This window comes from Cnephaeus nilssonii (assembly GCF_951640355.1).
Source record: "Cnephaeus nilssonii genome assembly, chromosome: 15".
NCBI lineage: Eukaryota > Metazoa > Chordata > Mammalia > Chiroptera > Vespertilionidae > Cnephaeus > Cnephaeus nilssonii.
This window is the reverse complement of record NC_137086.1, coordinates 15,551,261-15,684,611: the sequence shown is the minus strand read 5'-3', so window position 1 is coordinate 15,684,611 and position 133,351 is coordinate 15,551,261. Positions and strand designations below refer to the sequence as shown.

General features: G+C 43.1%; 1 protein-coding gene and 1 pseudogene across 2 annotated transcripts; one reads left to right on the top strand and one right to left on the bottom strand.

Annotated features, from left to right (window-relative positions):
• Positions 1–32,268: 32,268 nt before the first annotated feature.
• Positions 32,269–133,004, bottom strand: TTC27 (tetratricopeptide repeat domain 27). The gene is made up of 20 exons (XM_079792155.1): positions 132,747–133,004; positions 131,187–131,364; positions 129,468–129,597; positions 125,691–125,831; positions 120,481–120,583; positions 109,960–110,124; positions 107,182–107,315; positions 102,081–102,193; positions 100,970–101,036; positions 88,559–88,672; positions 76,772–76,867; positions 72,964–73,086; positions 61,667–61,894; positions 50,237–50,335; positions 47,853–47,905; positions 45,282–45,447; positions 38,485–38,682; positions 35,895–36,006; positions 33,753–33,853; positions 32,269–32,467 (listed from the first exon to the last, which is right to left on the bottom strand). Exons 1-20 carry the CDS (start codon positions 132,844–132,846, stop codon positions 32,345–32,347), a joined length of 2,544 nt encoding a protein of 847 aa, XP_079648281.1. The 5' UTR covers positions 132,847–133,004; the 3' UTR covers positions 32,269–32,344.
• Positions 110,588–111,188, top strand: LOC307111561 (large ribosomal subunit protein uL22-like; annotated as a pseudogene). Its single transcript has one exon. The product of its transcript is annotated as a large ribosomal subunit protein uL22-like (transcript).
• Positions 133,005–133,351: the final 347 nt, after the last annotated feature.

Sequence of the window (133,351 nt, the reverse complement as noted above, 5' to 3'; positions counted from 1 at the left end):
AAAAATGAGTATTTGGTGATGAATAACCCCATGTCTAGCCGTGCAATTCAATGTCACCGCCTCAATTCTCGTGAAAGCAGCTCCAGTTTCGCTCACCCTTGCTTTCTATCAGCGCAAACATCAGCGCAGTGGAAAAGGGAACACACACCCCTGTCCCCACCCAACCAGGGATTTGCAGCCCACCCTTTGAGAGCTGCTGAGGTACCACGATGGGAGCAGAGGTGGGGGTGACGTTTTATAAGAAACGTAATAGGTACGTTTCTTTGAGGCTGAGACATGAAAGAGGGAGGGGCGTTTGTGTGAGAATAAACGGAAGATGATAGATTCGGAAGAGGGAATTGCACGTGCAAGGGCTCAGAGGCATGGCAGAGGAGGGCCATGCAGAGGACCTGAGCGACACTGTGTTTGCCCTGCAGGCAGCGCGGTGGCCGCCACAGCCCTTACACGGCACAGTTCACAGTCCAGGAATAAGAACCGCCATGGCACTTAGTAGGAGCTGGTAGGTTCCAGGCATTCAGTTAGTCTTTGAAACTACCCTGTGGGATCAGCGCTTTTACCGATGGAAAAACTAAGGCGGGGAATGCAGGGTTAAGTAACTGGTACCCGAACCCACAGCTAGTAAGTGCCACGGCCAGCACCGGGCACAGAGGGCCTGACACCGGGGGGGGGGGGGGGGGGGACAGCACAGACCACTTCTCATGAGGAAGAGGATACTATATGCTTCCGATCTGGGAAATCCCAATTGGCCGGCTGAGGTCACATGCCCATCTCTGGGACCAATCCTGGCAGGGGACACATGCCCACCTCCCTTGGCGATGTCTCCAGTCCTAATGCCCACACACTGGATACCAGTCAGCAATGAGAGTGGGTGAGCTGCAACAACCCTCAACAGCATGGATGCTGCGTCTTCCTAACGTGATGCTGGACAAAGGCAGACCCCACACCCTGTGTGATGCATGTGTATGTACCATTTCACTTTGTAACAATCCATTAAGCCATGCACCAAGCATGTCAAACTCGCGGCCAGCAGGCCGCATGCCTCATTTAGGCAAGAAGCCTGCTGGCCGCGAGTTTGACATGCTTACCATACACTGCACTTTTCTGCAAGTATTTTTGTTCACTGTTATGAACTAAATTTTTTATTAAGGCTTTAGTGTACATAAAATTAAAACTGGAACAAAGACACATGAAGGAGCCTTATTGAGCCAGGGTGGCACATGCAGAAAGGGCCTATGCCCACGTCCTAAGGATGGCGAAGACCCGGGGATGAGGGGCACCGTGTTTCAAGTGGCTCTAATGAGCATTTGTTCCAGTTTCGCTCATCAGCATCCTGAGCAAAAGGAAGGGTCCAGACACAGAAGCTTCTGAGCACGTGCCAGCTTTGTCCCATGGGGCCCACCGGGAGGGCTGCAGGGCTGCGCCACCCGCCGCCCCCGCAGGGACCCTGGGCACCGGGCGGCAGGCAGAGGTGCGGGCACCACGCCTCCCTGGAGTGGACACAGGCCTGTCCGCTCGGCTGCGGTTTACAGGGTACGGATGGTTTCGCAACCTTCAAGCCCACGCTCCCTTCTTTAGCAGATGTGAATATCTCACACTTTCCTTTCATGTTATTTGAAATTCAAAATTAATTAACCATTATGACAAAAAGCAAAGCCAAGCCCCAGGACAAAGCGCCGCTTTGTTTCCAAGCTGCCTGCGCAACCCGCCCCCCCCCACGAAGCCCGGGAGTGCATGCCCCATGCCCCCCTCTCCTCCCCGCGCCCCCCTGAGAAGCCTCGGTTGGTTTGTACGTTACAAGCCTTTTCATTTCCTCCAAGGTTTTTGATGAGAGATTTGGGGACGCGGCCAGCAGGTGGACGCTGTGCCCGGCATTTACGAGCGAGTGGTCTGGCTTCCCAGAGGGATGAGGGCCTAAGGAGCAGACGGGCCTACTTTGTTTCCAATAAAACCCACAACTCCTGACTTATTAAATAGGCATCATTTCAGGGTAATGGCTCCTCTTTACGGGCGCTGCCCGGCTGCCACACACAGTGTGGCGTGCTCCCCGCGCGCTGTCCTGTCTCACCACAGCCCAGGTGGTGGAGGTGACATCGGTGCGGCCCTGTGTCTGCTGGACGGCCGGTGAGGCCCCGGCTCGGGGTGGCCAGCGGCCCGCCCACGGTCTGACGATGAGGAAGACGAGGCTTTAGAAGGCGGGTCCCCGTCAGGCTGGCCTCCGCGTGCCTGGCCCCATCAGCAGACCACAAACCATTTGGCACAAGCAGGGATTCGAAGCCCTTGCTGCTCATCTCCAGAACCTCCATGCGGGCACCTCCCAACTCCTGATCAGTGGGTGAAACTGACACCAAGGACCCCCCAACCAGAAAGAACTCTAAGAGAGAGGAAGAGACCAGACAGGGGGCCCTGACCCCGGCTCTGTGCCAGGACCTGGATTGTCTGGGGGTGATGTGATGGGAACCCATATGGTGGGGCCTTGAGCAGGGCTCTGTGTGAGTGAGAGCCGATGGCTGCAGCCCCACGGGGCCAGGCCTGGGGAGGACCATCTACGGTTCCTTCTCCCCCCCCCCCCCCCCAGCGCTGCCGGCACGGCCCTCCCCAATGGGGCATTCCTGCTTTCCCGCTGCCATTTTGGTCAAAACCCCACAACCAGTGCTCACTTCGGCAGCACATATACTAAAATGGGAATGATAGAGAGCAGATTAGCATGGCGCCTGCGCAAGGGTGACACGCGAATTCGTGAAGGGTTCCATATTTTTTTAAAAATTACAAAAAAAGTCACAACCACACCACCTTAACTCTAACCCCAGGCTGCAAATGAACTCCAGGATACCAGTCAGGACAATGATCTTTCCTTCCTGGATTTCTACTCCTTTAGACCCAGAAGGGAAGCTTCTAGAACAATGGAGGGGACCTACTCCCTGAACCTAGGGCAGCCATGCGATCGTCACTCACAGCCAAGTGGACTGTGCTTGGTGACTTGGACATCAGAAAGCCCATTTACATCCCCCTGCGGGGAGGGCCCCATGGGTCAAGCTGGAACCTCGAAACCCAACACAGTTTAACCACAGGCCAGCGTCTCGACCCATTTAGAAGGAGATTTAAAGAAATAAACACATAGAAACAACTGTCACACGCTCACAGAGTGTCAGCTGTTATAAATCACTGCCTACAGTTAGAGAATGTGAGTCATTCTCGCTTCTTGCTCCTCAGAGGGTGGCCCCTGGACCCACAGCCTGGGCCTCCCCGGGAACGTGTTACAAATGCAGAGTCTCGGGCCCCGCCCAGACCTCCACATCCAGAACCCACATTTTTACAAGTGTGCCAGGTGCTGCTCCAACTCACCCGGACTCCTTGTTTCCTAGCCAGAGCGTCGTGCCCGGCTGATGCCACACACATTGTCCGATGCCAGATCCCCGGCCCACGTGGCCACAGATTTCCACGGACAATCCTCCTCGCCTACAGGGCTGACCGTGTCCCGCACACCATGGAGGTGATGCCCGCCTCCCTCTTGTTCTCCTCACACCTTCCCTGCCCACCCCCATTCTACTCATGCCACCATACTTTCCCCCCCCCCCCCCCGAGCATGCCCCACCTGAGTATTCAGATCCACCCGCCCTCCCTGCCGACTAAATGACGGCCGGCCACGCTCCCTGGCCTGAGATGTCTCGATCGAGTGCCCATTCCCTCCTCGTCTCGCTGGCCCTCCCTCCCAGGCCCTGAGCTCCAGGAGCCTTTTTTGCAGATTTTTGCTCACCCACGTGGACTGCCGTCAGCACCCTACAGCACGCCTCTGCTCTTCCGGAGGTTGGCGTCCTCCAACACCGGCTGAAATGCCTCCTCTGGGGGCCTTTTCCAGCCCAATGTCCGTCTCAGCTCCCCAGGCAGATTTTGTCCCTCGTCACAGTGTCCCTTCCACCTTCTACTGGAGTTCTTAGTGTACATGCTTCCTGTCCCTGCTACACGTGAACACTCTTGAAGCGGGAATCATGCCTCAATCATCTTAGCTTCGAACAAAGATTTTAGCACCCAGCCGAGGTGATCAGATACTCAGTCCTCAAGGACGGAACGCGTAATTCAAGCCCCCTTCCTTTCCCTAAATTGGATATTCATGAGAACCTCTAATATCATGTCTATATTTAACATAGTGAATAAAGCGCCTTTGCGGGAAACATTAAAATGTCTTTGAATGGGGCTGTCTTGAAAAATCTAGGCCATCGGCTCCCTGAAGAGACATTCAATAAGTGGGTGTTGAGCACACACTGTGTTCCCCGGGCGCAGTGCTCTAGGGGAGCGAAGCATTGGGTTTTGAGATGGGACAAGCATGCTGCCTACGACTAACGGGCCGATGACAGCGGGAATTAAGAGAAGCGTCTGCCCCCAGGAGACCCTGGGAGGTGGCTGTCCCCCTGCGCGGCCGGCGGGATCCTGTTGCTGCTGTGCAGTCACACGTGCCACCCCCCCTCAGAGGTGAACGTGCTGCCTGGTGTTCTCAGACTGATTGCTGCTCAGCCCACAGCTAAGCGGCCACTGAAAGCCAAGGCCGTCCCCAAGCCATGGAGTGTGAAGGAGGCACGCCCGCCAGATTCGGCTGCCAGGAGAGGTGCAGGATGGCGCAGGTGCGAGACACGCAGCCGCGGAGTTCGCTCACAGGGACTAAATTTGCCTTTGCAGCTTCAAGTTAATAATATTTTACCGTGACGCGGTCAAAGAAACTTCCATTTTGGGCTTCTATGGCACAGAGGTACCTATGCCACGGGAGAGGAAGCTTCTAGGCCTGCCAAAGCAGGGAGAGGTGGGGCCCGGGTCTGTTCTCTCAGAAGGGGGTTGAGCCTGGTGCCTAACCTGGGGACAGACTAAGGGAGAGGGGTCATTATCCCTGCCTTGTAAGTAGTCGGGCCATGGGGCTGCCTCGTCAGCTGAAGACCCCTGTGGAAAAGTCAAAAATCGCCTGGCTGGTTTGGCTCAATGGACAGAGCGTCTGCCTGGGGACTGAGGGGTCCTGGGTTTGATTCCATCAAGGGCACATGCCCAGGTTGCAGGCTCGATCCCAGTAGGGGGCATACCGGAGGCAGCTGATCAATGGTTCTCTCTCATCATTGATGTTTCTCTCTCTCCCTCTCCCTCTCCCTTCCTCTCTAAAATCTATTTTTAAAAAAAATAAAACTCAGGAACCCACCATCAGTACACAAAGGTTAGCAGATGAGAATATCAGACTTTCAAAATCACCATGGTTTTAATAAAAGAATGAAGTGGAAAGTATTGGTTTTTGTCTTGTTGGGTTTTTTTTTCTTTTAAAGAAGATTCTTAAGATGCTTACTTCTCTTTTTAAACGCTGTTGTAAAGTTTGAATCTTCTCTTAGCAGCCGATCTCCTGGGAAGAGGCAATAAACAAAACGCCTTCAATATTTTGTCATTGGGAATGCAGCTAGAAAAACAAAACTCCAGCAGTTTTAGTGTTTGGTCACTGAACAGACTCTGGTTTTGATTATAAACACCAGCCGTTTCAAAGATCTGTTTCTAGATGCCAAATGTCTCCAGACCTGGGGCCGGGAGCCCTGGCGGAGTCTGCTCTAAGAAGCATGGTGAGCGAACCACGGTGCACAGACTCCCGGTAACCGGCTACCAGCAAACGGTGCTTCTGGTTAATTAGTGAGGCCTTGTTTCCACTAAAATCTTAATGGCATTCAAATCAGCTCAATTAACAGCCAGAGCAACAGCCACAACTAAATTACATTCCACTGTTTCCAATTAAGTTGGAAGCCTTGGGTGCGGTACCCACCAACATTACAAATTAGGGATGCTTGCCAAAAATGAACTCCTTCAATGTTTCTCAGACCATCAGCAACCTTTGCTAATAGAATTAGTTCACTGAATGTGTGCAGAAAAATACAGTTAAGCAAGCCACTTAACGGCATTCATTTCTTCAATGAAATATTTCATGCCCAAGGCTGAGCGAGGCATAGGTAAGACCAACGAGGGCTCCGATGGGAGTCTGCCACGTAAGAAGAAAGCAATGCCTCTTGTTTATGGTTTCCATCACCAACACACTGAAGGAATCACTGGCCTTCTGAAATCAAAGAGAAAAACGGTCAGACTGGCCAGTGGCTTTGAACCCATTACTGGTAGCTTTGGATCACTGAGGTCAAAACAACTATGATGTCAATATTTATAAAGCAGTTTCCAAACCTCATGTGCTCCGCTCTCTGAGAGCAGCATGATCTCTGGGGGAAAGGATACAGGCTTTGTTATGTAGTAAGCGTAGCTTGAGGGTCCGTTCGAGGCTGTCAACAGACTGCACTACACAACGAATTTGTGCTTTTAGGGGCTCTGAGAAGGCTTGGACTCCCCTAAATGCATTCCCTTCCTGCTGGTGCATGTCCAAAAGTGTGCTATTATAGCGTCATGGCTTTGGACTGGGGTTCCTACTAAAGATCCCTTTGAGAAGAGACACCTGGCTATTATTGCCTATCAAGGACTTAAGCAGGCCCCAGTTACTATGGAAACTTAAAAAGTGAGTGAGGTAAGTGTCTGACGCTGATCTTGCCATCCAGCCTGTCCCACCCATCCTTCAATAAATTCCTTCCTTCCCACCTTGAGTGCTAAGGCTTTGAAATATCTCTTTTTATTACAGCAGTAAAGATCACGTCTCTCAAGTCCTTGGTTTGTACTAAGGTGTAAATGGCTGATATAAATTGTGTTACTTCTTCAAGGTACCTTTGTATTTATGACGATTCAAAGTTTGAAAGTGAAAAAGCTCTAGCCAAAGGAGTTTCAGGAGCAGCCAGCTATATGCTGAAAACCGTCTCTTCTCCTGGTCCATAAGCAGACTTCGCAGAAGGTGAACTTTGGCACCTGGTCTCCGAAGATGAGAGGGAAAAAGAGTAAAAAAGACCTCTCTCTATGTATACATTGAGTGGCCAGATTATTATGATCTCTGAATGAATAATAATATGGCCACTCAGTGTGTGTGTGTGTGTGTGTGTGTATGTGTGTATATATATGAGGCCCGGTGCATGAATTTGGGGTCCAGCCAGCCTGGCCAGGGGGAGGGGACATGGGCGGTTAGCCGGCCTGCCTGCTGGTCGAACTCCTGGTCGAGGGGACAATTTGCATAATAGCCTTTTATTATATAGGATATACACTGAGTGGCCAGATTATTATGCGTTCAGAGATCATAATAATCTGGCCACTCAGTGGAGAAAGTAGGTTTTACAGTTGTGAGTACATGAAACACAGAGTTTAATTATTGTATTATTATTTACTAATTATTCCATTGTTTTCCACACGAACAACTGTAAACCACCTTTCACCCCACCTTGTATCTGACTAATACAGAAGATCATGTTCTGAACCCAACATTAGAATGGCCTCGCAGCTTCCACTATTGCACTTTTGGGAGTCCTGAGCAGCCATCTAAGAAACCCGGCTACTTGCTAGAGAGGCCACAAGGAGAAGAAGAGGGCCTGCACTGTGTGGGGAGACAGAGGCCCAGATAAGACGGTGTCCTAGCAGAAGCCCTGGATGACAAACATCTAATGGAAACCACATGAGACATTCTGAGTGAAGCAAGCACAACTGCCCGCTGAGTTCAGAACATGGAATCATGAGAGAATGAAACAGTTGTCATTGTGCCCCAAAAGACAACAACAAAACCGCAAGTTACTGTTTTAATTCTGACAGCCACATCCACCAAGCTTTTTCCTCTCCAGTGCTTACATCTCAGACTTTCCACTTAGGACAATCTCCCTTTTGGGTAAAGTACAGTCATGTGCCACATAACAATGTTTTAGTCAAGGATGGGCAGCACATACAATGGCCATCCCATCTACACTAATAAAAGAGAAACATGCAAATTGACCATCACTCCACTACGCCCACCAGCCAATCAGGAGTGAATATGCAAATTAGAAGGACAAAGGTGGTGGCCGCCCAGCTGCTCCAGGTGCGGAGTGGCTGGGTGGGGCAGGACACCTGCTATGAGAGGGAGGGCGGGGGAGAAAGGGAAGGGATCTACAGGAGCAGCACTCCGGTGCAGTGAAGACCAAGATGGCAGACTCCAGCCGGGGTCTGAAGCAAAGACGAAGATGGCAGACTCCGGCCAGAGTCTGCAGTGAAGATGAAGGCAGCAGACTCCGGCCTGAGCAAAGGCCTGGGTCCCGGGTCCCGGAGGAAAACCGGTGCTGGAAGCCAAGGGAAGGAAGGCCTATTGCACAAATCTCTTCATGCAACGGGCCTCTAGTACAGTGGTTCTCAACCTTTTTAATGCCGCGACCCTTTAATACAGTTCCTCATGTTGTGGTGACCCCCAACCATAAAATTATTTTGATTACTACTTCATACCTGTAATTTTGCTACTATTAATGAATCATAATGTAGATATCTGTGTTTTCCGATGGTCTTAGGCTCTACAGCAGCGGTTCTCAACCTGTGGGTCACGACCCACAGGTTGAGAACCACTAGCAGGGTTGCCTAATTTTATGGTTGGGGGTCACCACAACATGAGGAACTGTATTAAAGGGTCACGGCATTAAAAAGGTTGAGAACCACTGCAGTAGATTATAAGGAGCTGAACATTTTCTATCACCTGTGATAGTGCACAGATCTTCAACCGGTGTGCCTCAAGAATTTTTAAAACACGCAATGCCTGACTATTTAGTCAGAGTCATTGACCTCTTTTCCCTTAGATTGTCAAATAGAAAAATGACAACAGCCAACACAACAACAGCCACGTATTTCTTTGTCAGATGGGCAAAAAACACAATATATTTTGTGGTGCGCTGCAGAATTTTAGTAATTAATTCATGTGTGCCATGAGATGAAAAAGGTTGAGAATCACTGTCCTACAGCCTAGGTGTGTAGGGTAGCCCATCTGGGTGTGTGAAGTGTACTCTGTGATGTTTGCAATGAGAAAGTCACCTAATGACACATTTCTCAGAACTTACCCCTCATTAAGCATTGCATGACTGTACGTTCCTTAAAATTTCTTCCAGTGCATATCTACAGCTGGCAAACTACTGTTGTTGTTTATCTGAAAACGTCTTTATTTCACCATTATTCTTGAAGGATATTTTCACTAGGTACAGAATTGACAGTTGTTTTCTTTCAACATAGCATAAATATCATTTCACTGTTTTCTGGCTTCCACACTTCATATTAAGAAGTCATGTCCCCCATTAATAAGTAATCTGTCTTTTCTCTGGCTACTTCTAAGACATTCTTTTAAAAAAAAATTTTTCTATACTTCTGTCGATGTGTTTGGTGTGAATTTATTACTATTTCCTCATTTGCTATTCAGCTTACTGTATTATTTACATTATCATTAATATTTTTTAACGTAGGATTTATTTGGCTTCTTGATCGCCTACTCTGTTTTTAGCATCTGTTCATCTTTCTCACGTTACCCTGTATGGTAATGAGAGGAGTGCAGCATTAGCACAATAGCCAAACAGAAGTAGACATATAGGCCCAGAATAGGAAGCCAGGAATAAACTCACAATTATATGGGCAGTTGAAATAGAACTGCAGGGATGGAGCAGAACCTTGGGGAAAGGATGAATTTTTCAATAATAAATGCTACTGGTGAAGCTGGGTATCCTATTAGGGAAAAAAAAAAATGGAGACTCCTATTATATACAAAAACCAATTTCTAGATAGTCCTAAAAAAAAACTTTTAGAAGATAATAAAGGAGATTGTCCTCCCATTGTGTCAAATTAAGGAAGCACAAAATGTCATTGGGTTTCATTTTAAGTGACCCTAATTTTTTTCACTTGGAAAATGTTCTGGGGCAGCGCCCTGAGACCGGCGCACCCACAGTTGGAGGTGAGCGCTGGAAAACACAGTCTCCCCAGTAAACAGATGTAACTGCTATTGGCAGTACTACTACGCCTCCCATTCCCAGGTAACCTGTTAAGAGAGGGTTCATGTAGGGTCGAGATTTACAGACAAGATGATGAGGGCAAAAAACCTTCCTAGGAGTCCTCCCAGCTATGCCAAGCAAGCACAAACAAACAGGAAGAGTTTTTACCCTTTGCCAACTCGCTCAGACAGAATGGAGGGAGGAAAAGTCGTTCGTTAAGGTTGAAAGGAAGTTGGCAAGAAATGTATATGGCCTGAGGCATCTTTGCTCAAGAGCAGAACTGAATGTCCTTCCAATTAGCATGCTTCTGTGCCGAATGGCCCTTCCCTCTCCTCCCCAGCCCCACCCTGGCCTGTCTGCTCCTCTCTCTCCTTGCTCCTCCCGCTCATGCACACCTAGAATGTGGCATCTTCCTCGGTGCCATGCGGACATCAATGGTTGTGTCTGCTCAGTCCTTCCGGGCATCTGCTCCCTCCACTCCCCCCAGCGCGGGAGGGGCGGCCTGCCTTCGGAGTGCACTTGACCTGGCCCTTCTCTAGAATGTTCTGGCTTGGAAACAAGGAAAGAGAGGCAGCTCCTCGTTCATGGGTTCATGGCAAAGAGTCAGATGTAAAGCCAGGCCTCTCACAGGCTGTTTCCTGCTGTGTGAGAAATTAACACAAAAATCTGAAACTAACACGCAGAAAAAGGGAGGGTGAAATAGAGTGCTGGTGGCCCGCCCCCCATCAATCACACGCTTGCCCCTGGGGGTGGTTCTGTGAGCCCGACCTTTGCCCCTTCCCCCTCTAGTTCAAGTCCTGTCCCCGGAGTTCTAATCCATCACAGGCTCATAACAACGGGGCCTCTGAGAAGACCCCTGGGACAGCCCTCGTCTCCAGACAAGAGGACCCTTAAAGCAAGGTGGCCTGTCCGCAAGACTCCCCAAGGAGACAAACCCCACTTCCCCTTTCAGACCCTTCCCTCAATAGCTGGTTAACTCTAAGGTGAAGTATTTCCTTGTTTTCCTCTTAGCCACCATGTTTTTCCAGCATCCTCACTGGAACGGACCCCTGATTCTCCATCACCGAGGCCATCAGGTCGGCTCAGGGAGCCACCGAAGCCTGACAGGCCCTGTTCGCACGGGTCGTGGCATGACTCTGTTCCTACGGCCGCTCTCCGGCACTGGCCTCAGGGTCTTCCCTTAGGAGATACTCTTTTTTAAAATATATATTTTTATTGATTTCAGAGAGGAAGGGAGCAGGGGGATGGGGGGGGGGAGAAATATCAATGATGAGAGAGAATCATTGATCGGCTGCCTCTTGCACACATCCCCCACCATGGAGCCGCAAACCGGGTATGTGCCCTTGACCGGAATCGAACCAGGAACCCTTCGGTCCACAGGCTGATGCTCTATCCCCTGAGCCAAACCAGCGAGGGAAGGAGATACTCTTACTTGCTGCCTAGAATGCCCTTGATCAGTGGTCGGCAAACTCATTAGTCAACAGAGCGGCAAAGCGCGGCTCGTGTGCCGCATGTGGCTTCGCGAGCCGCAGTTTGCCGACCACTGCCCTAGATGGAACCTCCTGGGAGACTGGCAATAAGATCGTTTAATTAGCTGATAATAGGAACCAGATCGGCACTGTTTGTATAACCAGCCTTCTTTCACTTAAACACAGAGATCTCATTGTCCTGTGGCTTTCTCCCAAGCACATTCAAACATCTGCACAAGACCCAATTCCATTCCTTTCTTTTTATACTGTTTTCCCCCCTTCTTTGGGGAAATCTCTTTGGATAGTTTATTCTTTCTCAAAATCTAGAACCCAAACTTCAAAATATGTGGTGGAGGCCTTGCGCAGTGGCAAGAGGAATGGGGAGTCATTTCTCAACTCCTGAATGCCAGGCCATTTATACATCCCGGGATCAAGTCTGTGTTTAAAATAACCTGGTGACCTTTCCCTCTACTCTCTTAGGATTTGCTGAGTCAAAACACGTGCCCCTGCTCCCCGACCGTGTCTCAGGAGATGAGCGCCACCCTGTTCGTAAACGGACCTCGCAGTCCCCAGTCCATTCCCCGCGGGTCCCATGCCCCCGGGCTCCGGCCAGGGGTCGGGCTAGAACAAAAGATGCTGCCACTCCCCCGGAGGCCCACTTAGGCCCAGGCTCCTCCGGGCCTCTCTGGTGTTTGAGGAGACATGCTGGGAGCCTCTGACAGGTTCCTCGTTCTTTGGGGACTAGTCAGAGTTGGAATAGACCTGTTTGGGCAGCTGTGATCCCCGGGACATTAGTTCATCATTTCCAACGAGCTGGGAATTTTTGATGCGTCTTTGAGGATCCTTTCTATGCCAAGACCAGGCCCTCCCTGGCTTCAGGGAAGGCGGGCTGGGGGGCAGGAGGGAGATGCAGGTGTCCACAGCCCTTCCCTCTCCTACCCCTGCTGGTTTCCTCCCTCGGAAGCTAAAGATGGGTCAGCCAGAAGGTTGACCAGCCTTTGCCGTGGGCAATCAGCTGGTAATTAAAGGATCTTCTCTTGGTGGATGAAGTCAGCAGAATGGGGTGGTTTTAGCCTGGTCCAACTAGCAGGTTAAGAATGCCATTGGTGTATTTGACAACTATTAACAATCCCACAACAGCAAACCCCTTGAGGGACACCAGGGAAAGGAACAATGTGACCAGTGATATTCCCAACCTCTCAAAAGCTGCTAGCCCAGAAGGCCGGGGGGAAGCTATCTATTTTAGGGGCACGGTTGATGCTTCTCCTAAAGTAGCACATTTGATCCCCCCCCCCCCTTAGATTAGTTCTCTAAAGAGCCCATGGGCAGGCGCGGGCATGAAACCATGGGGAGCTCAGAAGACAGCGTGGGTGCCGGGCCCAGGGGGCTGGGAGCCCTGCTCCCTCCTCACTCTGACCTGCTACTGCTGCGCCAGGTCTGTGAGCCTTGTCAGTTATGATGTGAGCTTTCTATATTTGGAAACACTTTGGGGGAAATTTTCCACACTTAGTCATTAACTCCGAGTCTCAGATACAGACATTCTTCCATGCCCTGGCTTTCTGCGTTGGAAGGTTTATTGTGGAGAATGTTGAGGATGCAGAGGAAGGAGGAGACATGGGCCAGTCCCGCTCCCCAGAGGTTCTGGTCCCTGGTGGGGGAAGATGCTAAAGGGGGTTCCTTCCGCTCTGCCCTCCTGCAGGTGTTTGCTGTGACTTGGGGGAGGTGGGGGGTAGAGATGGGGGTGCCCTCCTGCAGGTGTTTGCTGTGACTTTGGGGAGGTGGGGGGTGGAGATGGGGGTGCCCTCCTGCAGGTGTTTGCTGTGACTTGGGGGAAGTGGGGGGTGGAGATGGGGGTGCCCTCCTGCAGGTGTTTGCTGTGACTTGGGGGAGGTGGGGGGTGGAGATGGGGGTGCCCTCCTGCAGGTGTTTGCTGTGACTTGGGGGAGGTGGGGGGTAGAGATGGGGGTGCCCTCCTGCAGGTGTTTGCTGTGACTTTGGGGAGGTGGGGGGTGGAGATGGGGGTGCCCTCCTGCAGGTGTTTGCTGTGACTTGGGGGAAGTGGGGGGTGGAGATGGGGGTGCCCTCTTGCAGGTGTTTGCTGTGACTTGGGGGAGGTGGGGGGTGGAGATCGGGGTGCCCTCCTGCAGGTGTTTGCTGTGACTTGGGGGAGGTGGGGGGTGGAGATCGGGGTGCCCTCCTGCAGGTGTTTGCTGTGTCTTGGGGGAGGTGGGGGGTGGAGATGGGGGTGCCCTCCTGCAGGTGTTTGCTGTGACTCTGGGGAGGCCAGGGGGGTGGAGATGGGGTGCCCTCCTGCAGGTGTTTGCTGTGACTCTGGGGAGGCCAGGGGGTGGAGATGGGGTGCCCTCCTGCAGGTGTTTGCTGTGACTTTGGGGAGGCCAGGGGGGTGGAGATGGGGTGCCCTCCTGCAGGTGTTTGCTGTACTTGGGGGAGGTGGGGGGGTGGAGATGGGGTGCCCTCCTGCAGGTGTTTGCTGTGACTTTGGGGAGGCCAGGGGGGTGGAGATGGGGTGCCCTCCTGCAGGTGTTTGCTGTGACTTGGGGGAGGTGGGGGATGGAGATGGGGGTGCCCTCCTGCAGGTGTTTGCTGTGACTTGGGGGAGGTGAGGGGATGGAGATGGGGGTGCCCTCCTGCAGGTGTTTGCTGTGGCTCTGGGGAGGCCAGGGGGGTGGAGATGGGGTGCCCTCCTGCAGGTGTTTGCTGTGACTCTGGGGAGGCCAGGGGGTGGAGATGGGGTGCCCTCCTGCAGGTGTTTGCTGTGACTTGGGGGAGGTGGGGGTGGAGATGGGGGTGCTCTCCTACAGGTGTTTGCTGTGACTTGGGGGAGGTGGGGGTGGAGATGGGGGTGCCCTCCTGCAGGTGTTTGCTGTACTTGGGGGAGGTGGGGGGTGGAGATGGGGGCGCCCTCCTGCAGGTGTTTGCTGTGACTTGGGGGAGGTGGGGGGTGGAGATGGGGGCGCCCTCCTGCAGGTGTTTGCTGTGACTTGGGGGAGGTGGGGGTGGAGATGGGGGTGCCCTCCTGCAGGTGTTTGCTGTGACTTGGGGGAGGTGGGGGTGGAGATGGGGCGCCTGCCTTTTCGGAGGTGGAGAAGTTCCTCCTTCTCCAGGTGGAGCTGGGCTGAGGCCCTGAAGGGCCCATCCGTCTCTGCCTCGCGCTGGGAGTGAGCAGGTCACGTAAGCAAGTCAAGAGGGAATCTAAAATGTCTTATTTCTCATGACAAAAGCAAGACCTGTCAATGTCAGGAAAATACAGATAAGAAAAAGCAAAGGCCCCCCGCACTCCCTGGCCTCAGAGACACCACGACGAATACCGATGAAGGTCTACATCTTCCCCAACCGCCACCTGTGCCGTGTAATCATGAAAGTAATCGCTTACTCAGGGCTCAGGTGCGGGCTGCATGGTTCACACCCAGCAGTGGTCGGCAAACTCATTGGTCAACAAAGCCAAATATCAACAGTACAGCGATGGAAATGTCTTTTGAGAGCCAAACTTTTTAAACTTAAACTTCTTCTGATGCCACTTCTTCAAAATAGACTCGCCCAGGCCGTGGTATTTTGTGCAAGAGCCACACTCAACGGGCCAAAGAGCCGCATGTGGCTCGCGAGCCGCTGTTTGCCGACCACGAACACCCATGATTCCCCGTACTCTGCTCAAGTCTACTGTTCACTCCATGGAGTCCCGGCTCGGGCGTGGATGGAGGGTGGCCCCGGAGCCAGAGCACTGAGGGCCAAGGCCTCCCTGCCATCCGCGGGCGGTGTGGCCGCACCCGGAGACGTGGGAATAGCAGTGCAACACCCTGTGGGCTGGCCCGGTGGCTGAGTGGGGTGTGAATGGTCACTGCCGGCCTCCTGGGAGCGCCCGGTCATGGGGCCGGCGCTGAGCCCCTCGTTAGAGAGATGGCCACGTGTTCAGAGAAGCCAGAGACTTGGCGGAGGTCCCACAAGTATTCAGTGACAAAATCAGGTGTGAAACTTACACCTTTTCTGAATCTAGATTTTTATATCGAGAGATAGAGAGAGAGAGAGAGAGAGAGAGAGAGAGAGAGAGAGAGAGATTCTTCCCACTGGACTGGACCCAAACATCTCTAAGTTACGGCACAGTGAGGACTCCCGGGGGAGCGCTGGCTCACGCCCTCGGGCATGGGACCACCGTCCAGGGGCCTGGGCTCTGCATGTCTAACAGGCCCCCAGGGAGGCTGCTGGGAACCCGCCGGGGAGGTTCTCGGGAAGGTGGGCCAGTGGGTCTGCCCTGGGCTGCGCCTTCCTCCCGCTGACTCTTGTCCACACGCGTCCCCTCCAGTCCCCCCTCTCGCCCTGAGCCCACATCTGAGTCCATCGCCCTGAGCCCGATATCTGAGTCCATCGCCCTGAGCCCACATCTGAGTCCATCGACAGCATGGAGCTCCCGAGGAGGCCTCCCGGCTGGGGCCCGGGGCACCCCCAGGGATCGCTGAGCCCCGTGTCCTCAGCCATCAGCCTCAACCCGGGGGGGAGGGGGTTTGCACAATCAGGGCTGCCCTGATCCGCGTCGTCTGCAACACTTGTGTTTGTGACTCCAGAGGAAACAAATGTTCACTCCGGAGCCAAGCAGGGGACGCGGTAGCCCCGGCCGCGGTCCATCCCCGGTCCCCTCCCCTGCCCACAGCGACACAGACCCGGTTCGCCCGGGGGCGCCGAGTGGCGCCATCTGGAAGCCCACCTCTTGGCTGGGACACCCTTCCGAAGGGACAGAGGGCGTCGCCCGGCCCGGCTGTGGGAGGCCCGGGCAGCGGTCCGCGCGAGAGACCAGCCTTGGGCCTGAGGGTGGCCCCTGGGAGGGGACGATCTGAGCCGCGCGGGCCCGGGCCTGAGGGACGGTCTGTCCTCACAAGGCCTTTCCCCGCGGCGTTTCCGGTGGGGCCAGCTCCCGCTCGGTCCGTCACCAGCAGACAGGCAGGTCCTGGGACCCGGGATTTCTGCTTCCTTCCCTCCCAGCCCACCTGTCCGCCCGGCAGCAGCGCCCCCCCCCCCCCCCGCCCCGGGGTGCCGGCCCAGGGTGCTGCAGTTCCCACATTTTAGAAGAGGCCCCTCTCCCGGGATTTCCCACGGTGACATCAATCTCCCAGCCTCAGACGGGCAACGTCTACTCATTGTTGCCTCAGTTAGAACAAGTGAACGCTCTGGAAATTCCCACAGCCTCGGCCAAGCCCTAATGGGGTGGTTTAAAAAGCTCCAGGTTCCCTCTTCCCGCACCGGCCAAGGGCAGGTTCCCGCAAGCCTTGATCCCGCACAGGGCCAGCCCATGGGGGCCTGTAAGCCACCGCCTCGGCCCTGACCTTTGCATGAGAAGCTCGTGTACAAAATAAGCGGGGCCGTGGCTGATTGATGAAGCTCCGCCTGCGGTCTTGGGGAAACTTCCTGCTCTCAGACATCCGACTGGAGTCAGGCCTGGCCCTCCAGCCCGTGACCAGACACTGACTCAGAACCAGCCATCTGCCGCTGGGCCGGATGGAAGTGGGATGCTGAGCCCTGGCCAGGCAGGAGGCTCTGTTGGTTGGGGCATGATCCTGTGCACCAAAAGGTGGTGGGTTCAATTCCCAGTCAGGGCACATGCCTAGGTTGTGGGTTTGATCCCCGGTCAGGGTGAATAGGGGAGGCAACTGATTGATGTTTCTCTCTCACATTGCTGTTTCTCTCTCTCTTCCTTCCTTCCTCTCTCTAAAACACCCTCAGGTGAGGATTAGAAAATAATAATAATGATAATAAAGAATAATAAAATTGGGGTAATGATACCTGCCCTACCAATTCTCATGGGGTTATTGTGAGAGCGACATAACATATACAAAAGTGATGTGAAGGCTGTTACTTCGTGCCTAAAATCCCGGCTTACTAGGAAGATAAAATTAAATGAGAACATACAGTATATAAACACACACACACTTGTGTTCCAGTAAATGCTTAACAACGGGCTTTCTAGAGAGGAAAATGCCTGGGTTCTTCATAAAGCCTTTGCCAGTTTCTGTGGTGTAAACATTCCCACCATGGCTGATTTCCAAGCACCAGGTGACGTCACTGAATGTCAAGTTGAGAACTGGTTGTCATTGGCCCTTATGGCGGGCTGAGCTGCCCAAGCTCACCTCTGGTTAGGCACTTGGTCCTCTCGAGCACAGTGCCTGAGAAACGAGAGTGCTGGCCACCGGCTCCTCCTCCCCTCCTCCTCCTCCTCCTCCCCCTCCTCCCCCTCCTCCACCTCCTCCTCCCCTCCTCCCCTCCTCCACCTGCTCCTCCTCCTCCTCCTTCTCCTCCTCCTCCTCCCCTCCTCCACCTGCTCCTCCTCCTCCTCCTCCTCCCCTCCTCCTCTCCTCCTCCTCCTCTCCTCCTCCTCTCCTCCTCCTCCTTCTCCTCCTCCTCCTCCTCCTCCTCCTCCTCCTCCTCCTTCTCCTCCTCCCCTCCTCCACCTGCTCACTCCTCATTCAGTACCGACGCTCCCAGCGCTGGACAGTTTCCGATCTCAGACTCCGGGGAGCCTGACTGGAACCCCAGCACCTGGCTGCTAACTCCCTGCTGTTGTTGTATCCCCAGTTCCAGGCCTGGCTCCCTGGATCCTTCTCCAAATGGAGTGACAGCAGCTCACGGTCTGAGGCTGAAAGGGTCCAGAGAGAGGTCAGACGGCAGAGATGCTTAGGAGGGAGGGCCCTGGCCTACCCCACGTACACGGCTGGGTTTCTCTCCCTCCTCCGCATGGCATCCCGGCCGACCGCGTTTCTCCTTTCGATCCTGCCCCCTGCCCCCAGCCCCACCACCCATCCTGGTCCTGCTGATTCCCCTCTCGGTCTGTGGGGCCTGGGCCCACTCACGCCCCTTGTCTGAGTTATTGGGGCTCAGGGCGCTTTCCCTGTACTGAGAGCCCCTCAGGCCAGACGCACCAAACTCAGATAGGGGTGCCGGGTGTGCGCGCATGCGTGCTGCCTCTCCATCGCCTCTGCTCCGCCTGGTGGCGCTGCCCCGGGACCGTGTATGTCCAGGCCTGGCCCTTGGTAAAGGCTTTTTGAATTTTTTAAAGAAGTTACTGGGTCAGGACTCCAGGAAGGGAGGAGAGACAGGCATTCCAGGTGAGTTAATGGCTCCGGGAAAGACCTGAAGTCATTGGCGCTTCCCTGGCTTGAGTACAATAGCAGAGGAAAATTGATGTTTAAGCCAAAAACGCTCCCATCTCCTCCATCACTGAAGAGGGGCCCCACCCATTTTTATGGGCTCTTTCCGAGTCCTGCGTGCCAACATCAACTCCCAACTCCCCCGTGTTCCTCAAGGAAACCTGGAGAAAACGAGAAGGTGGAATGGAACAAAACTGTCCAAGTCACCTGCTTCAGGCACACGCCCAACGCGCCGTTCTCCCAGCCCGAATGGAAAAATGGGCCACTGGGCACAACGCGCGCCCGTAGCGGGAGAGAGCCTGTTTCTAAGCGGGGCCATCGCAGGAAAATCCAGCGTTAAAAGCTACAACCAATGGCCCTGGTGGCGAAACTCCTGCGCCGAAACGAAACGTGCTGCTCCTGCCCTCGGAACACGTGTGACTTCGCTGATTTAAAGAGCAAGAGGGAGGGGAGCGGGCTCATTAGGCACCCAGTGCTGCAGAGCCGTATGCAGGCACCGTGCTCAGCACACGAGCACTCATCGCACCCAACCCCATGATCTGTGTTTCCATCCACTTCAGAGACAGGCGGCCACGCAGAGCCTGGGGGGGGGGGGGGGGGGGGGGGGGTGCCAGGGACGCCACATGAGCGACAGCCGGACCGCCATTCGTCCCTCTGGCTGCAGCCTCGACGGGCAGAGTCCAGACTTAGCTGCCGCTGTGGCCTCCCTGAGGGCCCTCCAGGTGATCCCGGGAAGAGGCATCGAGACCACAGAAGGGGGCAAGCCCGTCATGACCCCCAGGGAAGCAGAGCCAGAGCAGACAGAGGCAGGGCAGTGTGGAGGGCCAGAGGAGGGGACCAGGCACCAGAGGGAAAGGCTTATGTTCAGAGTCTTTAGTCTTTAGTCTTTGGTCCAGCGGCTTCACATCCAGAGCAGGGGTCCTCAAACTTTTTAAACAGGGGGCCAGGCCAGTTCACTGTCCCTCAGACCGTTGGAGGGCCGGACTATAGTTTTAAAAAAACTATGAACAAATTCCTATGCACACTGCACATATCTTATTTTGAAGTAAAAAAACAAAACGGCAAAAACACCCGCATGTGGCCCGCGGGCCGTAGTTTGAGGACGCCTGATCCAGAGGAATGATGTTTGCTCTTAAAAAAAAAAAAAAGGAGCCGAAACCGGTTTGGCTCAGTGGATAGAGCGTCGGCCTGCGGACTCAAGGGTCCCAGGTTCGATTCCGGTCAAGGGCATGTACCTTGGTTGCAGGCACATCCCCAGTAGGAGGTGTGCAGGAGGCAGCTGATCGATGTTTCTCTCTCATCGATGTTTCTAGCTTTCTATCCCTCTTCCTTCCTCTCTGTAAAAAAATAATAAAATATATTTAAAAAAAAAAAAAAGAAGGCAAGAAACAAGTGTTTGAATTAAAACTGAAGGCGTGGTCTCTACGCTGGCAACTGGCCGAGCAGGCCTCGGTGATTTGCCCCATAACCAGCCCTGTGAGCCTCACCTGCCCCTGCCCACCGCCTGGCTGCGGGCCTGGGAGGACGGGCGTGCGCCCCTTCACCTCCGGGCCCTTGGGACCTGGGGCCCGGGCTGCTGGCAGGAGGGAGTGCTAAAAACACACATCTTGTTGAAACAGACTTTTTTTTTTTCCCACCTTTATTCCCAGAGTCGTCTTTTGGCATCTTTCCACGAACTCTCACGCGAGGCCTCCCTTCTCCGCCGGCGCCTCGCCCTCCTTGGGGAAGCACCGAGCAGACAGGGTGTGAGCACCCCGGAACTGCCCGGAGCGCCTGCTTATGTCCCCTGGAGCAGGAACGGCTTCTTACCCAGTGTCATACCCTGAGCACCTGGCAGAGCGCCTGGCATACAGGAAACGCTACTAAACACCCATTCATTGGGCTCGCCCCCGGCAAAGGCTGGTAAAAAGGGAGCCTCTGATATCTGAAATGTTTCCGTGCGGTCTCTGCAACGCTGAGCAGAAAGCCCCTTGAGGACAAGGGTCAAGTCAAACTAGTTACCGAACGTGGTTCTAAACCCAGGACGGCGGCTTAGTTCCCACAGGAGGACGTGCCCATCCAGAGTATCATTCATCGAGATCGTTCTGGAATCACCTGTGACTAACTGAGAGGCATGAATACAGACGACTTAAGATAATAAACCCACAGACTCACCAAGAAAAAACCAGCAAACGGCATCCACGGGGAGGTGAGCTCTGAACAGCACACCCTGCAGCCCTGTGTCCAGGCGGCTTCCAAACCTCCGGCCAAATCACAGCGGAGCGCAGAGCTGACAGCTGGGGCGCCCGTTCCTTTGCGGCAGGACTGCCCCGCGGCTTTAACCGCCTGATGTGCCGGGGGCTCCTCCTAAAGGGATCGGGCGCATCTTCTTCCCAAGAGTCCTTCCTCAGTGCAACCCCTATTGGCACGCTCGAGGAGACGCTGCGCCCATTCCATTCCGTTCCAGTCATGTGACCCCCGCCTCACACGCCCAGGTGATGCTCCAGGTGATGCTCCAGGTGCAGGAAGGACCAGAGAATGACGGACAGCCTCTGCGCGTGGAGCCCGCTCTCACGTGGGAGATCAGGGGCCGAATCAGAAGGCAGAAAGCAAGCAGGATGACGTCAGCACCTGCCAAGTAAGCCAAGGAAGGCCAGTGGTGTGGGGTATAAAGCCGGGAGACGGCCGAAACCGGTTTGGCTCAGTGGATAGAGCGTCGGCCTGCGGACTGAAGGGTCCAGGGTTCAATTCCGGTCAAGGTCATGTGCCTTGGTTGCGGGCACATCCCCAGTGGGGGGTGTGCAGGAGGCAGCTGATTGATGTTTCTCTCTCATTGATGTTTCTCTCTCATTGATGTTTCTAACTCTCTGTCCCTCTCCCTTCCTCTCTGTAAAAAATCAATAAAATATATATATATTTTTTTTTTAAAGTGGGGAGACAGCACGGGGCTGAGGGGCAGACGTGGAGTCGGGAAGAAACCTCATGGAGGAGCTAGGCTCTCACAGGCAGGACATGAGGGGGGGGGGCAGCAGGAGAGAAGACGCAGACGTGGGAGGGATGGGTCACAGCAGGAGAGGTTGGCAGGGAGGCGTGGAATGGGGAGAACGTGTGGGAATATGGTTTGGGTCACATTATAAATGTCACAAAGAGTTTGTATGTCATGGAGAACTCCAGAAGGTCTTTAGGCAAAGGAGCGACATAACACTACAACCACTTAAAATATATATATATATATATATATATATATATATATATATATATATATATAATGTATATATATATACATATATATGTGTGTGTGTGTGTGTGTGTGTGTGTGTGTGTATTATTGTTTTCAGAAAAGAAGGAAGAGGGAGAGAAACATCAATGATAAGAAACATTGATCGACTGCCTCCTAGCCACTTGAAGCACGCCCCCTAGTGGGGATCAAGCCTGCAACCCGGGCATGTGCCCTGACCGGAAATCGAACCGTGACCCCCTGGTTCATAGGTTGATGCTCAACCACTGAGCCACACCGGCCAGGCCTACAGCCACATTTTAGACCACGGGGGCTTCGTACTGCTTACCCTCATACATACACTCTCTTAGCTCAAAAACAACTATGGAAATGATAGATGTGACAGCGTATGGTAGACAGTGAAAGCGTTTGAGTTTAATCTGTATGTCAGTCTACCACCTTAGGAATAACAGTGGAAATGTTTTCCAAAGAAGACATATTTTGTCATTATTAGTGAATACTATGGATTTATGTTTAAAAAAAAATGACCAGTGAGATCTACTTAGTTTTCTATTGCTGTATAACACATTGCTAAGGCAAACCTAGCCACTTGAAGCACACATATGTTATGTCACAGTCTTTGTGAGACAGAAGTCCAGGGACAGCTGAGCCAGGTCCTCACCAAATTGGAATCGAGGAGCTGGCGAGGGGAAGGGTCTCATCCGAAGGTGTGACTGAGGAAGGACTTGTTTCCAAGCAAAAGTGTTTTTGTCAGAATTCAGTTTCCTGAGGGCTGTTGGACCGAGGGACCTTCCTCAGATCCTTCCTTCCTTCCAGGCTTTGCTGACGGTCGGCCCCAGGCCACTCTCAAGTCCCTGACCACGCGAGCAGCCATGTGACAATCTGATTCAGCAGAACCAGCAAAGGAGAGAGTCTGCTAGTAAGACAGGTGCCTCTGTCTTACATGACCTAACCATGGATGTGACATCCCATCAATGTGGCCAACATTTTACTGGTTAGAAACAAATTGTTTAAGGGAAAGAGATGGCAGAATGCCAAGAATAAATGCCAGGAGGCAAAGATCACTAAAATTGAAGGTATGGTCTCTACGCTGGCAATTGACCGAGCAGGCCTTGGATGTTTTGCCCCCATAATCAGTCCTGTGAGCCTCACCTGCCCCTGCCCCACCACCTGGCTGAGGGCCTGGGAGGACGGGCGTGCGCCTCATTCACCTCAGGGCCCTTGGGACCTGGGGCCCGAGCTGCTGGCAGGAGGGAGTGCTAAAAACACAAATCAGAGTCTGCCTGACTCACCTATAGTTCACCAAATCAGAACACCAACTTATGCGAAACTCATCACATTTTAACGATTATGTCGCCAATGAACCTACAGAACTTGAGATCAGGGCAGGGAGCAGCTCATTTGGGTGGAATGTCACAGTCAAGGACAAGTGACCCGGTGTTGTCACTGGCCCCTTCACAAGTCGGGATTCTGTTGTGTGAGAGCAGCCGTGGAGGAGAGACAGCGAAACCCTCACCACGTGGACCCTGTCCTCAGGGCTGAGCGCGGCCAGTCTGTTCTCATTCAAGTCCTCGGACCCTGTCCTCAGGGCTGAGCGCGGCCAGTCTGTTCTCATTCAAGTCCTCGGCCGCGGGCAGGCTCTGGGGAAGGAAAGGCCTTTTGTTCTGTGCGGATGAAACAGGATACGCTTCGTTCTGTCTGGTTCAGACCCCTTCCTAGGAATGCCTCTTTCACATAAAGAATGTACCAGCTACATTCCTGAGGACGAGAGACCAAGGCTGTCAGGGATGATTTGTGATTCTTGTGGTTCTCAAAAGAAGAAAGGGAAGAGCAGGCGGGTTTATCTGGATGCGTGCAACAGTTAGAGGAGGACGGTGCGATCGGCCAGGTCAGGAGACGACTAATAAAATCCAGTGTCTTTGATCTGCAGGTCACCAGCTTATTTAGGGTTTCCCTAAGACATTCCCTTTGAAATATGTTTTTGGAATTCTTCCAGAAAAGCTTAAAACCCTGGGTTATCATTTTCTTTTTTGTAGTGGTCTGGATTTTGATTTATCATTCCCTATGAAGTTGTGGGTGAAATTTCACCTTTATTTGTTCAGAAACCATCCAGGCGCACACAAATGCTCCCCCTGAAAGGGAGGGATGGGGATCCTGCCAAGATTTGACTGTGGGGATTCCTATTACAGCCTCGAGGGACATCTGGGCCCAGCCAGAGCTGTGAGGTAGAGGGGCTCGAGGCCTTGCTAGTCAACTTGGCCATCAGACATCAGCAGGGACTTTTTCCATCAAACTACAGAGCCCAGAGGAAATGCCACAGGATATTAAACATGTCAACACCACGCTTTTCCAGAAGAAATGTGAGAAGCTGGCTTTGGGCACCAAGATGGCCACACTCTATCCATGACTCCATGCTGGCCAGGTTCCCTTAGGTCAGTGCTGGCCACGTGGAGAGGCACGGGATCGTAATTGTGCTAGACAAAAGCCATCAAGGCTTAGAGGCTCCTGTCAAATTACCCACATTTTGGGGCTAGAGCTGTATGCAGCACGTTATGCTTTGCTTAAAGAGGTGTTTGCTAAAGAGGAAGGCGGAGGGAGAGTTAAAGTGACACGGGGTTAAGTTTGAATTTGCGATGCAGAGCTTCGCGTGGAAAAGCAGTACGCTTGCTCAACAGTCAACTTGATGATTTGCAAGGAAAATTCCTTGAGGAGTCGGGTCTCCTCCAGGAAGGGAGGCCCAGAAGCAGAAACGCTGAAAGCCTGGGACGGGGAAAGGAGGCTCGGCTCGCGGTAAAAGCGGCGACACCGCTCCTGACAGTTGAATGTTGTTTACTGTGAAATGTCACACACATTCAGAAAAACGTGCAGAACAAGAATGTAGAGCTCGATGACTTGGCAAAAGCACCATGTTTATCATGACCGAGTTAATAAAGGGTGCAGCCCTCTGCCCAGAAACCCGCCTACCCCTGCCCCCCCCCCTCTCCCACCCCCACTGGGCATCACCCCTGTGCACTCTGAGAACCACTGTCCTCTTGTCTGTGGTAAGCACTTCCTTGCTTTACCTACAGGGTCAACACCCAGGCCCGCATCACCAAGTAATGCAGTTTGATTTCGTCTGCTTTCTGAACTCTGTATTATATGTATGGACACATGCAGAGTACTTTTTCTTTTTTAATCCTCACCTGAGGATATTTTTCCATTAATTTTTAGAGAGGAAAAGACAGAGAGAAACATTGATGTGAAACACATTGATTGGTGCCTCCTGCACAAGCCCTGACCAGGGCCCAGGCTGGGGAGGAGCCTGCAACCGAGGTCCGTGCCCTTGACTGGAATGGAACCTGGGACCCATCAGTCCGCAGGCCGGCGCTCTATCCACTGCGCCAAACCGGCTAGGCCAGGGTCCGTTTTTCCCACGTCTGGCTTCCTCTGCTCAGCAAGCTGTCCGAGCTCACTCTTGTGGCTGTGGTGGCTGCAGTGGTCGTTGTTGCTGCGCAAACTCCTTGCACGGCCGCCCCACCCGATCCGTACCCACTTCCTGCGGGGAGATATGTGGATGGATGCTGCCAGAGACACTCTCGTAGGAGAGTTTGGGCACAGCGTGCCTGCATCTGTGTCTGTGTGTTCACCTGGGGTAAAACTGCTGGGCCCTAGGGTACGTTCCCAATGTTTATGTCCATTTATATTCCTATCGGCAATGTTTAGAGGTGCCGTTCCCCCACACCCGCCCCGGCACTGGTATGCAGTCCTTTCCGTCCCAGCCATTCTTGGAGTACGTGGCATCTCATTGTGATGCCCAGAGGCCCAGGCCCACGTTCCTGAGGAGAGAGTGGCCTCTGGTCTGTGTCCTCCCAGACCAGAGGGGTGACCGGTGACTGAAACTTGGCTGCAGTGTACACGCGTGGGCATGCGTGGGCAGTGTACATGCGTGGGCACGCGAGGCCCCTGCAGAGCGGGGTGGACTGCAGGTGGCTGATCTCCCTGCGCCGCCCTCTCCCAGTCTGGAATTCTGAGGGCTGAGGGTCCTGAATTAAAATAGGGCCTCCCGAGTCAGTAGAAAGGAATATTTGTCCAGATCAAAGCATAAAGGAAATCTTACTGAACAGTGTCTCAGCTTGATTTATAGCTTCATTATTTAGATATACGGTGTGTGGGTCTCCACTGGTCCTCTGGCTCTGAGCCTCCTCAGGTTAAAGACAGGCCTACATCCACTGCTTTATGAGAAAGCTTAATTAGGTTTTTTTTAAAAGCCCCTCTGTCTCTCTCTCTCTCTGGCATATACATCCTAGTCTAGAAGGGTACGCAGAAACAAGTTAACATGGTTATCTTCTACAGCATGGGGTCTGGGGTGATTTAATTTTTTTCTTCTTGCTTATTTGTATTTTCTACCTGTTGGACAATGGCTGTGTGACTTAGTAAAGGGGGAAGAGGAACACTGAGGAGGGCATACCTACCCAGACAGTAACCTGTGTCCTGCTGGTTATGGTCGGGGGAAATGTACTTAGTGTGTGGGGCCCCCCTGGTTCTGCTGCTGACACCGATATTTTAGGGGAAAAAGAAGTGGCATAAGCAGGCATAAGCAGGTTTTTTGGCAGACAGCTGTAAAAATACCAAGATGCCTTTTATCAACCCTGGCACCAGCCATCCTATAGGCCCAACTGATTCAGTAAGTCGAGCGATGAGGGCACACAGGAGCCCAGCGAAACGTCTGCAGCAGTTTCTCCCACCCCAGGGTTCCGACCCCACGGGGATTAGGAAAACCAGAGCCGCGTTGCTGGCCGGGGCGCCCCCATCAGGGACTCCACATGCCCCTGTCTCCTGATCGTAACAAGAACTGTGCACAGCTGCTCACGGAGCACTTCAGACACATCATCCGCTGTGACCCCACCAGCAGTTCTGTCTGGTCGGGAGGGTGGCTATTTGCATTGACAGCTGAGGCCTGTGAGGCCCACAGAGGCTCAGGTGTAGTCACGGCTAGGAAGTGGGACTTAAATCCAGGTCTTCTAACCCCGAGTTCACTCCCATCCATCAATTCCCATTTCATCATTTTCCCACCTCATCTTCCTTTACGTTCCTTCCTTCCTTTTCCTAGCACCAACCTGAGACATTCTGATGACAGGAAGTTGGTTTTCTTTCTCTTTCACTTCATAAAAATCCATCACAGTCTTTCCTTCGTGCCTCCCCGGCCCGCACTCAGCCCGGAATGAAAACCCGAGAACCACGGCGCTGGCAATGGCCCAGCAGCACTGCAGGCACCGGCTCCTGCCCGGGGGACAGAAGAGGCTGTCCATGCTGATCACCGGCGGTTTCTAGGACACTGACCTACGCTTCTGTTCAACCTTTCTGTTTCTGCTGCGAGCACCTTCCTCACGGATCGTGTTGTAACATCTCTGTCACATGGACGCTGACAGGCTGTGGAGGGGTTCAGGGCGTCCTCGAGCCCCTCAGTAATAGAGTCTTCAAGAAACACGTGTCTTGTGTGAACGGCGCTGAGTAATAAGTTCTGTCTGCCTATAGATACTGACATTCATCTGAGCCCTCGGGCTGCAGAGAGTGAGCAATGCACGGGTTAGCTCCTTAACGTTCACAGGATTTACCCACACACGCACACACCCCTTTCTGGCAAAACCACCACAAAAGACTAAAAGATGGCTGACGCTCCCCGTTCAGGCCACTTTCACAGAGTTCTCCGCCCCGAAGCCCTTGGCGGAGCCCCCGTCACAGATCACGATGTTGGCGCCGGGCCAAGAGATGGCGTGGCTGACTCACAGGTCACCGCAGTTCACGAGGAGTCAGAGGAATAAAAAGGAAGGCAGGTCTGACATCACCGGCAAGGGACACATTTCAGTGCCGTGCTAAGCGGATTAATTACAGCCAGCTCCGAACAATGCGGGAGGAGGAGTGAAGACCTTGTTGAACAAAGCCCAGCACAGGGCAGCAAAGGGCCGGGTACAAAGCCCGACCTCTCCAGCAGGAGTTTGTAATGTAAATCGTCTCAAAATGGACATTCACTTGTTATGGATCCTAAAGTCAAAGGAAGAAACAAAACCGGCTCAAAGTCTTCATTATTGACCAAGTGAAAGAGAAGCTGCTTTATGACAAAGTAACGAGCACGCACACCCACGGGGCACACGCACGCACACGAACGCGCACGCAATGGGTTTCTAAAGTGGCTTTGCCGCGCGCTGCAGTGTCCAGAGTAAAAAGTGCCTCTTTGTCCGCGAAGCCACTGCAATTTATAAAAATAAGGACAGAGAACATTTCAAGATAAGCTCAGCTTTACAGTTCACTTGGTGAAAACCTAATGCAGCTACAATTCTTCGTCGGCCGCGGTCTGTGAAAGCCTCGAGGAGAGTTGAAAGCAAGTCAGCACCACCTGAGCCCCTGAGGGATTCCTCTTTTATTAGGATATAGTCTTGGGATTAGTGGGAATGGCTGTCTCATGAATGCAGCTACTATATTTGAGCACATGCCTGAATGAGCTGCTTGTTGATTGAAACCTATCTATTTATAAGCACTTGTGCACGTTGTGAAAAATCCATCTGTGCCACCACAGCGTGGCGCCCACCGCTGAATAGAGGCTCTTTGCCATTCCACTCCGGGGCCGCTGAGCGAACGGCAGAAAGGAAGTGTGCTGCGCCACGTACCAGGTTTTATTCCTCTCGGCCAGTAAAGTGGAGTCCCCTTATCTAAACAGGGTTAGATTGATGTGGATGTTATAAAAACAGAAGTGGAAAAAAGAACACTTTTATTCAGACTCGCCCACTTGGTAAGTGTAATAGATTTACCAGGATTTGGGAAAATGGTTACAAACAGCCCAAACTAGCCACACCTCTGCTTACGTCACAGTTTTCGAGTGGAGTCTGGAAAGGAGGTGGGTTTACGACAGGCACTGGATAGCATTTCTTCTCTCCATTTCTGCTTACCAAGAGCACACTGATAGCATGTCCAATAGAAGCAAGAACAGCACGCAGAGAAGAGCCTGGATATGCAATCAAACAAGTCAGTGCTGCCAATGCTGGGTCCTCATTCCCATCTGAGCCTCCGTCTGAGGCAAGGCCAAGCTCCCCACGCCTAAATGAGAACCTCAGATTCTTTCTGGGATTCTGTAATTTTGAACCTCCATCACCCTGGCACACCCCAGCCCGACAAAACACCCCACCCCTCAAAACACACCCCATGGTTCTGCTTCTCAGACTCTGGACCACTCTCTGAGTTTGGGGGTAGAGGAAGGGGTTTCTCATTCCATTAGATTTTAACTTCTTTGTAGCTAGGGGCTCCATTCACTGTGCTACTTCTTGAAAAAGGCTAACCAAGAATTTATTCACTTTTTAAAGATTTAAATAATCTTAACGGAGACCTCCCAGAATTTCTCTCCTTGAAGAACCTTATAAACGATGACGGGCAAATGTTCCAGGTATTCCCCTGTGATAAGACTGACAGCTGACTGTCAGCTTTTCTAGCCCCAACAGAGCAGGCAGCAAGCATGCAGGCGTTCGCAGTCTTTGAATTCTGGCTACTTCTCTTTCTAGAGTTTGTGATCTTTAGTTTCCTGGTGATATCACAGACCTACCTAGTCCATTGTGAGAACTCAGTGATGTGTACCTATTAGCATTATTATTGTTTTAAATCTTTATTGTTGAAAGTATTACATATGTCCCTCTTTTCCCCCATCCACCCCCTCTAGCCCATCCCCGCCCCCCACCCAGGCCCTCACTATCCCACTGTCTGTGTCCATATATGCATACAGGTCTGGTCGATTACCTCCCACCCAACCACCCTCCCCCACCTTCCCTCCGAGGTTCCGCACTCTGTTCCATGCTTCCATGTCTCTGGATCCACTCCGTTCATCAGTTTATTTTGTTAATTAGATTCCATATATGAGTGAGATCGTGTGATACTTTTCTTTCTCAGACTTATTTCACCTAGTATCATACTCTCCAAGTCCCTCCATGCTGCCTTAAAGGGTAAGAGATTCTTCTTTTTTACTGCTGCATAGTATTCTATGGTGTAAATGTACCACAGGTTTTTTATTCACTCATCTGCTGATGGGCACTTAGGCTGTTTACAAATCTTAGCTATTGTAAATTGTGCTGCTATGAACATAGGGGTGCATATATCCTTTCTGATTGGTGTTTCAGGTTTCTTAGGATATATTCCTAAAAGAGGGATCACTGGGTCAAATGGAAGTTCCATATTTAATTTTTTTGAGGAAACTACATATTGTTTTCCATAATGGCTGCACTAGTCTACATTCCCATCAGCAGTGTACTAGGGTTCCCTTTTCTCCATATCCTTCCAGCACTTGTCATTTGTTGAATTGTTGATGGTAGCCATTCTGACAAGTGTGAGGGGATACCTCATTGTTGTTTTAATTTGCATCTCTCTGATGATCAGTGACTTTGATTTTTTCATATGCCTCTTGGCCATCTGCTATTAGCATTATTATTCATGCTAGGAATACCATAAAGACTAGAGAATCAGCCCTAACTAGTTTGGTTCAGTGAATAGAGCATCGGCCTGTGGACTGAAGGGTCCCAGGTTCTATTCCAGTCAAGGGCATATGCCTGAGTTGCTGGCTCAATCCCCAGTGGGGGGCGTTCAGGAGGCAGCCAATCAATAATTCTCTCTTATCATAGATGTTTCCATCTCTCTTTCCCTCTCCCTTTCTCTCTGGGAAAAAAAAAAAAAAAAGACTAGAGAATCACATCTATGTCTTAGTTGACAAAGCAAAAAAGTAATTTTGAAAACAAAAGTATTACTACTAGAAAACGAAAGTTGAAACGTATAAAAGATAAGGCATTTGGAAATAGCATATATTTAAATCATAATATAGCAACATGAAGCAGCACAGACCCTACAGTCAGTGAAACATGGCTGTGTAAACAGACACGGAGTTACTGACTCGATGCTGGGTGAAGTGCTGTAAGAGATACTCAGAACCTGACGGAAGGCACTATTATCACCACACTCATTTTACAGACGAAGAAATCAAGCACCTGAGCGTTAAGTTTTATGAGGTGGTAGAAACAAGGTTTTGATAAAAAACAAAGCTTCTCCTACTTTACCATAGTACCTTCCCACACATTTTCCTCAGTTTTGTTAACCATTCACATAAGTAAGATTATTAAGTACAACTAATAGGTTTATATCTTTAAAAAGAAGATGTTGTGAGATCATTTTGAGATAAAAGAGGGTACACGGCCATCAGCATCCTGGAGACTTTGGTCCAGCCTAGAATCTGAGAACAGGTCTGGGAGAAGACAACCCTTTTGTGACTTGGTTTGTGACAACTCATACTCACAGATGACTTTCTACCTTGAACCCAAAGGTAAATAAACCGAGAACTAAAAATTAAAACCTGGGAGCTCCTCTTCAATCACTTGTTTCCTGAACTTTTTGCACTTTTTAGTATTTATCTGTTTTCTATTGGGGTTCCCAGCTAGGTACTGATAAAGAGCTCACCTTAAAACTCTACTCTATCCATCCACCCACTTACCCACCTATTCCCCAATGGCTTCCATAAAAGACTGAGCCAACATGTAATGGTAACTCATGCTACTACCCATGTTCTTGGCCTTTCTCATAATTATTATGTCTCCTGTAAGAGACTGCTTTGGGACAAATGTCGACTTTTTTTTAGGCTAGTATGAGAATAGAAAAGAGAAGCAGGTGGTGAAGGAATGAAAGCACTGGTAAACACTCACAACCAAAACTGGTTGATGAAAGTTTTTAAAGACTGTTTTTTTAAATGTTCAAAATACTTATATTTATGGATTATGGATTTTTTTGAAGTGCCCAAAGGCAGCCGAAACTCACAAAGATGCAAAGAACAGAAATTATTCACATTTTATAAAAAAGAACATGGAAAACAGCAAGGGTCAAATGACTTATGCAGGGAACCCAGAATCCTAAGTCCTCACTATGACTTTTCTAGTAAGATGATTAAGCTCAGCTGCTGCCTTCAATACTTGTTTCCATAGACATTACTAAGAAAGCATTTTACTTTGGCATTTTTGTAATATGGCACCGTTTATAGCTGTCTTCACTCACAATACCCTTACTAAACAACCGTCTTCAGGGCTGGCGGCATACACAAGGAGGGTCGGCCTGGTTACTGGTGGCTAATGGTTGAGACAAAGGTTGAGTTATGTCATTTTTTTCTTGCATTTTCTGGATGTAGAAGTTAAACCATGCCCACCTTTCTAATTCAGCCAAGCCTGAATCTTTCTGACACACATACAAAATCTCAAGAAGTGTAAAGGTTTCCATCACCAAATCTCTTTTATCACTTTTGGATAATAAAGCAGACAATCTAATGATTCCACAAACTTGTAGTGTGTGATTTTTTTTCCTGTTTAGACCAAGTTTTTCCAAAGAATGATCTAATTCATTTTAGGCTGAGAGAGAGTAAACCCTATGCTAAAAAAGAAAACTATAAATTTTGTTTTGCTTTTTGCTGAAATGCCTCAAGAATAATAAAAAATACTGAATTCAACTAAACTAAGGAAATAGGGAACTTTTCACTTAATGTACTTCAGGAAATTCAAACATTGGAAAAATCACAAAAACAAGAATGTTAGCCACAAAAGAGAAATTTATGTAAAAATCAGTCTCAGATCCACAGGTGTAAGAGAACGTCTCCCAGGAGAGTCAGTACCGATTTCGAAACTGGTTGCTTAGGTCTTGGAGGTCTAGTACTAGGGTGTCCATAGCTGCTATTTCGTCAGCTAAATTCCCGGAAATTTCTCCACTGGCCACATCTGTAAAAAGTTGCTGCAGCATAAAGAACAAAGCAGAACTATCAAAACAACGAAAATCTCTTTAAAATAATATATAGAGACAGAGTACAGAACTAAAACTCCTTGCATAATAATACGGCAACGTTATAGCAGCAACGTTTGTGCTGCTCACCACCCTGGAAAAGTACGAGCTGCAACAGTTAAGGGGTGAATGGAAGAAGCACAACGGGCCTGAACCTGTAAATTCAAATGAGTGCTGCCCCTCATAATGCCTGCGTGAATATGGTAAGTTCAGTGCCACAGGATGGTTTTTGGATGAAGGGATAGTATTCATCCAAACAAAACAAACCTATTCACTGTGTATACAAACAAAAAATATATTTTATATTCACATTCATATAAATCAGATCCTTTATGCTAATTACTTGAAAATTAATTACAGTTTAGGACTGAGAGGTCACAAAGATGATCAAGATTTGGTAAAAACAAAAGACCCAGCAAAAATAAAATAAGAATGAATGCACGCGCCCCCCCCCCCCCCCCCCCCCCGCCCGTAAAAGGAGCTGCCTTGGGCAGCACACTGCAGCCTATGTACGTCAGCATGACCACAGGCTCTGCAGCTGTACTTCTAGTGCCGCTGGCCAGGAGCTCGTGATTGGCAGGCACCTCACCCCCGGCACTGCCCACAGGTTGCACGTGTAACTGAAGGTGTGCGCTTTCGTTGCCAAACCTGAGTCACCTGTCTACCTTAACAATTTTTGTCAAATCCACATTCAACCTACTTACTATTTTTTCTCTAAATCAATTTTCACATAATAAGTCTTTTTTCAAAGGAAACATTTCAGCATTACTGTAAATGAGAAATAGGCTAAATAACCTTCATGAAATTCTAAGTCTGATGTGTAGGCCAGTTATACTTTTTCTACTATGCACTGAAATAAATATATATTAAAATCCTAAGGTTACTCAAGTGCTACCAGTGGCATATATGCCGCACTTTGGGAAAAGTGATAATAAATAGAAGAGCATTATTTTAATTTAATGTAGAGAAAGCATTAAGGGAATTTAATTTACAGAAAGCATTAAGGGCTGGACTGTAAGTATTAATTTCTAAGAGCCCTAACTAAGTCACATTTAGGGTGGTCTAGCCATTGGGCCAATAAAATCCTCATCAGTACAAGTAACTAACTACCTGGGAACTAATATAAACACTGTAATGTGGGCCTAAAATTAGCCCTGATGTAGAGGAAGATTTAAGAGCACGGTGACACTACAGCCTTCTCCATAGGACAGCCCTAGCTAACCCACGCCCACCTCACCTTTGCTTTAGATGACAGGCCCTGTAGGTTGAGCCGAGCTGAAGAAAGCACCTGCACGGCCTCTTGGGGACTGGATTTGCTTTCACTGCATTTCACAGCCACTGGAAGAACAACACAGGGAAACATCCATTAAAAACTGCTGCTGATCATTCACAGGTTAAAAAACCCTCACAATTACTGAATTAAGAGTTCAAAGTAACAGATTTGAGAAATATTTCTCCATGGAAAGTTCTTAATTTGGCAAAAGGATAATAATTATGTGCATAATTCTCCCCTTTGTCTTTCTTTGAGAAGGATAACTTATTGGTAAAAAGAGAATTTTGAGGAAAACAGGTAAATTTTGGTGAATTGCAGATCATTGGGAAGAGACCCTCTGACACACACACACACACACACACACACACACACACACACACACACAGAAATCAGAGATACGACACTCTCTGTGTGGCTTCCCCAAGGGACTCACTGCTGATGATACTAAGCCCAAGGAAGTGACAGGAGAGATATTCACAGCTTAGTCCCTACTGCGATTTCACACTCAGGGTTTACACCACCTCCGGGAGAACAGATATCAACAACCGACGTGCCTGCACTCGGGACGGGACCACAGCTCCCCATTTGCTGTAATTATCAGTTGCAGGAGAATTTAGAGGAGGACTTTAGGATGAGTTCACAGTACTTGTGACTCAATTCTTAACATTGTGGTTTGAACTGTAATCCCAGGGCATCGAAGACCCATAATCAAATCTATATCTATAAAAGGCTAAGTGACCGACCATACGTCCGTCCGCCCGACCGGCCGGTACAAATGACATGCACTGGCAATTTAAAATTAAACATTGATTAGTGCATATAAAGCTCTCATTGGTGCCAATCGCACGCGTGTGTTAAGATCTGTCATTGTCGATTGTGAATTTGGTTGTTTTTGTTGACATTCAGAAGCTGAAAGAAAGCGGCGGCATCAACAGAATTATGTCTGAAGATCAACTATTAGCATCTGACACTGGCCTCCCATTTAAATTAATTCGAAGACAGTTTCCCCTGATGCCAGCATTTGCAATGACTATTAATAAATAACAAGGACAAACTCTAGACAGAGTAGGAATATTCCTACCTGAGCCCGTTTTTGGACATGGTCAGTTAAATGTTGCTTTCTCTCGAGTTCAAAGAGTGTGTGATGTTAAAGTTAAAGTTGTGAATACTTCATCACAAGGGAAATTAGTCAAGCACTCTGAAAGTGTTTTTACTCTTAATGTGGTATACAGGGAGATACTAGAATAAGTTTAATCAGTTATCAGTCATTGTTTTTATCAATGTTTTTATATCATGTTTTTGTTGTTTTCATATCATGTCTTTGTTGTTATATCATGTTATCATTAATTAATCTAATCAATATATATATTATTTTCATATACATTTTACTAATTTTCTTTCATCTCTGACACTTCTATTATAGAGAAAGGGTGAATAGCAATATTAAAATATTTTTTCTAATTAATTTCCTTCCAATGTGCATGAATCCGTGCACTGGGCCACTAGTATAAATATAAAAATGCATCACTAAATTATTAATGCAAATAATTAAAAACAGCCTTTATCTAGAATATATTTACCACACAGGTATACAACTTTACATATAAGATTACTTCTCCCCTCAAATATCACCCATTACATTTCTCAAGGCTATTTGGTCATATTTTTTATTTCTTTTAAATATGCAACAGCTCTTTGTATAAGGCTATGAGTTCCAGAAATCTATATATTTTATGAATAAATATTTTCATCTATAAAGGAAGACTATGTATGAGTCAGGAAAGGTTAACAGATATCCTTAATACTATATATCAATGCACACAGACTGTGACCTGAAGGATAACTACCGTTGTAAAGGTTTTTCACATCTTTAAAGTTTCTAATACCAGTCACTTATTCAAATGGTACTTAAGCCTCTATCCTATGTCTTCTTGTTGCTCGCAAGTGCCTCTTACATAGTAGTTGGTCTATAATTGTTTGCTGAATTAAATACAACAATTTCAATACAATTTGAAATTATTTGTAATGACACTTGACTCTTGACTACTACTTTCTCAGTAAAAATACATTCTAATATGCCATGGATGGCAAACGTTACATCAATACCATGTGCAAGATCCAAGGCTCTCCGAACCAGTTTCTTAAATGATGCAGTATCTTTCTCCCAGCCACTGAACTGTGTGTCACACTTGTAGGCCTTAGAGAGATAACTGAACGCCTGAGGAAAAAAGAACAATAATTCAGAACAACCAACAGAATTCAAATTTCAAACTGTTCCCTGGAAGTTGCAGGGAACTAACTGCAACTTTAAAAGCAGCATCTGTGGGACACAGCACAGTCTCCCTCACTCTCCTCAAAGAAGGGGCACGGATGCTCATCCAACAGCAATCAGCATGAAAAGACATCACACGACACTGGACCAAGACACTTCCCTTCAAACAGAAATTTACAAATGCCCAATTTGGAAATCTACAAAGAGTATACACACTTCCTTAGTATTTGTAGCCATTAACTTAAGAGACTAGCTAAGAGAAGGAGGTGTGAACTTGGTGAAACTACGGAATTATTGAGAAGTGTGAAAACTCACAAGAAGTGGGGGGTAGGGGGACCATGGGGAGATAAGGACACATATGTAATACCTTAATCAATAAAGAAAATTTTAAAAAAACCTAAAAGAGGGGAGACAGAGAGGATGTAGGAATTCACATAATTTGACCCATTAACTTGAAAGTTATAATTGGAATTTAAAATCAGCATAAGCTCAGTATTAATATTTAATAACTAGAGGCCCAGTGCATGAAATTCATGCACGGGGGGAGGGGGTCTCCTCAGCCCAGCCTTCACCCTTTCCAATTCGGGACCCCTTGAGGGACGTCCGACTGCCGGTTTCGGCCCGATCCCAGGGATCGGGCCGAAACCGGCAGTCGGACATCCCTCTCACAATTCAGGACTGCTGGCTCCTAACTGCTCACCTGCCTGCCTGCCTGATCACCCCTAACTGCCCCCCCGTGCCAGCCTGATTGCCCCTAACTGCCCCCCTGCAGGACCGGTCAGCCCCAACTGCCCCCCCTGCTGGCCTGGTTGCCCCTAACTGCCCCCACCCCGCCGGCCTGGCTGCCCCTTAGTGTCCCCTCTGCCAGTCTGGTTGCCCCTCACTGCCCCCCCTGCCAGCCTAGTCACCCCCAACTGCCCCTCCTGCCGGGGCCTGGTTGCCCCTCACTGCCCCACCCCTACCGGCCTGGTCACCCCACACAGCCTGCTGGTCAGTCGTTTGGTTGTCCCTCGCTAACCCCCCAGCTGGCCTGGTGGCTCCACACAGCCTGCTGGTCAGTTGTCTGGTTGTCCCTCGCTAACCCCCCTGCCAGCCTGGTGGCCCTACGCAGCCTGCTGGTCAGTCGTTTGGTCGTCCCTTGCTAACCCCCCTGCCAGCCTTGTCGCCCCACCCAGCCTGCTGTTCGGTTGTTACTGTGAGGGCATCATGACCAATTTGCATATTACCCTTTTATTAGTATAGATTAGTATTTGGTTATTAATATTTGTACATCCAATATTTGTACATGTGCAAATGTGCATGATATATATTTTTTTACTGAAAGAAAAACTCTAGAAAAATTACATTTCTTATTCATTGACATATTTCATTATTTTAACTTAAACAATTTGTTGTCTTTTTAAATTTTTGAGATAAATATCCAATTTGGGTTCTCTCTGATCTAGATAGTCCTCAATTGACACTTCTACCAAAATCCTGGTACTCTGAGTTCACAGGTCAGTCATGCAGCAAACAATAAAAATAGTGACAAGTAAAAAAACAAAACAAGACAAAAACTCACAAGAGTTTAAGACATTTCTTTCACATTTCTCCCACATTCTTGAGGGAGAAGTCACAGATGAGAGAATTCAGAGTACACTTAATTCCATATAGACAAGGGAGCAGGGAATTCAAGGAGACCGGAAAGGACAGAAAGCAGGAGTGGGTGCAAAAGTGTGAGTATGTGTTCTCCAGGTGACAAGGCACTGGGAGAAGCCGGCTGGGTAGACTGAGGGAGGAGAGAGTGGCTAAGAATCCCACAGATGAGCTGTGCTGTAGCTAATTCCAAACTCACGCAGACCACACTTGATTTGTTGTGGATGTTTGAGAAGAACACAATTGTTCCAAACTTGGAAACTCTGGAGGCCCCTGCAAGGTCTAAGATAGGAGGCCAAAGGCACAACTGGAGTGTAAGTGGGGCCTGTGAGACCACAGGGCAACCTCCACCAAGCTCTTCTCCAATATTCTTATCTAGCTCCTTCTCCTTTTTCCCTTTCACAGTCCCCATCGCAGATTTAAACACCCTTTTGTCCTTGTACCCAATCTACCTTAGTCCTTAGCAATGAGCCTGCAGAAAGGGTACCGAGGACATGATGAGCTAGCTGTTTGCCACAGCTCTGTAAGTAGGGAAGCTGCTTAGAGAGACCCTTTGGCAGAAAACAGAGAACATTTATATAAGAAAAATTCATGGACAGAGGAAAGATGAATGCTTACAAGTCTTAACCTGCCCACAATTCAAGGTGCTTATGTTAAAGACGGAATCAAATTGAAAACTTGAGTGTATTAATCTTATCTTAAAAATCATTAAACGTTTTCTCCACCATGAAAAAAGCAGATCCACTAGACACATGTCCAAACAAGAGCCAGGAGTGAAGGAGGACTCACCTTTTCATTGTCTTCAGGCTTCTCGCTCTGCCCATCCCCATATACTTGGGCGTACAGCCTCCAGATTTCCCCGTCATTTGTCACTCTCGAAGTCACTCTGCCAAGTAACTCCTGCAGCTTTCCTTTGAGGCCGGTTGCGACATCTCCACTGCGATCAGTCATCCCATTAATCACTGCCCTCACTAGGATGTTAAGGACCTTAAAAAAATGCACAGAAGAAACTGGTAAGCTAGAAACAACCAAACAATAATAAAAAACAAAGGAAACCATCACCATCATCAACAACAATGACAAACCTCATGAGACCTGCTAGATCATCCTTACACTTTCCTTTTTTAAATATGTTTTTATTGATTTCAGAGAGAAGGGAGAGGGAGAGAGAGAAACACTGATGAGAGAGAAACATCGATCAGCTGCCTTGTGCACGCCCCCTCCTGGGGATGAAGCCCACAATCAGGGCATCTGCCCTGACCGGGAATCGAACCTGCGACCTCCTGGTGCATGGGACAATGCTCAATCAACCAAGCCACACCGGCTGGGCTCATCCTTACAATTTTAAAAAATAAAGTAGAAGTCAAGCCATCCTGAGTCACTCTGCAGAACTACATGCTGATTACCTCTCTGGTGTCCCTTTTCAGGCCTCCTAGAGGGCTCTCCTTTCCCAGGGCACTGTGCTCAGTGCTCTTTTCTCCTCATCCCGAGTTCTCTCTGAATGACCTGACCCACACCTGTAGCTTCACATATTTTACCAAGTCTACTCTGACAGTGTCGGCACAGCGCCAGCCCAACTTCTCTCCAGAGCTCCATGATGGTGGGCCTCATACCTTCCAGCATGTCCTGTCAACATTTCACACTCCCTCTATCCAAGAGTGAAACACAGATCCCATCTCTCTTCCTCAACCAGGTCCTGACTCTTCCCAAGTGCTGAACGATAAACTGCTAATGCAACTGCATTAGGCATGCAGGGTACCCAGAAAGTATCTCTTGTCCTTCTAACTACCCCAGGTCCGCTCACCACTTGTCCACTTCTTGGCTATCTTGCTTTCATTTGTTTACATATTCTATCCCAGATGCTTTGGGTGAGGACAGATGGGCTGAGCCCAGAGCAGGTTACATATCTGTCATGTCTACATTAGACAATGTGTCTCAAGGCAGCTTCTTAGAAGCATAGAAAGTGCCTCCTCAATCATCAACTGCTGTAAGGGGGAATCCACTAAAGAATCAGCTTGACCTTGCCCATGGGCCAATAGCACTGTCAACACCAGGAGCTTGGTAGATACCCATCCTGGATGGAGATATCGATCCATCTGGGGCTGAGATCCCGCATTTCTAACAAGCCCAGAGGTGATGCTGATGCTCATGGTCTGCAGACCACACTGTGAGTAGCAAGGTCCCAAGAGAGGGTGCCCACATATTTATTCTTACTTTGTACTTCAGGAAGAGGACCATGTTTCATCAGCTTATATCACCAGGGTCTAACACAGAGCCTGGCATACAGCACAGCCTCATTAAATACTTGTGTCTGAAAGAAAGGCTGAATGAACACACCTTTCAGAAAGTGTGGCTAACAGACATGCAACCAGTGTGTCAGCTTGCTCACGCGTTCTGATCCAGGCATGAGATGTGGCTGAGGATATTAGGCTCCTCTGGACCGTGAACACTTAGGAAGGTGAGCTCAGACTTATGGTCCTAATTATACACAGTGATAAAACTCCAAAGGACAACATTCAATTGTGCTTTTTCTTTCTTGTTTGGACAAGGTACATTTTCTCTGCCTATAAATTCACATTACAATCTCAGGTGTGTGGTTAAATCTCAAAGTAACAATACAGAAGAAAGTGTATGAATATGCACCACTCATTTTAACGCTTTGCACTCGCTTGCTTTTTTCTCGATTCCTTTATTCTAATGCTAACTGTGTCGAGTCACACTCGACATCCGAGTGCAAAAGGTTAAATACTCATTCTGTAAACATTTCGAGAATGAACATGGTTTGAAAGTGATGGCCTATTAAAATAATAATTAACATGTATAAAAGAAGCACACTAAATTAGTAAAATAATTTATTTTTTCTGGGATCTCACAGTTGGTCCAACATCCTCTCCCCTCACTGTAGGCTACATGAGGGGACAATGGAAAGGAGCGGGAGGGGGGGGGAGAGACTGCATTCTCCCTAAAAAGGAGCATGGCAGTTGTGGTGAGTAGAATAATGTCCCCCAAATTCCTGCCCATACAGAACCCCAGACTGTGACTTTATATGGAAATAGGGTCTTTGCAAATATAATTAGACTAGAGGCCGAAATTCGTGCACGGGGTGAGGGGAGGGTGGTCCCCTCAGCCCAGCCTGCACCCTCTCCAATCCAGGACATCCCTCTCACAATCCAGGACCACTGGCTCCTGACTGCTCACCTGCCTGACTGCCTGATCACCCCTAACTGCCCCCACCCCCACCGCTGGCCTGGTCACCCCTAACTGCACCCCCCCGCAGGCCTGGTCACCCCTTACTGCCTCCCCTGCCATCCTGGTTGCCCCCAACTGCCGCCCCCTGCCAGCCTGCCTGCCCCTCACTGCCCGCCTCTGCCAGCCTGGTCACCCCTCATTGCCCTCCCCCCTGCTGGCCTGGTCGCCCCCAACTGCCCCCCCTGCCAGCCTGTTGCCCCACGCAGCCTGCTGTTCGGTCATTTGGTCATCCCTCACTAACCCCCCTGCCGACCTGGTCGCCCCATGCAGCCTGTTCGGTTGACCATTCATTTGTTTCGGTTGCGATGGTCACTTAGGCTTTTATATATATAGATAGATTGAAGCCATACTAGATTAGGTGGGCCCTAAAGCCAATGACTAGTGTTCTTATAAGAAGTAGAGAGGACACACAGAGACAGGGGAGGAGGTGAAGAAGTGGGTGAAGAGGGAGGCAGAGACAGAGTGATGCCGCCCTAAGCCAAGCAATGCCAGGAACCACCAGATGCTGGGAGAAGCCTTCAGAGGGAGCAATGACGCAGCCAACATCTTGATTTTGGATTCTAGCCTTCAGAACTGAATGGAGAGAATAAATTTCTATTGTGTGAAGACACCAAGTTTGTGGTCATTTGTTACAGCAGCCCCAGGAAACTAAGTACAAAGACCAAGACAAAATTGAAAACACTGAAACAAACTCTCGCCAGGGCACTTACCAGGCTTCTACTGATCATCTTCCAGTTTCAGTGCAGGAAGCACTACATGAATGGCTTTCACATCACAGCCTGCCCCTATGCAGACTGTGACCTCCAGCATCCAACTCACTGGTCAGTCATTCTTTCCTTACGTGCAGAGATTTTAAATATCAAATCTCTCCTTAATGAATTCTGGCATTGTGTCATGATTTAAAATGTTTCCTCCACCCCTAAGCTTAAAAAAATATTTACTATACTTTCTTTTAGTGCTTTTATGATTTTACTTTTTCATTAACGATGATAATGACGATGATGACAGCATAGCTACACTTAAATAACACTTGTGCCAGGCACTATACCAAGCCTTTTATATACATTATGTCATATAATCCTCACAACAGCCCTGTGAGGCAGGTACTATTATCATCCCCATTTTATGAAACTAAAGAACAAAGTGGCTGAGGTAACTCGCCCAAGGTCATATAGCTCATGATTGGCAGAGGTAGGCAATAAGCCCAGGCTGTCTAACCCCAGAATCTACGCTCTTACCTACAACATAATCCTGCTTCTCGAGGCATTTCAATTTAAATATTTAATCCATTTGCGTTTATTTTGGTTTAAGGAGTGATGCAGAGCTTCAATTTTTGGTCCCAAATACTTGGCCAACTATTCCAATACATATTGAATACTCCAATTTTATCCCACAGATTTAAATGCCATCCTTATTATACACTAAATTCTCACACTTACTTGAGTCTGTTCCTGAATCCTTTATTATATCCCATTTAACATTTCATTCCTGTAGCAGATGTTAACTCTTTATATAACAAGGATATTCTTAGGTTTTTATTTTCCTCTTTATTACAATATTTTTAGCACATATTTTTTAATGAAGTCATAAAAATTCCTTTAAGCTTTCTTCTTTTGTTTCAAAGTTTAGAAAATTTGGTACGTATCACTTCTATTCCTAATTTTTCTATGAGATGAAAAATATTTAGCATATATTTAGTCCATTTGAAATTCATTTGGTATATCATAAAGTACTCAAAGTTTATTTTTTGAGTCCAGATTCTTAGAGGGATTTCATTGTTATCAGTATAAACAGCCCTGTACTCTGTCGCATGACTGATTCCACATAATGACTTCTGCATCCCTAACCTGCATCTCTAATTCATTTCGGTGACAGAGAACTTTTGTTTCGTTCTCTGTCCTAAGCCTATTTCTCACCTCCATAGCCCATGCTTGGAGGATGAAGCAAGCAGACAATAATGGCAGGGAACCACCACCAGCCCCTGAAGAGAGCTGACATTTTCTCACATGGAGGAGAAGCGATTCTCATATCAATGCTGAGGAGTCTCCACTAAAAGAAGCGCAACTAAATCCTTCGCCAACACAAACCTTGAAGTCTTTGGCCAGTGTCACCAAAATCTTGGCCGAAAGCACAAGGTGTTGGCCTTTGAACCTGGAGGTCTTCAAAGCAAGGAGGAATTGGTTACCTTAGGTACAGTTACAAAAGCATCTAGAAGGGCTCGAGGCCAGGCACAGAGCCACTTCCCGCCTCCCCGGCTTGGCTAACACCCTGCTCCACTTGGAGCTCTCCAAAGACCTGCCTGTTTCCTGGTCTGATAACCCTGACCCCTGCTCCCCACACCTTGGTTACCAGAGTGCAACAGGCAGTTAAACACTTTCTTTTTCACTTCTTCAGGGGAAAAAAATCTTAGCGTGTGGAAAAGACACACACAAGCTTTAGGGTAAACAGACCAGACGCCAGACTTTGAGGCTCGGCTTTCCTACCTGTTAGCTGTGAGACATCGGCCTGATTGTTCACCCTGCTGAGCCTCAGACACGGCGCCAGTTAAATGGAGATCATCCTATTCCACAGGGAGTATTTGTGTAAACATGTGCCTCTGCCCCCTTTTCTTTCAGGTAATGCTCAGCCACCACTTGTTTCAGGACTTCAGTGTGGTTGGCAACCTGCCCCACCCACATCTACACTACCCCCCTCCTTCCCCAAAGAAAAAGCCACACAAAGGACATTTATAAAAGACATAACATATGTATTTACATGACACTCAAGATTCTGTTTATATGACATTCAAGAAAGAGCAAAGTTGAACTGTGGTGACAGAAATCAGAAACTGTGGTGGCTGAGGGGAGGGCGGGGGCTCAGCTGACTGGAAGGGGCACGCGAGAACTTCTGTGTGGACAACGTTCCTATCTGTTTTGGGAAGTGGTTGCATAAGAATATGTCCTGGTCAAAACACAGCAAACGTACACTTAAGGTCTGTACATTTTATTACATATAAATCTGACACCAATTTGAAAAAAAGACTTTGTTAGATATAGCTCACATGCACATTAATATGATGGGGAAATGTGCTTTTTAACATAAATCTTCCCACACACTTCAAGTCAACACAAGGAGAAAACGGGCATGCCTAAGTGTGGTGCTGGCCATGTGACTGGTCAAGTTGTAGAACCTCCCTGGGTCACCAGTCATCTACTGCAAAATGAGGAATATTCAGTATCCTCCTCAAATACTGTATGTTCTAAAAGGTTACCCATGTAAGTTCTAGGACATAGTAAGTAATCAATATGTGTTAATCCCCTTCCCTTCCACTTGTAAAAAGCAAATGGGGTATAATAATGCAATATTTCAATTCTTTTCCCCAAGTGCCAAGTTATCAAAGGAAGAAGAAGAGGATGGAAAGGAGGATAAAAGGGGGGGCCGGGAGAGAAAAGCGGGGGGGGGGGGGGGGGGGAGAAGAACAAATCACCATTATAATTACTCTGAGGAAAGAAGCATAAATAAATACAAGGACTACCAGGATATTCATGGCATTATTTACAATAGCAGAAAACTGAAAAACTGAACAGGAACTAAATATGCAGTTACTTGAAAATTAGTTTTATGACAGATTAATAAAAATATGTATAATCTAGATATGAATATAGTATCAACTATTATAGAAAAGCATTTCTGAGCTATGCTAATTTATGCATCAGTCAAAATTAAGACAGAGAAAAAAGTCATTAAAAATAGTGGAAGTAAAAAGAATAATTCATAGCTAATTTACCCTACATCCGTATTAAAATGAGTGTGAATTTACACACACACACACACAAAAAAAATTAAAACAACAATAATCACATCTATAAAGAAGTAGAAAAAGAATAGATAAAAATAACCTTAAAGCAAATTAAAATAGAATGGGGTCAGGTAGTGTCAAACATAAGAATATCAGAGTTTTTTTTTGAAAGACACCTGTTGCTGAACTTAGAGTCAAATTAAGTTAAATTTTTTTAGCCAAGATAAAAATATTCCAGACAATCGACCAATCATCACTGACTAGTTGTCATAAAGTATGATGACAGAAATATGCAATGAAGCTAAATATGACTGAGCCCATCACTAGCCATCAAGACTTTCCCTCAATGATGACTTACCCACTATGAAATGATCCTGCCCACACCTGCAGAGGAGTAAACACTGCCACCAGCATCCTATGATACTTCTAAAGAGAGCTATTAACAGGACCTCGTGTAAACTGAAAATTTTCCTGTTTATAATCAAGGAAACAATTTATATCCTTTAATCAAGTATTAATACCAAACACAAACCAAAATAACAAAATATTAATATCCTACCTGAACATCTTTGTATTTGTCTCTTAAGTCCAAGAGCCGATGGTAAGCTTTAATGGCTTCTGAAAATTCCCCAACATCAATGCTAGTGAGAATGTAGTTTTCCCAGATCTGCCAGTGTTCATAGTTGCACTTGAGGGCTTCTTGCAAAGTTCTAAAAGCTTTCACTCTATTGAAGGTCCAAGTTGAAAGAGAACAATATGAATAACCACAGCTAAATAAACCATAGCTACTAGGTAAGTGTATTAAGTGTGGATGTGGATTTTCTGTCAGTCCTTAATTATTCATGTAATAAATAGAATTAGAGGCCCAAACAACCCCAAACCACCTCAAATTTCCCTACAAATTTTTTAAAATTTTAAAAGCATGAAAATACAAAACAAAATCAGGTAGAAATAAAACAAGCATTTGGAAAGAAGTGTGCCTATGTCATCAGTAATTTCCTGGCCTCAGAATTTTTGCAATGAAATTCTTTTTTAGTAAATATGGCTTCTTTAGCAGGAAATTCAATTCAGGATTCACTTATCAAAGCCACATGGTAGGAATATTGCATGATGAAAGCTGTATAGGAAGATGGAAAGATTTCCCAAGGGACCGGAAGGGACATAATGTCGAGGGGAATCGGATGAAACAGAGAAAAGAACTTTAATGAAGAACCTTGAGATGGCAAAAGGATAGACAAGATAGCTTGAAGAGTCACTGTAAGGCATGATTAGGATTCTTTTGAGAGGAACAGTAATAATTTACCCCTGAGTCAAAAATTATTCTTGGCCGAAACCGGTTTGGCTCAGTGGATAGAGCGTCGGCCTGCGGACTCAGGGGTCCCAGGTTCGATTCCGGTCAAGGGCATGTACCTTGGTTGCGGGCACATCCCCAGTGGGGGGTGTGCAAGAGGCAGCTGATCGATGTATCTCTCTCATCGATGTTTCTAACTCTCTATCCCTCTCTCTTCCTCTCTGTAAAAAAAATCAATAAAATATATTTTAAAAAAATTACTCTTGTCTGCAGTTAGCAGCAAAGAAAGGAAAGAGTAAAAAGCTAAGAAAGAAGGAATGATTCACCTCCAAGTTAAAATCCCACTTTTACACCAAAACCTATTCATGGAGCTGCATGCAGACAAGAAAGCATCAAAAAGAAGTTGGGAAACAATGTTTAAAAACGCCTAAGAAATCCTTATGCAAAATTATCAGGGTTACTGGAAAAATCCACTGAGATCATTCTACAACTATGGCAGGGATTTCCCTCGACCCTTGCTTTCAATCAAAAGGGTCTCTAGTGAGTTTTAACACAATCAGTTGCAATCAAGAACATAATATTATTTTCTGAAGAAAATAGTAGAACAAACAGTCCTTTATTTTTGTAGACTGTCATCCAAGAGCAGCGGAAGCATTTCATGATCTTAATGCAATGTGGACTTGATGATATCTTTAGAAATATCTTGTGAATCCACAAAGAAAAATTAAATTAAGTTTGAAAATGAGGCCAAATGAAAATAGAAATATATCCATCCTTTAATTCAGTCATTACAACTAAGGAAACAGCAATCCTGGTCTCTGTCCTTTCCTAGGCTCTTTGTGGCCAGTCAACAAGCCCATCTGGTTGTCCCCTTTATAAACTGGCATCTGCCCCTTCTTTTTCCAGCCTAGTTATCTCCGGCCTGGATTGTTACAACAGCTGTCTCCTAACTGGTTTCCCAGCCCGCAGTTTCCTCTCTAGTCAGTCTCATACACTGCCATCAGATAAATCTTCCCCAAAAGCTCTTACTTCATGAAATTACCCCACTGAAATCTTGGCATCCAATTTCCAACAGAATAGTCTTAACTTAACTTGTTAGTCAGATAATCAGAGCATACTGCAACCTGACCCCGAATGACCTTTTCAACCTTATTCTCGCTGTAGATTTCACTGGGGTCCATAGCTGATTCTCTCTCTTCCTCTCTCCTCAGGTGTTGTTTTCACTCCTGTCACTCTGCATTGGATCCAATTCCCCTTATCGGAATGGCTTTCCTCTGTGTCCTATACTCATTCTTCAAAGTTTAGCTTGGTTCCAACACTCTCTCAAGTGTTTCTGAACTCGGGTCGTACACTTACTCTCTTCTGAGATGTCTGGCACAGAAAAGTGTTCTACAAATACCACCCACTACATTTTAGTCCTCTTTGTATTTCTCACTTAATATTACCTCATACTACCTACATTGTTAATCAATTTTTAAGAACATGGCACAATATTTTATTTTTTTTACACCTACACTCCCTAAAGACATTGGTTCGTATTTCTATTTCTCAATCATGTCTAGTACACAGCAAGTAATCAATAAGAATCTATCAACTGAATTGACTAACTAAAGGTATGCTTGCTTTTCTCATGTAAGGAAGTTTAGGATGTAAAACTTCAGTAGCAAGTAAAGATTTCAAATAAGATTTCTTATTTTATTACTCATTAAATGTTTTCAAGAAATAAACTACATTTAGAAGTCAAATGCTATAAGGCACAATGCTTCAGTATTCAGTTGAAGAAAATCTCATTCATTTATTTTGGAAGCAAAGTTCTTCATATTTGTCTGATGTACTTACTTTTGTTTTAATCGGATATAGGAAGTTGATAAATTGTTCCAAGCTTCAGCATTCTGAAAGGACAGAGAACCTAGTTATAGACTATTCTCATTTAGGTAAAATAATTGCTACAACCAAAAATATAACATATTTTCCTAGTCCAAGATGTGCTCTTTATAGTCACAATTTTCACTAAGGTATGTTTAAAAGTGTATCAGAAAAATGAAGTAAATTAAATGTAACTTTTATAATTTAGCATGAAAAAGTCACAAAAATAGCCAACAAATTGATATAACTATTAAAGTACTAATTTAGAAATTAGTTAAGATTTTATTTCTACATTTAGATTTATAAAATAGTGGGACAATTACAACATAATTTATACAATATATAGATTTGCTGCAAACCCAAGATATTCAGAATATTGTTTTTCCTATTTTAAAAGGCTCTATTTTACCATCATCCTTTATCAGATAGAAGAATAAGGGAGTGTGTGTTCTCCAGTATTATTCCTAATCATTTCACCAAACACATTTCTCTACCTATTCCTCTATTCAATGACAAAAATAAATTAAAACTTTTATATAAATGTTGATTCTAACAAGAATGATATGAATGTTTGTCCCTCTTTGTTCTACATTTTATAAAACACAGAGTATGTAATTCTCAATTTCCATACATATGATTTAAAAATTACAAGGCACTGTGGACCTCTGCTTGCAGACATAGCAGTTAGTACCAGAGTGGACTTATCACCATAAAAAGCTACAAACTGGACAAACTTTAGAAAACTGTTTTTAAGAAGTTGACAACAGCCTGGATCACAGGACTGTGATCCCTGAGACAGGGTAAACAACTGAGGTATCTCAACAATCAACCTAGGCTTCTAACCAGAGGCACTTCGAGAGAGGCAGAAACCACACAATGCACAGCAAGTCAAGAAGAAGAGATCAAAGTTCAGGGCTGAAAATTTGGCTGGAATTTGCAGGGCCAAATGCCAGGAAAGAGAGATCTGCACAGAAAATAAGCTCCAGAAATCTCAACGAGCATCTCATTGAATCCCTGGCTGAATACTAAGCTGTACATGTGCAGGGCAAAACTTCTTGAGGCCAGGCAGAGAACAACTCCAGAAAGCTGTGAGCTGGCTGGAATTCTGGATGTCTCACAGTGCTAGCAGTCATTCAAGTTCTAACTAACCAGGTGGAGAATGCTGAGGGCATCGAGCCCCCATGGCATTAAGTACTGGCCCCAAAAGGTTATATCTTAAGAGGAGGGTGATTGATTGCAACCACAGAATAAAGACAACTCCAGACCTATCCTAGCAAAGAGTAAAGTCGAGCTGATCCACAAAAGGAAATTAACCAAATGCCAAAATAAAACTCTATCTTCCAATGGAAAACCCAGAAACTCAACAATAAAGCATCCACAATAAAAAATTGGTAGACATGCATGCAAATAAGCAGAAATATTTATCCATAGCCAAAGGAAACATCAGTTAATAGAACTAGACACAGAAATGAAGGAGATGTTGGAATAAGCACACAAGGACTTCAAAGCAGTTGTTATAAACATGATCAAAGATATGAAGAATCATAAACATAGTAAGGGAACATAATTACAAATCTCAGCAGAAACATGAAAACTGTAAAAATCAAATGAAAATTCTTGAACTAAAAAAATACATTATCTGAAATTATGTTTAATTTTTAAGTTGATATATAATTGATATATAACACTGTATACGTGTTAGGTATATAGCATAGTGGTTTAATATATGTAAATATTGTGCAATGATTACCACAATTTTAGTTTATATCCATCATGACACATAGTGTGATAAGTTTAATGAATAAGTCTTAACAACAGTTGGACATAAATATAAAAGCTAAAACAATAAAACTCTTTTTTTAAAATATATTTTATTGATTTTTTACAGAGAGGAAGGGAGAGGGATAGAGAGCCAGAAACATCGATGAGAGAGAAACATCGATCAGCTGCCTCCTGCACACCCCCCACCAGGGATGTGCCCTGCAACCAAGGTACATGCCCTGACCGGAATCGAACCCGGGACCCCTTAGTCCGCAGGCTGACGCTCTATGCACTGAGCCAAACTGGCCAGGAATAAAACTCTTAGAAGGAAAAAATTTTTGGCCATTTTTTTTTTTTTTACAGTGATGAGAACACAACATGATATCTACATATCTACCCTGTTTGCAAAAATGTAAGTGCGAAATACAGCATGATTAATGTGACCCAATGTTATACAGCGGATCTCTAGCACTTACCTTGTATAACTGAAAGTATACACTGATAGGAATTACTGTTTTGCACTCCAGTACAGTTTGAATAACTTAGAAAATACCTACTTAGAGCTGTAATAAGGAAAGAAGACGAAACAAACTTACATCGGGTTCTAGAGTCACACAACGCTGAAACGCCTTTGCCGACCCTCCGTAGTCTTCCAAGGCCAAATAGGCACAGCCGAGAGAAAACCACACCCCGAGCTGCAAGACCAAAAGTCAGTCATTCAAACACACAGACATTTATAGGATGCAATGTGAACATTTAAGATACTATCAACCAACACTACTGGAACGAACACAGAGCTATATAATAAATATTTGCCTTACATTTTATAAGGAACATAAATGTATGGAAATTTAGCAAATGGAGATGAATTTTCCAATATAATTTTCAAAGCTAATGACACTGAAAGCAGGTACATTATCATTGCACATCTTTCGCTGAGCAAGACCACTCTTTGTGTTAATCAAACTCCATGAATGCAAGCCCTGAAATTATGTTTGGGATTAAGCTAACATTTTTACTGAGCATCAACTATATAAAAAGTATACAAAGGATCAGCAGATTCACAGCTGATGAATGAATGTACTACAAACTTGAGAAAAGTTTTTGCTTTCATCTTTAAGTAAGACCACAAGTAGTCGCATTGCCTAACTGTCCTAGCATGTATCTGCTTAGGCATGCCTGAAAATAATTTTAAAAAGTAGGCTCAGAATTTCAGAATGGAAAGCCTGACTTAAGTCAATAAGATTTGCAAACACAGAGATTTAGAAAACAGGTAAATTAGGAAGTAGCTATTGAAATTACAAAAGAAATCTTTACTTCGCAGGGTTTCCTTAAAATTCAATAGCCTCTATCAAAGGAAAGATAAAATTGATAAGAATTCAATGGAAGTAGTCAGAAATGCAGCTATTACAGTTGGTGTGCTTTCCTTTCAGATCCAGTCAGCACAGCCAGCAGAATGCAGTCCCCTTTCTCGCTGACTTCCAGACCAAGGCAGTGAGCCAGCAGGTGCATTCGGTTGAACACCGCAGGGTGGGAAAGGAAGCGAGGTGCGCAGTTATCTGTCTGTCCATAGCCTTCCACGGAGGCGGAGTAGGAGGCTACCCCCCATCTTTCCTCCCAGGGAATTCCCACAAAACCTGTTCCAAATGGCTAGCTGAGGCCTGAAAGTTCTTTGAGCAGATAGATTTTCAGCCAGTAATTAGAGGTAAGGCTTAGGAAGCAAACATCCTTGGGCAGTTTGTAACACTTTGCCTTGAATTCCCAAAAGGCTATAAATAACTGCTCTCAGGAATTGTGTAGAGAACAGATTTTGTCAGAGGGATAGGTGACAGCTGAGAAAGGGGTGGGTGTGTGTGTGGTAGGAGGAGGGAAGAGCAGAAGTAACAGGTTGAAACAAAGTTAGTAATTCACTTTTTTGGATCAAGGGATTTCCAGCAACCTAAAAATTAACTCATTACACTTTGCTTTTGTCTGGTTATTTTTGGAATCAAATTTATAGGATGTAATCTATAAAAAAAAAAACTCCTGGATCCCGGGTCCGGGTGAGGCCGTATGCCCCTGGATCCGGGTGAGGCTGGGTCCCTGGTCTGGGAGAGGCCACTCGCCCCTGGGTCCGGGTGAGGCCACGCGCCCCTGGGCCCGGGTGAAGCTAGATCCCGGGTCCGGGTGAGGCCATGTGCCCCTTGATCCGGGTGAGGCCACATGCCCCTGGGTCTGGGAGAGGCCACGCACCCCTGGGTCCGGGTGAGGCCACGCGCCCCTGGGTCCGGGTGAGGCCATGCGCCCCTGGGTCCGGGTGAAGCTGGATCCCGGGTCCAGGTGAGGCCATGTGCCCCTGGATCCGGGTGAGGCTGGGTCCCAGGCCCGGGTGAGGCCACGCGCCCCTGGGTCCGGGTGAGGCCATGAGCCCCTGGGTCCGGGTGAAGCTGGATCCCGGGTCCAGGTGAGGCCATGTGCCCCTGGATCCGGGTGAGGCTGGATCCCGGGTCCGGGTGAGGCCATGTGCCCCTTGACCCGGGTGAGGCTGGGTCCCGGGTCCGGGGGAAGCCGCGCGCACCTGGGTCCAGGTGAGGTCACGCACCCGCTGGGTCCGGGTGAGGCCACGTGCCCCTGGGTCCAGATGAAGCCGTGCCCCTGGGTCCGGCCGAGACGCAACCAGAGGGAGTCGAACCTGCATTACCACCATTTGTCCACCATCCAGAGCTGAGGGGTCAGTGCCGACATGTACACATAAGGAGCTGGTGGACACTGATATCGGGTCTCAAAAGAACTGTTGTTCCAGAAAGAAACTCACTACAGACTGATTCATTTGCCTGTCAGCATAACTATTATTGCTCATCTCACATTCAGTTCATATAAGTATATCTCTAGTGACACATGATCTCGCTCATCTAGGGGAAATGATGAACAACATAGACTGATGAAAAAGAACAGAACCAGAAACAAGGAGGCATCGATCGGACTATCGGGCCTCAGAGGGAGGACAGGGGAGGGTGGGGGGAGGGGGGAGAGATCAACCAAAGGACTTGTGTGCATGCATATGAGCCTAACCAATGGTTAAGTTCAACAGGGGGTTGGGGCATCCGTGGGGAGGTGTGTGGGATGGGAATGGGGGGATGAGGACAAATATGTGACACCTTAATCAATAAAGAAATTTAAAAAAAAGAAAAAATATATATATTAAAAAAAAAAGCTCCAAAGCACCAAACCACATTCACTGAATATGACACAATGTGAAAGAGCCTAAAATCTGATGCTATCTTATAAAACAGTAAACCAAACAAGATCTTTAACTTCTAACCAAGTTGAAAGAGTCAAAATCTGTGTATTTATTTCATCAGTTATAAGGTACTAGCGTTCCCGTTGCAGGAAAAATCCTGCAATAGGGTTTCCTGCTGCACTCTACCCCACCCTGCCTGCTCTCCTCCCTTGTCCCCCGCCCCGCGATCTCTGCCAGCCCCCCTGCTTTTCTAACTTCTCCACCAGCCCGCTCTCCTTCCTTCTCCCCTGGCCCCGCCTCCGCTCCTTCCTTCTCCCCTGGCCCCGCCTCCGCTCCTCCCTTCTCCCCTGGCCCCGCCTCCGCTCCTCCCTTCTCCCCTGGCCCCGCCTCTGCTCCTCCCTTCTCCCCCGGCCCCACCCCTTCCCCCCCCCGGCCCCGCCTGCTCAACTTCCTTCTCCCCCGGCCCCACCTCCGCTCCTCCCTTCTCCTCCCCCGGGCTTGCTTGCTTCTCTGCAGCTTTGCTCCCTTCTGCAGCTCTTGGCTTCTTTCTACGCTATCGCGATATGCAAATTAGCCGCCATCTTTGTTGGGATAATTTGCATATTCGTCCTGATTGGTTGGTGGGCGTGGCTTGGCTGGTGGGCGTGGCTTGTGCGTAGCGAAGGTGCGGTCAATTTGCATATTTGTCTATTATTAGATTAGATACTTTCCTTTCAACATTTAACATCTCTGAAATAGATGCATCTTTTTTCTTAACCTTTCAAAAATTATTTATTGACTTGAGAGAGAGGGGGAGGAAATACCAATTTGTTGTTCCACTTATTTATGCATTCATTGGTTGATTCCCGTATGTGCGTGGCATCTTAATAAGCAATAGCTTGTTGGAGTTTTATTGGCAGCACTAAAGTGGCACCTAAAATAAATGTGCCTCTTACAATTGATGGCATTTTATAGCCAATGAATTATGGTAGCAAGTTTATTTTGAATGAGGGATAACTCATTCTGGGACTAAATCAGAATCAATGAGAACTACCCTCAAAGTTCTCAAAATGGATATAACCTTAGTGCTTTCTGCATCAGCAAAGAACAAACTTCCCACAAAACAATTTCACATGTGTTGTTATAAAAAACAGGGAATGCAAATTCAATATGTAAATAAAGAACTTGATTTTTCAACCCACCTGAAAAGACAAAGGTTACAAATGTCTAAAATTAGCAATTAACTTATAGCTCTCTATCTTATAGCTGGTAATAAAGTTACTATTTAGCTTGAATTTTTTGAAATAAGTCAATGTTTTATAAGTCAGGGTCTTAAAATGAAAATAAATTTAATGAAAATCAGGCAGATGACTTAATACGTATTAAGGTTCTCTTTTTACTCTTGGTCATTTGTGTTGTTGTTTTAATTATTTGCATAAGAAGAAAAATCCTAAAATCACCAACTGCTAGATTTTCATCTAGTATTGCTAACATCTATAATAATAAAAGTGTAATATGCATATTAACTGAACGGCCAAACAGCGGAACGACCATCCAGAAGACCTTCCGGACGAAGCCGGGGCGGGGCTGCGAGGGCCGAGGCAGCTGGGGCTGCGAAGGCCTACTCTTGCACAAATTTCGTGCATCGGACCTCTAGTATAATTATAATGAGATGACTTTTGCACATACCCTATTCTTTAAAATCATAAAATGGCTTTAAAATAAAAAAAAACTCTAGGATCTTCTCACTGCCGTGGCTGATCCACTAAACCACAAATAATGCATTCATATCTTGCTTTTCAATTGAGGGCCTCAGAACTTGGGGTCTAAGGAGATATTTGGTGCCTCTTTTACTTTTTTTATTTTAAACTGTTACATAAACTATTATTACCACCCTGCCCCCACAGCCATGATTTATGGCAACACCATCCTTGCTAACGATGAAGGAGGGGAAGGCAGTGAACAGGTGCTGGAAAGCTGAGAAGATCAATTTTTTAAGAACCAGGGCATATCAAACCCCATCCCCCCACACTCTCCTCAGTAGGCGGGTAGACAAAGATGAAACAGAAGAACAGATGACCATGTTTGGTTGAAAGGAAGAGCTGAAAGGCAAACCTCTTATCAGAGGGACTGGGCAAGACAGAGAAAGAGTCATCTGCTAGAGGCTCTGGCTGAGGTTCCTGCAGGGCTTATTTCAGGGCGAACTGCGAGGGCAAGCCTGTCACATGTCACAGGTGGGACGATCATCTCTACAAGCTGACACTCAGCTTTCTCTCCGGAGCAAACCAATACAAAACACAAGCAGGCCAACTATTTATTTGAAATGTGATAACATGTATTCTTAAAGAATGATTTTGAATTATTTTAAAAATAATTAACAAAAGAACAGCAATGGTTGAGAATATGGTCTCTCTTTTAACTTTCCTCATAAAGTTCCCTAGAGAAACAGTGAAATGGAAAGATGGATGCCTGAGATTCAAGAGATTCTGTGTAACTGTATGACCTTGGCCTTGTCACTTAACCTCTGAGTCTCAGATCCCCAATTGTTTAATGGAGGTTGGAATAAACAAAAATTCCAAGGCTCCTTGGGACCCCAGATTCTGAAAACCCAGAGGTGACAGGGTTCAAAGCTGCAATAGTGCCATCTAGTGGCAACACAAGTACACTAGTCATACAAGGAGATTAGAATTGGAATTGGCAGGTTTGCGGAGCTAGAAGGGAATCTGTTCAATTAGAGGCCTTAGAAATCAATCCAAAAAGGAAAACGAGGCCTAGAAAGGAAGTAATTTGCCCAAAGCCAAACAATGGTTCCTGGTCCCTGGTGTGAGATACGTGTGATGAAGAGCGTGACTGCAATGCTTGTGAACCCTCGATAATTAAAGTGGGAATTAAAGTGTGCCACTCAGGGGGCTAGGAAATACTAAGCACCACTACACAATGGGTGGATCAGTTTTATAATTAAAAGGTTAATTTTCACAAGGGCACTTAAAGCACATCTGCAAAAGGTGCCATCTGCTTATATATTACAATTTCCTTTCTTACATTATGAGCCTACTACTCAAAATTCCTTCCTCCAAGGTTTCTGCAGAATGAATCATCAGTTTCTTCACATACTTTTTGCTAATTTTCCTTACAGGACTGTCTGTTTGAATTTTTCTGATGCCACATATAATAAAGTTTAACATGCTTTAATGGAGTCCTAAAGCCAAGCTTCACACTCCTTTCTCTCCTTTCTACATACCTGACACATTCCCATGACCCCACACGCAGATCAGTTGTCGAATGTGGTTTCATTAAACAGGAAATGACCCAAGCTGAATCCAAGAGTGATAATCAATGTTCTTTGGTAGTAGCTTTTCCTAAGTGATGCGGCATGCTCATGGTTTTCTTTTAAATGTCTACCACCAACTCTTTTGTAACCTGATTTCTCATTTACTAAGTCCCAAGTTATTTTCCCTAAAAAACACATCTTAACCTACCAGCTTTTCTCTCTCTCTAAAGTATTCTCCTCTATTGCAGTGTCTTTCTTTAAACCAAAGGATCAGTGAAATTTTATGCACACATTTTTCTTTTACTACACAGGCCATTAATTGTTTAATGCCTTCCTCTTATTCCTGTCCTAGGTTTGGTTACTCTGGTTCTTACATTTGCTCCCTCCCTCCAGAGAATGCACAATGTGAAGTATTATAGGTGCTGGTCTGTCATCCGTATGTGAGACTCTCCTTTTTAGAGAAATATCCCTATTTTTAGGCTACAGAGAAAGAGGCAACAATGATTTTCTACCACCATTACTACCACACTACTAGGCAGGATGGGAAAATCCCACTATGTAACATCTATGACCGAGAACTTACTATGAGCCAGGCACTGAGTGGGATACTTTACATCGCTTAGCTCTCATTTTCCCAGCAGCAAACTGAGATAGGGATTATAACCTCCACTTTACAAATGAGGACACTGAAGCCCAGAAAATGAAGTGATTCACCTACGTCATATTCCTTGGGATCAGGAGGATTCAGAACCAGGCCTATGGCAGCAAAGCTCCTGCCTCTTTCTACCGCCCGTCACAGCCACGGCCAGATGTTATCCCAGGGCTTGTGTTTCTTGGCAGTTACGCAAGTTAGACCTTAAGAGTTTCATTTTTTATTGCTTACCAATATGAGAAATGAAGAACACAAAGGAAAGAATCTCTTTTTTCTCTACATATTATTCACACATGTTCACTCTGTCTTCTCCATTGGAATGTAAGCTCCCGTCTCCTTGAGGCTTCCCACCACAACTAATGTAACACGTTCACAACAGAAACCATGGAACTCCATTTCAAATAACACTTTCTGCTTTCCAACACCCAAACGTAAGATAAAGTTAATCCCTACAAATCAAGAGAGAGTATAAGCTCCCAGGGTAATTAAAACCACAGAGTATTATAGCAGTCTGATCTTATGTGAGAATGGGCTGGGAAGGGCTGCCTCAGTTTCTCTAAAATTCCCTGGTCTTGCAGAGACTTACTCCCTGTCATGTGCTGGATCGTCCCAAAACATTGATAATCTTCCTAAAGTTCCCATGAATCCCTTCCTTGGTTTCCTTCTGTCTCTCTGACCAAAACCCTGGAGTATTCTGTGTGAGTCCTATTTCACTGGTGCTCTTTCTTCTCCCTTCCTCCAGCTGCTGGGGATGTTGAGTGTTTTGCCTGGTGTTCTCTTCCAACAGTTTTCTGTAAAGAATCCACTCACTTGCATGGCTTCACCTTACTCCGCAGAAAAGCCCTGGTCTGGAAGCTCTGTTCTGGCCTCACTATGGGCTTCAGGTTTCTATGTCCAGTGAAGTATCTATCAGGCAGCTTTACTTACTAGTAGACACAGCAACGCCTTCTCAGAGTCGGCATACAAAATCACAGCACCATCCCATGCAAATATGTACTTTCCCTTCCTCTTGAAATCTCTGTATATATCAACAGGGACATTTTCCTTTTTAATAAGAAAATTGAGAAAACTGACATCCTCTTGGAATCTCAGTCCTACCAGTTCAATGAATACGGCCCAGAAAACTTCCCTTTGTAATGAGGCTTCAACCTGTGCTCCCTTTCATCCTCACTGCTAAAGCCACTGGTCACTCATCCATGATCTCATTCTTTATTTAAACTTCCTGAAGTACTGCTCGTCATATCACCCACTCTTTTATTCAAAACCACAACAGACTTCCACATCCAGAGGGTTAGATAACCCTGAAGAAAGGCATTTAAGGCTCCCCACCAACGACTTCTGTCCCTATCATTTCCTGGCGGAAATGCTCTGCTCTCTGCTGATAGGTTGACGCAGCCTAATTCATTCCCACAACCATGCCTGGTACACCGCAGGATCTCGATAACACGTAGTCAGGCAACCACATAATATACTGTTCAAGCTGCAATATTTTGAAAGTGAAATTAAAAATAATTAAAATTACATGACTTAAAAAAGACTTTATTTATTGGCCAACAAGTTATTGACCAACAAACTGGTTTTACTATATCAGGGATCTATAAGATTTGAAAACTGTTTTCAAAACTAAAATTATTTTTGAAAAATAAAAATACTGTATATTAAAATTTAAAAATTTTAATGCTGATTACCTGAACATTTAAAACTAACAAAAAGAACATTAATGAAGCTTTACATTTGTGACATCTGCACATTTCTGCAATATATTACAGAATTAATGTTACTTTTTCTTAGGTAGTCATATATCCTAATCAGTTCCTTGGTCATTCTAATACCATGTCACTGACATGTTTCTGATGAATTTATAAGTGAACGACAGACAGTAATCTCCAGAGCATGAATGCTGTAAATGGTACACACATCTAACAAATGGCCATAGATGCAGAGATGATGCATTTAGATGGCATTTTAATACCACTTTGTTTCAGAAAGTAGTTCTGATGCACAAGAGCCATTCAAATATCACTCTCATTTTGCCTAAATTTTGTTATTAAACCTAATTGCATGGGCAAGTGTGAGAAGAGAGGGTGGAATTCAGTTTTTCTGTTTTCCTTTTATTCCAGGACTCACAAGAGGGAACAGCACATAGGAGCGGTCCTTCTTCAGAGACAGTGCAAACTTGGACCCAGGCTAGGACAAGTCTGCAGTGTCTGCCTCTGCAGTAGTCTGTACAACTGCAGATCAAATGCCTGCACATTCTGGCATGCTCACAGCCTGCCGCAATTGGATCCATATGCCACACTGCAAAATACCCTCACATAACATCTGTTTGTACTGCTTTAAACAATTGTCATTTTTTGTCTCGCTAAGTAATTAATTCCAAATTATATAATGAGACGGTTAAGTCCTGTCAAGTCCTGCCTTGCAAATTCCCTCACAGCCATCCCTTCTTTCCTGTTGCCCCTTCCACACTGACACGGCTGTGCTAGACTGCTGCTACAGTTTCCTAACCCTGCCTACATCGTGCTGCCAAAGCAATATTCCCAAATTACCTCCATGCGCACCGCATTCCTTCCTCAAAAACGAAGCCAAACACAAACCAACCCCTCGATGGCCCCTATCTGCCAAATAAAGTCACATTTAAGACCTTTCGTAATCTGGCTCCAGGCTAGCTTTCCCACTGCAACTGCTCTATTCCCTTTGACTCTACAAAACGAGCCTATTCACTCACCCCTCCGCTCCTCCAGGACACACACACCTACCTTCTTTTTCTGTTTCCAGACTTTGTTCAGACTGTTCACCTGCCTGGAATGCTCCCACCCCTGCCCGTCCCCTGGCCTCTTTAAGTACTATTTGTCCTTCAAAGCCAAGTTCAACATCCTCTCCAATGTCTATCAGGGGCAGAAATATTCTCTTTGGCTTCTATATAACTAGTGCTTTATAAATAATTCACTTGGTCTTTCTTTGACGCCTTGTGTAATTGGCCAGTTTTATCTGTGTTCATTTCACTAGACTGTACCAGAGGGTACAAACAGAACTATCTGGTGATCTGTTGCTACTGCTTTATCCTTTGGCTCAACGCTGTGTGCAGAGCAAACAATCAGTATATAATTGACTGAACAATTGGTTAAAAATATTATTTATTCACTCATATAACAAATATTTATTGACTATCCAATATGTAATAGACACTGTTACAGCACTTCAGAAATACAATTAAAACTTACAGATAAAAATTTATGCCTTCATGGGACTTACTTCAGGTGGAGGATACACATAATTTTTCTTATGTAAGCTATAATATTAGGAGGTTCTAAGTGCCATGAAGAAAAATAAAGCAGGGAAGGAAATTAAGGAGTATAAGGGGGAGGTGATTTGAAATAGAATGATCATGGAAGGCCTCTCTGAGAAAAAGTCATTTGAGCAAAGACTTGAATGAGGCTACGAAGCAAGGTACACAGATGCCTAGAAGAAGAACATTCCAGGCAAAGGAAGAGCAAGTGCTATATCTGTGAGGCAGGGATGTGCCTAAAATATTCGAGGGAGTACAAAGAGGCTTTTCCCAGCCACCTGATTTGGAAGGTATTTACCACTCAGAGTGAGGAGAGTAAGCATCAGCCTAACCTGTCATAAAAAATGTACTTCTGATATTTTTTCAATGTAAAAGACATGCCCTGAGTCTACCATGTTCTAAAATGGCCATTTCTGCATACTCACGTTCACAGGAGCATTATTCACAATAGTCAAGAGGTTGAAGCAACTCAAGTAAGTGTCCGTTGACAGATGAATGGATAAACAAATGTGGTACATACATACATACATACAATGGAATTCGTCCTTAAAAAGGAAGGAAATTCTGACACATGCTACAACATGGATGATTCTTGAGGACAAATATACTATATGACTCCACTCATATGAGGTACTTAAGAGTAGTCAAATTTAGAGGCAGAAAGTAGAATGGTTGTCAGCAACTAGAGGGACAGGGGGATCGGGAGTTATTGTTTTGCAAGATAAAACCATGAAGATGGATGGTGGTGATGCTCGCACAACAATGTGAACATACTTCACACTACTGAACTTTACACTTAGAAATGGTTAAGATGAAACAATTTTTGTGATACGCTTTTTACCACAATTTTTAAAAAAAGAAGTGCAGGTCCCGGAGGCAGACCATGTAGGTTCAAATACTGGCCCAATGTCCAGTGAGGTACCCGGCTCATAGTAAATGCTTGGTAAACATTTCTTCTTATGATGATCAACGATCCATTCTGTTACCCTATTTTATTTATATAAAAGTTTTTCTTTCATTATTGATTTCAGCAGTTACTTGCAGAATCCTATACTGTCTGTAATTTTGATTCATTTCCTTTCTAATGTATCTTTTCAAAATGGGACTTAATTTTAATAGCTGTATTTGCCTTAAGCATGACTAACAAAATGAACAAAAAGTCAATAAAAAAAACACAACAGAGAGTCCACTTTTGCTCACAAGCAAAAAGTGTATCAGAGATGAAGTTCTTAGCAATCAAAGACAAGCTCACCAGCCATTAGGACAGAAAGAGGGAACTCATTCAGGAAGAATCTAAATCCAAGAAAACTGTTAGGCTCTAGGCGGTTTGGTTCAGTGGATAGAGCATCGGCCTGTGGACCAAAGGGTCTCAGGTTTGATTCAGGTCAAGGGCATGTACCTAGGTTGCAGGTTCCTCCCCAGCCCGGGGCTCATGCAAGAGGCAACCAATCGATGTGTTTCTCTCACATCGCTGTTTCTCTCTGTCTTTCCCTCTCTCTCCTACTCTCCCTAAAAATCAATGGAAAAATATCCTCCGGTGAGGACTGACAAAACAACAAAAACAGAAAGAAAACCGTTAGTGCCGAGAGCAGATGGGGTTCATGAACTGTCTAACCTGCATGGGGTTGATCTTCACCGAGCACTCAAAGCACTGCACACACTCCTTAAGCTCCTTGTTCCGCAGGTGAAGGAGGCCCTTGGAGCGCTGAGCACGGGCACTGCGGTGGCGGGACAGCTCCCAGGCCTTGTCATAGCAGCGGTGGTCCCGGAGGACATCTCCAAGCAAGCAGTACAGACTTGGCGTTTCTTTTTTCTCCAGCTCTTGCCTAAGGATCTCTTCTGCCTAGAAGTACAACAGAAATAACTAAATTGCTTTCACTGTTTAAAGGTAAACATCTTTTAACTCACATGATCCAAAACTTCATTTTCAATGTTTAAGATGAGCAGGTTAGTTCATGCATTTAGAACATAGGCTGAGTAAGAAAATAACCAAAATAAATATGAAGTTTTAAAATATTATCCATGTAATTCCCTTATTTGCAGATAATATAATAGTTATTAATGTATCTAACCATATGGGTTCTGAGGTCTGCAATGAAGCAATGCCCATCATAGTAACTGGTCACAGAAGTGCTTGTAGTGTTCTCTCTCATGATCACCAGATCCTCATTGTCTTCAAATCCAACTAGATTAGATAACTAATCACAAATATTCATTTTCTGTAAGGACTGATGAATTATAGTACAGATGACTTCAGATTCACCAGTTCCATGTGAAAGGTAAGGCATCTGATTGGGTTCATCAAGTGTGTTTTAGTTCATTCGTCTCATTTTCTCTATTGCCTTTTAGCTATACTAAGTACATCATTTTATTATTTTTTTAATGACTGCTCTAGGGCTACTCATGTGCATCTCCAATTTACCAATATTCATTTACAGTTAATATTGTATCACCTCACCTTTCTCACATCACAAGTGGCCATTAAGCTAATCAATGCGAAACATAGTCTATTTTTGTATTATTATTTATTAGTTACTTTATTATTTTTTCCATAATGACAACTATAGACTTACTTTTGCTCCTCCTTGTGTTTTATAGGATTTGTCAAGAAATATCACCAAACAAAATGCAAATAGCAACAACTTGACTTCCAGAGTTGCCACATATTAAGTGTCCAATTTTCAATTTAAAAAATCACAAAAACATGCAAAGAAACAAGAAAGCATGGCCCTTACATGGGGAAAAAAGCAATTATTAGAAACCATCTCTGAGGCTACCCAGATGATAGACTTTACAGACACTTAAATCTGCTACTGTGAATAACTTCTAGGAAAATGACTAATAAAATAACTCAAAACAACAGTAAAAGAAATGACAAGGGAATTAAAATGGTACACTAGAAAATATCCATTTAGCAAAGAAGAATGCAGTAATGGGGAAATAAAAAAGACATATGACTAATACAGAAAACAAATAACAAAATGACCAACATACATCCTAAATTATCAGTAATTAAATGTAAGGGGATTAAACATTCCAATCCCAGGCAGAGATTGGCAGAAAAGATTTGAAAATGATCCTTAAGGTTATTTACAAGAGACACACATGAGATTCAGGCATACAAACCAGCTTAAAGTGTTAAAAAAAAAAGGGAAGACGCATCATGTAAACAGAAACCAAGAGAGCTGGAGTGCCAAGCATGTCAAACTCATGACCTATGGGCCGTGAGTTTGACATGCTTGGCCCTAGACTAATATCAGACAAGATACACCTTAAGACAAAAATTGTTACTAGAACAAAGAAAGGCGTATTTTAATGATAAATGTTCACTCCATCCAGAAGATATAACAACCATAAGTGTATATAATCACTTAACAACACACCCCCAAATTACATGAAGCAAAACCTGACAGATCTGAAGGGAGAAATCCTGAATTCAACAATAATATTTGGAGACTTCTATATCCAACTTTCAGAACAACTAAACAGAGGATAGGAACAGAAGGCTTGAACAATGCTATAAACCAACTAAATCTAACAGACATCTAAAGGACATTCCACCCAACAACAGAATATGCATTTTTCTCAAGTGTACACAGAACATTCTCCAGGATACATGACATGTTAGGCTGTAAAACAAATTTGAAAGGACTGACACTTATGTGGCAAGTAACACACACCACTTGATGATCTAACTCCCGCTTACAGTGCTAACTGCATTGTCCCCCTACTCCTTTTATCTCTGCTGCAGCCCTTTTTGTACTCACTCATCCAGGTGCCCAAAGTTTCAGCAGGACGAAACCACTGATTCTGCAGCATTGCTTCACCTCAGGACCTTTGCACATGCTGTTGTCTGTCTAGAACTTGTCCTCCTTCTATTTCTTCGGGTTTCTCCTTGCTGGTTACCTCCTACAGTGAGTTTTCCGGATGCCTCCCTCTCAGAGTTGGTGGTGTTCTGCGTGCTCCTATGACACCCAGTACCACTGTAATTTCCCAGCCTCCACTTCCTTATTACATAGTGCAGTTTGAGTGCCTCTACTATACTATGTTCTTTATAGAATCATCCTGTCATTGTCGTATAATATTTATAACAACGTACAGAAGTGTGAGTTGTTTTAGCTGTGCTGAGTTGCAGAGTTTGGAATCTGAGCTCAGGCCTTCCTTTCCCCTCACCTGCCTTCCATCATGACTGTTGTTAACCCTCAAAAAATTAGATATTCCTTTTGTATGTTAAAACCTGTCGGTTTCACCTGAATGAGCAAAATAGACAAAATAACTGAAAATATGCTATAACTTGGTAATATAAATAGGAGATGCTCAGCTAATTGGATAAGTGTGCCTGTTTTAATTATTCTGTTTTATCTTGGACGGAATATTTATGTTGTTAGGTAGCCTTTGAAAAATCAGGCCCCAGAGCGTGGTGTTGTCACACAGATAAATGTACAAAGCAGTTAGTGAACAACTGGCTGAGTAAGAGAGTTATAGGACCAGGCACCGCACAGGGAAGAAGCCTCGCTGGGAAAGACCCACAGGGCCGGGATGGAGTGTTTTGTACTTTTCACCTCTCAGTTGCTGCTCCTAGAACAAGAATGTAGACTGCTTCCTGCTAGGACTGTCCTGGCACTGTAAGAGTAGAGGTGCTCTGGTGCTCCCTTACTCTGTCCTGTCATCCTTTTCTGTGTGCTAAGGCTGGTGGGTCACCTTTCCAGTGGCCAGTCTCTGTCTCCGAGAACTAGCCTCGACTATAGCAAAAACCAGAATCCATCTTTGCTTCCTGCTTCAGGGAAGAAGGCTGGAATTAGAAAATGTGCCCCAAGTCGGTGATTTAGCAGCATGTGTGAGCAAGCTCGCGCGCATGCGCCCACACAGACACGCACACATTTTTTTAAGCCTAAAGCTATTGTCAGGTGGACAAATCTGACTATTAGTACTCCATTAAATTCTTAGCCTGACCATTTTCCTGTCCCCTTGGAACAAACCTCTGGCTGTTAAACCCACCCGTCATTTCTGTAGTCCTCAACGGCTCTTTATAGTTAGTACCATCTTTGGGTCTAGAGCTCATTTCCCACCTTCATTCTTTGCCAGGAGGGCTTCTTACACTTGTTGGTTTGCCAATTCCCCATTTCTATATACTGACCAGAGCAAAGTCAGATGAGCACCACTCTTGCCATATACACTAGAATTTTCAGGTCCTTCTGCTAATTCACAAAATCAAGGCACAAGTCACAGCCAAGAAGGGCATACAGTGAGTACATCTAGATTTCTTGGCATCTCTTAAAGAATCAAATGATGTGGAAACACTGGTCTTTGGCATTTGAACTGCCTATCGGACTAAAGGCACCTACATCCTCACAGATCTTATGGTTGGAAGACTGTAGAATGGATTATGTAACAGTTTTCTAGGGATGTGTTATAAGTGTTTTGGTGTAAGAGAACCAACATAGCTTAGGCAAAAAAAAAAAAAAAAGAGGGGGGAGAGTGACTTATTGATTCATGCATCTGAAAATTCTTATAGACCTACCAGGACAGCTGTATCCAGGGGCTGAGACGATGTCATCGTGCCTTTGCAGCTCTCCGTGAGCAAACAAGAAGGGCCCAGGAAGCCCAAGTTTAGTAATCCCAATGCACATAGAGTCAATCAAGGCTCTAACAGAAAGGTTCCACTGCAGACTGAAGGGCCTGAGTCATGTGTCCTCGTCTCTGATAGAACCACATGGAAAGGGTTCTCCTCAGGGAAGAGGAGTTCTGTTATCAGACAATCAGGGAAGGGCTGCTGAGCAGGAAAAAAGCAACTGGTGTCCACTATGAGATGGGAATTTAATGCTCTAGGTCTGAAGTTGTAAGAGGTATTTTGTTTGGCTTACACAATGTTTTGAAAAAAGTTAAACATTTCCAGGCTGTTTTATTTAAAACTCTAGATTTCTTGGCATCTCTCAAAGAATCAAATGATGTGTAAACACTGGTCAAATCCCCACATTATTGTATTAATTCATTGGAGTTGAGCCGCGGCTCCTCTTTTCTATGCTCACTCACCAGCCTGCTTCATTCATTCTCAGCAACTGGCAAGGACCTCTGGGCATTTGAGTATGTGACCCTCGCTGTGAGCAGAAACTTTCTCAGGTAAAGTAAGTCGAGTGTAATTTATTCTAGCCATAACTGTAGGTTCTGCTTAAGTCTTGGCTGACTTAATGTTATACTTAGATTCACTATGTGTAGTCATTGCCACAAACTTGTATTATGAATAATAATTAGTTGCATACAATTGCAAAATAAAACAGATTGTTGAAACAGCCTACATGTGTAATATATATGTGTGTGCATAGGGAAGTGGTCTTTGGGGTTTGCAGCTGACAAGATTCCTGCAAGCACCTCAGAATCATTGCAGCCAGTTGCCTATGTAAGTATGACTCTGTATGTTTGGGAATGTATTTTTATCCCATTGAAAAGACATTTAGGTGACAAATTTCTTGCGGCCTGTAAGGATACACATCTATATTTTCCCATAGGGAAGTAGCAACCCATAGCCATAAATACCAAAGCTTTTTCATTCTGTGAAGGTTTCTGGCCTCCCATATTTAATATTGCAAAAGTGACATTATAAGCCCTTATGCTTTATTAATGTTCACTGGGCACATCTTTTGTAATTTTTTATTGGATAATAAATTATGTAAATTGAGTGGGTAAGTGGAGGAGGTAGGAGAGCATTTGGAAAGAGTGAAGAAGACTGAGGAATGCAATGTAACTAATTGAAGGAAGAAATATATTGCCTGCAAGCATTGCCCTTGGGAAAGATAATTCTGTTGGCAGGACAAAGAAGTGGAAGATCTCTAGGAGAAAGAATTGACTTCTAACAGAAAAATGTGGGATAGGAATCTGAGGAACAAAGAGCCCGGTTCAGACCAAGTCACTGCTCTGGTGTTTCTGACCTTTAGAAGCTGCCCCACTCTGGCCCTCCAGAACTGTCTTCCAGTGGATAAAATACCTGGAAATGATGCTGTTTGGTAACCAGAAATTGCATACCACCCACTCTCTATTTTCTTTATTCTTACAAGTGTTTAGGTAGGTATCTGGTGGAGGAAGCATCTGAAATCCTCAGTACCTTAGCATTTCCAAATGTAAAGTTTCTCATGACTATTAATCATCTTCCATTTGTAATTTTTGTTTTCTTTGACAAAGGTTGCAAATATGAGGTCTGTGCTATATGTCTTTTGGACTCTGGTGAATCTTCATGGTCTATAATACAGTCCAATTAGAAGTAGAATAAATATTTGTAGAATGGTAGTTTTTTATTCTGCAAATGCTTTAAGGGTATGATTTGATATTCTTCGTCTCAGGTCCTATTTTAAGTGTGGGATACCTGTGGAGTATAGTATTTTCTTATAATCCTTTTTATTTCTGTAGTAATTTCTCCTCTTTTATTTCTGATTTTAGTACTTGGGAGTATAAAGAACCAACTTTTGGCTTACTCTTCTTTTTCTAGTTTTTATGGTGGAAGATTCGGTGATTGATTTGTAATCTTTCTCCTTTTTCAATATAGGCATTTATAGTTATAAATTTTCCTCTAAGAATTGCTTTCACTTCATCCCACAAATTACAAATACATATGTAATTTAATTGTTTTTAATTTCCCTGTGATTTCTTTTTTGACCTATTGGTTTTTCAGGAGTGTGTTAATTTCTACATATTAGTGACTTCCTCAAATTTCATTCTGTTATTGATTTCTAATTTCATCTCACTGTGATTGAAGGGCATACTTTGTATAAAAGACTTCCAGTCCTGCTAAAGAGCTCAGACGTAATCCTGGAGACAAAGGGAAGTTGCTGAAGACGGTGGGAATGACATGATCAGATTAGTCTTTTAGGAAGATCACTCTGAAGTGTGGGAAAATAACTTGTGGGAAATCCTTTCAATCATATAAAAACTATCTTAGAAGAAGAAGAAAAAAAACCCCAAACCAACTGCGAAAAGAATCCCAGCTGTTAAAAATGTTAAAGGTTAAAAACATTTACTTACAACTTCAAGAACAATATTTAAGAGCCCATTGCGACAATGATGTGCAAATGTAGTGAGTGTATTGGAAGAAAAAACTACATAATCGCAGGTAAACCTTACTTGTTAAAAACAAGAGAGGTCCCAACCCTTCTCCCTCCACCCCTTCCACCCCCATCCCTTACAACCCCCTTATGCCAGCCAGTGCAGTCTTTGTCTTTCATTTAGGGACCAAATTTGCTCAACAAAGTAAGTTGCCCACAGTCGGGGAAACTGCTATAGTGTGCCAGATAACTTTTAAAAATTAAATGCTAACAGATGAGAGCCAGGTCTGACCCCAAGGTCAAGCAAAATTAACCTTAGCTATTTTGCCAATGGTCATTAAATAATGAGAATTTCCATAGGTAGTTTCTAAATTAGAAAATCTGAGACCCTACAATAGCAGGTGAAAAAAGGAGCACCAGAACACGATGATTAGAATTAGGTACTTTTCCGAATTTGCCTTTTAAAAAGAAATTATGCCGTAAGTACTAAATTCGATCATTAAAATTGGATTGTGGTGACAACTACTGGCACGTGACCAAATACTAAAAGAATCTCAGCTGTTTTAGAAATAAAACTTTTCAGGGTCTTATGGTTAAACTGATCTGCTAATACAGCATATGACAAACAAACAGGTAAGGGAAGTCTTTTATGAGGCAAATAAAATGCTAAAATCAAACTTTAAAATCAGGATTTTGAGAAATGTTTGGCTATAACTCACAAAAGACTTAAGACAAAGTAAATAATTATACATTCCTAAAAATTAAAATATGAGCATTTTCTAGAATAATTATAAACATGAAAATTTATCATTATTATAAGACATTTCTTAAGGTGTTAAAAACATGTGTAAATATAAAAGAACAATGCCACAATTACTTTGAGTACATAGTCAAATCTGTTATCTGAAAAGGATAGATTCATTATATGTTTGCTTCTGCAGTTAGAGAAAGTCTCTACTTTCCATACTTTCTAAAAATAATTAAATAAATGTAATATTTCAAAGTGGGCTTTTGGTATTTGTGATTTACCAACTTGCTTAATTATTTCAAAAAACCACCATATTTTTATGTATAGTATTATTTATGCTTACTGACCAATGTAAAAGACTAGCATATTGAAGAGCGGTGTGATGGGAAGTACATCAGACTAGCAAGGTCAAGATATTCATTCCTTTGTTAAACAAACATCTGAGTATTACTTCAGTGCCAGACAATGGACCCTAAAAATTTTTTAAGTCCCTGAAGAAACATGACACTACATCTCATCAAATTTGGGATGCCATCAATTATAGGACTAACTCTTAACTAATAAAGAAAAAATGCTTTCAATTAAATTATAACATAATGCCTTGAATGAATCACATCAGCCTCTCATTGCTTTGATATTTTTTTCAATCTATTCAAATAAATTTGGCAATTTTTCCTGCCTTCTATCAGTATATTGCTTGTCATTATAAATGGCAGCCTTTCTTTATATACATAACTATACAGAATAAGATTCATTTATTTTGGGGTATCTTCTTTTCTCGGCTTCCACAGAGCACTTAGTTGCTGTTTTTAAGGAAAAGTAAATGGAATTGTGATGATTTCTCCAATAACAAATGTTTACTTCCCTAATATCAAATTTACATTTCTTACTTTGCTTCTCTCCTTTCCTGTGTGTTCAATAACTTTTTGTCTCAATGCCAACTCATAATGGGATCTTCCTGAAAATATTTAAAATGGCAATTACATCCAACCCATGTAGCACTGACACCATGCACCACACCATGCACATAATGCAATCAAAGTGATGGTATGAAATATGGCCACAACTGGGCTTGTACAAGCACAGGCAATGACAGCCTGGCCAGGCGGCCACCTCATTGATAGCAACTGGGAGGTGCCATCAAGTGTTAGATACATTCCAAATTCAGAGATGTTAAAATGTGAAAAAATGTGTCTAAGATCACAGCAGTAATAGCAGCAAACACTCATGTAGCACCATGAGGAAAGCACAATTCTATGTATTTTACATAAATATGTTATGAAAACCTCTAAGGTTATAGGTTATGTGCCTCTACATGAGAAAACTGAGGCATGGGGGTAACTTGCCCAAAATCACATGGCTAGCATGTGTCAAGTCTAGCATTTGAATCAAGATAATCTGGGTCTAGAGCTGCGCTTTTAACCACTGTGCCATGCAACCTCTCAAGTTAATGATCAATAACTGGCCTTGTGACCTGAGGCAAATCATTAGAGACCCCTTTCTTTATGTGGAAAAATAGGGAACTGGAATGGGTAATTAAGAAGCTCTTTCCGAGGATGAAAACATTATCTTACCTAATAATAGAGAAACAGGTAAGTTGACCGTACCTCCGCTACACCCACAGCCAATCAGAGTGAGTATGCAAATTAACCCAACAAAGATGGCGGTTAATTTGCATACATACCTGGGTCCCGGGAACCTCCTCGGCACCCAGGTCACTCCCAGCCGGCCATCAGGCGGAGGCTTTAGGCTTGAGAAGGGGCCAAACCTGCGATTGGAGGTGCGGGTGGGGGAACCCCTTCCCAAGCCTAAAGCCTGGGGCGGAGGCTTTAGGCTTGGGCAGGGGCCGAGCCTGCGATCGGAGGGAAGGGGAAAAAATCAATGGAAACATATCCTCAGGTGAGGATAAAAAGAAAAATAAAGAAAGAAATCATCCTATGAAAGACACATCTTGAAAATGCTTAAAGAAAGTTGTCATTTTTTCATGGTGAAGGGACTGGAGTCCGTGTTGATGAAAATACCTTTGCAGCTGCGGTGACTGGCAGTGGCTGCAGCAGCAGGGTGATGGGGCTGGCGCCTTCCCCTGATCAGCCCAGTCGCCTCCCGCAAAGGGAGGCCAGACCGCAGCTTAGGTCCACTCCCAATGGGGAGCGGGCCTAAGCCATCGTAGGACATACCCTGAGGGCTCCCAGTATGTGAGAGGGGGCAGGCTGGGCTGAGGGACCCCTCCCCAGTGCACGAATTTCATGCACCGAGCCCCTAGTAATTACATAATCTTCTAACAGTAAAATTTTACTTCCAAACTAGTTTATCCGTCAGTCAATACAACTCAAAGACCTTCACTGCCATTAGTGATTAGTGAAAGGTATATAACTTCCTACTACTCATCTAAAATTGACACTCTGTAGAAGGTATTTGCAAAACAGACACACATGTACCGCTCTTTCTCTTTTTTATGGTGATGGTGAAAGGTTAACTATAGATAAAAATGACCCAATTTGTGGGTTTTACTCTTTTTGCATACTATACTTATGATAGAAATTTAGTCATTTAAAATTTTAATCCAAATTAACACGATTTCAATGTGTTAGTTTTAACAATATTCACAGTATGGAGCCCCTTATTCTTTTTAAAATCCTGTTCATTTATGAGGGGAAAAACAATAGATTAATAACAGATGCAAATATTGCAACATTTTCCCTCCTGACCGAATTTAAGGTGGAATTAAATGTACTTTATACACTTAACAACTCTTCTGCCCCAGTAGTCATCACACCCTTTGGATTTTCTTCTACAGACCCAGCTAGCCACTCTCCTTCCTAGACAACCTTCCTTCAGACCCACAGCCTCTGATGACCAGACAACCCAGCGACAGTGAAAATAACTCCTAATCTTTCCATGTGAAGTTGTCCTACAGGAGGAGAGTCATAAAGGAAAGAGATCAAAATGTGAAATGTACTTAAGCTTTCATTACTCATTCTTAAATGTCAAATACCATATCAACTTTGACCGGCTTTTCTCTTTTATATATATACTAGAGGCCTGGTGCACACAAATTCGTGCACTGGGGCGGGGGGGGGGGGGCGGGTCCCTCAGCCCGGCCTGCCCCCTCTCACAGTCTGGGAGCCCTCAGCGGATGTCCTACTAGGCCCGCGGGGAGCAGGCCTATGCCACAGTCTGGTCTCCCTCTGCAGGAGGCGACCGGACCGATCAGGGGAAGGTACCGCCCCCATCACCCCGCTGATGCTGCCACTGCCAGCCATTGTGGCTGCCAACCCTCCCAGCCCTCGCAACCGCTGTGGCTTTTCCCGGAAGACGTCCAGTCTATCTGGTCTAATTAGCATATTATACTTTTACTAGAGGCCCAGTGCATGATTGAATCATGCACATGTAGGGTTCCCTACACGCTTTCGCTTTTTGCGGTGGAGCTGGGTGCCTGTCCGCTGGTGCACCAGGCCTTTCAGAAGCCTCTGGCGCAGCGGAGGCTTCTGAAAGGCCTGGTGCCGGAGCAGACAGGCACCCAGCTCCCCCACTTTTGATGGTCCGCGGCCGCTGAGGGGGGCTACCCTGCTGTTGAGAGGCGCAGGGGGCCTCTCAACGGCCAGATCCGCAGCCGCTGAGGGGGGCTGCCGCGGACACCTGGCTACCCTGCCGTTGAGAGGCGCAGCTGGGTGTCCGCGGCAGGCCCCCTCAGCGGCCGCGAATCTGGCCGTTGAGAGCCCCCCTGCGCCTCTCAACAGCAGGGTAGCCCCCCTCAGTGGCAGCGGATCCGTGCCTCTCAATGGCCGGATAGGCCACCCCGAGTCCCACCCCCCAGCCTCCCGCCGCCCAATCGTGGGCGTAGCGGAGTGATGGTAATTTACATGTTACTCTATTATTAGATAGGATTAGTGTGTGTGTGTGTGTGTGTGTGTGTGTGTGTGTGTGTGTGTGTATGTCATCCATGCAGACTTATAAACAGAAATCATTAAAAAGAAAACATTAAAAAGATATTGGGGGGGGGGGGGGGCGTTAAGTAGAAAAAGGGATATAAGTGAACTATTGGCAAAAGTAGGCTTAAAAAGAGACCAAGTGAGAAGGTGCTTGAAGACAGAGGCTCCTGCCAGCACACAGAATGTTACTATTACATACCTTCCCATGCTGCCCAGTTCTTTCATAACAAATGACAACATCTTCCCACATTTCTAGCTTCTCAAATATCTGAAGGGCCGAACTGGTACATCCCAACTCAAAGAGTAAACTTGCAAGTTGGCGCTAGAAAAATCAAGTTAAAATAATGAACATTTCTTTATGCAAAGACAGATTCCCATTTCACTTGCATGTTTATCTAATCTGCCATTCAAGGGTCTGTTTTTGCAATAAATGTATACTTTATATAATTCAACATCAACTAACTAGGAATTTGCAATGATTCAATAGCTACCTTTACTTTATAGGAAGTAAAGGATTAATAAATAATATAGATACAGTTCAAAATACTCAATATATCATTTTTCCCCAACAACTCAGAATTTAAAAAGCAAACTCAGTATTTCTTTCTTACCTAGAGATTCTATATATGACAATCTCTGATTTGTAAAGCTGAGAGCCAATAAATCAATTTTTAAAACCCTACTTAGAAAGGCTATTATAAAAAAGATAAGAGATAACAAGTATTGGCAAGGATGTGGAGAAGGGAACCCTTGTGCACTGTTGGTGGAAATGTAAATTGGCATAGCCACTACGGAAAATAGTATGGAGGTTCCTCAAAAATTTGAAAATAGAACTACCAAAAGATCTAGCAATTCCACTTCTGGGTATTTATTAAAAGGAAATGAAAAAAATATTAGAAAGTTTTAAAAGCAGGTGAGGTTCTTGTGTTGTTTTCACTTAAATACACTTTTACTATTCTTCCGAAAGTCAATGCATATTAAGAGCTAAGAAGTTGCCCAGCCGGCGTGGCTCAGTGGTTGAGCATGGACCTATGAACCAGAAGGTCAAGGGTTCGATTCCCAGTCAGGGCACATGCCCGGAAAGCAGGCTTGATCCCCAGCGTGGGGCTTGTGGGAGGCAGCCAATCAATGATTCTCTCTCATCACTGATGTTCCTATTTCTCTCTCCCGCTCCCTTACTCTCTGAAATAAATGAAAACATATATAATAATAATAAAAACAGCTAAGAAGTTAATGGATATAGAAAATCTGGGATTGACCAAATGAAATATACCTGAAAATTATATTATCAAAATAAATAGAAGGGCTGGCCCAATTCTTTTGTATCTCATGAAGTATCCTATATAATAAAACCCTAATATGCAAATCAACCAAATGGTGGAACAACTGGTTGCTATGATGCATACTGACCACCAGGGGGGCAGATGCTCAATGCAGAAGCTGCCCCCTGATGGTCAATGTGCTCCCACAGGGGGAGCGTCACTCAGCCAGAAGCCGTGCTCATGGCTGACGAGTGAAGTGGCAGTGGCGGGAACTCCCGCCTCCGTGGAAGTGCTAAGGAGCAGTGAGCGGAGCAGGAAGGAACAGCGAGTAGGTGTGTGGTAAGGAGCGAGGGATCCGGACTGTAAGAGGGATTTCTGACTGCCGGCTTAGGCCCGATACCCTCAGGGATCGGGCCTAAGCCGGCAGTCGGACATCCCCTGAGGTGTCCCAGAGTGCAAGAGGGTGCAGGCTGGGCTGAGGGGACACCCCCCCTGCCAGTGCACAAATTTCATGCTCCGGGCCTCTAGTAAAGTATAAGAGAACTTGGCAAGGATATTTAGGATATTTGACTGGACATTTTTAAAAACTGAGCATGGTATGTGGAATAAATCCATGCAGTTCAGTGGTTTAAATTTTTCATTTAATAAAGAAAGTTATGGCATCTAAGCATATGGCTGGCTAGCAGTAAAGACTAATTATCATTTTACAGTAAACTATGTTGTTACTTCTTGATCTTTGAAAATAATACTTAAAGATATGGTTACTTCCTATAATGAGAGAAAAAATGACTTAATTTCTTAATGAAAGAGGATGTTTATGTAACTGCCCAAAAACCCTAAAATCCACAGCTTCCAAAGCAGATTAAAATAAATATTTAGCCTAAATTCTATTTGAACAGTATTTAACTAGCCTCAATTCTATTTGAACAGTATATAATTTAAGCTTCTGTTCAAAAACAGATTAAAAGCTACACCCTCGACAGACATGTTTTGTCATAATAATAGCAGAGAGTCTGAGACATTTATCCGCCACAAATCACACAGTACAGAGCACTTCAGACATTTCAGAGATCATGGTCAACAGCATGCCAAAAGTTCTAGCTGTTAAACTTTCTTTATGAAGAAGCTACTCCTGCCCAGCCGGCGTGGCTCATTGGTTAAGCATCAACCTATGAACCAGGAGGTCAGGGTTCGATTCCCAGTCAGGGTACATGCCAAGGTTGCAGGCTCGATCCCCAGTGTGGAGCATGCAGGTTGCAGCCAATCAATGTTTCTCTCTCATCACTGATGTTTTTATCTCTCCCTCCCCTTCCATTCCTCTCTGAAATCAATAAAAATATTTTTTAAAAAAAGCTACTCCTTTCAGATGATATAACACAGCTTTTTAAGTGTCGACATTTTATCAAGACTCCTTCAATAGATAATGTGAATTCCAATGTATAATAAACCCCCTAAGTCCCCTGCACTTAATATACACTGAGTGGCCAAATTATTATGATCTCTGAACGCATAATAATCTGGCCACTCAGTGTGTGTGTGTGTGTGTATATATATATTAGAGGCCCGGTGCATGAATTCGTGCATGGGTGGAGTCCGGCCAGCCTGGCCAGGAGGAGGGGATATGGGCGGTTGGCCGGCCGGCCTGCTGGTTGAACTCCTGGTGAGGGGACAATTTGCATATTAGCCTTTTATTATATAGGATATACACTGAGTGGCCAGATTATTATGCATTCAGAGATCATAATAATCTGGCCACTCAATGTAAATGACTCTAAGAAGTCTTACAGTGGGGACTCTGAGTCACTGAATAGTGGTTGGCATTTATAACTCTAAAGCTGGTTCAAATGACAAAAGTTACTAAATCATCTAGGAATCTCTGGCTGGCATCATTTGGCTCCACCTAACATCTCTGCGCCATAGCTTCCTCACCAGCAAAATGGGGCATTTCACAAAATTGTTACAATAAAATAAGAGCATGTGTGTAAGATGCAGAACAAAATGCATGCCTCACACTAAGTGTGCAGTAAAAGTTGTTATTAATGGCTGTAATGAAGAGGTAAGGAAAGGAGGTAAACTGGACAAAAAGTTGGGAAACTAGAGATCTGGTTTATGAACAGCTATGTGACCAACACTGGAAAAGTGTACTTAATTTTACCAAGCCTCAATTTTCTCCTCTGTAAAATTAAGAAATTGGACCAAGTGTCTAAATCGCCTTCAGTGCTAAAAATTTTACAAAATAGGGAACCACACCTATAACAGGAGAACTATGGATCAATGAATGGGTCAGCGGGTCAGAATCTCCACCCCAACATGGGGTTAGGAGCTACAATAGGTAATCTCATATCCTCAAGAAGAGGAAAGTAGTTAGGGATATCTTACAATAGAGTATGAAATAAATGCTTTCTTTTACACTCCGTAAATAACCTGGTTTAAAGGTTCATTATTTGGCAGAAAGTCCTCACAGGGCTTTTAAATGTAAAAAGTTATTTTGAAAATGAAAGCTTCTGTGGTTCTCCTATTATTTAATTTCAAGGATTATGTTTATCTAGTTTTAAATTCTTTTTAAAATGTTTTAAAAGTCTAATATCACTTTAATCAAAATAGCTATTTGAAGTAATGGACAATCCTCAGCTATTTTAATTCTTTTCACTGAAATATCTGAAAACAGACATAAATTGGAAATCATTATTTTCTAATACATTTATCGTTCAAAAGCAAAGTATACCCAATGACAAACAACAATACCTGAATGGCCCAGTGAGGTGGTACTTGACAGCAATAGAAAATCTTCAGACGCTCCAATACAGATGTAGTCTTGTCTTCAAATTGGTCTGCAAGAGCCTTAAGAGCACACATCCTAATCAGAATCTACATATATATAAAATCCTTTAAATTTAAACAAGATTCTTCTTGTAAAAGTTATATAAGTGTACACAGAAACAATAAAAAAACACAAGTCATGGTGATAAGGTGGCGGGGTGTATAAATTTTTTCTTGAATTTCTTTAAATATTAAAAAAAACCTTTAATCAACATTTACATAAACATGTACATTACAACTTATCAGAATGTTTTTAAAACTAAGACTTCCTCTAACAGTTCCTTCAAAGAACTATCCTTATTAATCAGCCCTTTTACTTTTTCTGAGAAAAACTGTTCTTTAGTGTATCTATTTCACAACCCTAATGTCACATTGACAATGGCACTCTCTGCTATGAATTGGAGAAAAATTATATAAAGAACTTCATTTAAGCCCTAACCGGTCTGGCTCAGTGGATAGAGCGTCGGCCTTCGGACTGAAGGGTCCCGGGTTCGATTCCAGTCAAGGGCATGTACCCTGGTTGCCTGCACATCCCCAGTAGGGGGGTGTGCAGGAGGCAGCTGGTCGATGTTTCTCTCTCATTGATATTTCTGGCTCTCTATCCCCCTCCCTTCCTCTCTGTAAAAAATCAATTAAAAAATATATATATATATATATAAAAGAACTTCATTTAGGACTATTTTCTTAGGAACAAGGTGAAAGTGAAAGGTGGATCTATTTGATCACAGAAAGTGAGCTTTCTTATTCTTCAGCAACAGAACTGTAAGGCTGGACATTCATTCATGCAAGACCACCCTTAAGGGACAGTGGACAGCGAAAAGTGGTGTGCACTTGTGCACTGAAGAACCGCCACACACACACACCGCAACTGAAATACCTACACCAAGCATGTCAAACGCAAAGGCTAACATGTGCCAAATAAACAAGATTTAAGTTTATGTGGGCTGCAAAAAAACAAAAGTTTCAATTTTCATAGAAACGTAGGTTTATTTCGATAGAGACATGCTGAATACAAAGAGCTGAAATAAATGAGTAATTTTTAACATAATATAATAAAACATTTTAATAAAAATTAATATTTTTTCTTGAACATTAATTTACCAGACACTGAGTAACTGCACAAATTAGTAAGCATAACGCAAATAAATCTATTTTTCTTATTTTCCGAAAGTGAAATATTTCCTGTTGTGCACAGCAAACAAGTCAGTACAAGACTAACGACGTGGCCATGGGCTGCTAAAATATTCGCTGCTAGTATTAGTGGAGAGAAATGGTGCACCTGCGCGTAAGCCACGTAAGGGAAATGAATGCAACACGATCATAGTAATCAGTCATTAGCGAACATTGTAGTTCATTATTAATAACTAGAGGCCCAGCGCACGATTCAATCGTGCGGGTAGGGTCCCTAGGCCTAGCCTCCTGCGATCAGGGCCATCTTCTGCCTGTTCGCCAGTCCCCAGGCCCAATGCTGCCTCCGCCGCCGCCACTGAGCTGCCAGGCTGTTGGGATCCCCAGCTCAACCCCAGCCGCTGCCGCTGCTGCTGGGGCTTGAGGCGCTGACAAAGGGGAGCACGGCAGGGGATCCGGGTGCGGACAACCGGCTCCCCGCCTCCGATGGCAGCGGAGCTGGGTGTCCAGGGTGTCCGAGGCAGCCCCCCTCAGCGGCCGCCAATCCAGCCGTTGAGAGGCGGGGGGCGGGGGGGGGGGCGCGGGAGTCCCACGCCTCTCAATGGCCGGATATGCCACCCCGAGTCCCGCCCCCCAGCCTCCCACCGCCCAATCGTGGGCATAGCGGAGTGATGGTTATTTGCATATTGCCTTTTTATTATGAAGGATTATGTATAACAGGGTATTGTAAAAATTAAGTTACGAAATTTTTATTAAAACATTTCTTACATACCGGTATATTGGCTGGGCTGCAAAAATATTAGTTGTGGGCCGCATGAGGCCCGTGGGCCACGAGTTTGACATGCTTGACCTACAGGGATACTGAACATCTGGAAGCTACATCGGGAAGCAGACCAATATGACCAAGAGGGCTGACTCTGAGAAAAGGTACCATGGCCAACTGCAAAGTCAAAGGCTACACTACTCAGTGGTCAAGTGGTCAGCCATCAAAAGAACTCACATATTCAGCATCTAAGTGAATGCAGACATATTCTGGAGTTTCTAAGCCAGTGATGGCGAACCTATGACACGCGTGTCAGCACTGACAAGCGTAGCCATTTCTGATGACACGCGGCCGCGTGCCGAGGATGAAACATTTGCTGCTCCTGAGGATGAAACATTTGCGACTAGAGTCTTGGAGTTAGTTTTTTCCTCAAAGTGACACACTACCCGAGTTATGCTCAGTTTTTTGGCAAAGTTTGACACACCAAGCTCAAAAGGTTGCCCATCACTGTTCTAAGCAAACACACGGACAGCAGCTCTATTATCATAATCATCTTCACCTGTCTCTTAATTTGTCATTCAGTTTATAGCAAATATTTTTTTTCTGTTAGACACTTAGACCTTCTCTAAACTGTAACTGTTTTTGCATAATATAGTAGTCAAATTTTATTTCCTTGCCAGTTGACTGTTTTTCACAGCCCTGTCTCACGAGGAGTAGATAGTAACTGGGCCACGCCAGCACAGTCAAGGGTTCGGCGAGTCTGAGGGAGGGCCGGCGAAGGATGAAGAAAAGACAAAGAGAATAAGCTGGGTCTAGGTGGATCTTCTGTGCCTGGCTGAAGCCACAGAACAGATTCAGACGGCACACTGAGCCTTTATTTTATAGTCAGAGGTAAACAAGGTAGTGGTCACCATAGTTACAATATTCTTGTGAGTTTCACTTGTTTTGGCAGCACTTTCTGCACCTCCTGCAGCCCATTAGCTACCCAGGAAAGAGATAGGGAGTAGTCACAAAATGAAGCTTAATTATGCTAAGAGGTCTGTGCCCTCTAAGCTGGGACTTGTTTGCGGCTTTGCCAGCGGGTCAGTCCGAGGCTTAACCCTATAACGGCTCCCTACAAGTAACAACATGGCAAGGTTGGTTGTCTGGTGTTAATACACATGCTATGGTTATGTAGGAGAATGTCCTTGTATTTGAAGACGGTTGTGTACCATGCTGGCAACTTAGTTTCCAACACTTCAAGATAAAAAAGATAGCTGTACTGTACTTGAAACTTTTCTGTAAGTTTGAAATTGTTTCAAGCTTTTACAAAGTTAATTTTTAAAACTGACATTTTAAAAAAAGAAAGAAAAAAGTAGCAAATCCAAACTTACTCAGAAAAAAAGAGAAGAAAAAGACAATAATGTAACGTATCCCAGCAAAAGCACAGGACAAGGAGACTAGTTTCTGAGCAGGGAAACCATTCCTCAATTGGGGGAATCTCTCTATTATACTAGGTGGGAAATATATGGTTAGCCTAAGAATATCCTGTAGAATGAGAGGCTACTCATTACATCACTTGTTTGACAATCCAAGATGTTATTCCATCAAGTCAGTCAGAACAAATTGAGACATAACCACACTCCTAAACCATCTTGGTCAAAATATTTTTAAAGCTTTCTGGCCTTACTTCAGAGAAGCTTAATAGCAAAAAGGTTGCATGCTTCTGCCCAAAGCTGTTTAGTTGTATGAAGGAGCAAAGAGAAGAAAAACTTCTGGCTGAATACATATGGTTACAATACATAAATAAAAGGTTCACTGAATTACTTCATCAAAAGGGAGGCAAACTTTTCTTTTTATCAAATTCTTTTTCTTTCTCTGGAAGGAAAAAAAGTAACTAATGCTTATTTAATAATAATAAATTTACTTTATGAAGTCCTAATTACATGAAAAACATTTTATTTTCAAGCAAAACTCACTTTGTTTGCTGTAGTTACTGCATCTAGCTTAAACATATTAAACACTCAGTAAACACTTTGTGATTATTAATAAGCAATTTTGTTATGTATTTCAGATACTCTAAGATACTTTTAGATGATCTCAGAGTAAGTGTCCCTGATAGTTTCAGATCCTCTCCAAAGGCAAAGACCACAGCAGAGAGAGGGCAGGGAACCAAAGCTATTTGAGCTGGAGCCCATGAATAAGCCCGGGTACAAGTACACTCCCGCTTCACAGGAACTTGACTAGGCCATATGTATGATAAAAGATTAAAGATTGAAAACAGAATTCTAACCTATTTTTACTCCTGCACAAAATATACTTCTCTACACTTTAAGCAAGACAACCACCAAAATAAGATCCACCTACCAACAAAGCTAAGGGTGATGGTATACTTCCCCTACTGGATTCAAAGTGCTCTTTTTTATTTGCAAAGTTACTATACATAGAGGGGCATATTTACAGCACAGCTCTACATTTTTCAGAGTAGAATTATTTCTAGCAACTCATTCTTAAATAATTCCATTATATTCAAACAAATTAGAATTCCATATAGACACGGTGAATAATTCCATTATACAAATAAACTGGAGTCCTTTCAGGAGTAACAGAGCTGGTAAGTGAAGTGACCTGATTCTGTTCTGGGTTTATCAAGCAGGTCGGCTAACCACAATAACACTCACATAGATTTCCTACATGATCTCTGCGATCCCAATATTCTGAATACATGGCTTTATCAAAAGAGTATTTGTTTTATTTCAAGCATTTGGGGTTTGTTAGTTGGTATTAGCCACCCTTAGCGGAACACAAGTATACATACATTCATTAGGGTGAACCAAGTACCCAAATAGCCTGGAAAAGAATGTAGGGCGGTGAATACTGGATGAGTCCTAGGAGAATGGGACTGAAAGTGAAGCCTCAGTTACTACTGTGTATATTTCTGTTCATGAACATGGGCGTAAACAATGTGCTCAGGGAGAAAACAGCACTTGGCAAGCTTTCACGTACACCCAGAAATTTAGGTAAATGGCCTCTCGTCCAGTGTCCCACCCTTTCACTTGCCATTTTCTCTTTCCAGCTTCTAAATGTTATGAATTTCACAAGCACTTGGTTATAGTTAAATCTGGAGGTGGTCTTTAAGGGGGGGCGGGGAGAGAGCAAATATACCTTAAACCAGGCGTCCTCAAACTACGGCCCACGGGCCACATGCGGGTGTTTTTGCCGTTTTGTTTTTTTACTTCAAAATAAGATATGTGCAGTATGCATAGGAATTTGTTCATAGTTTTTTTTTAAACTATAGTCCGGCCCTCCAACGGTCTGAGGGACAGTGAACTGGCCCCCTGTTTAAAAAGTTTGAGGACCTCTGCTAAACCAATCATGAAGAATTGAAAGAGAGTGTACTCTATGAGGGTGTCAGAAGACATGGATAAACGGGAATGACAATGAATAGAGAGTGAGGAACAGACGAAGGCTCAGTCCGGGCACAACTAGAACACAACCAAAGACAACTTCATGTTGTATCACTATTGTGATATGAGACTGTCTTCAAGTTTTAAAAAGTTGTTTTCCCCCCAAACCTCACCTCACAGCATTTATACCTGAGTGGAGTGTCCTTTGAGAAAAGGTTACCTGGGCACGTGGATTCCCAAGCCCCACGCAATAACAACGCTCCAACCTTTAGGAGCCACAGAACCACAGTCAGAGGGTATCGCTATGACTCGGGGAATGAGAGAATAACCCCCAGAAAGCAGTGATGTGTCCTCTCTTCTAAATGTTCTGTTCTCTGGAGAGAAAAAACTTCCCCAAAAAACTAGAGAAGAGCAAGACTACATTTTAAAATCAGCACACAGGGAATGATTTGGTATAAAAGAACAATTCTGAACCAGGTCTGCAGACTTTATTTATGTGCTCATATCTAAAAGTATGGCATACATATATTTAAAAGAACAGATCTACCTTTGCACTGAAGGCTATTCATTCTCTCTAGCATGATATCAGTCTTGATCAGCTTTCTGAAGAGCCAAGCAGAAATTAGCTGACAATCTAAAAGATATGACTGATGGGACGGCTGGAGCTACTAACGATTAACAGTGCTCCTCTGCCCAAGGCAGTCTTTTCCAAGTGTCCACAGTCACTACCTCCCGGACCCAGAATCTCGGAGAGCTAGACTGAAGAGCCCTATTTTAATAAGCAACTTGTAGGTTCAGGCAAGTCTGGGAACTGCTGCGTAAGGCTGTTAAGATGCACAAAGGGTGCTCTCCCAGGGAAAGCCAACGTGTCAGTTCAATCAACATAAGTGACTCTGTCCAAAGGACTTCAGTGTGTCCCTGCCTGGAATCTGACTGCAGCTATCGCTTAGTGCCTTGGGGAGTGTGCTTTAAGTGGGTGTGCTCTACTCCATCCCATTAGTAAATTTCTTGGCTGCTTCCTATTTCTTTACTTTTCTGTAACTTTCCAAGTTTTTGGGTTTTTTTACCATAGATAATAAAGCTTATTTTGTGTTGTATATCACTTGTCCCACTCTTTTACCCTACTTATCTATGAACTAATGATGGCCTGTTTTTACCAAGCTATCGTCATGAAGCACATATCCTGGATTCAGCCCATCAGCATCCCTTTGGGCAGCCCCCTCTCTTGGCCTTGGCAGGAGCCAGTGCACTCACCATTTGCAGGTCCTTTCCCACAGGACCACATCCTGACACTGTGTGCACTGCAATTCCCTCCCCATTCACCTAAATCATAGGCCTTGAGGCACCGACTTCTGCAACCCAAGCCTTTCTCACAAAAGCTTCTATGCACTTCTTCCTGCCAATACTCATTCAACCCCTTTCCTCCAGAAGGTGCCTTATACTAGTACAGATGAAGTCTAATACTGATAGCTTTTTCTTCCTTAAGCCAGTACTAGAATTATTTAACTCCTAGCATATGAGTGTTCAGTAAATGGTACTTACTGAATAAACTATAATTATTCCAACAAATAAAAGCATAGCTATAATCACTTGAGTCATACTTTTCAATAACTTTTAAATGTCGCACATGGTTATCAATGCAGGTGATGTACAGAACCAGAATGGAAGAAATAAACTATAGCATTTAAAGATATATAATAGAAGTGTAAATATTTAAAGTTATAACGGAAATCACTACAATAACAACACAAAAAGATTGTGCTAAAAAATGAACTGGACTCCCATTTGAACCAGTAATCCCATTTCTAAGACTATATCCCAAGAAACCAGAAACACCAATCAGAAAGGATATATGCACCCCTATTATTCATAGAAGCACAATTTACAATAGCTAAGATTTGGAAACAACCTAAGTGCTCATCAGCAGACGAGTGGATTATAAAACTGTGGTACATCTACACAATGGAATACTATGCCACTATAAAAAAAGAAGGAACTTTCACCATTTGCAACAACATGGATGGAACTGGAGAGCATTATGCTAAGCGAAATAAGCCAGTTGGAGAAAGATACATATCACATGGTCTCACTCATATGTGGGATATAATGATCAACATAATTTGATGAACAAGAATAGATCTAGAGACAAATGGCAGGGAAGGTGGGGGGGGGCGTGTTAAAGAGCAACCAAAGGACTTGTATGCATCAATTAGCATAACCAATGGACACAGACATTGGGGCAGTGGTGGCTTGACCGGGGTGGGAATGGCTGGGGGGTGGGGGGTCAATCAGGGAAAAAGGAGACATATGTAAAACTTTAGACAATAAATAAAAAATTTTAAAAATGAACTGGGAATTGGAGGAGAATTTAATCTTTCACTTGAGATCTTTCTGAGTAAACTAAGTTCTTTTTTTATGTGCATTATTAAAGTTTTTGATATGCAGTTTAATATAAAAATATATTAATTAAAAAGCACCTTCAAAAATAGGGGATTGGTTAAATAAATTATATAAATTCCATTTAACAGAATGAAATACGGCTGTTGGAATGAATGAGCTAGATGCACAGGCATTGGCATGCAGAGTTGATCAAGCTGTTATGTTAAAAGAAAAAAGGTAGAGCCCTGGCTGGTTTTGCTCAGTAGTTAAGAGCATCAGCCCACGGTCTGAAGGGTCGAGGGTTCAATTCTCGGTCAAGGGCAAGTACCTCAGTTGCAGGCTCTATCTTTGGCCCCGGTCAGAGGCAACCAATCAATGTGTTTCTCTCACATCGATGTTTCTCTCTCTCTGTCTCTCTCTCTAAAAATCAATGGAAAAAATATCCTCTGGTAGGGGAAAAAGAAAAAAGGTAGAAAGCAATACAGATTGCATGATCTTATTGATGTTAAAGCATATTTGTTTACTTGTAAACAGAAAGAGGTCTAGAAGGATACAAACTGTTGAGATCGGAAGGCAAGCAAAGGGGGGGAAGCTCATTTTAGTTTCCATTTCTGTATTGCTTACATTTTTTCATAATGACCAGGTATTGTTTCTATAATTAAAACAATTAGGAACAGTGACATAGTTTAAAAAAGCAAAAACACACTTTGCCATTACTAACCATGTGCTGAGTCCAGATGTTACACATAATGCCTAACAGAGTACAGCATTCCATCCATATAAAAATAATCTAAAGGATCTCTGTCTCAAATTATTCAAACATAAGTACAAAGCTTAGTGTATGTTACTGTGGCCAGTTTTCCCCCCAATTAAGGCTTTTGTTATGACATGCCCTTAATCATTACTTAGAAACAAATAGTCATATAAATGACCAAATTCTAAAAGAAAAATCTTTCAACCTACACAGAGCAATAATCTCCACAATGGTACCAATCACCCAAGTCTGCGTCCTCTTCCCTCCAATAATTAACCATAAAAATCCCAATTCCTTCAAAGCATAAATGAAGCTACAGTAACCAAAATCAGATTTTTTAAAATTTGTTTAAAAATTATGAAATCTCAATGAACTACCTACCACAGTTTAAAAAGTCAAATTACAGTATGAACAATCTCTAGTGACAGAAAATGGCTATAATCTCAAATTCCCAACTCAATGCAATGTCCTTCCAAAAATTCAATGGTGAAGGAAAAGATCCCTGCTAGTTAATTGTCCTCAGAGGGAAAATCACCTGGACAGGAGCAGAATGTCATAATTTAAATTAACAGATTAAATAACATTCATTAGCAAGATTATTTTAATAATGAACATAAAATAATCTCACATTAACCCTCAATGACTGAGCTCAGTTTATCAAACACTAAGTTAAAGCAGTTAGTATGACAGAAGACAATGATGACAACTGGTTTGCACAACTTTTTTTGGTTGGAACATAAGTAAGATGGTCTCTTTGAATGTATGTGTTCAATTAATTTGCTTCATATCTAGATTTATACGCGTAAGGAACTGCTGTCACCACAATGAAGGAAAACAAGACATGAGCTTATAAAAATGAAAAGGTTAGTATTGGATTTGGGTCAGACTGGCAGGGGGAAACTGAATGACAATAGAGAACAGGACTACTTTATACTCCATTGGCAAGAAGCAGGGTATAAAGAAACACTGGACAATAAATACTGAACATGCAGTAAGTGAAGAACTCCAGCCTAGAAGAATTTCCTCGAGGTAAAGTGTTTTTAATGGGGTTGTCTTCAACTTGGAGCCCCTTTTTCTGTGTGATCTTATAGTGCTGGTTTATTCACCTTGAGCTGTGATACACTACTTCCTCTTTAAGTTTGGCATGTCTCACGTAGAAATCCCTTGCAAACCTGCCATCTTTAGGACCTGCCACTGGATCCTTCCATGTAATGGCCTGTTGCTGTGTAAGTTATAGTCCAGACCGTGTCATTAACTAGCCAGGCAACTAGGAGCCAGGCACCTGACCTCATCACACCTGCATTTTCCCAACTTGCAATATGACAGGATTAAGCTTTGCCCTAAGAGCTCCTTCTAGCTTATTTTTCTTTCCACTTTACCAATTTATCATTTTATCACTTTATACAGCTGAGGAAGGGAACAAATTTTCACAGAAACGAAAACTTTTTTGAAACATTGTTTTATATATACAAGTATTTTTCAAATCATTTTCCTCTTATTCTTCAGGTATGCAGTAATTTCAACAAACACAGTAATATCAAACTCTGATCAGAGGAATTGGCAAAGGTTTAGATTATGAGGTAAATGGTTCAACAATGATAGAAAATTAGATAAATTTCACATTTATCTGTTATATGGTCTGGCTAATTTCCAAAAGTTCTTAACTGGAGAGTGAAAAGATTTTCTTTGAGATATACCCTGCAGAGGCAGAAATAACAACTCCCTCATAACGCAGCATTTGGTCAGCAAGATGAAGAGACTCCAGGTACAGGAAGGCTAAGACGGGCAAAATGCTAGAGCATAGTGATTCAGCTCTTTCTTTAAATCCATTTGCCCCAGCCAAAGCACATCCCTGTTGTTTGATGTCTAAAAACATAACCTGCACAATTCATAGAATGATGCAGATTTTGAATTGAAAAGATGTATTATACACCTGTAAACAAATTTACTTCTATACCTTTTTTTTGTTTAATTGCTGCTACAAACGAACAATTAAATGTTGATGATTACTTTATATGCCAAAGTTAATGGAAGAAATGAATACAAAGCAAATCATTTCTAAGTCAAAATGTCCTTCATTAATAAATGAATGTATTCTAGTACTATTTGCATTCAGAAGGCCAAAACTTTAAAAGACGTTTAAACTGGTTGTCCCCATTCCCCCCAAAAAAGGTACTATGTGGTTTCCTTGAACAAGACATCATACACTTATCTTAATACAATATGATAGTTGATCATTTTAACACTTTGATCATTTCAACATTTTGCTGTTCTATTGTGAAGTGAATTTTTAATGAATAGAATTCAATGCAATAGTGGCAATTCTTCATGAATAATTTAAGATGCTGATCATGAAACTACAACTTCCTTCTTTACTTTGTATTAGGCCCAGCTGTGGGGAGTGGGTCAGCAGCCTGCCCCAGGCTGACAACTGTTTCAGCAGGGTTGTCTAAGACCATCGGAAAACACAGATATTTACATTCCGATTCATAACAATAGCAAAATTACAGTTATGAAGTAGCAACGGAAATAATTTTATTTTTTATCATGTTGGGGGTCACCACAACATGAGGAACTGTATTAAAGGGTCACGGCATTAGAAAGGTTGAGAACCACTGGTCTAAGGGTTGAGATAATCACCAATGATCAGGGACTTAATCATGCCTATAGAATGGGGCCTCCATAAAATAACTAAAACAAACAGGTTCAGAGAGCATTAAGGTTGGTGAATGCACCCAAGTGCTGGGAAGAGGTGACACCCAAAACTCCATAAGCATAGAAGCTCCTGTGCTGGGGGCCTTCTGGACCACATCCTATGTACCTCTTCATCCAGCTGTTCATTGTACCCTCTATAATATCCTTTATAATAATCCAGAAATAGTAAGTGAAGTGTTTCCCTGAGTTCTGTGAGCCATTCTAGCAAATTATCAAACTCGAGGAGGGGGTCTAGAGAACCCTCGATTTATAGCCAGACAGTCAGAAGTACCCAGACTTGCAATTGGCATCTGAAGTGGAAGACAGTCTGTGGGACTGAGCCAGTGGGGTCTGTACTAATTCAGTGCCAGGACTGAGTTAAATTGTAGGGCACCCAGTTGGTGCACACACGGAAGTAGAGAATTCTTTGATGTGAAGACCCATACATTTGGTATCACATTTTAAAATCCATGCTCTAAACAATAACAAAGTATTTGAGCACAATGAAAGCTATCTCATTCTCGTAGATTCGCGACAGACATGTATGCTTATTGACAGCAATAAAGAGTTGAAAGAAAAACAAAAACTGCCACGTGAATCCCTCCTACCTGTGTCTGCCTCATTGCCCGTTCCACTCGGCGCGTGCTTCCTCTCTCAAGTTTTGTCCGCAGGATCAAGGCTGATGTCTGAATGGCCCAAAACTTTGGTTGTGAAAGCAAACACTGAAGGAGAAAAATAAATAAAATAAAAATCACAGAAAGAAGGAATAAGCTGGGGTGATCCCACTCTGAATATAGCAAAATAAATTATTTCAAAAACATCAGCATACAGCTGAATGCAGATTTGAAAATCACAGTGAAAAATAATAAAACGTGTGCTTTCAAATATTCTTGTGAAGAATATGGTCATTGGAACAGAGTCATTACTTAACCTGGTTGACTCAGTCTATTGAATAAATCACTTAAAGAATGAATCATAATCTTCCAGATAATCTAAGCAGTAAGAATATATCAGACCTTAAACTAATCTTTTTATTTTACAGATTACAATATATGCGAGAAAATAAACTACGTAACAATAAATGTAGAGGGAGTGGGTGGGGGTAGTAAAGGGTAAAGGGAAACTGTTAAAGGGATAGCGGAAGAAGAGTAGGCGAAGAATACACAAATAAAGGCGGAGAGTGCAAAGAAGTGTTCACTAATTCATTCGAGCACCTGCTCTGTACAAGGCAGTACGCAAAAGGCCCCAGGGATAAGGTGGCAGGCAGACAGACAAGGCCCCGACCTCACAGAGCTACACTAATGCAATATCTATTAGGTAATCTTATTCTCCTATAACTAACTGCAAACTAAACTATTTTTATTTCCTTGAAATATAGTTTACAAGATTAGTGCACAACCTTATCTTGTTAGTCTCCATTACTTAAATCTACAGAGTGAATTTACCAACATAATAGGTGTATATGGCACTATAAAGACCTAAAGGAAACAGAAGACATTAAAAAGCTAACTCTTTAAAATGTGTACCAATATTTGGCAGGAGATTTTATTATAAAATATGATTTTAAGAATTTCCAAAAGGAAGAACTGTTTTCACTAAGTAAACCTGCAAACGGATTCTACTACCTACAGTGGGTGGTATCACTGCCCTTTTTCCCTTCCTCATTCAGGGGACTGCCGTCCGCAGCCTCCTGGCAACAGGACACAGCACGCAGCACAGGGCTCTGCGGAACAATGGGAAAGTCTCCAGGTCAGGAAGAGCTCAACCGGAATCCCAGCTCCACCAAGTGTGGCGATTAGCTGCGTGACCTTGGGAAGTTACTTGACCGCCCTGGTCTACTTTCCTTCTTTGTAAACAGCAATAGCCTTTCAGAATCTCACAGGGTTGGGAAGATTAAGTGCGCATTGGAGAAGCTTCACAAAGCCTCCCAGGTGCCCCACAAAGCACACGAGCCCCTTCCCAGACTCCTCCGACTACCCTTTCTCTCCCCCCTCACAGAAAATCACCACCCAGAGTGGGTGCAGGTGATGGCACTAAAGTCTGATGGGGGTTCGGGACATGCTACCCCCAAACTGAGGGACCTTGGGGGTAGGAGTGTGAGAAAGCTGAAGGAGGAAGATCTCTCTGACCCCGCCCCTGGCCTTCTACCCTCAAACAGCTCATCGGAGAGGTGCCTTCTCTGTTAACCTGCGGAAAGGAGCTTCCTGGCTTCAGAGGACAAATGGGAGCTGAGAAGAATCCCAGCAAACAGGTCACACTAAGATTCCCCGTCTACTGCTCCCCTCACGCCCTCTGACCGCTCACATTCTCCCCTGCCTGCCACTCTTCATCAAACCTCGCATAAAAAATACGCGCTTAATCAACTGTTTCTTCAGGTCACTTCCTCATGAAGGCTCCCAAGTCATGCAAAACCAATACTAAATTAATGTGTGTGCTTTTTCTGCTGCTAATCTGTCTTCATCATTTTAATGATCAGACCCAGCCAGGGACCCTAAGAGGGTGGAAGAAAACTTCCTTCCCGTCGCCTCCCAATCGCACTGATTACTTACCAACAGCATCACAACACACATATCACCTGGGGGCTTGCCAAGTCAAAGCCCGGCTTTCAGAAGGTTTGCACACCAAAGCGGGGAGAAATTTTCCTCAGAAAAACAACAAAGTCAGACTGTTTTCTATGCTGGCACGAGAACAGGAGTTTGCCTGAGACTTTCATGTGAAGGGCAAGCAAGACATTCTCACTAAACACTGAAAGTAAAATGCAGTCTGGCAAATAGACATTTGAAAAGCTTTAAAGGAGGAACTGATTGGATAATGATATCGCTGAAGAATGCATTTATCTTATAGCCATTTGGCTGGGAGATGTAAAGACTCAGGAAAGTCTTTCTGAAAGGAGGTAGCAGCGAGGCTAGACTTTATTTTATAAAACACTTCTGCTCACAAGGTAAAAATCAATCATGATACATGACACTAGGTAAAGAAAAAGAAAACTAAACAGGAGATATCCTACAATGCTCTACTGACTTATTAAGAAAATTATATATATTTTTTTAATTTTAGTCTAACAGTTTAGCAAACAAACCCAGCAGAGAGAACACCAACCCAACTACCTAAGCAGCAGGCCCGCCTGCTGGTGAGGACTCGAGCTGTAATCTGTCCAGATGGGTGGGTGGAATTGATCCAGAGTCTCTACCATGTCCCAACGAGGGTTACTGCTCTCATTCCACTCAGTTTTGGACCTGAGGATGACCACACACTGCCCTGCTGGCTCTGTCTCACCTTTCAGGTCTCAGCTTAAATGCCATCTCCACCCCCACCCCCCAAAGTGACTCCATCTCTCCCCAGTGATTCTCTACCGCTGCATCCAATTTGGAATATCATTTGGCCTTCTAAAGGAAGGAGGTTCTGGTACACATGGATGAACCCTGAAGACATCAAGCTAAGTAAAATAAGTCAGACATAAAGGACAAATATTTCATGATTCCAATTGCATGTGGTACCTAGAATAGTGAAACTCATATAGACAGAAAGCAGAATGGTGATTGCCAGAGGCTGGGGGTGTAGGAGGGGGGAAGGGGATGAGGAGATAATGTTTAATGGGAGGGTAACATATTATTTACTTATTTGACAAATATAACACACACTATGTGCTGGCAAGGCACTGGTCAAAGTGCTTTACAAACAATAATGGTATCTTCTGATAAAAAGAAGTGCTTAATATGAATAGAGTCTATATTTTTGTTTTATGATTAGAGCTTTCTTTTCCTGCTAATCCTAAGTTCTCAAAGATATTCTCCTATATTTTTCCTCTAAAAGCTTTATAGTTTTCACTTTTACACATTCATTCTGAAATTGATTAGTGCACGGATAGTACTACATAGGGGTTAAGACAGCTTCCTTCCATATGAATACAAATCATTTAGTTTATTGACAGCTTGCCCTATCCCCATTGTACTGCAATGCCAACTTCGTCAATCAGAAGAACCATGCACGCATGGGTCTGTTTCTGGACTCTCCATCTGATCCACTGATTGGTTTGTACTTCCTTATGTCAAATGTCTTAATTAAGTGTTCCTCAAATTTTAAAGCACATAAGAATAACCCAGATTGTTAAAACACAGCCTCGTTGGCCCCAACCCCCGAGATTCTGATTCTGGGGCTGAGGTGGAACCAGAGAAATTCCATTTCTCACAAGTTCCCAGGTGACACTGAGGCCTCCAGTCCCAGGACCACCTATGCTGAGCGCTCTCTTACCTAATCCAGCGTCCTCCTAGGGCTGCTGTCGGCAGTGTCGGTGCTCTAGTGCTGCTCTTCGGCCTGCCATACCTATCCTTAGTCCATGTGAATTTTAAAGTCAGCTTGAGTTCCACAAAACCCAAACCAGCAACAGCCAAAAAATCAAACTGCTGGAATTTTGTTAGGGGCTACGTTAATTAGGTAGGTTAATTTTAGGAGACTTGAAATTTAAAATACTGAGTCTTCCATGAACACAGCACAGCACTTCAAGATATGCCACCTGAGCTGACTCAACTCATACAAAAAAAGGAACAATGGTCATCTAACATCTGAGGAAACTGTTAACTGCTTGGAATGAAAAGGTCAATGGATACTGCTTTACCTCACACTAAAAAGTGAATTTTAATATTATGGCACACTCTCTCTATATATAAAATACATATATATGCATTATTTTATTTAGCTAACAATTTCTGACTACATCCACACAACCCGCATTCCCAGAAAAGTGGCAAAGAAAAGCTTGTAACACCATCAAAGAAGATCCAGAGTGTTGTTTCTATTAAAACCAAATTTCCTTTTCATTCTTATCACTGCACATTTCACATGATCTTCTTCCAGAGGTCACTGGGGTCCGGTGTATGAAGACAGCAAGTCTGCCCCTTTGAACACAAGGAGCTTCCAGAGAACTGCTTTTCCACACATAAATCAAAGCTGACTCAGGGCTCTCCTTGTGGGTGCAAAATTGTAAGGCTGTTACAATAAAGCCAAATCGGATGATGCCCACCCAGGTCAGGCTAACCTTACAAAACATGGAACAAAGAAATACTATAAAAAGCAGAACTACTCCCCTCCCTAATGATCTATTTAAAAGCACATTCATTGTTCAAATCAGTACCAAATGACAAGAAGTTTAAATTCCAAATTTAGTCTGTAAATTATTCCCCATGAAGTGGAACAGCAGTCCAAATCCCCTATCTTTGTTCTGTAGACCATTTAAAATCCGTCTCAAATCTATTTTTCCCAAGACTCACTATTGCCCCAAACAAATCTTCCATCTCAGCTAAAGGAACCCAGTGCGGCTCACCCCTTCCCATGTCCTGCCTTTGCTCCTGCTATCACTCCATCTAGACCCCAACTGTCTTTCAAGGCCTGACTCAAATCCCTGCTTAGTGAACAAAGCCTTCTTTGACTGCTCTGTCCCCAATATGTTCTTTTCCAAATGGTTAAGGGATTTATTTATCTGGGCTATCAATTTGTAGTTTAAACTGCCTGATATTGCTAATTGCATTATCCTAAGTTTATCTGATCTTGGCTAAATTAAAAATTCTATGAAGGCAAGTCCTATGTTTTATACCTTCATTTCTCCCACCATATCTAGTAGCATGCGTGGCAAATCCAGAGATTCTGGATCTCCTGCTGGTACAACGCTTTCAAAGCTCTTTCCTGTCTGCAAATTTTCATGCAGAAGGCAGACACCAGAGAGATCAGCTGCTGGCCACTTGGCTACCTCAACAAGGCAGGTCTTCTGCGTTCTGGAGGCGCCAGTTCATCAGCACGACCAGAGGCACCCTTCACAATGCCATGAAAGCTGACCTATTCAAACATATATATTATTTCAAACTGAATTTTTTATCCTTCAACACCATGTTACTTCATAATGGCAAAAGGTCCGAGAGCTTTCGCTTCGATAATGGCCAAAAGCAGAAGCACGCAGCCATGAGTCTGACAAGACACCTTAATATGAAATGTTGTGCCATCTTTTAAGTCCTATATATTTCTCCTGTCTGGGGACCATAAGCCCCACTAACGGGTTTTCTTTCTTATATTATTGCTCTCCAATCATCACTGATTCTGCTTCTCACCAGCTTGATAAAATATAATGAGATTCACTTTAAAAGTATGTATGCAATGAAATCAGTACTGTTTAATCTTTTAAATGGTTTTTCAAATAACATTTAAATGATCTTGCTATTGCTAAAAAAATTTTAGATTTTTCTTTGTTATTTGATATATCAGAAGCTTAAAAGTGACTAAAATCTAAGTTATAAAGTATAGTAACATAAACACCTGTGAATATGCTCTGATATGTATAATTCCTAGAGAAAGCACAAAAATAATAAGTTATAGTTCAAAAGCCAACAGAGAAATAGAAGAGACTTATTTTTCCTTGTCTCTCTCTGCCTGAAAGTTATCTTAATTATGAGTTCTTGATGGGAAAATGAGGGAAAAATTAGCCTGATTTTGTCTTAAAAAAGGAGTATGCTTCATACTGAATGCGAAGACTGAGCAATTTCCTCTTGAGAATTTGTTCTTCACCTTCTACATTCTTCCCACTTAACACATTAGGGAGTATGTTGTGCTGCCCTTCTGAAGCTGATGATGAGGACAAATCTACACTGAAACCAAAATCTGTGGTGATAAACTAAACAATCTTACATATGACAGCTCTAAATAATATACATGCATTCTGCCTTTAGGATATTCTTAGTGACTTTATTGAAATACTAGAGACCCGATGCATGAAGATTTGTGCAAGAATGGGCCTTCCTTCCCCTGGCTGCCTGGAGCGCCTTCGCTCTGGCCAGAGCCACCTTTCTGCTCTGGCCCAGAGCCACCTTTCCACCTTCCCACGCTGCCCGGAGGCCCGGAGTGGCTGAGGTGGTGCGAAACACCTGCGACGCAAGCATCCCGCCCTGCCCCCAGCCACTTGGTGCCCGTGTATGCAAATTAACCCACCATCTTTGTTGGGTTAATTTGCATACTTACTCCTGATTGGCTGGTGGGTGTGGCGAAGGTACGATCAATTAGCATGTTACTCTTTTATTAGGTAGATAAGATAGATATGACATGAAAAAACCATGATTTAGGGTGTTTGACCTATTTTGACACCTATATAACTACCATGAAATCAAGATATACAAAATTTCCATCAACCCAGAAAGTTCCCTTGCACCCTTCTGCAATCAATGTGACCTATGTTCTACCATTATGGTTTACTTTTGCCTATTTTAGAATTGCAATTAAATCAAATCATACAATCTAGTTCCTTTAACTCAAAATCATGTTTTTTCAGATGCACCCACACTGTTACATGTATTTGTACTTCATTTCTTTTTATTGCTGGGAATTATTTCTTTAGGTGAATATAAGCCTATTTATCATTCACTTATTGATGGATATCTGGGTTGTTTCCAGATTTAAGCTATTATGGATTGAATAGCTGTGAACATTGGTATGTAAGTCTAATAGATAAATACCTAGAGGGGGAATTGACTATATGAGAAAATGCCAAATTGTGTTCCAATGTGGTTGTACCATTTTACATTGCATTTGCAATGTATGAGAATTCCAACTATCCTACATAGTATTGTAAGTCTTTAAAGTGGTATCTTGTTGTGGTTTTAATTTGCATTTTCCCAATTATTAATGCTATTAAGCCTTTTTCATGCTCTTATTGGTCATTCCTATATCTTTGGTGGAATGTCTGTTCAAATCATTTGTCCTATTATTTTTAATTGCCTTGTTTGTCCTATTATTATTAAGTTGGAAAGAGTATTTACTCTGGATACAGGTCCTTACAAGATATATGTACTGTGAACATTTTCTCCCAGTCTATGCCTTGCCTGTTCCTTTTCTTCATAATGTCCTTCAAAGAACAGAAGGTTTTAATTTTAATGAAGTCCAATGTATCTTTTTATCCAATTTTTCTTTATGGTTCATGCATTTAGTGTCCTAGTTAAAAATTGTTCATTACCCCAATATCACAACAATTTTAGTTTAAGAAAACATGAGAAAATTGTTGTAATATTGGGGTCAATGATTTAGGTTAACGATTGTCTTTTACATATAAATTTCCTTTGTGATTTCTTCATTGATCTATGAGCTAAGTATGTTGTTTAATTATTTGGACTCTAAATATTTTGACATTTTACAGATATCTAATATTTATCTATGTCAAATTTAATTCTGTTGTATATAAAGAATATATTCCTTGTGATGTTTATTTTTATCCACTGAGACATGTTTTACTGGCCCCGCATATGGTCTTGCTGAACATACCATGTATACTTGCAAAGAAATATATTCAGATAACAACTGGCCCTCCATAACTAGGGGTTCCACATCTGTGGATTCAACCCATCATGAATTGAAAATATTCTTTAAAAAATGTTATGTTGTTGCTGACTTCTAACATGTAGTTAGGTCTATGAGGGTTGTATCTGTACTGAACATTTACAGACTTACTTTTCTTGTCATTATTCCCTAAACAATACTGTGTAACAACTACTTCCACAGCATTTATATTCTATCAGGTATTACAAGTAATCTGGAGATGATTTAAATTATACAAGAGGATGTGTGTAAGTTATATGAAAATACTATTTTATATAAAGGGCTTGAGCATCTGCAGATTTTGGTATCCATGGAGGACTCTGGAACCAATCCCTGGCAGACACCTAGGGATGACTGTATTATGAGTGCACTATTCTATAAATGCCAATTAGGTCAAGCTGGCTAGTAGTACTGTCCAAATTATCTATGTATTTACTCACTGTCATTGTCTACTTGCTCAGTCAATTGCTGAGGATCATTATCAATAAATACCTATTAAATTTAAATACACAGAGTAACATTTTGGAAGACAAGCATGCAAACCACAAAGAAATTCAAAATTCTGAGCTATCCCACTTAATACAGAACATGTCATCATGTAATGCTAACATAAACTATCGGAAGTTATAGCACCTACCTTAAAAAATTAAAATTAAGAAATGAGTATGCTCTGGGGGAAAAATAGGTGATCATTTAAACCTGTAAAAGTGGTTAGTAAACGATTTTATGTTCCTAAGTATTTATTAAATAGTTTTAAAATTAATAGCAGAAAGAGAAAATAAATAGATTGTAATGTGTAATTTCCAAAGGTCTTTCTTTTTCCTTTTTCATTTCCAGTGACCTTGTGGTTTTGGGCAGAAAGTCAGAGGGCAGGCTGCCAATATCAATTCACACTTAAGCAAAACTTTTGCCAATTAAAACTGAAACACCTGTCTGGATTAACAAAATTGTTCTCATTTTCAACAATGAGAGGAAATTAAAAGCATTACTGAATGTAACTGACTTGGCTCATCTGAAAGGAAATAACGTAGATAACAGCTAATTTTAAATTATCAAGCCGATACGACATAAAGGCTCTCTAAAACAGATTGGGTTATTTTTACTATGACTCATTCAGTTTTCCGGAAACGTGCTGATATATCTCAGGAATAGCACTACATAATGACAACTAAAAAAAAAATAAAGTTTTCCTTTTAAGACAAGCTTCTGACACTGCTGAATTAAAACATTTTCCCAACACATCTCACATATATTTCAACATGCTGCAGCAACATGAAAACATTGGCAAAAACTTCTCCAAAAAAGAGATTACATTGTAATAAACTTTAGGACAGTTCATTAAAACTGAATGAAATCATTGTAATAAACTTTAGGACAGTTCATTAAAACTAAATGAAATTCAGGACCAATAAGCCATTCATTTGTTTATTCAATAAATATTTACCAAATGTCCAATAACCATGTCCTGTCCCTCCAATGTTTACAAAAGTGTCTGGTGGGAGTATTAAGACTTCTGCTGTACTTGCTCTTCTATCAGCAAAGGAGGACACCTCATAATCTCAGTAGTTCACAACCCGCCCAGGCCGCCACCGCTGCTACTGAGCAGGGTAATGGCTGCCCAGCAAGAAAGGGGATGCTACTTCTTTCCTCTCTGTCCCCTTCTCTTCCACATCTATGGCCAATTCCAAACAGGTCTTTCCCACTTAAAAATCCTATTCCTTTAGTCTGGCCTGTGTGGCTCAGCTGGTTGGGCATCGCCCCATGCACCAAAAGGTCGCCAGTTCCATTCCCTGTCAGGGTACATGCCTGGGTTTCAGGCTCCCCCACTTTAGCCCCAACCTGTATTTCACTCATTCTCTTACTCTGCATACAGTTATTTAGTAACAACTATGAGGAAAGCCTTGAAGTGTTGTACCAGGCCTTGTAGAAGACCCAGAGAAGAACAGAAACCAGCCACTAAAACTGGGAGTTTACAGTCTTATGGGGAAGACAGATCATATACATAAGTAATTATAATGTAAGCCCAAAGATAATTCTTGCTCAAAGAGAAGCATAGACAAAAGTTCAAGAGTCCAGAAGTGGGATAGCACCTAAAAGAGTTCCCTCTTACCTCAAATACTCTTTTGGAGTTATAAATAATAGATTATAAATATTTATATAAGGATATATAGTTATATAAGATATCAATGTCAATGGAACTCTTCATTAATACCAGGAGCCACTTCTTATTCACTATTATCCAGTTCAGTATCATGTACAAAGCAGGGATAAAAGGAAGTACTGATAGATGAAGGAAGAGTTGACAAGGGCTGATTTGGGTTTTTCTGCTGTATTCTGTGTACTTTCTTTGGGATTAAAAAAAGAATGAGGTGGTATAGAGCCCAAAGTACGTATGGGGCTCCTAAAAGCGCTCTTCACACTTAGTTTCTTGCCCTACTTCTTACCAATTAAAGATCTACCTGGGATTCACACTCTCATCTCTTTAGGCCTAGCACTAGGAAATCCTGTGATCAAATAGCTTTCCTCCAAGAGGAAATCAGTCCTTGGATCAGTTCTGATTTGGAAATGAACCGTAGGAGGAGAGAGAGCAAAAAGTGTGTGTGTGTGTGTGTGTGTGTGTGTGTGTGTGTGTGTGTGTGTGTTTTACAAAACCCTTGAGGGAATAGTATAAAACTTGAATTGAGGATCTTGACCTTCACTACAAGCCAGGAAGGATGAGTTAATGAGCATCAGTTCTCTTCAGAAGCACCTCACAATTTAGAGGAACAACAATGGGAAAAGAAATAAAATATTATAATAATAGAGAATCACAGAAGTAGAAAAAGAAAGGTTTAAAAGAGTAGAAATATAATCCCACCCACAAGAAAAGCTAAAAGAAAATTAAATATCTGAATGGAAATAGAGTATTTTAATGTCTTTCAGGATAACTATGGATGATATATGTTCCACAATAAACTGCTTGTGAGACCAGACCCAAGAGTATGTTGCTACTGACCATCCTCCCCAAGAGAGGCCAGCAGGAACACTTTCTATCATGTGCTACATCCTGTTTACCTCGGTCATCAGAAGAAACCCAAGAGTCCTAGTCATCATTTATCATCTAGACACTTGTCCCCCTCCAGCTCTGTACTGCCTTACACTGACTCAAGCTCAGCACCATTCCGGAGCCCCGCATCCTGCCCTGGGCCTCACTTCATGCTGACGTGAGTTCAACAGCATCTTCCCACTGAGACCTTCCCCATCACCTTGTCTAACACTACCGTCCAGGTCCCATTTTTATCCCCTTACCCTGCTTTATATTTCTCCTGCACACTTCTACTAAGTATGTATTTCTCTCTGTCTACTGTGTATTTCCCCCACAACAGTGTAAATTGATGTAAACTCCTAGAGGGAAAAGACTGTTCACTGCTGAATCCCTGATGACCAGCACAATACCTAGTACATGTTAAGTTTTCAATAGATATTAGCTGCATGAATAGATGGGAAGTGCATAATAATTTTAATGTATCTTTTTAAAAATGTCTGTAACACTTTACTTGTCAAATTCCTGATAGCATATGTAACAAATAAGGAGATTTTTACATAGTAATCTAAACACAGACATGCTATAATGATAAACACCAAAGATTTCTAATAAGTGGGAAAATACAAAGGGCACCCCGAGGACTCAAAGGATTAAAATCCAACCAGTTCCAAAACAATCTGTAGAAAACAGTTACTTGCAAAATTTATATTACAGTACAAAGTAAGCGAGCTTTTCTTTCTACCAGATAAAATACTTTATTTTTGCCTTATCTAAAAAATAACTAAAGGAATAAAAACTCTAGCATGAGTCCCAACAATGATATTAAAATGTCTTTGAAAAAAAAAGTTAAGTCTCTTAAGCAGCTTGTGTTCATTAAAGATATGCGTATCTTCTTTCTCTCCCTAAAGCTAAAAAGATACCGAGTGACCCCTTCATCTGTGATCTTTCTCTTCTGGAAAAGCCTTCTTTGATCTCAAATCCTCAAACATCTATTACTCTTTCCTTTTCACTGCCATTTTCTCCAACTGTGGTCTTCATCAACTTTATTTTATCATACCCCATTCCCTCCTTAATTTTCTAGAATGACTACCCAGATAGTCCACTGAAACTGTCCTTAGAGATAAGCAATGCACTCCAATTATCAAAGCCCACAGCCTTTTCTCCTGACCGCTCTACGCTGTCGAATGCTGGCAAGCAACCCTCATGCTCTTGACCATCATCTCCCTCCCCAGCCTCTATAGCCCATGCTCTCCTGGTTTGGCTCTTAGCTCCCTGAAATCCTCTACTCATCACACCCAGGTAGGCATCACCCTGGCTTTTACAACAGAGCTGTATACTAGATAGGCTCTGGAGTGAAGATTCAAACTTCTGCTCTGTCACTTCATTCATTCATTCAACACTGAGCACCTATTTCAGTATTTATTGAGCACCTATTCTGTGTGATGCTCTGGGAACAAAAATGAACAAGAAATATTTAGTCACTGCCCTCAAAGCCATTTTAGTTTGGAAACTAAAATGATGAGTTTTTATTCCCTTAGTTTCCTTAAGTGGCAGTGTCCCAAGTTGAGCAATTTGAGGCAAGAATATACCAGAGGCACAACAATCTATAAGAAAAGAAAATGGAAAGAAGGAAGACATTACTCACCGATGTAAATGCCAGCAACTCCTCTTCAGTTAACTTATGCACTGGGTTATTCTTTTGCATATTTGTGCTTTAAATTAAAAAAAAAGATAAATTACTCCTAAAATGCATGTTGTGTCTAATGAAATATAATTTTTGAAAGACAAACTAAACTTATTTCATATATTTGAAAGCACATATTTTAATATTACTACATTACATACAAATGTAGATATGAGTTTGCCAAAGATAAAAAGTAGTAAAATACTGACAAAATGTGCTTAGTGTACTGAATGTCAACCTAATTTATTTTACTAGGAAAAAAAAGAAACTCGGGGAATGTCTACAAGATAAGTGGCTTTTAAGTTTCAAAAGTGTTAATATCATGAAAGCCACGCAAAACTGAGCAACTGTTCCAGATTGACCGAAACTAAGGAGATAACAGCTAACTGCAACGCACATCTAGACAGGCTCCTATGCCCCAGAGGAGGTTCCTGGGACCCTGGCAAACTTGAATGGAATCTGAGTATTAAAGGAGAGTAAGTATGAATGTTATTTTCCTGGTTTTGAGAACTGTATTGTGACAATGTACAAAAGTACGCTTGCTTGCAGGAATCACACACTAAAGTACTCCAGGTAATGAGAGCATCATGTTGGAAGATGATTCTCTTAAATTCTTTGCAATGCCTTGCCCTGGCAACTTTTTTCCAAATGTGAAATTACTTCAAAATAGAAAAATATAAAAAGAAAAGAAAAAACTATTTCCACCACACATAAAGTTCTACAGTATTCAAAAATAAGTCTACCTTTTGAGATATAAATATCCCCGAAGTTCAAAATACTCATTCTCACCTATGCTAAATATTTTATTAAGAGTCTATTTCTAGCTAAAGCTAACCAAAGAAATTTTGCTTATGAAGGGAGGAGAAGGATGAGAATACCAACTCCCAGGAGATTCCTGAGGTCTCTAATCTCTAACCTTTTGATTGGTTACCCAACTATTCTGGATCTTGAGCAGCATTACAAGATTCCCTCTTCACCCAGAACTCTTGGGACCTCCTGAATAAAGATTTCCCCAACTCAAGAGAACCCACATGCAAGGTGCTCAGTGTAGCCAAGCAAGTCATTAACTTACCAGATTCCAAGGATAACAGCCAGCTCTTCAGCACACAGGCTGGGCATCTGATACTGTTCACAGTCTGCTAACTTTATCTCATTTAGAACAGTATCATCATTCAGCTCAAGATTCTGGTAGAATACAAAAGAAAATATTTAGACCAAAAATTAAATTTAATTCATTCAACAGACTGTATGCAATTGATTGCTAGGGAAGGATAAAATACCTTGTTTAAAATTATACAATGTCTACCTATGGTTAATAGGCTTTCTCTTGAAACACTTATTTGAGGACAACTTACTGTGTAGAAATAGAGGACAGGCCACCTATACCTCAGAAATACATTGACAATATCAATAGAGAATAACAGTTATCATTGCTTGAGCCGCCTGTACTCTTCCTACTCTGCTTCTACACTATAAACTAAAACATCAACTCCCAACTCTATTTCTCAACAGGATCTGGAATAGCATAACAGTTTGAAAAGAATAAAATCTGAAGACCTAGAGGACTTGATACAATACTTGATTTTAAGAATGACTACAAAGCCAAGACAGTGTGGTACTGGAATAAAGATAGACATATATCTGAATGAACAGAATAGAGTCTAAAATTTTAGCTCCACATTATATGGTCAGTTGATTTTCAACAAAGTACACAGGTGATTTAATCAAGGAAAGCCTTTTCAATAAATGACTCTGGAACAACTGGATATACATTTAGGAAAAAAATGACCCTCACCTCTATCTCATACCCTATACAAAAATTAAACAAAAATTGATCACAGACCTTAAAGTAGAAGCTAACAGTAAAAAACTTCTAAAAAAAATCCTAGGAGAAAAGCTTTGCAACAACAGGGTAGGCAGACATAAAAAAAAAACCCTGAACTATCAGAGAAAAACTTAGTATGTTGGACATCATCAAATTAACAACTTTTGCTCTTTGAAAACATTGTTAAGAAAATGAAAAGCCAAGCCACAGACTCAGAGAATATATTCACAAAGAAATATCTGAAAAGAAGCTCGTGTGTAGAATACGGAGAAGTCTTACAACCCAGAAATAAGATAACCCGATATAAAAATGGACAAAAGATTTGTATAAATACCTCATAAGAGAAGACATACCAATAGTCAGTAAGCACACAAGAATATCCTGAACAAAGTAGTCAACATGGAAATACTAATTAAAATTAGAATGAACTACTAGTACACACATATTAGAATGGATAAAATTTAAAAGACTGACAATTCTAAATGTCGACAAAGGTCTAGAACTTTCTTAAAATGGTACCACCACTGAAAACAGTTTGCCAATTTCTTATAACAAACATGCATTTACCATGTGAACTATCCATTCCGCTCCTAAATAGTTCCCCATGAGAAATGAAAACATATGTTCTCACAAACACATGCATTTAAATGTTAACAGCAATTTTATCTGTAATAGCTCCCAACTGGAAACAATTCAAATGTCTCTCAACAGGTAATATTTTTAAATACACATATATCCATCAATGCAATTCTCATCAGCAATAAAAGAAACTAATGACACACACAATCACATAGATAAATTTCAAAAACATCATGCTAACAAGTGACCAAATACAAAGAGTACATACTGTATCATTCCATATGAAATTCTAGAAAAGCCAAACTATCTGTAGTCACTGCAGGCAGATCAATGATTGTTTAGGGCCAGAGTATGGGGGATTAACTGAAAAGGGCATGATAAAACTTTCAGGGTGGTGAAACACATCTTGACTGTAATGGTTGTGTGTGTGTGTGTGGGGGGGGTATCTATAATAATAAAAGCATAATATGCTAATTAGACCGGATGTCCTTCCGGACAAAGTCACAGCGGCAGGGGCCAAGGCAGAGGCAGCCGCTGCTGCGGCGGATCCATCGGGCCTTTAGTGTGTATATATATATATACACACACATATACATATATGTGTATATATATGTATATACACACATATATACAGGTATAAATATACATACTAGTGACCCAGTGCACGAATTTATGCACATTGAAAGGAAATTAATTAGAAGGTAGCTGACGGGATGGGACTGGGCGAAATGAGCTGGACACGCCCTGGAGCCAACCTCTTGCAGTCCCTCCAGGCTGGCAGCACATGGGGCGACACCGCGGCTCAAAGGGCGTCTGTGGAGTGAGCGGGGTCCCTCCGGCAGGTAGGGTCCCTCAGCCTGGCCTGTGGGGATTGAGCCGAAACCCACTCTCTGACATCCCCCGAAGGGTCCCAGAGTACGAGAGGGCACTCTGCAAAGTTGCTGTCGAACAGGGTGTGGAATGCAAATGCAAGTGTGCAAAACGAGATTCGGGACCGACCGTACCCCAGCAACAACATAACCCATGGCTAAAGGTGGAATTGCATGGCCCTGCAAGGAATCGGGCTCCCTCCTCTCTGGTTCCAAGGTGTGTCACCCGAGAACCACTGCTGTCACGTCACCGCAGCTCAGCAGCTCCTACATTGAGAGTCTGCCCCCTGATGGTCACTGCATGTCATACCTACTGGCCAGTCGCTTAGCCTTTTATATATATAGAAGATATATTTGTCAAATCCCATCAAACTATACAATTAAAATGGGTTAATTTTTATTATGTCAGTAATATTTCAATATAATTATTTTTTAATTAATTATCAAAAAATAGTAAAATCACAATGTGATACACACATTCAGAAGAACGGCAAAAATTACCAAGCATTGGTAAGGATGTAGAGCAACTGGTGCCTTGAAACTTTGAGGGTGGGAATATAAAATGATACCATTTTGGAAAACAATTTGGCAGTTTTTCACCAAGTTAAAAATATACTTACCACATAACCTAGTCATTCCATTCCTAGATATTTACCCATGAGAATTAAAAAGATATGTTCACACAAAGACTTACACACAAATCTTCCAAGCAGTTTTATTCCTTATAGCCAAAAACTAAAAACAGCTCAATGGTCCACCAACAAGGGAATGGATAAGCACATTGTGCTATCAACTGAGCAATAAACAGGAGCTAACCATTGCTATCAAAATATCAATGACTCTCAAACATTATACAAAGTGAAAGAAACCAGACACAAGAGCCATACTGAATGATTCTATTTATTTGAAATTCTAGAAAAACAGCTCTAGTCTATGACAGAAAACAGATCAGTGGGAGGGAAAGGGATTTTAGGAATATGTGTGTACTTTCTGGAATGATGGAAATGGTTCTATATTTTGATTACGGTGGTGGTTACATGTGTCTCTATTTATCAGAACTCACCAAAACTGTACATTTAAAATAGGTATATATTATCTTACGTAAATATTTCCTCAACAAATTTGATTCAAATTGTTTTTCTAATCCTACATAATAAAAAGCTAATATGCAAATAGACCAAACAGCGGAACAACCAAATAACCGGTCCCTATGATGTGCACTGACCACCAGGGAGCGTGTGCGGAACATGGCAGGCGTTGACCACAGCAGGATGGTGGAGCAGGTGAGCGGGGGCGGCAGACCAAGATGGGGTGCCGGTCGCTGTCATCAGGGCGAGGCTCTGGTGGTTACTGAAAATTCTTTGCTCCCACATGCTGCGGTCCAGCCCAGCACTCGCACCTGCTGCCAGTGCCGACCATGCTCACATCCGCTGCTGGTGCTGGAGCTGCCGCTCACACCCACTGCCAGTGCCGGCCCCGCTCACACCCGCAGCCGGCACCAAAGCTGCCACTCGCACCCGCTGCCAGTGCCCAGCGCTGGTCCCAATCACTCAGCTCCATCAGCAGGTGTGAGCAGCGGCTGCCAGCCCTGATCACCCCTGAGGGCTTCTCCACCTCCCCCTGCTCCTGAGGAGCAATCGGGGCACCAGCCGCTGACAGTGCTGGCCCCACTCACACCTGCTGCTGATGCCAGCCCCAATCACTTGGTGCGTAAGCAGGTGTGAGCGGGGCTGGTGCCGTCAGCACGTGGGAGCAGCGGCAGCGGGAGCGGGGCTGCTGGCAGACAGGGGACCGGGGGCCGCAGTGGAGGGGCCAGGCGGGGGCGCGAAGGATGGGCTGAGACCCGCCCTTGTGCCTACCACAGCCTCGTGACCCACAGTTCCTTTCAAGGTGCACAAATTCGTGCACTGGGCCCCTAGTAACTCAATAAAAGTAGCTAAAACTAGGAAGAGTTTAGGAGTTCAGTAGAGCTGGGCAGAACCCCATAGAAAGCTGAAAACTATCTATGAGTAGGTCAACCTCTTAACTGGTAATCTCTTAATTAGTAAACAGTCCTCTGCCCACATCACAGCCCAAAAAAACAGCTTTCCTTGTTTATCCTCAGGTCCATCCTAACTATAGGCCCAGCTCTATCTACAAGATTTCAAGAAACAGTACTGCACCTTCAGGAACCATTGATGAGAGAAACCCAGAAATTGGGCTGCTGCTTAGTTTCCACGGAAACAATGCCTCTTCCTCAGGACTAGCACCCTTCAAAGGGCAGGCTGGCAGATGCACAGCACACCCTGGTGGCCATCCATTTTCAACACAGGCCTTTCATAATTTTTAAAAGGGAGCTACATATGTAAGTTTTAAGTTTTCTAAATGCCACACTTAAGGGATTAAGCAAAGAAAAAAAGAAAGACTCATGGACATAAACAACAGTATGATGGTTACCAGAAAGAAAGGGAAGTGGGCGAAGTGGAGGAGGGTACAAGGGGGATAAATGGTGATAGAAGGAGACCTGACTTATTGTGTTGGTTAACACAATACAATATACAGATGATGTACGGTAGAATTGTATACCTGACACCTATATAATTTTATTAACCAGTGTCACCGCAATAAATTCAAGGAAAAAAGTTTAGCACAACCAGCGTGGCTCTGTGGTTGAGCATCGACCTATGAACCAGGAAATCACGGTTTGAATCCCGATCAGGGCACATGCCCCGGTTGCATGCTCCATTCCCAGTGTGGGGCTTGCAGGAGGCAGCCAATCAATGATTCTCTCTCATTGATGTTTCTGTCTCTCCATCCTTCTCCCTTCCTCTCTCTCTAAAAATCAATAAAATACATATATACATATATATGTGTGTGTATATACTTTTAAAATATATTCAATAACTCAGGATCCTCCTCACCTTGGTTAAATGTTCCTGAGGAGTCGGGGCTGGACTGAATTCACCATTTGAAAATGCATCTCCTTCCCTTCTTACATCTAGAACAAGCTGAGCCACATAATTTTCCTGGAACCGTGTCCTTTTGCCCAAAGCACCTGAAAAAAATATAAAATTATATTCATTGATTTGTTGATCAGACCTACTGTTCAATCATAAAGAGCAATTTTCAGAGTGCTTTAGAGTTTATAAAGTGTTTCTCCATTTCACAAAGAGAAACCTGAGTTTCAGTGATGATTTTAAATGACTTACAAATTTATAAAGCCAATAAGCCATGGGGCCAGAATTCAATCCCAGGATTTCTGCCAATAGATTCCACATCACACTATCTACATCCTCAAAAGAGTAACTCATTAAGTGCTGTAGGGAAAAGAAATATTACCATCTCCATATGACAGATGAAAACATGGAGGTTCTGCCCTAACCGGTTTGGCTCAGTGGATAGAGCATCGGCCTGCAGACTGAAGGGTCCCAGGTTCGATTCCGGTCAAGGGCATGTACCTTGGTTGCAGGCACATCCCCAGTAGGGAGTATGTAGGAGGCAGCTAAATCGGTGTTTCTCTCTCATTGATGTTCCTAACTCTCTATCCTCCCTCTCCCTTCCTCTCTGAAAAAAAAAAAAAAAAGAAAAAGAAAAAGAAAAAAGAAAACATGGAGATTCTGCGATACAGTCACTTGCTCAAGATGAGGGGGCTTTTCAGTATCAGAGCCAGAGCTTAAAGCCAGGTTTTCAGGTTCTAAATCCCAGTCTTTCTAGCTGGCTTCAGGTGACATCAAACCTTTTTTCATTTTGTAACTGAACTAACTTGCTGCAGAATAGCTTTAAGAGAAGCAAAAGTGCTCACATCCATTTTCTGGTAAGAGTCAGATTACCAAGATCCTCCGGACTTTATCCTGCTATGAGTCTGGCTCTAAGTTATATATCAACCTTTTAAACATGTTACACTAAAAACAGCTACTGAGATGGTCTAACACAGCTTATAATTTTTATAGTAAGGTTATAGCTGAATAGAAAAAATAATGTGAATCTCCTTTTATATTTATGAGTATCACATTTGTATTTTTAAGTTCTTTACTCTTAACTTGGAAAAAATTGTGAACACTAGGCAGTAAATATATCAACAGTTAAAGTTGACCATAAATGGCACTATGCTATTAATTTTTCAAGTAATCCAAAAAAAATCCCCTAAATCCACAATATTCAAAATCATAATCTCTGAAAATAACCTCACAAGTTTTATTACATACTAGAGGCCCAGTGCATGATTGAATTGTATACCTGCATGATTGAATTGTAGGGTCCCCTACACGCTTTCGCTTTTCGCGGTGGAGCTGGGTGCCTGTCCGCTGGTGGACCAGGCCTTTCAGAAGCCTCCGGCTTGGCGGAGGATTCTGAATGGCCTGGTGCCGGAGCAGACAGGCACCCAGCTCCCCCACTTTTGATGGTCCATGGCCACTGAGGGGGGCTACCCTGCTGTTGAGAGGCGCAGGGGGCGGGAGTCCCGCCCCCTGCGCCTCTCAACGGCCGCTGAGGGGGGCTGCCGCGGACACCTGGCTACCCTGCCGTTGAGAGGCGCAGCTGGGTGTCCGCGGCAGGCCCCCTGCGCCTCTCAACAGCAGGGTAGCCCCCCTCAGTGGCAGCGGATCCGTGCCTCTCAATGGCCGGATAGGCCACCCCGAGTCCCGCCCCCCAGCCTCCCAATCGTGGGTGTAGCGGAGTGATGGTAATTTACATGTTACTCTATTATTAGATAGGATAACTATGTTTCCAAATACAGACAAGACTTCAACTTGCACACGGCCATTGTTCCAAAAATTGTAAGATGGATATTTAATAATTTTCCCTACATAAACAGTAATAAAAGATGGCTAGGATCCTAGGCAGACCACAAAGTCATATTTAACTCATAATATTCCTGAAGGATTTTATTATGCAGCTCAATAATAAATATAGAATTTGGAGGCTAAGAATGGACCTTAGAGATAATCTAGACCCAGCCTATGGAAGACATAACAAATTCAATCATTTCAATACTCACAGATTGGGAGTCACAGTCAGGTATGCTGAGCCCATGTGCATGCAACAGGTATAAACAGTGTGATCAAGTGATGATGTCTGACTTTCATTAATGTGTTCAATACTGAATGCCAATTATATTTTGTGAGACACTAGGGACTGAGTGATACATAAAAAGAAACCAATGTTTCTTATTTGGTATTCAGAAGAAACACAGAGGTTCTAGGAGAAATTCTGTAATTTGCTTGTTCACTCAGCAAATGTTTATTGAGTGTCTACTCTATGCCAGATAGTGTTGTAAGGCACTGAATAAACATCTAAACAGTCAAAAATTTGGTCTTAAGGAATACAAAAAAAGCAGGATAGAAGCCATAGATGGGATTTACAAGGAAGGGCAATGTAGGAAGGCCAAACCAAACTTGGGAATCAGGAGGGAGGGGTGGAAAGTTCCTTTGTGTCCTGCCTGGCTTCTATACTATTAGCATGTGTCTACCTAGATTAGGAAATAAATGGGCATCTTCAGAAATAAAAATATATATATAATTTCAAGTTTGTTGTAAAACTATGAATTTTTAAAATAAAATCTTTAAAATCCATTTTTGTAAAGCAAAGAATAGGACATAGAAAACCAAATACAACCAAACAATATAGCCAAATTGCCAATGTATATATTAGTTTTTATCAAAAAAATTAATCAATTAGCCACAAAAAATATAAAGTCTTACCTGTCAAATCAATTTGTAATTTGCTGATGTCTTTAGCAATGCTGAACTGATCTTTTGCTTTTTTATATTCATAATAATATAAAAATATATATGCACATTCCAGATGGAACTGAATAGCCAAATATCGACCTGAATCATCTACAAACAGATGTTCTAGCTTCAACACTGCAAGACAAAAGACAAACATTAAAAACTATGATGAGAATAAAATTATATTAATGAGTAAAATGTTGAGTCCATAGTATGTGAAGTATATATTACATTAGCCCTGCTCTTAAAGAATTTTAAATCTGGAAGATAAGGAATTCATATAATAGTTCACAGCTAAAATTTGCTGAGTGCTTGTATGTTCCAAGCAGGAAACTAAAGACACTATACAGGTTACCTCCTTTACTCCAAACAATCCTAGAAGATATTATTCATAGCCTGCTCTTTCTTGTTTTACAGTGCTTGCCTGCACCATATGATTCATAACCCTTTTCTTTCTTGTTTTAGAGTGCTTGTCTGCACCCTGCTATTAAAAAAATATGACAACACAAGGTGTTGATACAAAGTACAAATGAACCTATGAAGAGCTAAACAATACAAAAAGTCTGATGAAGAGATCAGCTTACAATTTCCTCATAAAGAATGTAGAATTTCTCCCTTAAAAGAAGGGAGAGCTCTTCCCAAAAGCGACCTGACGTGACCTCTGAAAATGGTTCAGTACTCACTTGACCCAGAAAACCCCACAAAATCATGCAAATCAAGAGGTTCAAATGTTCGTGTTCACTTTAAGAACACTCATGAAACTGCCCAGTGCCTTCCTTCAGCGTATTGCATATCCAAAAGCCACCAAACAGCTGAAGGATGTCACTTTGCAGAAGCAATGTGTGCCATTCTGTCCTTACACTGGTGGAGCTGGTGGGTATGCCCAGGCCAAACAGTGGGGCTGGGCATAGGATGGTGACCAAAGAGAGTGCTGAAGTTTTGCTGCACATGCTTAAAAATGCAGAGCAATGTTGAATTAAGGGTTTAGATGTAGCTTCTCTGGTAATTGAGCACATCCAAATGAACAAAGCTCCCAAGATGTGGTGCAGAATTTACAGAGCTTATGGGTGGATTAACCCGTACATGAGCTCTCCCTGCCACATGGAGATGATCCTATTGAAAAAGAGCAGACTGTTCCTAAACTAGAAGAAACAAAAGAAACAACTGTAAAACTGCCTTTCCCCCATCCTGTATTATAGGTAAGTCCCTTATCAGATATATTATTTGCAAATATTTCCTCCTATTCTGAGTTGTCTTTTTACTTTCTTGAGTATATCATTCAAAAGAAAAGCTTTTTTTAATTTTAAAGAAGTTTAAATTATTTTTTTCTTTTGTTATTCAAGCTTATATATATACTAGAGGCCCAGTGCACGAAATCCGTGCACGAGGGGCGGGGGTGTCCCTCAGGCCAGCCTGCACCCTCTCGAATCTGGGACCCCTCGAGGGATGTCTGACTGCCCGTTTAGGCCCAATCCCACAATCCAGGACTGCTGGCTCCCAACTGCTCGCCTGCCTGCCTTCCTGATTGCCTCTAACTGCTTCTGCCTGCCAGCCTGATCACCCCCTAACCACTCCCCTGCCAGCCTGATTGATGCCTAACTGCTCCCCTGACAGCGTGTTTGCCCCTAACTGCCCTCTCCTTTAGGCCTGGTCACCCCTAACTGCCCTCCCCTGCAGGCCTGGTTCCCCCCAACTGCTCTCCCCTGCAGACCTGGGTCCCACCTAACGGCCCTTCCCTGCAGGCCCAGTCACCCCCAATTTCCCTCCTCTGCTGGCCTGGTCACCCCTAACTGCCCTCCCTTGCAGGCCTGGTCCCTCTCAACTGCCCTCCCTTGCAGGCCTGGTGCCTCCCAACTGGCCTCTCCTGCTGGCCATCTTGTGGTGGCCATCTTGTGTCCACATGGGGGCAGCCATCTTGTGTGTTGGAGTGATGGTCAATCTGCATATTACTCTTTTATTAGATAGGATAGAGGCCTGGTGCATGGGTGGGGGCCAGCTGGTTTGCCCTGAAGGGTATCCCAGATCAGGGTGGGGGTTCCCTTGGGGTGTGGGGCGGCCTGGGTGAAGGGCCTGTGGTGGTTTGCAGGCCGGCAACGCCCCCTGGCGACCCAAGCAGAGGCCCTGGTATCTGGGATTTATGTATCTTCTACAATTGAAACTTTGTAGCCTGGAGCTGAGTCAAGCCTCCTGCTCGCTCCTTGGCCGGCAGCCATTTCTTTTGGGGTTTGTGTATCTTCTATAATTGAAACTTTGTAGCCTGGAGCGGAGGCCTAGGCCAGCCAGGGCTGCAGAAGCTTTGCTTCCTCCATTGCCGGGGGCAACCCTTGCCTCCTGCTCTTTCCAGCTCAGTGGCTGCCGCCATTTCTGTTTGGATTTGTTTACCTTCTATAATTGAAACTTTGTAGCCTTGAGTGGAGGCTTAGGCCAGCAATGGCAGGCGGAAAGCTTGGCTTCCTTTGTTACCGGGGAAACTCAAGCCTCCCTCTGCTCTCTGTGGCTGTAGCCATATTGGTTGGGTTTATTTGCATATCTGCTCCTGATTGCCTGGTGGGCATGGCTTGTGGGCATGGCTTGTGGGTATAGCAGAGTTAGGGTCAATTTGCATATTACTCTTTTATTAGGTAGGATATATATGTGTGTGTGTGTGTGTGTGTGTGTGTGTGTGTGTGTATGCTTGAATAATATATATATATTATTGATTTTAGAGAGGGAGAGAGAAGATAGAAACATCAATAATGAGAAAGAATAATTGACTGGCTGCCTCCCGCACGCCCCCTACTGGGGATCAAGCCCACAACCTGGGCATGTGCCCTTGACCCGGGACCCTTCAGTCTGCAGGTCAATGCTCTATCCACTGAGCCAACTCAGCAAGGGCCTTACTCAAGCTTTTGATGTGGTATCTAAGAATCCATTGCCAAATCTGACGTCATGAAGATTTACCCCTATATTTTCTCTTGAGAGTTTTAAAGTTTTAGCTCTTATATTCAGGTACCTGACCCATTTTGATTTAACTTTTTGTATATGATGTAAGATAAGGGTCCCATTTTATTCTTGTGCATGTAATTACCCAAGGAGCCCCAACACCATTTGTTGAAAAGACTGTTCTTTCCCCATTGAAACATTTAATATGTAGAATAAAGCAAGTAATTATGTTAACATTGTTAGGAACAAGATTTTCAGTTTAACAGGTATCAGTCAAAGATAGAAACATTTTGCAAAGTTAAATTTTTTTTTCAAACTATAAGAGAAAGTTTATTTAGAAAGACACAGAGGTAGAAGTGAGCCAAGTAACGGGCTCAGGAAATAAGTTACCCGGGGGGGAAAAAAAAAAGGACCCTTGAAGCTTAGGGGACAGGGATGTAGGGATGTAGGGAGGGAGGGAGGGAGGGAGGAAGGGAGGGAGGGAGACCGACCTTCAGAGAGAGAGAGACCTTGAGAGATGAGAGGAGGAAGAAAGGCTTGGGATGAGCAGATATTTAACAATCCTTTGATGGCTATCACTAACAAGATGGAAATCCAGTGTCCTAGTGATCTAAGGTCTAGTTCAACCTGACACACAACCCCTCACATCTGCTCCTGCAATTCCCAAACACAGACATTCCAGTCTCCCTGCCTCTCTCTGTACATACTGTATACCCTGTCCAACTTCTCCACCTAATAAATTCTCACTGGTTCCTAAAAAGTCAGTCCAAACATCAAACACTTTGTGAAGCCTTCTTTGATCTCAAGTTTAGACTAATCACATCCTTTCCTTCATTCCTTCCTTCCTCTTTATGCCTTTTTCTTCCTATATTCTAGCACCTATCCCAATGAGTTCACTGACATCCCCAGCACCTAGCACAGTGACTGGAACACAACAAGAATTAAAAAAACATATGTATTTTTACTAAATATCAAATATGGCAGGCAACAGAAAGGCACAAATAAAACTGGGAATAATTGAAGATTTTTCCTATTTAAAAAATGGCATGATGAAATTGCTATTTAGAAAAACCAATCCAGTAGTGATGAATATGGACAAGGAACAAAGGCCAAAAAAGAGCCTACAGGGGAGGTGCAATGTTTCGGACATGAAGTGATAATGATAGTGGCCTTCAGTAACTGGAGGGCTGGCCATGCACAGGACTAGACCTATCCCACCATCTCTGTTGCTCCACAGCAGTGCTGTCCACTAAGTCACTGGTGATGTCGTTAAGTATTTGATAGCTGCATTCTCCAAATTAGCTCCACCTGGTCTCTGAGCACTTGAAATGTGGCTAGTGAAACTGAGGAACTCAAGTCTTTAATTCATTTATTTCACTTCATTTTATTTTAAATAGTCACGTGTGGCTAGTAGCCACTATATTGGACAGGAGCTCTAGCTAGCAGTTGTGGCAAAATAGATATTTTAAATTAATAAAAAGAACCACTTTGTAGCAATTATTGATCCTAAAAATGGAGTGGGCTCCCTCTCAAAGTCATCTTGGAAAGTGCCCAAGAAAAGAGGAGATGACTTTTTTTGATACAATTTCCAACAGATTACAGCATTAGGAAGGGTGGAAAGATGGCCTACAAAGAATCAAATTATTTTTGCCTGGAAAAGATTCAAAGATCATTTTTACATGGAAGAGAACTTTGGTTTGGAAGTTAGATAAGTTACCTGAGGTCACACAGGGAGTCAATGACAGAATAGCAACTAAAAGCCAGATCTTACAACACTATGTTCTGTTAATTTTCTTGACTGTGACAATTTCATGGGAATGAATATGTAAAATGTCATCAATTGTATACTTTAAATGAGACTTATTATAGATTAATTATACTTTTAAAAAGCAGACTATACCCACCTCTATACCACCCTATGTCAACTCTTTAGCATCATCTCGTTAGAGTTATTGAAGATAAATTAGTGAATATATTTAAAGATTAGAACAGTGCTTGGTATAGCGTAAGCACTACAGAAATGTTAACTGCAATTATCACTATTAGATACTAGAATTCTGCCCTACTGACCATTCTGGAGAACTGTAATTGGAGTCAGAAACTCCAGACCATAGTTCTGGTTCTTGGACAGTCTCTCTAAGTCTCAATGCTTTGTAAATGAGTTAATTAACTGCACAAAATAATCTCTAAAGCAGCAGTCGCCCCCGGTGGTCCGCAGACCACGGCGGTCTGTGAGGTCTGAAAGGTTGGCGACCGCTGCTCTAAAGGCCCTTTCCAAATGGAAGATTTCAGAAGTGGACTAGGATAAGAGTTGCAGAAAGAGAAAAGAAGGATGGATGTGGGGACCTTAGGGAAGAACTGATAAGATTTAAAAACTGGCTAAATATGCAGAATGACGGAAAACAATGAATCAACTCTGAACATGAAGTTTTGAGCTTTGGATGACTCAAGGTTTAAATAAAAAGAAGAGCATGTTGATGCAATAGTAGTACATTTATTGTTTTAACAAATCAGTAAGTACATGAAAATGAATATTCATGACCTTCTAAATCAAACCCTCAACCAGTACATTTAAAACATATGCTAAAACCAAAATCTGTTCTCATGAGATTATGTGAATGCTGTGTTAAAATGAAATCCCTATGGATAATTATAATTACACTAGAGGCCCGGTGCACGAAATTCGTGCATTTGGGGAGGGGGGCGCAGAGTGGGTCCCTCAGCAGGGCCTGCGCCCTCTTGCAGTCTGGGAGCCCTCGAGGGATGTCCAACTGATGGCAGTCAGACATCCTTAGCGCTGTCGCGGAGGCCAGAGAGGCTCCTGCCACCTGCCACCGCTGCTGTGCTCGCTAGCCATGAGCCTGGCTTCTGGCTGAGTGGTGCTCCCCCGGTGAAAGCACACTGAGCACCAGGGGGCAGCTCCTGCATGGAGCATCTGCTACATGGTGGTCAGTGCATGTCATAGCGACTGGTTGGCCCACCATTCGGTCTATTTGCATATTAGCCTTTTATTATCCTACCTAATAGTAGAGTAATATGCAAATTGACCGTACCTTCGCTACACCCACCAGCCACGCCCACCAGGAAACCGTCGCAGGGATGCTGGGGTGCGGCGGAGCCCAATGCCAGGAAAGCCTCGGGCGGAGGCTTTCCCAGCCTTGGGCACCAGCGGGGAGCCTGCACGGATCGCAGGCAACCACCGGGGGTCGGCTCCTCCGATCTGTAGCAGGGACGCTGGGTGCGGCCGAGCCCAAGGCCGGGAAAGCCTCGGGCGGAGGCTTTCCCGGCCTTGGGCACCAGTGGGGAGCCTGCACGGATAGCAGGCAACCACCGGGGGTCGGCTCCTGAGATCCGTAGCAGGGAGGCTGGGGTGCAGCCGAGCCCAAGGCCGCCGCCCGGGGACAAGCCCCGACCCTGAAAGAAGGCAGAAGGCGGTGGCCACAGCCAAGGCCTGGGTCCCCGGTGCCGGCAGAAAACTGGTATAGGCAGCCAGGTGAATGAAGGTCTATTGCACGAATCTTCATGCAAACGGGCTGCTAGTATAGGATAATCATATTTAGCATGATTAATAACATTCATTTTAAAGTATCAAATTATTTTACAAGTAAACGCATATGTCAGTCACCAAGAAACTAATCTCTTGAATTCTTTCAATGTGGGAACAATCTGACCCTAGAGTCACACAACTGCCTGTAGATGTCACAACAGAACCCTTGAACAAAGCATTTTAACCTGTTTCTCTTAGACGGTGACTTCTTCATGAGCTCATCTTCAAATAGCTAAACTGCAATATTATGGCTCATGCATTTTCAGTATCAAAGCCTACAATAAATGGTTGTGTATCCTTAAGCAGTCTTTTTTTAATATATATATTTTATTGATTTTTTACAGAGAGGAAGGGAGAGGGATAGAGAGCTAGAAACATCGATGAGAGAGAAACATCGATCAGCTGCCTCCTGCACATACTCCACTGGGGATGTGCCCGCAACCAAGGTACATGCCCCCGAACGAAATCAAACCTGGGACCTCTGAGTCTGTAGGCTGACGCTCTATACACTGAGCCAAACTGGTCAGGGCCTTAAGCAGTCTTTAGAGAACCATGGTTTCATGAGTGTGACATCCAAGAGTGCTTTAGATGGTGCTGAGAGACACTATCTCAAGATTCCAACTTACTCCTTTCAAAGACGGGATCAGTCCAGCTGACACTCTGATGCACTCTATTCCACTACATGGTACTGATGCAACATTCTTGGACCAAAAGATAAAGATCACAGTTGTTCATAATATACTTGCTCTGTTTCATAGACTGCAAAAAAATCCTTCCAACTTTCTGATAATCCCTCAAGGGCAACATTTCAAATATAATATTCTTCCCTGGACACTGAACAGTATTTCAGTTATAACTGACTGCTTGGTTAACACTTGGGTCAAATCCCAGAACAAAACATTTTTTAAATAAAATTATTTATGAAATGTTGCAGTTTAAGACTATCTACAGACCTATTTAGACATAGCCAAATGGACCAATTTATGACTAGATAACATGAAAAATGTCGTTGATTAGCCTAGAATAGCAACATAAAAATTCTGAGTTGTAAGGCAAAGCAAATGATATGCTACAATACACTGCAGAAAGGAACTGAGACCACTTGGGGAATGAGTCAGTTACAGTCATATTTTCCAATATCTTAGTTATTATCCCTTTCTGTTCAGAAACTTAACTTTACCTCTTAGAATTCTCTCTAAAATACACCATTGTGGTTCCTCCCTTTAAAAATAGTACATAAGAAAGGAATTTTCTTCTTTTCATAATAAAGAGTTATCATTATGAACATTGGTCAGAGATATGGTAAAGAGACAGCCATTAATGTAGATTTACATAATATAGAATAAATCTGCATCAATGGCTATACCAAACTTCATTTCCTTTAAAAAAAACAACTGCCTGTGATATCTTAGTTTTTGTTCATTTACAAATTTTCCATGAAAGTATAATAAAGCATAGGAAACTGTATATCCTATGCAGTAGGCTGTAACTACCTTTTTAAAATTAAATAGGACCTGAATCCTGATGCCATCCTCCTCCAATTTTTTCCCATTATCCTCTGGCCAGAGCCAACTTTTCCCCCATTACTTTCAATGACATTCAGCTCATCCCCCCGCAACACACACACACACACACACACACACACACACACACACACTCATTTCCCCCTTGCACAGTTTGTTTATAGAGTGTCTCTCACTTAAAAAATATGTGAAGACATGAATGGGGGAAGACATAGTCTACACATTTTCATTTCACTAAAAACAGAAAGAGGACAAGACATATCTGCTAGCCCTAACCAGTTTGGCTCAGTGGATGGAGCATCGGCCTGCGGACTCAAGGGTCCCAGGTTCAATTCCGGTCAAGGGCATGTACCTTGATTGCAGGCACACCCCTGGTAGTGGGGGGTGTGCAGGAGGCTGCTGATTGATGTTTCTCTCTCATCGATGTTTCTAACTCTCTCTCCCTCTTCCTTCCTCTCTGTAAAAAATCAATGAAATATATTAAATAAATAAATAAGACATATCTGCTAAACAGGCATCATCAGGTCTCAGTTTTCTCCAAGTCCCACTTGATATTCCATTTTGAAGAGAATGCCATACCTAAGCAACTCTATTATGAAATGACTCAAAGTACCACATGGTATCTGGATAGAATCAAGTTTCTCATGCTTCGATAATATTTTACATTTTGAAAATTTTGTGTACAGAAATTAAATTAGGTCAAATCTGCAATCAAGATGGAGGACTAATAGAAAGAGTTCCCCCTAAAAAGTACATATAGAGCCCTAGCCAGTTTGGCTCAGTGGATATAGCATGTTAGGGAGATAACCAATCAATGTGTCTCTCTCACATCAATGTTTCTCTCTCTCTCCCAAAATAGAGCCAGAGAAACAAATATTTTAGAATATAATAAAAGTAATCCCATTATTTGCAGATTCTTAAAATTTCCTACAACTTTTGTGATATTATACTGTTATTACAGTTTTGGTAATGTTATTAAATTTAAAATCTTTCTTATTGAAATATTAATTTTTATTGCATGTAATATTATTATATTTAAAATTGGTTTTTTTGAAATATTCGTGTTTATTATATGTAACAATAAATAAATAAATTCAGTGGCAGAATAAAGTTTTTAAATATACAAAGTTGAAGCTCAGAATACTTTTTTAACATAAAGAAAAGTGTATTTATTTTATTATTACTATTATTTATTTTAATCCTCACCCAAGGATACTTTTTCCATTTTTTTTAGAGAGAGTAGAAAGGAGGTGGAACCTGACCAGGGTCCAGAGATTGAGCCTGCAACCAAGGTACATGCCCTTGACTGGAATCAAACCTGCAACCCTTCCGTCCAAGGGCCAACGCTCAAACCACTGAGTCAAACTGCCTAGGGCAGAATAAATATGTTTTAATAGAGACAAAGTTTATTCTAAAATGCCCTTTCTCGCCCTAACTGGTTTGGCTCAGTGGATAGAGCATTGGCCTGCAGGACTGAAAGGTCCCAGGTTTGATTCCGGTCAAGGGCATGTACTTTGGTTGCGGGCACATCCCCAGTAGGGCAGCTGATCGATGTTTCTCACTCATCAATGTTTCTAGCTCTCTATCTCTCTCCCTTCCTCTCTGTAAAAAAAGCAATAAAATATAATTTTAAAAAAATTTTAAAAATGGAGACAAATACAGGATGTCATATGAATCTTACCATAAAATATTTTTAAAAAATAAAAAAATTAAATGCCCTTGCTCATTCCATAGCCTTATGTTACCTAAAGTCTTGAAAGAATATAAACCACGTCCTAATATAAACAATATAAATGAATCAATTATTATAGATTATTAAAATCTATAGTATTATCGATTCAAATATCTTCATTCTGAATTATAGATGGTTCACTTTATCTAATATTAGCATATACTTATGTATTTGTCCTAAAACAAAATAAAAACTTAAGAAATTAGTTTCAACTGATCACCTAGTTTACTATATTACTGCACAAATTAATGTCTCTCTAGCCACTGTCACCCTCAATAAAAAGTATTTTCCACCAAAAATTTTTTTTAAAAAGCTTTTCTTCATGTACTTAATAAGATATAGGATAAATAATTTCCTATTCTGCATGCAATTCACTCCATAATGAGTTAAAGATCTTTTTGGAAAAAAGGAAGCTTACACTTGTTTTTGCTTTTGCAAAAAGACCTCTTAAATTACAGAGAAAATATTAAAATACCTTTAAGCAATTCATGATAAAATCATGGTGACCTGCATAGAACAGATCATTCCTTCTAAGTAGGTAACATAAATGATAATGATTACCTTTTTTTAAAAAAAATGCAAAAATAAAAGAAATTCTATAATCTGACAACCTAATAATTTGATATTCCACCTCCAGAAAAAAAAAAAAGAAACAACTTCAAATAAAGTCACTATTACCTATAAAAGGATAAGCTAAAAAGGAATGTCTCAGCCAAGAAATTGAAATGGAGTTACATGCCCACATCCAATAAAAACCTGCTACATACCTTGATCAATACAACCTTCAGCAAGAGCAAAAAGCTGAGGTGAGCGTTCCTCAAGCAACTGCTGGTGAACATTCACACACCTCAAAGTCCACCAAGGCAAGCTCTAGAAAAAGAAAGCACCGTGTATGTTGAAATAAAGGGACCCTTTGGAAAAATATCTTTTGCATTAATTGAAATGAATTTTTTTACATTTGTGAAACTGACCTTATTCAATAAGCTTCTCAATCCACTGCTATGTATTCAGTAATAATACTCAAATCCGCTTCTACATCTTCCACAAGAACATCCCTGTCCTCTGTTCTCTCAAAGCCTGTTCTTTTTAGTCCACTGGGCTTCCTGACACCATTTCAAACTCACCATCTCCTCCACTAAAATGTCTGCTGCAACCACACTGTTTTCTGTCAGCACCAACAGTGCTAGGAGGCCTCCCGCAAGAACCTCCTAGGGGGAGCCTGGCCAGTATGGCTCAGTGGATTGAGCATGGTCCCATGCAGCAAGAGGTCATTGGTTTGATTCCCAATCAAGGCACATGCCCGGGTTGCAGGCCCCAGTCGGGGGCTTGCAGGAGGCAGCTGATCAATGTTTCTATTTCTCTTTCCTTCTCCCTTCCTCTCTCTCTAAAATCAATAGAAATATATTATATTAAAAAAAAGAACCTCCTGGGAGTGTGGGGGGTGGACATTTTCCTTCATTTACACTCCCAGCATATACTTGTACCTCCCTTTGCAAACACACTCCACTGTGATCCAGTATATCACCCCTAGCTTTCGGTGTTGTCCACCATTTACCCAACAAGATGAGAAATCATGTCTTACTCATCTCTATCTTCCCCAAAGCAATGTGTTTTGCACAAACTACCAAGTAAGAAATACACTGGATTCATTCAAATATTGTCCAAAACCGGGACATTCCCTTCCACACATTTGTGAAACCTCTCCCATGAAGCTCTGTCCCACTAGTGTTACACACTCTGGTCTCTCACTTCTGAACTTCTACACTGCTCCTAGAAGTTAGACCACATTGGACAGCTCTTGTTTTTCAAGTGTACAACTCTATCTAGTCCATACATTTTTTGAGGGTAAAGACTGCATTTTATACATTGTCTTGACTAACTCACAGGCTGAGAACACAGTGGTTTTTCTCTCTTCTCTGATGCTTGTTCTTACTTATCATTACATCTTTATTTAAAAAAAGAAAAACAACAAACAACAACAACTGGCAATACATAAGCCAGGGGTCCTCAAACTTTTTAAACAGGGGGCCAGTTCACTGTCCCTCAGACCGTTGGAGGGCCAGACTATAGTTTAAAAAAAACTATGAACAAATTCCTATGCACACTGCACATATCTTATTTTGAAGTAAAAAAACAAAACGGCAAAAACACCCGCATGTGGCCTGCGGGCCATAGTTTGAGGACGCCTAACATAAGCAAACACAGTGAAGAGTGAACATCTCTCTCCTGCTGCCCCAATGCCATCGTTCTTTCTCAGAAAAATCCAAGACAAAGGCTCATATTCTTCTACATCTTCCTCTATGAATGTGCGTGTGTGTACAAGTTCTATTTTTTATAGACTCACTAGAGGCCCAGTGCACGAATTCATGCACGGGTGGGGTCCCTTGGCCTGGCCGGTGATCGGGGCCTATCTGGGCTGGCGGGCCCATGGGAGGAACTGTGGGAGGTTGGCTGTGGGAACGCACTGACCACAGCCAACTGCAGCTCCAGCACTGAGCATCTGCCTCCTGGTGGTCAGTGCACATCATAGCGACTGGTTGACTGGTCATTTGGTCGACCAGTCCTAACGGTCGCTTAGGCTTTTATATATATAGATTAAAGCATTAAACATGATCATGCACTAGATCATCTAAATTAAAACTGTCATTTTGAATTATATTGTGTAACGCTGTGAGAAATTAATTTTCCTTTTTATAAAAAAGCAATAATTACTAATGGGAGGTCATGCTTAATTACCAAGTTTTACTTGACCTTAACATCTGCATTTGATTAAGAGGTAAAACTGCCTGGTTCCCCTTCTGAACTGCTGTACATCACAACAGTTGCAACAATGACACAATCACAAATGAATTTTGACTCTATGACAAATGCTTTCTAATTATTAATGCGGTTTCCTCTGTCCATGTAAGGAAAGATAGAATTATCTAATAGAAAGAAGTTTCACATCATTTTTAATGTAATTCCCTGGGTGTTGCCTCATTCTGTTCCTATCAGTAAAGCTAATGAAGTCCGTGTACACATCAGTTATCTGTCCCTTATCCTCTGTCAGCAATAAGTGAGTCAGGTTTGGCAGCAGAGTCTTTTCCTTTTCTACATATGGGAATTTAGATAGATCCAAAGAGACTGCCTTGGTAAGAAAACATACAACATAAGATGCTGAACTCTTAAAAATCAGATCTAGCCCAGCTGGTGTGTGGCTCAGTAGTTGAGCATCGACCTACCAACCAGAAATTCATAGTTTGATTCCCAGTCAGGCACATGCCCTGGTTGCAGGCTAGAATCCCAATGAGACATTGCTGTTTCTATCTCTCTCTCCCTCTTTATTCCTCTCTGAAATAAAAGTGTGTGTGTGTGTGTGTGTGTGTATATATATATATATATATATATATATATATATTTTTTTTTTTTAATCAGATCTATAAAACTAACTCTTAACCCAAAATCTTTATATACTAGAAGTGGAAGTGCAAAACAAATAAAGCATAGCTATGTTCTACTAGAAAATAAAAGTGCCTTTTTCTATTTGCCAAGAATTGCTTAATAGAACATTTGAGTCATTAATAAATAAAAGAATTTGAAGCCTTGCTTTAGATGGTTTCTAGATCCTGCCTCCTGATTACAGGGCTTACTACAGAATGTTCTGATGGAGAAGTCATGCTAGTCAATTACCTCCTAGAAGGCAGGGGCATTCCTGTACTCAGAGACACCCAATAAATGCTTGCTGGCTTATTCCATTTTATCAACAAGAGAACTGGAATTCAGAGAAATTAACTAGCATAAGGTCACACAGTTGTTAAGTGGCTGAGCCAGACAAACTGGTGTGATTTCAAAGCCAGGACTCTTTCCACTCCACATTTACATATTACTAATACTAGTCTACAAATTTCACAAGTTAGAGGGCAGGGGAAAATCATCTTTTACAGTTCCACCAAAATAATACTGCAATACACAACTTGATACATTTCCTAGGAGCCAACTTATTCAAAATTAATTTAAAAGATTAAAATTAACTTGGATAAATATGTTGTGCTTTGTAACCATTTTACCTTCATTTATTAAAGTCACTTTTAACATCATCATTTAGAGAGTAATGTATTCAAGACCCAAAGAGAAAAAAACTTGAATGCTTTGATTGACAGGCCAGGTTTCAGCACAGAATGATCTTTGTGTTGCATAGAGACGTGCAATAAGAAAACAGGGTTAAAAGCTGAAGTCAAAGTTAAACACATGCCAAGAAGTTCAGGTAACTTGTCTCTCCAACCCTACCAAGTATGACCACATGTTAACTTGTTCTGCTAGTTGCTGATAGTACATGTACCTTTATTCAAGTGATGCTTAATATACTTGCTGATCAAAGTTTTCGACCAACAAAACTTAAAATTGTCTTATTCACTCATTAATGACCATTAGTCTCACTAGAAAGAAAATTCTGTCATCTGGTAGCCTCATCCTTGTTGATACTTTCTTCAAAGCCAAGTACATACTAGTTTGTAGTCTATAGCAGCGGTCGCCAACAAGTAGTCCACAGACCACTGGTGGTCCGTGAAGTCCGAAAGGTTGGCGATTGCTCGTCTATAGGACCATTTAACTCAGATCAACTAGGGAAACATTTTTTAATTCAAACTAATGTCGCTAAGAAAACAATGATAAGACCTTATATCTGCTAGGACATGTTGAAACACATCAATTAGAAAAACTTCCAGAGCAACTGATTCCAAATAAATCTCTGGCTCTCATGAGATTTGTTGATAGAGATATCACTTCCTTTCTTGCCTCTTCTCTGACTAAACTTAAATGCTTGTGAAAGCAAGCCCTCATACAGTACAAACCAAGTCTACATTTTGCCATAGAAATATTGTGTTTTTTAAATTTTTTTCAATTTTTAGAAACTAAGAGACTTCACATAAAATTTAGATTTACTATTGGCAATACAGGGTCTGAGTCCCCAGGCTGCAACAATCAGAACAGGAGTAAGCAAGATACAGCCTATGGGCCAAATGCAGCCCACCACCAGTATTTGTACAGCCCAAGGAGTCAGAATAGCTTTACATTTTTAAATCATTCCAAAGAGAGAGAGAGAGAAACATTGTTCAGTTGTCTCCCGTACACACCCTAACTGTGGCTGGAAACCACCTAGGTATGTGCCCTGACAGGGAATCAAACCTACAACCTTTGGTGTACAGAACAACACTCCAACCAACTGAGCCAACTGCTGAGGCTAAAATTAAAATTTTAGTAAACATAAATAAAACTTTATTGGTACAACACAGTCACACCCATTTGTTCACACAGAGTCTCCAGCTGCTTTTACACCACAATGCAAAGCTGAATAGTTATAGAGACTCCAGTAGTTAAAATAGAGACTGCACAAAGCACAGTGACACCTCCTCTAAACCTCCAAAGACTTTCTTTGTATTTCTTGTTATTTTGTCGCCTCCTACTACTGCCTGTTTAGCTTTCTGAGTCTGAGTGCTTCTTCTCACTAATTTACACATGACTTAAGGAAACCACGTCAGATACTCAACAAATGCTCTACTAAACCCAACCCAAATAATGAAACAAGGGTGGATCTCGTGAGCCAGGAAATAGTAACTAAGATCCTCTGCAATCGATCATGCTAAACTCTGCCTATTGCTCATTATCTTACATGAAATTCATAAAAGACTATGAAGGATGTTTTTAAACCTATATTTCAGGTTCAGAGAATGAACATTTATATACATGCATACATGTTACATACATCCATACTTACAATCCTATTAAAGAGGCTCAATATAATCTCATTTTATACTAGATGAAAATCATGAGGGGAGAAAGCTTTTGCTTATGTTCATCAGGTTTTAAAATTAAATACCTACAAGGCAACTTAGACAATAAATATGTTAAGATATCGTCAACATCACACCTAAAGTCTGGTGCTAATCAGCACAAAAGTCGCACCTGGGTATGAACCTCCTGGTTCCCTGTCTTCCCTTACCTGAAGTGCTGTCAGTTTATGTCTTACATTCACTAGGATAATGCGTGCTAACAACAGCAGTATGGGCTTCGAGGTCAGGCTGTAGACTGATTCACCATCAAGAATGAGCAGACTCAGAACAACTGCATCCAGTCCTTTCACCTAAAAAAAAAATTTGTAAACTAAGAAGATATAATTTAACAAAATATCATTAATCTTTATGTCTTGTAATTACACATATTTTCCAGTTACTCCAGTTCTGAAGCAAAGACATTAATCTATTACAGAGTAATTGGCACTGGGCAGAATCATAACATCATAAATGCCCTTAGGGATCTACAAATCCAGCCGGCCCTGACAGAGAGCCACCCATCTGCTGTGCTTCAGAGGAACAGGGAGCTCAAGACAATACTAACACTGAAGAGGCATCATGACTTTATAGATTTACTTACAACAAAATGTCATCTCAGTAAAAAGCATCCCTAAAGTATTTTAAACACATTTCACATATGCTTCATTAGCTGGCAAATGTCATTACAAAGCATGACTGCTCCATAATTTCTTTTATTTTTGTTTGTTTCTCTTTTTTTTATTATTGTTTAAAGTATTATATATAGTAGTACATATATGTCCTTTTTCTTTTCCCCACTGACCTTCCCCCCCCCCGCCTCCCCTAACCCTTGTCGCATGCCCTCATAATTCCTATCAAGCCAACAAGGTCTTACATAGCAAGTGCTGAGCAGGCACACAACCAAGGAGCAGAGAACAGAAAGCTGCCAAAAAAAAAAAAAAAGAAGAAGAACAAAAGAAAAAAGAAAAACAATTTTTTTAAAAAAAGCTGCAAAATAGGGATGCCTGTGAAAACTCCACCCCTTGACTGCACAGATTTCCTAAATGTTTTTAAAATGTGAACTGCACAATTGTGACAGGTTCCACAAAACAGACAGCAGGGATGCGTAACTGTTAGGAATATGAGCTCTAATCTCAGAGACACAGGATGGTGTCCTTTGTCTGCTTCTTATCAGTTTGTAGACAGATAAATTTCTTAACCGAAGCCTCAGTTTCATCAATTATAAAATGAAATAATAGAAACTATACCTCATAGAATTCTTATGATAAAATTATACTGAGAAGTATAAAGAGGAATAAAGACAACATGAATGACTCCCACCAAACCACACATAAAGCTCACTGTTATCTCCACTACGGACAGAAGGAATTTTTTAAAAATTAAATCATTAAGGAACTATTTTGAAGTTATTTCCAACTGCCTCAATTTTAGAAGTGAGACAACAGATCCAAAAAAGTTAAGTGAAGCCCCAAATCACACAGAACTTAGGGTCTGAATAAAGAATATAGTCCAAGTTTTCCAACTCCCAAACCAATGTTTTTCCCACCATATGCTGCCTTCCCCATCTCTTCCTGTCACTCAGCAAGGTCAGGGCCGTGGAAGGCATTAGGAAGGCCTCAAGTTCAGGACCAGGATCACTCCCAGCCTTCGCACTGACACAAGGCCATAAATTAGAGGCAGGGGAAATTAATCTGGCTTTGGTGACTAGACTCCATGACCATAAAGTATATTCACAAATATTTGTGCATTGCAAGGGCTAAGAAAGATGAATCAGCTTTATATATCCCACATATGAGTGAAATCATATGGTTCTTAACTTTTTCTATATGACTTATTTCACTTAGCAAAATAAGATCTATAACAGTAAAAGCAACAAATGAACAAACAAGACAAACAAATAAAAACCCATGCCACAAACAACAGTATGTGGTTACCAGAAGGAATGGGAGGTGGCAGAGTATAGAAAAGGGTAAAGGGGATCAGATACATGGTGACAGGAGACTCGACTTTGGGTGGTGAACACACAATCCAATATACAGATGATATATTATAGAATTGTACATTTGAAACCTATATAATTTTAATAACCAATGGCACCCCAATCATTTTAATAAAATTTAAAAACAATAATATAAATAAAACCATTAAATCTTTATAAAAAGAAAAACATGAATCAGCACAGGAAAATGACAACTACAAAATACTGCCCAGTTTCAAAATTTCAGCTCCATCTTTCCAAATCCTCTATCCAGGTGGCTGGATAAATCCTTAGATTGCTGGTATAGAGTATAAATTGTATACTCCTTTTAAAAGCATCCTGACATTACCAAGGGAAGTTGAACATGTAAACACCCTTGCACAAGAAACTCTACAGCTTCCCTATTAAGTGTTGGGGATGGTTGACAAGTGTGTTGAAATACTGATCCCCTCAGCCCAACTACAGCCTGGGGCCAATAAAACCTCCTCCTCCATTTGGTATACTGCACCAACCAAATACTATCATTTTTTAAATCTGCTGTGCTTTGAAACTTGCAAATAATTTCCAGAAGGTGTGTTCCTAATAATATATATCAAAAAATGGAAACAACCCATATGGCCAGTAAGAATAGAACAGAAATATAAAATTGCAGTATATCCATACAATTAGGATATGACACAACAGTAAAAATAAATAATGGCATAATTTCAAAAATATACCATTGAGCAAAGCAAATCACAGAATACATAGTTTGTTTCTTTTATATAAAGTTCAAAAATTGGTAAAACTAGCCCTAGCTGGTTTGACTCAGTGGATTTTTTCCCACAAACATCACTCTCTTCTCCCCGCTAAATGTCTGCTCTTATGATTGCACTAGAATGTATTCCCTCCTCTTCCCTACTCTTCATTTCCTCATAGCCCTGCAGGTTTTAACTCAAGTTCCACTCCCAACTAAAAGGTCTTTGATCATTTAACCTTTCAATAATGACGCAGGGTCAGCATTATGAATTTCAATTACACTGCTGCAATGGAATACAATGACTCAGTAAACTGAGTCACACAACCAATTATAATGGCTTTCAGATTATGGCTGCAGGAGCTCCAGTGGCGCAATCGGTTAGCGCGCGGTACTTATACAGATTATGGCTGCTTTTGTACCTCTTCTCTTTCTACCTCACCACCAAATTACTAACATTTATCTCAGTAACTCCATCCCTTCCATTTGCTATGATCTACTGATGCAAGTCAATAACACTGTCTTCATATACAGAGAATAAGAATATCAACAGGGCCCTGACTGGTTTGGCTCAGTGGATAGAGCATCGGCCTGCGGATTCAAGGGTCCCAGGTTCGATTCCAGTCAAGGGCAGGTACCTTGGTTGTGGGCACATCCCCAGTAGGAGGTGTGCAGGAGGCAGCTGATCGATGTTTCTAACTCTCTATCCCTCTCCCTTCCTCTCTGTAAAAAAATCAATAAAATATATATATATATTTTTTTTTTTAAAAGAATATCAACAGGGAGACCTCTGTGCCAGGCACTTAAGACAATATTTTTAAGATAAAGGAACTCACCCCTGGGAACTATTCCTAAGCATTGCAGCAAAACTTACCTGCAAAAGATTTCCAGATCTGCTGCTTTGCCAGAAAACACCTTTATGTAACTGTGGGAACATAGGCATCTACTAGTATATATATGAGCACCTGGTACAGCTGCCTGTGCTATAAAAACAGAGCAGCTCACAGAGCTCCAGAAAATGGGGACATCTGAAGTGGGGTTTGAGACTGGCAATGACACTTCTGGAAATATGTCAAAAATCTGACTGAGGAACAAGCATTCTTGGCAGGTTTTGTACAAGCTATAAAATCATGAATTCATTCTTACTAATTGGTAACTCCAGTTTCTAAAGACTAGTCCCTGAAGAATAGATCACATCATAATAACTACATATGATGTTTCCAAGAAGCATACCTCACTGAATTGCTGGAACAAAACAGATGGCAAGAATTCCTGAGGGTGTAAATCAACCGGAGGCCCCGTCCAGTTACTCTGAACAAAGAGTTGCAAACTGCTCACACCAATTAAGAAAATCAATTGTTGTCTGCATATAAGAATAAAGAAATAAATGTGAACCACTGTATAACCACCATACTATTTCATTTCAGTTTTAATAAGCAAAATGTAAGATATCAACCAATATTTGAGATTATCCGAGAGTATTACAAAGAAAAATTTCTGACCCAGCCAGCATGTCTCAGTGGTTGAGCATCAACTTATGAGCCAGGAGGTCACCGCTCGATTCCCAATCAGGGCACAAGCCCAGGTTGTGAGCTTGATCCCCAGTGGGGGGCATGCAGGAGGCAGCCAATCAATGATTCTCTCTCATTATTGATGTTTCTATCTCTATCTCCCTTTCTGGTTCTCTCTAAAATCAATAAAAGTATATTTTTAAAAGAAAAAATATCATCTAAAATATTATTTAAAGATGAAATCAATAAAAATATGTATTTTTTGAAAAGAGCAGCACTAGAGAAAAAAGGTGACCAAAGAGCCTGCTTCGTTAGAAATCAGGAAACTTGGGGAAAACAGGTGTGTAGCAAGATCTTAATGTCTTACTATAACCATCACAACCAAAAATCTAAATCCCTAAGGCCAACTGCATATAGAACTTAATTTCAAATTCTTCAAAATGAGGCAACTGAAATCTTTCTTTTCAGCTCTACAAGACAAGCTGGAATTCTGCTCTCCCAGTGATTAACGTACATGTATATGTTTTAATGTACACCACAAAGCCAGTTTCTATGATACTGGCACATACTTCAGACAGCAAAATATGAATCAGGACAGCCATTTTAGGAATGTACTGGTAAACTACCAGTAAACCATAAAAATGAAAAGGAGTGATATTAATCTTTAAAATGAAATAAAATGCCTACAGTAACATTCTTTTGTGAACTCCCTTATGGATACAAATTATGTCTTATTCCTCTTCACAACCTCAACATTTAGTACAGTAGTCTGTTGAAGAAAAAACAAAGCCATTGCCTAGAAATAATGGTAAAACAAAATTGTATGCATATTAAAGAAAATTAAAACTTGATGTGGATGCCAAGATAATAAAGTCAGAAGGATATTAACAAATTTATAACAGTAAAAATTAGGTTTTACTGCTATGTAACTATTACACTTAATCCTACAAACTTATATCAACTTTAGTGGAAGAAGGTAAAACAAGGGTTCCATAATAAATGCATTAAGTTTTCTGATCTCTAGAAAGTTAACAGTCTAAAACATAATAAAAATAGTTATTATTAAGTGTCACTCAGCAATCTAGAAATAACAAGATGAACAGGATATGCTTTCAAGTTAAAAGGAAATATGGTCTGAAGTCTTGTTTATAGGTAAAAACTATCAGACCTAAGCATTTGGAAGCTCAGTGAATTAGTTACCATCCAATTACATGCCAATTTCATATACAAAATCCTTATATCCTACACCACTTTACTTTTTCATTCTAATGGTCCCCTGGAGAGAAGCTCTTAACATTGATTATTTGGTACATTATGAGCCCTAAATAAATGTAAAGCTGGGTATTTCAATAACTGCTAAAATCAGTGCCTTATACTGTCAAAGCTCTATTAAATGTATTAAGATGCACATTCTCTATGAAAACTTCAAATAAAATTCTACCTTTGGGTTTTGTCCAAATCTGGTGAGAAATCCAGGAATGTTAATATCTGCTTCTCTAGGTAGCTGTCAATCTTTTCTTCAGTTATCTTTGTTGAATTAAAAATATTTTGAGTCAATGAATTTAAGAATATGGCCTCATAATTCCCTTCTAGCAGCAATTGTAGGAACGATCCACTCTCTGTAATATAAAAAATTAGATCAATAATCCAAAAGAACAATTTTTTTTCATACTGTAAAGGATACTACTATTTAAGTAAATCTACCATTTTAGTATGCAAAAGAGTATATATTTAGAATGCTTGCTGTACATTAATCAAAAAGCACTGAACTGCCGAAACCGGCTTGGCTCAGTGGATAGAGCGTTGGCCTGCGGACTGAAGGGTCCCAGGTTCGATTCCGGTCAAGGGCATGTAACTTGGTTGCGGGCACATCCCCTGTGGGGGGTGTGCAGGAGGCGGCTGATCGATGTTTCTCTCTCATTGATGTTTCTAGCTCTCTATCCCTCTCCCTTCCTCTCTGTAAAAAAATTAATAAAATATATTTTTAAAAAAAAGCACTGAACCAATTACCATCACTCTACAAACATTACTTCTCCTAGAATTAGCAGCTTATCTACAAAATATGAGTAGCAAAGTAGAAGTTAGACCCAGAAATAACATTCCTCATTAATAAGTATTCTCACCTTTCTGCTGGGAATTCAAAGAAATTCCTACTAACAATGTAAAAGTTTCCATAGTCAGAGTTCTAAGACATTTCACAGCCTGGCTGCCCCTCAAAAAAGCTGGTTCACTCACTGCTCCTCTAGAATCTCACGCACACTCCCTCCTCCATACTCTTACACTTGTGATTTCTCCTGCTGAGCTCTTCTCCACCTGTCAGCCTTATCCTTTAACCAAAAATCAGCTCAAGTCTTACTTCTTCCCATGAAACTGTTCCAGACAAGACTTCAGAAACTACCTATCCTGATGCACCTATTTTGTGTGTGCACACACGCACACCACTTGTATACTGTCATAAATGCTATTTCTCTTCTGGGTCCAGCCTAAATACCACAATCAGATGTGCCTATATCCCACTAGTATGTGTGCCTTTTCATTCCTTAACTCTCGGTTAAATGTGCATTGCTAGGAAGAATCACAGCTTTTCTGCTTACGAGCTGTGCAACCTTGAATACATGACTTAACCAGTCAGTAGTTAAATGCCTTCATCAGCAAATTTAAAGTAGCATCTACCTTTCGTGTCTATTATAAAGATCAAACAACTAAAAAAAGAAAAGAAACAAAAGATCAAACGACTAAATAAATGTCAGAAAAGTGGCTGATGTTGCCATTGTTATCATTTCTGAACCTGGGCGATGAGAAGTTTGGGGGGAAGACAAGCTCGGAGGATGAGGACACGCCCACCATGTCAAGTATGCAACCACCCAGAGCCTTAAGCCATCGACAAGATTTTGGTAGGAAAATAAAATAAAACAAGGAGGGGTAAGAACCCAGCCACTGCCACCCCTTCTCCTCACAGCCCGACGCTGGCCTGAGTCCCTGGCAAGTGCGCCTCGCTCACCTGAGCCGGCGACTCCCTCCTGCTTCCATTGCTGCCGCTCAGCCTCAGTGGGGAAGCCCCTCAAAACTGCCAGCTCCGGGGTCCACATCTCCCCGGACATCGCCCCAGCCCAAACCGGTTACCAAAACGGTCACACACTAAAGTGAAAAAGGGAAGGTGCACAGACGCCGAAGTCCAGTGACGACAACGCTTGTGGAACCCCATGTGCTAATAACGGCCCGGGGAGGCGGCCATAACAGCAGCGCGGGGCATCCTGGGAAAAACGGACCCCGCACTAGCTTCCGCCTAGAAAACCGACGCTAAGACCCTGATACTGAGCATGCCCAGTAGAGTTGCCCCGCCCCAAGCGGGGAATGGACGGGATTGGAGGGCGCGGCCGACCTCAGCCCCGCCCCGAGCGGGGAATGGACGGGATTGGTGGGCGCGGCCGACCTCAGCCCCGCCCCGAGGGCGGCAGCCGCGGGCTGCAGGCGTCATGGGAGGCGTGGCGTCCTCAGGGGCCTCTCCCTCGGGACTGCGGGCTTTCGGGTCCAGCTGCCCTTCAATGGAAGGTCTGCCGCTTTAATTCCCAAACCTTCTTGGGTCTGAACGCTCCTCGCTACCTG

Bases quoted from the DNA above. Each gene is read 5' to 3' on its own strand.
- TTC27 (XM_079792155.1), bottom strand. From the start codon at position 132,846: ATGTCCGGGGAGATGTGGACCCCGGAGCTGGCAGTTTTGAGGGGCTTC. The intron at 107,316-109,959 runs GTAAGACTTTAT...TATTTTTTTCAG, and splicing joins ATTACAAATTGATTTGACAG to GTGCTTTGGGCAAAAGGACA. The intron at 73,087-76,771 runs GTATTGTTGTTT...TGATTTTTCTAG, and splicing joins CACCTCACTGGGCCATTCAG to CGCCAACTTGCAAGTTTACT.